Source organism: Cucurbita pepo, chromosome 10 (assembly GCF_057944985.1).
Source record: "Cucurbita pepo subsp. pepo isolate OVF chromosome 10, ASM5794498v1, whole genome shotgun sequence".
Taxonomy (NCBI): Eukaryota; Viridiplantae; Streptophyta; class Magnoliopsida; order Cucurbitales; family Cucurbitaceae; genus Cucurbita; species Cucurbita pepo.
The window spans coordinates 18,720,501-18,855,305 of NC_141807.1; the positions used below are offsets into that span (position 1 = coordinate 18,720,501).

The 134,805-nt window shown below is 35.7% G+C and overlaps 10 protein-coding genes across 15 annotated transcripts; 8 read left to right on the top strand and 2 right to left on the bottom strand.

Annotated features, from left to right (window-relative positions):
- The first annotated feature begins 1,089 nt into the window (after positions 1-1,089).
- LOC111803401 (uncharacterized) lies at positions 1,090-4,344 on the top strand. Its single transcript, XM_023687779.2, has 3 exons — positions 1,090-1,343; positions 1,433-2,368; positions 3,344-4,344. Exons 1-3 carry the CDS (start codon positions 1,338-1,340, stop codon positions 4,181-4,183), a joined length of 1,782 nt encoding a protein of 593 aa, XP_023543547.1. The 5' UTR covers positions 1,090-1,337; the 3' UTR covers positions 4,184-4,344.
- A 6,392-nt stretch (positions 4,345-10,736) lies between these two features.
- On the top strand, positions 10,737-15,733 carry LOC111803398 (uncharacterized). Of its 4 annotated transcripts, none has more exons than XM_087127336.1 (10): positions 10,737-10,902; positions 11,030-11,105; positions 11,397-11,459; positions 12,049-13,299; positions 13,392-13,638; positions 13,798-14,001; positions 14,103-14,276; positions 14,627-14,824; positions 14,932-15,045; positions 15,167-15,733. In XM_087127336.1, exons 4-10 carry the CDS (start codon positions 12,245-12,247, stop codon positions 15,500-15,502), a joined length of 2,328 nt encoding a protein of 775 aa, XP_086983462.1. In that variant the 5' UTR covers positions 10,737-10,902; positions 11,030-11,105; positions 11,397-11,459; positions 12,049-12,244; the 3' UTR covers positions 15,503-15,733. The 4 variants fall into 4 exon arrangements, with proteins under 4 accessions (XP_086983462.1, XP_086983463.1, XP_023543544.1 ...); XM_087127337.1 differs by having other exon boundaries at positions 11,030-11,094; XM_023687776.2 differs by lacking the exon at positions 11,397-11,459.
- A 2,193-nt stretch (positions 15,734-17,926) lies between these two features.
- LOC111803435 (protein cornichon homolog 1) lies at positions 17,927-23,284 on the top strand. 2 transcript variants are annotated; one of them, XM_023687837.2, is made up of 5 exons: positions 17,927-18,222; positions 19,183-19,364; positions 21,911-22,033; positions 22,119-22,204; positions 22,721-23,284. In XM_023687837.2, exons 1-4 carry the CDS (start codon positions 18,148-18,150, stop codon positions 22,201-22,203), a joined length of 465 nt encoding a protein of 154 aa, XP_023543605.1. In that variant the 5' UTR covers positions 17,927-18,147; the 3' UTR covers position 22,204; positions 22,721-23,284. The 2 variants fall into 2 exon arrangements, with proteins under 2 accessions (XP_023543605.1, XP_023543606.1); XM_023687838.2 differs by lacking the exon at positions 22,119-22,204 and having other exon boundaries at positions 17,930-18,222.
- Positions 23,285-26,651: 3,367 nt separating this feature from the next.
- On the bottom strand, positions 26,652-27,330 carry LOC111803776 (uncharacterized). The gene has a single exon (XM_023688314.2). The coding sequence runs from the start codon at positions 27,257-27,259 to the stop codon at positions 26,933-26,935; it is 327 nt and encodes a 108-aa protein (XP_023544082.1). The 5' UTR covers positions 27,260-27,330; the 3' UTR covers positions 26,652-26,932.
- A 38,642-nt stretch (positions 27,331-65,972) lies between these two features.
- On the top strand, positions 65,973-70,882 carry LOC111803400 (receptor protein kinase-like protein ZAR1). Its single transcript, XM_023687778.2, has 2 exons — positions 65,973-67,432; positions 70,118-70,882. Exons 1-2 carry the CDS (start codon positions 66,115-66,117, stop codon positions 70,756-70,758), a joined length of 1,959 nt encoding a protein of 652 aa, XP_023543546.1. The 5' UTR covers positions 65,973-66,114; the 3' UTR covers positions 70,759-70,882.
- Positions 70,883-73,749: 2,867 nt separating this feature from the next.
- Positions 73,750-77,555, top strand: LOC111803431 (ras-related protein RABA4d). The gene is made up of 2 exons (XM_023687830.2): positions 73,750-74,342; positions 76,992-77,555. Exons 1-2 carry the CDS (start codon positions 74,116-74,118, stop codon positions 77,434-77,436), a joined length of 672 nt encoding a protein of 223 aa, XP_023543598.1. The 5' UTR covers positions 73,750-74,115; the 3' UTR covers positions 77,437-77,555.
- A 2,023-nt stretch (positions 77,556-79,578) lies between these two features.
- LOC111803430 (protein POLYCHOME) lies at positions 79,579-83,059 on the top strand. The gene is made up of 3 exons (XM_023687829.2): positions 79,579-79,780; positions 79,985-80,351; positions 82,313-83,059. Exons 2-3 carry the CDS (start codon positions 79,992-79,994, stop codon positions 82,640-82,642), a joined length of 690 nt encoding a protein of 229 aa, XP_023543597.1. The 5' UTR covers positions 79,579-79,780; positions 79,985-79,991; the 3' UTR covers positions 82,643-83,059.
- Positions 83,060-84,709: 1,650 nt separating this feature from the next.
- Positions 84,710-86,046, top strand: LOC111803418 (polygalacturonase inhibitor-like). Its single transcript, XM_023687802.2, has one exon. It carries the CDS (start codon positions 84,755-84,757, stop codon positions 85,739-85,741), a length of 987 nt encoding a protein of 328 aa, XP_023543570.1. The 5' UTR covers positions 84,710-84,754; the 3' UTR covers positions 85,742-86,046.
- A 10,821-nt stretch (positions 86,047-96,867) lies between these two features.
- LOC111803426 (nuclear transcription factor Y subunit A-9) lies at positions 96,868-100,739 on the top strand. 2 transcript variants are annotated; one of them, XM_023687824.2, is made up of 6 exons: positions 96,868-97,027; positions 97,618-97,817; positions 98,632-98,723; positions 98,792-98,866; positions 100,107-100,259; positions 100,352-100,739. In XM_023687824.2, exons 2-6 carry the CDS (start codon positions 97,802-97,804, stop codon positions 100,532-100,534), a joined length of 519 nt encoding a protein of 172 aa, XP_023543592.1. In that variant the 5' UTR covers positions 96,868-97,027; positions 97,618-97,801; the 3' UTR covers positions 100,535-100,739. The 2 variants fall into 2 exon arrangements, with proteins under 2 accessions (XP_023543592.1, XP_086983566.1); XM_087127440.1 differs by having other exon boundaries at positions 96,870-97,027; positions 97,580-97,817.
- Positions 100,740-105,847: 5,108 nt separating this feature from the next.
- Positions 105,848-108,686, bottom strand: LOC111803029 (guanylate kinase 2). Its single transcript, XM_023687276.2, has 11 exons — positions 108,419-108,686; positions 108,176-108,232; positions 108,011-108,046; positions 107,814-107,921; positions 107,654-107,730; positions 107,452-107,581; positions 107,011-107,373; positions 106,802-106,923; positions 106,577-106,712; positions 106,355-106,500; positions 105,848-106,270 (listed from the first exon to the last, which is right to left on the bottom strand). The coding sequence occupies exons 3-11, from the start codon at positions 108,011-108,013 to the stop codon at positions 106,153-106,155; spliced, it is 1,203 nt and encodes a 400-aa protein (XP_023543044.2). The 5' UTR covers positions 108,014-108,046; positions 108,176-108,232; positions 108,419-108,686; the 3' UTR covers positions 105,848-106,152.
- Between the last annotated feature and the right edge of the window lie 26,119 nt (positions 108,687-134,805).

Consider the following 134,805-nt stretch of genomic DNA (forward strand, 5'->3'; position numbering starts at 1 on the left):
TGGAATTAACCCAAGGGAAAGTATGGAACAGATTACCTTGATGATCAAGAACAAGAGTAAAGAAAACTCGTTTCTAAACTCGTGATTCGAATCACTCCACAAAAGATTTGATCAATACCACTTGAATGACTCTAACATGAGTTCCAAACACAAGAATTTGCAAAGAAAATCTTAGCTCTCAACAAAGCTAAAAAAAATAGAAATTCTATTCTTTTTAATTCCAAGATGTGATATCCCTCGTCAAAGAAAAGAAGATTTTGTATAGCCTTTACAACCTTAACTTATGTGATAGGTAACTCTCAAATTAAATTGACTAGTAAATGAGAAATACTCATAACCTTCGTATTAAAATGGTTAGTTAATGATAGAATGTGTTACATTATAACCTTAACTCCTATATTAAAAATTACTCAAATATGTACTTAAATTATAATGACTAATGAATGAAATGTGCTTATTAGTCATCTTGGACTAGTTCCATAAATTCAGCTGAGTTCATTAAATGCAACTTAAAGTGCATTTAGCACAAATATATGAGAGAGGTTTCCAACGTCTTCTAGAATCTCTTTTGATGAGCTCACCATACCTTGAATATAAGTGTACAAGATTTGTTGCAGCTTCTTGGCTCTTGTCCTTGTAATTGGACCTTGAGGTATAAAAATTCCTTGATCGTGGTTCATATCAGGTGGGCTTGAGCTATTACAAATAGTATCAAAGTCAAACACGGAGCGGTGTGGCAGCGAGGACGCTAGGCTCTCAAGAAAGATAGATTGTGAGATCTCACATTGGTTAGAGAGGGGAACGAAACATTTTTTATAAATGTGTAGAAATCTCTTCCTAATAAACGCGTTTTAAAACTGTGAGTCTTATAGCAATATATAACGCAGACAATATCTATTAGCAACACATTTAGGTTAGTCGAATTTTGGTCATATGAATATAAACTGACAGAGAAATGTTAATTTAATTTTATATAAGATAATAAATAAAATAATATTACAAAACAATAATACTTAAAATAAATAAATAAATAAATAAATAATAAATCGGAGTTGAAACGGTTTCTGAGAAGGTTTAAGAAACGCCACGTTCTATTGACCCATTCTGATCCGCCATGAAAATCTGAATTGCAAGCTTTTTTTCACTTTCTCCATTTCCTCCTCCTATTCTCTCTCCATTTGACAGATTCCCAATCCCAATCAATCTACGACGCGGCTTCCACAAGAAGAAGAAGAAGAAGAAGAAGAAGAAGAAGAAGAAGAAGAAGAAGAAGAAGAAGAAGAAGAGCAAGGAGGAGGAGAAGAAGTTTTTTGTTGTTTCCTTTGCCTCAAGGAAAAATGGAGGTGGTATACTGCTGGAAACGCATCTTTAATTTTCAATTTCTTACTCGAATTTCACGGCTTAAGGATGAAGGATTATGTTTGTGTTGCAGGAATCTCCGAATGTGGATCTTCCGACGACGGAGAAAGAAATCGTACCGGAGAAGATTGAGGATGAAGAGATCAAAGATCCTTTGTGTCATTGCGATCTTTGCGATGCGGAACTTGTGCATAAACTCGCTCAGCTTCTTCTTCCTGGATTATCCACCGCATGCGTCGATAATACGACTGGAGGTATCTTTCGAACCCCTGGCTCCGTGGCTGCTGATATGAGGAAAGAAATGGTAGATTATTTAACCTTGAGGAGCGAAACTTTTGTTGCGGAATCTGTAATCTTAGAGAATGCACCGGATGCGGAGTTATCCGATCATCCTTACGATATCATCTCTGATTTTGTTGAAGATTTTTCTCTGTCGAAGAGAAATTTTTTTAGTAGAGTTTCAGCCTGGGTTCTGAGTGAGAAAAGAGAGGACAAGATAGACGATTTTGTTCAGGAAATGGACGTCAATGGCTTTTGGCCGCTTGACAGGAGACAAGCAATTGCTCAGGCTTTGCTTAAGAACGTAGATTTCAAGAGTGAGTATCATTGTGACAAGAAATTCCACTCTGCAGAAGAATTAGCTGAGCATGTTGAAATCTGTGGGTTTAGAACCTTAACTTGCACAAATGAAGGCTGCACTGCACTATTTTGTGCAAACCACACAGAACAGCATGATTCCATTTGCCCTTTCAAGATAATTCAATGTGAACAGAAGTGTTCTGCCTTTATTATGAGACGTGAAATGGATCGCCATTGCATAACTGTTTGTCCAATGAAGCTTGTGAATTGCCCCTTCCATAATATGGGTTGCCAATTCCCTGTTCCTTACTCTTTGATTGCGCAGCATTGTACAGAGAGTTTTGATTCTCATTTGCTGCACATTCTTCACTCTATTCACAAGGAAGCCAATGAAGAGACTCTTAAACATCGACGACAACAGCTTGAAGAGGTGAGGTATTGCAAAGTTATTTGAATTCATATATAATTTCTAATGGGAATTTGCTTTGTTCATTCAATGATATAGTTAACAGACATTAAAATCCTTTAGCTGTCTGACCGAACTGAGAAAAACATGCATATATGAAAGTATGATCTGATATAAAATGTGTTCGTTGTCTGTTATGTAAAAGTTTTCTGCCATATTGAATGTATTATTTGGTATTCTTTAGCTACTCATATCAAATGTGTAAGCTCCACACTATGAACCCGAATTGGGTTCGTTAACCGCACACAATCACGTGATTTTGATATCACCTTTGGGTCGTCACACTATGAACCCAAATTGGGTTTGTTAACCGTACACACAAGTCTTGATTTTGATATCGCCTTTTAACTGATCTTTCTATGGGAACAAACTCAACAGATTGTTCTTTCAAATGTCACTGTTGAAACTTCTTTTGGGAAATATTATGGTAATATGGTCATTGTGATTGGTGTAACCTTGAGCCCAATACTATTTGTTATATCAATGTGATTCATTATTCTGGTGTGTTTTTCTACATATTTTTGCTACATACTGTTATTAATTTGCTTGAGATGTAAGATGAATCGTATATGCTTATCACGTCCTGAAATTATGAAATCGAAAGGCCTGGTTGAAAAGGAGGAAGGAATAAATGGTAAAGATATAGCTGATTAGCTTCCTCCCCCTTGTCTTTATTTTGTGGAAAACCGTACTAGTTCAGAAGTGGGATTCAACCTTCGCTAGATACTTCTAGTCGATCGAACGTTGCCAATCGAGTTATCGCCAGTGGGCTAAGCTGTTCGGTTGGGAATAGATTAAGTGATTAATCTAATCCTAACTTAACAATTTAAAGTCGTAGGTGCACTGGTGATACCGATACAGTATAATCTGCGGCTAATTTTTCATCAATTAGATGTGTTTTTGTGTCAATTCTAATTACAATTCTAATTGTTCTTCCAGGCATCATCACTTGATCACCTTAGAGGGCTTCAAAACTTGAGATTGTTAACCAAGAAAATCAAAGAAATGGAATCTGAGCTAGGACCATTGGTAATCATCGCCGAGGTTGAGGCAACAGAAGAAGCGAAGGACGCGTCTAACGAAACTGAAGAAGGGAAGGAGACGTCTAATGCAACTGAAGAAGCAAAGGATGCCTCTAATGCAACCGAAGAAAAGAAAGACGTGTCGAATGGAACTGAAGAAACAAAGGACGCATCTATTGCAGCTGAAGAAACGAAGGATGCGCCTACTGCAATTCAAGAAAGGGAAGTCGTGTCTACAGCAATTGAAGAAACAAAGGGCACTTCAGGTGAAGGAGAAGAAGCCAATGATGCTGAAAAAGAAGAAACAAAGGATGCCATTATCCCTACTGAAGAAGGGAATGCTGTGCCTACTGCAATTCATGAAAGGGATGTCGTGTCGAGCGCAATTGAAGAAACAAAGGACGTTTCGCCTAAGGCAACAGAAGAACCGAATGACGCTTCTAATGAAAAAGAAGAAGCCAATGATGCTTCAAACGAAAAGGAGGAAACCGAAGATGCATCGACTGGAATTGAAGAAACAAAGGATGGTTCTGATTCGATCGAAACGAAGAATGCTTCTGATGCAGCAGAGGAAGAGACAAAGAATGCTACGAACGCGGAGGAGGAAGAGACAACAGACGCTTCAAAGGAGGAGGAAGAAGAAGCGAAGAAGGAAACCGAAGAAAGCAAGGAGGGCGACAATGGAAGTGAAGAAAGGAAAGGTCCATCTAAAGGAATGGAAGAAAGAAAGGATGATCCAGATGAAGCTGAGAGATAAAAGAAAACCATTTTCTTCGCCACGGAATGCTTCGTTTCCCTTTCCATTCGTTCCCCTTCCCGTCGTCTTTTCTCTATTAACTTCACATTCTTCATATTCTTTCTTATATACTATGATTCATTGATTGATTGATTATGCATAAACTACGTGTATGTCTTATAGATCGTGTATGTCTTATAGATCTCTCCGAACTGCTAGTACCAACAATTCTTCGATATTTGTATTTGCAAGTAAGGACAATTATTATTAGTATTACTACAAGGAGTAGTAAAAAAAATTGCAAATAAGCCCTCAGAAAAGTGGGTAATTAACTGAAAAGGAAGTCAGGTTGAGTTGTCCTCCAATGGCAGTGGCCTCTTACAGAGAGGGCAAGAGTTATGGAGGTTGAGCCACTGGAAGATGCATGATTCATGATACACATGCCCGCAGGGAGTTCTTATCACCTCCCTCTTCTTATTCATCTCATCCAAACAGATACAGCAATCTCCCAATAATTCCTTCTCTTCCTCCACTTCAACACGCGCCACCACTCCTCTCCTCTGCCTCCTCCTCGCCGGCCACTCATCCACAACAAGAGTCTCCTCCACCAGTCCGCCGCCGTTTCCCTGCCCCTGGTACACTCCGGCTGCCTGACCCATCCAGATGTTTTGGATGAAATCCACCTCCACGACGATGTGGAAGCTCGTCTCTCTGTTTCCGGCGGACAATTGGGCGATCTGAGACGCGATTTTCCAGCCAATTACTTCGCTGGCGGCGGCGTGGATGTCGAGTGTGGAGAGTAACCGGGGGATGTGAAACAGAGGATCATGGAGTTGGCGCAGAGAGAGATGAAACAGAGCATCGTTCACCGGAATGGGTCTGGTTTCAAACAGAATTTGCGGCGGAACTCCGGGGAAGGAAGAAGCAGAGATCAGACGGTTGAAAGAGCGCATTCGGACTTCCAAAGCTTGAACGGATTGGGATTGGGAGGCGGCGGTGGTGGTGTAAAGACGATACTGAATCGGCGTAGAAGCAGCGAAAGACATGATTGATTGATTGATTAATTGAAGTGGTCGGTTTTTGATTCAGCGGCGGCGGAGTGAAGGTTGTATTTATAAGAGAAGAGGAATTTAGTTTCAAATTTGGAAAATCTTCAGAATCAGACCGTTGGATCATAGTGACCGATTAGGAAAATGCTAAGAATTTCCTAATTTGATCCGCTTCCACTCCCTCTTCAAATTAAATTCGTGTTTATGGGAAGTATCTGAATTTCGTTTTGGAACTAATAACGGCTATACTCTGTTTTTTTTTATTACTACTAGTTTAACTGTTCTATTCATGTTATGTTATGGTCACGAAATCATTTTCTACTTATGACACGCTATGAGAGGTACGTAAATGAATCATATCCAAATGAGAGTAATTCTGAGGATAATATGTCTAAAAAAAGGTTTGAAAGAATTGAAAGTCCTTCTCTATACCAACAAGGTGCACCTTCCTTTCAGTTCCCGTTCGGGAGCCAAAGCTTGACTAATAAGAACTACCTGCCTGAGTCGGCAAAAATCCTGGAAACCCACCAGAGCCGTCGCGAAAGCGAGTCTTCATGGGGCAATTATTCGATAGCTTGAACTCCATGGTTAAGCATGCTTTGGAGCAATTCAATGTTGGGCGACCTCCTTAGGAATTTTCCTACGCTACAGGTGAGTGAGGAAAAAATATACTGGAAGAACTCATGTTGGTCTGTGTGATAGTCTTCACTCTTGAAAGCGAGGAGTTATTAGTAACCATGTCGCAGGGGAATATCGGGGCCATCAAGTGTCAAATCTAGATTCTAAATCCTAGGCTTGAGGTGTTACAAATGGTATCAAATCGACACCTCTCCCAATAAGATGTGATTCAGGGATAGATAAGATAGAAGTTGGTGAGCATGTGATACCAAGTAAAAGAGAGGTATATGAATAAAGTGAGACCATATCCGAATGAAAGATATCCTAATGATAGAATGACTAAGAAAAAATTAAAAGAATTGAAAGTCAATACCTATACTAACAAGGTGTACCTTCCTTTTCAGTAGCTCAATCATAAAAATTTGATGGTTAAACGTGTTTTTCTCTCGGAAACCTAAATCATTTCTCGTACCTTATTAACCTAGATGTTACAACTTGGACTGATATTTGAGCCCAATTATTTGGATTTGGATTTTGATCAACTTTGGGCCTACTCCTTTCAACTTTGACCCAAACTATCATATAATGAATCACTGAAACTTTACTGATCTAGATAATAGTGTTTCAATAAAAGAGCTAACGAAGGGGACGAGCCAAATAGGGAGTCTACTGGACGGGGTTCAACTAGCAGAGACTCTTAGAACAGCTGGAGTTATCAGTTCCCAAGTGAGCATATTATGGGAGACCGTCAAGCACATCAGACAAAGATCAAGAGAGATCTCATTGTTGCAATGACACAATTTGAAAGTTGTTCTCTTTTTTTAATCTTTGAATTTAATTCAAAGTACGTGTTAATTTATAAGTGGGATCAAATTGTAATTTTATCATTAATTTATAAAATAATGGAATTAGACCATTTGTAATTTCAAAATTTCTTATTTAAAAAATTTGGTTTTTTTGTTTCAAGTGGCATCCAAATGACATATTTACTAGGGGTGTACATGGTCGGAGGTAAGAGATTTTTTTGACCCAACTCAAAAGTTCTGATTGGTTAGATTGGTAACCCAACCCAAAACTTTTGACAACGCAACCCGAACCCAATCTGAAAATTCACCATTTATAATTATTCATTTACCAATAAAATATATTAAAAGTTTACAAACAAATACAAATCCATCTATAATTATTGAAAAAAAAAAAAAAAAAAAACTAGCCTCAATATCAGCAAACCCATTAATAGGAAGGATTCTTTTGGTCCATGAACTTGAAACCGAACCGATTCAGTTCGGGTTCAGAAAAATAAACTCAACCCTACCCGAAATGCTAATCCAACCCAACGTAACCCAACCCTTATAGTTCGGGTTGGGTTGGTCCAGATTGTCAGGAATGGACACCCCTAATATTTACTCCTTATAACAATATATATATAAATATATATATATTAATTATAGAAAAACTTAGGAATATATATTTTATATTGATTTATAGTAAAATGCTTATTTATTAAATTAAAATTTTTGTTATGAATATTTTTATATATATAATTAATAAATTTTTTTCACGAAAATATCTATCGATATCGACATTTTCAAAGAATTGAGAGACAATGACTCTTTTATTAATATTTTTCTCTAAATTTGACAAATTGTCATATCAATATTAAAATTAATTAATATTATTATTATTATTATTATCTATTTTAGAAAAATAAAATAATGGTGGGGAAAGCGAAATGATTGAAGAGATAAGGAATAAAAAGTGGATTTAAGCCACCAATTAAATAGCGTTGGAAAGCAGAAGCTGCAAAATTCGAAACGACATGTCGTTTTCAATCATAGATTTTTCAAATTCACAATCAATGACCGGTCACCCATGCAAGCGGTATGGTCACCATCGTCATTGTCGGTGCCCCACCTGAAGCTTGTTCTCTAAAACCACCCACTTGTGACCGTGACTCAACCCCATTTCTCTCCTCCAATTCCCCATTTTACCCCTACCACTCCACCCCACATGAATCATAGCAGTTCGTCGTGGTGGTTATAGCAGTTCCTTTTGATCCAAGAAAACGTCTGAGACACAATTTCGAGTGTAATCAGACAATGACAGAGCGACCTGTGGTAGATTGATCGACGTTTGAAGAACGTTCGATCGAAGGAATGAGTCACAAGATGAATTGTCAGCTCCAACGTTAGAAGAACGAGTACTTTCTCGAGCTAACCCGCTTCCCATTACTCAACGAAGGCTATTGTATTAGCGTTTTGTTTGAATAACTGTATGTTATGAGAATCTCGAGGGTTTCTAGTTAACTATCTCTTGCCCACATATGTATCTTAGTTGGTTCACGTACGGGTCACTCGTCTCATATTTATGATGCACTTTGATGGGACTCTAAAGGGTCAATAAGTACGTGTAGCGGTACTGAGCCATTTATGGCTGGCTTACATATGTAGCTTCGTTGGGTTCACAAGGAACTAGCTAGTTGTATATGTTTTAAGACACGTATGAATGGACAGTCACCGACTTTATCATTAAAAATAATTTTTGTTGCTATTTTTAATTATTTGTTTAATAAATAAAACAAAGCATGTATTAAAACTACATAAAGCTAATATAATAAATAGAATAATTTAATCCATTTTAAATATAATAAATAAATAAATAAATTATAATTCCCGACCCGACAAAGTTTAGAGCATACCGACAAGTTTGAAATTTTGGAATTAAAAAATAAAATAAAATGATCTGATAATGATTCTCCACGACTCCACCTAACCATCACACTACTTTTTTTTTTTTTTTTTTTTTTTAATTTACAATTATAGTTTAAATAAATTGAATTTTTAATTGGGAATTGTTGTAGACGTATTCGATAAACTCGAGCTATCTAACCCAAATTATAAATGTCGGGTTTGGTAAAAAAATTTCGATTTTAATTGGGTTGAAAAGTAAAACTAAAATGTAACGACCTGATTTTCCGCACACGTACCAGTTAAAGACGTTTTAGAAAAACTAGTAAAATTAAAAACGTGCCATTTAACCAAATAGCTTATCTAGATTAGGGTTACGCATGAAAATTTAGGTCAGTTATTAGGTTGACATTGTTTTTACGGAACGAAAATAGGGTTACAATTCAACCGTACTTTTTAAGATTATTATGAAAATTAAGAATATTTGACGTTTGTAGCTGATGTTAGTAATGTATTTTGACTTGTGAATGTTTGATATTTTAGTTATTAATGTAACAAGTACTCCAGATTTTTTTAAAAATAATAATAAAAAAATAATTTCATAACCCAATCCAATTCAACCGAGACAAAGATGGTTTGATTGAATTGGGTTGTGAACTCTAATCAAGTTTCTAATTTTAAGAAAAATTATATAATAATTGTTAAACGAACACGACTCTCCACAATGGTATGATATTGTCCACTTTGAGTATAAGCTCTCATGGCTTTGCTTTGGGCTTCCCCAGAAGGCCCCCAGAAGGCCTCATCCCAATAGAGTTAGTATTCCTCACTTATAAATTCATGATCATTCCCTAAATTAGTCGATGTGGGACTTCCATCATCCAACAATAATCACATAAAAAAATATTCTTTTTATAACGGTTCAAGCCGGCCGTTAGTAAATATTACCTTTTTTTTTTTTTTTTTTTGTGGATTTTCTTTCGGGCTTCCCCTCAAAGCTTTAAAATGAGTCTAATATGAAAAGATTTTCATATCGTCATACTTTTATAACTCGATTTGAAATAAATTAAAGAAAAAGAGGGAAAAATAATTAGGAAAGGAGAAAAACGAAGGACGTGAGGGGACGTTTTGGGATCATAGCCTATGTTTTAGCCACACAAGATTATGGCGCCAACATAACTCCTTGTCGGTCAACTTCATGAAGTCCCATCGTTTTCATTCTATCAATTCAAATTATAAAAGTTGGGTTGTGTTACTTTTTTTTTATATTTAAATTAAATTAAAATTTGGAAAATTCAAATATTCGAGTTGGTTTACGAGCTAACATTTTATTAGTTAGATTAACTCGAAAATAGGATTACAATCTGACCCACCCTACTTTATTTTTAAGATTATTATAAAGATTAAATATATTTGAAATTTGTAGCCGATGTTAGTGATATGTTATAATTTCTGAATGTCATATTAAATTTTACGAGATTTTAGTTATTAATATAATATAGTATTTTTTTTCTCCCTAATTTTCTCTATATTTAAAATATTATATAAATTTAATCATATTAAATTAATATATATAAATAATTTAAAATTAGACATTATTTCAAGATTTCTGTTACAAAAATTTGCTGAAAAAGATATATATATATATATATATATATATATATATATATATATATATATATATATATAAAAGATTTTTCTATTAACTCAGAAATTAATTTCGGTATATTAGTTGATAATCCGAAGAACCTAAATAGAGTTTATAACCTAATCCAACCTTTATTTTTGATTTGAGTTGAATTATTTTTTTAATTATTTAAAAAAGAATTATATTAATAATTAAAATTATTGAAAATTCAAATATCAAATATTCACGTGATTAAAATTTAAATATTCAATTTAAAAAATTTTATTTTTCAAAAATTTAAATTTATTCGAGCTAAAAAATGCTAATCCATAAGATTTATGATTAAATAAATCAAACGAGCCTTAATTTTCTTTATAATATAAAAAGAAAATTGAAAATGGCAATTTCGTAAATACGACAGGAAGCTAATGGCAATTGTTTGGTGTATAATCCGTACTACGCGTAGAGCAACCGGCAGATCCCGGTGACTTCCACTCACCGACAAAACTCCTCCCCCAAAAAAAAAAAAAAAAAAAAAAAAAAAAAAGCTTACTCATTAGAGCAACAACAATGGCAGCCGTTTTTAAAATCTTCCATTGCTTCTCTCATCATCATCATCACTCACTTCCACATGCTTCGAAGAAACGCCTGAACCTTTGGATTCCGGGCATGCTGCGCCAATTTGATCAATCCCGAGATGAATGTTTCATTCTCTCTTCTTCCTTCTTACAATCTCGGAATCTGCGCTTCTTTCCGCTGGTGATTCACTGCTGAGTTCACTCCATTTCCTTTGTTCTCTGTTGATTTCTCCTTTTTCTGTTTTTCCTTCTCATCTGCTTCTTTTTTCGCCTTTCTCTGTTTGCCTTTTTGACTTTGGACATTGCAGGGGAACTTAGATGCTGTGCTGCTGCGTTCCTCAACAACTGTAGCGGTTCGGCTTTTGTTTTGAAGGTTAATGGCTTGTACGTGCTCGCTAGATCTCACTAGCTACTTTTGCTTTTCTTTCTCTTTCGCAGCTTTATTCTTGTTTTACTTTTGCTCTGTGTGTATCTTTCACTGCTCTAGATGTGGTTTTTCGATTAACGTTTTGTTTTTAATGAGTTTCGAGTTCGCTTTGGGAGTGTGGATGTTCTTACTCTTTGATGAATCGAGCGTTTCTGTTATGCAATGTGAGATGCTTTTTCGTTAAAATATTTTGAAATCTCTCTCTCTCTCAATGCTGTTTTGTTGTTTTGTTCTTGTCGGCGTGCCAGAGACCAGATTTGGGAGTTCGATCTTTGTATAACTAAGTTTTCCAAGGAGCTTGGGGCTACAAAGTATGTGATTCCTTCTATAATTGCTGTAACTCTGAATCTATTGTTCCTTTTGGAATAAATTGAAGTCGATTGCTGGGAAGTCGATGGGGATTGAGTGTTTAATTCCTGTAATCCTGAATTGAAGTCGGCTGCTACCATTTATGACTTTGAGATTACGATGGATTTAGTACTTTACATGAGCGACTGCTCATCTATTGGTTTTGATTTTGTACGGACAACTGTCGAGTCAGAGGCAGCATTGTGATTCATTTCGATCTTTCCCAGTTCATAAATCTAAAGATGACCTTGTAGTTGTTTGGTGTCTTTAGGAGAAAGGACTAGTCGTTTCATTCCTGTGTCATCCATTAACATAGAGAGGTGTTCTTTCTGCAGTTTCATAAGAGGATCTTCATCTTTTTCTTCTGTTCTCTCTCTCTTTTTTTGTAAATGTTTAATTATTATTAGTAGTTTATATCGAACTGACTTGTATGGGGAACAATAGTTCAATCTAGATGATTCCATCGTGTTGCTACCATGGTTTCATTTTGAATTTCACTGTCCCTATGGCTGCTTCATTATCGTCACTCATTAATTTTTTCTATAATTGCAGGTTTTAAAGACAATTTAATACTGAGAATCGCAGTGGTGAAGTTACGGCCCTGTTAAATCTGAGGTTTTATCGTCTGAAAGGTTGTTGGAACCACATGCTCAAGCATGTACAATACTTTTGATCTTTGATAACTTTACAGTGATCCCAGTTGATAGTATTTCTCTTTGTCATTGTTGGAAGTTTAAATCTGTTAAAAATGAAAGAGATCGACAAGAGAAAAACTCCTATTAAGAACCAGAGTAAACGAACTCCTAGAGCCGAGAGGAAAGAACGCAAGCCACAACAAGAGACTATTAGCAAAACTGTAGATGCTAAAGAAACCGCACCTAAGGCATTGGATATCAAGCCAAACAATTTAGTAAGCGAGTCGAACACAAACACGAAACCTGCAGAGGTTCATCAAAACTGGGCTGTAGATCATGTTGCTGATGCCAATAAGTTTGAGGAGACACATCAAGATTCTAACGCCAATGCAATTGCTGACAGAGAGAATGAGAATGGTGCTGTAGATTATAAATGTACGACGTTGGAGAAAGATCTCAATCACAGGAAGGAAGAAATTTCAGATTCAGAGACCACAGCGGATTCGGTTTCGTCAAAAAGTGATTCACTGACAATGAAGGAAGAGAAAGTTGAAAGAGTATCATTTCCTGAAAATGTTTTAGAAGATAACAGTTCAGATTTCTCTCTTCACAATTCAAGTGAACAATTTGATCACGGTATAAATAAACCACCGTCCAAGGAAATTCAGACAGCAAATTCAGACAGAGACCCTCCTAGAATAAAAAACAAAAAGTCTTCCAAAAGCAATTCTAGGAGTGCAAAAATTGTGCCTAAACCTTCATCAGAATCTTCTGAAGGAACCGATTACCAGATTGTTGCTGAGGTAAAGGATATTGAAGTTTTGGATGAGGCATTAAATGGTGTTCTCAGCATTAGAAATGGTCCCGATACAATTGGTGACGATGATGATCTAGTTGATTGTGAACAAAAAATTGAAGAAATGGAAAAAAGAATTGATAAACTTGAAGAGGAGTTGAGAGTTGTTGCGGCCCTTGAAATGTCTATTTATTCAGTGGTACCAGAGCATGGGAGTTCCGCACATAAAGTGCATACACCTGCTCGACGCCTGTCTAGAATTTACATTTACGCCTGCAAACATTGGTCTCAAGACAAACGCGCCACGGTTGCAAGGCACATTGTATCAGGGCTAGTTCTAATTGCGAAATCATGTGGGAGTGATGTTCCCAGGTATATTTGCTATCATAATATCACAGCTAATTGCTCTTTAAGTGTTGTTGAGTGGTGGAAGTAGACGACTAATTTTTCCTTGGCTCTTCCAGGTTAACCTTCTGGCTATCAAATACTATTGTGACGAGGGAGATAACATCTCAAACATTTAACAGCGTCCGTAGCTCGAATGGTGGGAACCCAACAGCTGTTCAATGGAGGAATAGATATGGAAGTAAACAAGTAAATAAGTACAACCAGTGTGAAGAGGATTGGCAAGAGACAGGAACTTTTATGGCCGCATTAGAACGAGTTGAATCCTGGATCTTTTCACGGATAGTTGAATCTGTTTGGTGGCAGGTATCGTCGACTCCGTCTTAGATTATTTAGTATAATCTTTGTCGTATTAGACTTGCTAGTTAATATCTTAATTTCTTTTTCCCTGTCACAGTGTGATTGAATGTCCATTTTACCAATATCTGTATGCTTATCTCTTTGTTCCACATATTATATTTTCAGTCTTTAACACCAAATATGCAACCTCAAGACGCATCCAAAAACAAAAACAGGGAACGATTAACGGGTCCTCCCCTCGGTGATCAACAGCAAGGGAACTTCTCTATTAACCTGTGGAGAAGTACTTTTCAGGATGCTTTTCAACGACTCTGTCCTGTCCGAGCAAGCGGTCATGAGTGTGGTTGTCTTCCTGTTCTTGCAAGAATGGTAAGGTTTACTCAATAAGGAAAAGTAGAACAATATTTCTTAGTTTCATGGTGGACTTCAGAATATGATTCCACTTTAATTCATATCCAATCTTGGATCAGGTTATGGAACAGTGTGTTTCCAGGCTAGACGTGGCAATGTTTAACGCTATTCTCCGCGAGTCTGCCCATGAGATTCCAACTGATCCCGTCTCAGATCCTATTGTTGATGCCAAGGTTCTTCCTATACCTGCTGGAAATTTGAGCTTCGGATCGGGCGCACAGCTAAAAAATTCTGTATGCACCATTCTCACCCCATCTTATAATTTAGATATTTAGGATTGTATTATGTAGTAATGGATCTGCAAACATTCATGTTCTATCGTCAAGAATCGAATCCAAATGCATAATGCTTTCGAATTCTTTCTGCGTTATCGGCCAAAGCAATGGCTTTTAAACATGTATACCATTTTTAAGATGGAGATGTTTAATTACTCATCTCCAACAGTTTGAAATTATGCTCAAGAAGCCAAAGGGATTACTTTTTTTTAGTATGGCGATGTTCGATTTGGAAGAAAAAGTTGCAAACTTCATGAAAATTTGGTGACTAGAAGATGATAAATTGAGGTGGGCTGCTCTTGATGCAGGTTGGAAATTGGTCTAGATGGTTAACCAACGTGATCGGTATCGATGCCGATGACTCTTCGGTAGATCAACATGGCAGTGACGATGACATTAAACCAGATGCAGATGGAAGATCCAAATCATTTCCTCTACTTAATTCATTGAGTGATCTCCTGATGCTCCCAAAAGACATGCTTACTGATCGCTCAGTTAGAGAAGAGGTCTTTTTCAACCCCAAGCGTTTACCATTTCTTAACTGAATGCACTCTACTAGTTTGTATGACATTATTAGTGTACTTAATTCAATCATATGTTTTGTGTTCTCTAGATCTGCCCGTCGATTAGTCTTCCGTTGATTACGAGAATACTTTGTAATTTCACTCCAGATGAGTTCTGCCCCGATCCCGTTCCGGGAACTGTCTTGGAGTTGCTTAATGCTGCGGTAAGATGATCTTTTCTTGTTCCAAGCCTTTTTGTTAGGATGTCTCAACTAGAGAACTCTGAGCTGTTGGGTTTTGATGTCTTCTCATCATGAACTAACCGTCGTACTTTTGACCAAACAGAGTATAGTCGAACGGAGAGTGTCGGGTTACTCGGGGATGAACTTCCCTTACATAGCTGCTCCAGTTGTCTATATTTCTCCTTCAACATCTGATGTGGCAGAAAAAGTTGCAGAGGCTGGAGGAAAATCCCACTTGGAAAGGAACATCTCCTGTATTCAGAGGAAGGGATATACAAGCGATGAAGAACTTGAGGAACTGGATTCTCCTCTCTCGTCGATTGTCGATAAACCGACGACTTTGTCCCCGACATACAATGCTGATGGTAATGGCTGCCATGAAGACGATACGACGTTCAACATGAGGTACAAACTCCTACGAGAAGTATGGTCGGTATGATGAATGCTCAAACAAGTCTTGTATGTATAATATTTATAACATATATAGATTGTTTCTTTATGAAAGACTGTTGAATTTGAATGAGGAAAGTAGAAATAACATAGAGGAAAGTGAGTCAATTTAGATGATCACAGAGATTATGTATAAGGTTATCTCAGCCATATCTTATTGTATATTGCATTTGAGTTTTAGTTATTATATATAAACCATGAACACATTTTCATTCCATAACGCCCAATTGAATTAGTGATTCGAGCCACTCGAATAGAGTTTACAACTTATTTTTTTATATTTGGTTTAGGTTGTCGGGTTATTATTTTAAGATTATTTTCATAAAATTCTATTTATCTACGATAAAGTTTAAATATTTAACATTTATCATTCACAACTCACCATCACCAGAGTTACAAATATTAAATATTTTTAATATTTTCCGTTATTTATTTTGTATTCTAAAGTATTTTGTTTTCACCGAGCTAAAAAATGATGTCGGCGCCTCTAATAAACCAGAGACACCCGTCAATTTTGGACCCAATTCGAAATTTTCCTTGAGAGGTATTAGGAAGGAATTATAATGTAATAATATTGATCTAAGAAAAGGTTCTCTATTGGTTCAAACATTGTACCGTGAGATAGGGATAGAGACTACAGGAACCAAATTATCAATAGGCTCTCTAAGCACAGTGAAAATTCGTCCAAGAGTCGTACCGCCCACTCAGATACAGAAGAAACACACTGTACCCGTGAGATAGGGATACAGACTACAGGACCCAAATTATCAATAAGCTCTCTAAGCACATTGAAAATTCGTCCAAGAGTCGTACCGCCCACTCAGATACAGAAGAAAAGGTTCTCTATTGATTCAAACACTGTACCCGTGAGATAAGGATAGATACTACCGGACCAAAATTATCAATAGGCTCTCTTAGCACATTGAAAATTCGTTTAAGAGTCGCTCCGCCCACTTAGAGGAGCTCTCGACTATGACTAGGAATGGTCCGTGGATTATGAAGTAGCCTACTAAACATCTTTTCATGAAATTGTAATCCCACAATCGTAGTATAAATCTTGTTGAATCTATACATGTTCTGAATCATCAATACATCATGTAGCATTTACATTTCATGCATAGCGATATCATTTATTATTCTTCATAGGGTATACATGGATCCTTTGTTTTTACTTGAAAATGCCAAACGTTAGATAAATATTTAAAAATACTCTATAAATAATTCTACGGTTGGATGCAATCACATTCAACGTACATAATGATTGGTAGGACGTAATTTTCATGACTGTTTCTTGGGCTTTACTTTTATTTTCGAACAGGGTTAAATGTATAACACTTATCTTCCTGGTTCATACACGCATGAACCGACTATGCAAACTTATTAATGTACCCTTGGGCCTGACTAGGGGTTGGTGTTCTCACACTATCGAAAACCAACGAAAAAAAAACGAATGCAAATAATAATGTGGTGTACGCGTTCATACTTAACATACAAAAGAAGTAATCTATGCTCGTGCGACATACAACATGCATGAGGTCTCGCATTAAAAATCATGGTTCAATAAAATGATCACATAATATTTTCATACTTATTATGACATAAATTCCTTACGAGACATGTACATATTCATTATATTTCGTTCATCCTTATCATACATGGTATATCATAACATGAACGGCAAATATGAAGTACATGTTTCACAACATTCACTAGAACACCATAACATAAATAATAACACGTAAATAGGGCCACAAGTTACGTGTTAGTTATGTAACAATCAATTCATCGAACCTATCTGGTAGGCGTTCTAATAGTACTTGATGCTCCTCAATTCATCCTAACTAATTGTTCTTAGTTTCAGCTCAACTAGAATCATCAAATCTATCGCGTAGGCATTCTAATAGTCAGCTCACTTACCATTTTCAGTCTCAACTTGATGCTCCTAAAATCACCCAGTTGATCGTTCTTAGTTTCAGCTCAACCAGAATTCATCGAACCTATTGCATAGACGTTCTAATAGTAAGCCCACTTACCGTTTTTCAGTCTCAACTTGATGCTCTTAAATTCATCCTACTTGATCGTTCTTAGTTTCAGCTCAACAAAAATTCAGGTTCACCTATGATATTTTATTCACTGAAAACCGAGCCCAAAGTCTATATAGAGCCAACATAACTTAACTATCCTAAAATCGATCATAAACCAATTTTAAATACTATTGAGAAACACCGATAATATCATTCTCTGGCCTTAATTATGTCTGAAACGATTTTGGAACGGTCCAAAACGGTCAAAGTGAGCCAATAAAGCCAACCTAAGCTAAGCTAAACTAGCACTAAGCTCTAACACTAACACGAACCATTGGATTAAAAGTTTGGGAACATGGTTAGAATTTGTTTAATATTGAGCGGCTAAATGGACATATTTCTAGAAGTATGCGACTAAATTTGTAAATTCAACTGTTCTTATAAACGGGAGCAAATTGTGATTGAAATTTTGATTCAACTTAGAAATTTGGTTGAGAGTTGAAGCAACATGGAATCACTGAAACTTCAATGCAGCATCTAAAGTTCATATTCCCAAGAACATTCAAGAATCTTCAATTCTTGAATTTCCTGAAGCTGAGCGGTTGCAGAAATGGCGTGGGATCTGATCTTTTGGTTCATCTCTTTCTGTATCAACGTCGCCCTCCTCGTCCTCAACTTTTACCAGGTGCGTCTTTTTTAATTTCATGAACCCTAGTTTCGGAATCACTAATAGGTTAAGTTGCTGATTGCTTTCCGAGGAAGTCTAAATGCGTCTGCTGAAACGTAGCCCGATTCTTCTTGTTGTTGTTGTGCAATCCTGTGGTAGCTTATTCAGTAAGGAGTCGAGGGTTGATGCTTATCTGAGATTCGTTTTGCTGCGACAGAGCATTTCGACCTCAATTTCTCGACCTGAAATAGAGTTATAACTTCGTACCATTTCACCGTTTTCTCTTGCTTTCTTAACCAATCAGTAGAATAGTCAACTTTACGGTGATGAATCTTGGTCCTTTCCTTTTGCATCCGAGTTTACAATGTAATTTTACGTTGTTAAGTGTTCTTGTAGTCTTTAGAGACGTGGCTGTATGTATATCTTGTGGGGATGAACGATGATAAATGTATTTCAACTAGAAAACTGATTTATATTATTATAGTTGATACCTTGTTTCTTGTTCTTCAATTACTGGTTCTTGATGTGGATAGAAATAAAATTGGTCCCAATGTTCCTGTATATCTTGTGGGGATGAACGATAGTAAATGAATTTCAACTAGAAAACTGACTTCTATTAGTATAGTTCATACCTTGTTTCTTGTTCTTCAATTACTGGTTCTTGATGTGGATAGAAATAAAATTGGTCCCAATGTTCATGTACAATGGTCATCAGTTGATTGTGGGCTATGCTCCCATTTCATTTACTACGTTCATGTACAATGGCAGGAGGAGGGAAGTGACTGCTCTTATTTTCGAATGAACTATGATAATTTCTTCTCTTTATTGCTTTATATGATTTTATGGGCTTGATGACTATTAAGCGTTTCCATTTATAGATCAATATCACTAGCCATTGCAAAGAGTAGTATTAATTCTCTAGGGATATTTGTACATCCTGTTGGAAGCGTCTAATGGTTGTGATTGGTCTTTTTGTAGCTTTTGGTATTAACAGATTTGGAGGCAGATTATTTGAACATCTATGATTCATCATCTCGCATTAATAAACTTGTCATTCCAGAATTCGTAGTACAAGGAGTATTTTGCTCTCTTTTCCTCTTCACTGGCCATTGGTTCATGTTTCTTATAACCGTCCCTGTTAGCTGCTACCACATAAATTTGTAAGTATTTCTTGACATTAATATGAGGCATGATTTATTTTTCCTTTTGCTTTGTGTAATGTATGACATATAATGCTGGTGTTTCTTTGTTATTTATGATACCCCTTTATTGTCTAAAGTGTTATGGATGCCAATATGAATATAACTCAATGAGTTAAGACATTATACTCTCGATCAAGAGGTCAGAGGTTTGAATCCCCCCACCCTCATGTTTTTGTACTCTCTAAGGTGTTATAGATGAGGCTTATGATGTTCTTTACTTGTAAAGTGGATCAAGCTTGCACTCATATTTATATACTTTTTTCTTTTGTTATGGAAAAAAGATTATATATGAGTTTCTTACTCTGTTAATATGTTTTATTTTTATTATTAAGCACAGTATTCTTAGAGATGCAAACATGTGAAAACTAGTTGGAAGGCTTAAGAACATCGAATATTTTCTCTCTGAAGTTGAGATGGTCGTTTCTAGAATGAGTGAACTGTAGATACCTATAATTGTCAAATTAACTTTTGGTAATAGTTCTCCCTCTGTATGAGGGATTAGATATGTTTTCCGTCATTGGGTGCATTTCAGCATGTTCTGATGCTTTTGGGGAGTATTAGAGCCAGGAGGAGCTTATAATTTTAGATAATCAATGATTAATGTTTTTGGTGGCACAATGAGCTCATAAGCTGAGATTTACGGTTTATAATTTCGATATCCCACCTCGGTTGGGGAGGAGAACAAAAAATTCTTTATAAGGCTGTGAAAACCTCTCCCTAGTAGACGCGTTTTAAAAACCTTGAGGGAAAACCCGAAAAGGAAAGCTCAAAGAGGACAATATATGCTAGCGGTGGGCTAAGGCTGTTACAAATGGTATTAGAGCCAAACACCGAGTGATGTGTCAGCAAGGAGGTTGAGCCTCGAAGGGGGTGGACATGAGGTTGTGTGCCAGCAAGGTCGCTAGACCCGTAAGGGGGGTGGATTGAGGGGTCCCACATCGATTGGAGAAGGGAACGAGTGCTAGCGAGGACGTTGGGCTCCAAACGGGGTGGGGGGGGGGGGTGGATTGTGAGATCCCGGTTGGGGAGGAGAACGAAACATTCTTTATAAGGGTGTGGAAACCTCTCCCTAGTAGACACGTTTTAAAAACTGAGGGAAAGCTCGAAAGGGAAAGCCCAAAGAGGACAATATCTGCTAGCGGTGAGCTTGGGCAGTTGACTCCTACTGACATGGTTTTTAAATTGATTTTCATCGTCTCCCTTTATTGGGCTGCTTCCATGTTTTTCAATATGTAAATGACTTTTGTGGAATATTCTCTATTGTAGTGTTCTCTCTGTACTTACCTACATTCTTTTCTGAAGTTATTCATTTAGTTTTAATCTTGTATTTTGTTTTGAACTAACTTATAAAGTTGAGTATCTTGCGACTTGGGTGGTATAGCCACCTCTGTGGCAGTAAGCGTGAATCAAAGATTTATGAGAGAAATGTTCTGACTCAAGCTACTAAAATCTAGAATCGATTAGGCTAAACGATATCCAACTTGGTTGAAATGGATAACCATTCGTCCACATCTTTGCAATGGTACTACCTTTTGAAACTGAGCATTCACTCACCTTGATCATAATGAGTTGATGATTGCATATTGAACGGGTCTTATTGACTAAAGCACTGAAAGTAAACATTTTTTTTTTTTTGCATATATTACTTTTTCATCAATATAAAATGAAGCTAGGATTTTTGCTATTCTTAAAAGATAAAGGTATAGAAAAGAACGTTGATGCTGGCCAAGACTAAGTACCAATGTATAACTAAACTAGGCTTAGATAGAATAGTGGTTTACAACTATGATGTTTGACGGAAATAAAAGAGAGATGAGTAGATCTATAGAAAATAGAAGATCAACTAAGTATTGCACTCTTGGAGATTGTGAACCATACAATGGAAAATTTTGTTGCACCACACTGATGTACGAAGAATATAAATAAATACAGATGGTTTAACAGTTAAATGATAACCTATGTAATTTCATTCTGATTAAGGGAGTAGCGCATGCTTGTTTTTGGATACTTTTGTTGTAATTACTATCAACTACCAAAAGGACTCTATATTCGAGATTCTTGATAAACCAATTATCCTGGTGCCTATTGTTGCTTTGTTCTTTTTTTTCTGAACATTCTTATTCCATGTAGCTATTCCAGTAATATACTGAAATTTAATTCCATTAGATATGTTCTCCGTCGACTGCATTACACCACTTATTGTTTGAATCTTAGATGCTTTAAATAAGTATAATTGATTTTCAGTGATGGCTTGAAAATAATGCCTTCTTAAAGAACAAAACTAGAGTTTTCAAATGTATGATATCCTATTGTTTGAGGATCCTGCAAATATGTTTTTAATAGATTCTCAGTGATAGATAGACGTCTACTGCTGGTATTTTTTAGAAATAAAACTAAAATTTTCTAGATGAAAGTTTCTATTCCACTAGTTGGACTGAGAATTTTCAAGCATTTCCCTGTTTTTGTGTGTATATGATGTATATTATCCGGTTACAATGTCCCAGGTTCTTGAAGAAGGAGCATCTTATTGATGTTACTGAGGTGTTTAGAACTCTTAAGCGTGAGAAGTATTTTCGTTTGGCCAAGCTTATCTTCTACTTGCTTTTGTTCCTCGTAGTTATCTTCAGGTAAGTCTGCAATTTCATTGTTTCTTTCTTAACTATTTAGAAAGTGATATCCTTTCTGATTGGAGTTTCCTTGTTTTCTGTATAGAATAATAATGGTTGCCGGAATGAAATCTGTTTTTGACTCTGCACCTGATGATATAGACATTCGCTCCACTGTCCTCGAATTCTAGAGTATTTATTTCACCATTTAGCTTGAAGTTGAATCCATCATCTGTTTCAAAATTCGTATATGATTACATGAGAAATTATCTACTCTTTTATTCATTGCAAAGTTCTTAAAAGATAATACTGTTGCACTGATTTTGACACTGTTATGTTGCCTTGGCGCCAGTATGTTGTTAATAACGCATGACTCCAGGATCTTGAACTTTGTTCTGTTAGCAAATCTTGCTTCTTTCTAGCTTTTGCTGGTCCTGTATGTGCGCTATAAATTAAGTTAGAATGTTCAATAGCTCTTCATACATTAAAGATTTAGCTTTCTGTAGTTTTATGGATGACTTCCATGCTTTTGACATCCTGGTACATGTGCACTCGCATACACACAATTCTCCGTTATGTATCGTGGATTCATTTCGGATTCATTTCGTCTTAACGATAAAGATAAAGCACGAACATGGACATTATTCATTCCGAATTTCACCTGTCATACTAGCATTCTTACATGTATTAAATTAACATGAATTGCAGGCTTACTTTGTCTGCTTTCAACTCTTTATCTGATGAAGACGATGTCCTACATTTATTTTGATCGCCACTCTTATCCGAAGTTTGTGTATTACGGGTTCTAAAGCGTGTCTAGTCAATATTTGTATGGGAGTTACACGAAGGAAACGAATTTGGACTTGGCAACTTCAAACACACTCAAACAGGTTTTTCCTCCCATTCCCATCCTTTGGCTTGGTAGGCTCCATTAGCAATGTCATTGGGTCAATACCTGTAGCAGAGGATAGAAGTTCATATGTTTTCCAATTAAAAATGATGTTATTGTAGAATGAATTTTAGCCTTGTAGGCAGTTATGATTGTCAATTTTAGCATTTTTCTTCCTTTTGCGATTACATGGATTATACTGATTTGCACGTATCTAGTAGCTTCAGGGATCTTCAGGATTAGGGTCTCATATTTGCACAGTTTTGGAATATCAACTAGTTTCAATTTGTAGTATTCTTGTAAGGATTGAAAGAAATTTTATCATTCTATGTCAACAAAACAAATATATTAAGTGTTGATGCCTACAAATGATAAGTTTCAAATCTATATGGTCAAATATTATTTTGCCGTGCCATATTAGAGGAATATTGTTGTCAACATAAACTATAGACATATATTTTCGATCAATATTAGAGGGATATTGTTGTCAACATAAACTATAGACATATATTTTTTATCAAGAGATCAGTTGTTTAAATCTTTCTATTTTCATTTTTATATGTTATCCTTAAATTTCTATGAAAATAGTTCTTTCAATTTTGTAACAACTTTGACTTTGAACTTTAAATAAGTAACATATGTTAAAAACTTTTGATTATGTCTATTTATATTGTTTAGTGATTTAGCTTTTATAGTTTATAAATAAATTTGGTTCTTGATGTATATTGATCTATGTACGTTAGAAACTTAATACATCGTAATAATATTCTTCACAATAGAGATTAAATCATTACAAATTGTAAAATCTAGACTAAAATATTACTTATTAAAGTTCTTGGACTAAATGGTTACAAATTTTATTTTCATAAAAGTTTAGATTGAAAAAGAAAAAAACTCCTGATGTGGAATCTTTTGATTGGCGTAAATTTTGACAAAAAAAAAAAAAAAAATGTATATGAGAGGTTTACTCCATACTTGTGGAGAAGCATTTGTTGGGTTTTTATAGTGTGTTTTCTTCAACCCTCTAATGAAAGTCTAAATTTAGAAACATTTGATAATAACTCGATTATAGTTAACCAAATCAAACTTCAAACCGTACCATACCTAACTGATCGACGATCATGAAGGTATAGAGTAAAATGATGTGAAATTCACAAGAAAAAAATATATGTATACACTATTACAAGTAGAAAGTAATGAATAAATTATCGATTCGAGAGACTATGTCTATGCCCCTTGGACTAATCTAATGTTGAAACGCAAATCCACACTGATTTCTAGAACTATCTTGAAGGCACTTGCAACTCGGAATCTCAAAGACTATTTACTCACCTATCTCCCAATTTTTTTATGGGTCATACTAACAAAAAGGATACAAAGATCCACCACAGGAGATCCTACATGGATTGGATTGGATAAGGGAACAAAACATTTCTTATAAGGGTGTGGAAACATCTTCCTAACATACGTTTTTTAAAAACCATGAGGCTAACAGTAATACGTAACGGGCCAAAACAAACAATATCTATTAGCAGTGAACTTGAGTTGTTACACACTAACTTAATCGTGTTTCGGGAACTTATGGTTGACCGTAACAGCTGCATTACCTCAGACAAGACTCAGCAACATCAATAGTTATTACTCTGAAATGGACGAGTTTCCCCTGGTTGTGTTTTGTAAAATTATTTTGCAGAGAAAACTCTGAATGGATGAAGGGGGAAGACTCTTTGGACATAAAGATTACAACTATAATTACAACTATAATTAAAACCGTAATGGTCCAAGACCACCACTAGCAGATATTGTCTTCTTTGAGTTTTTCCTTCTAGGTTTCCCCTCAAGGTTTTAAAACGTGTCTACTAGAGAGAGGTTTCCACTCTTATAACGAATGTTTCATTTTTCTCTCCAACCGACATGGGATCTCACGAAAACTAGGATCCAACCTTCAACTGCATTAAAACAATATTTAAAACTAGAAAACTTGCAACTCGAAAGCACAAAAAGCCCGGGAAAATAACACAGAAAACCTCCACACCTACAACCCACAAGTTCTCTCAAAATCTAACAAAGTCCGTGAAACTTACCCAGCAGGAGATCAGTAATCAAATAGATATAACAATTGGGCAATGGAAAACCCCGAGCTACACGGTAAAAATAAGAAACACGCACTTTTATCAGCCACGAGGATAAGAAACACGCACTTTTATCAGCCACGAGGATTAGAGCTGTATTTACTCGTCAAAACCTTGCACCATCTTGAACTTCTGAGTTATTCTAGAAAGACTGGATTGAAACCTAGAATTAAGCAGATGTCAGAGCTCAAAGCTCCTGTTCCATTTGTTTGGTATGCAAGATTGAGAACTCAAAAAGAAAGGAAGGGCTCACCTACAAAAGTAGATGTATTATTAGTAGTATGATTAGGACTATAAAATCAAGGGAAGGGTGTCTCAAGAAGCTTTTCTCCTTATCTACCCCAAAATATGGTTTCCATATCTATACCACTCTCCAAAGGAAGTCCATAACAAATGTGTAATCCTGACATACACATTCCAAGGACCATAATGTATCAATATCAATCTTATGACCAAGTGTGAATCCACATCAGCAATTATTTGATCTGCAATCCACATAAGCTTAGAGTGATCGAATTGAAACGACACACCCCTCCCCCCAGGAAATATCCAGAGTGACCGACCGTTACTTACTACGAAAACAGTACTCTTACCTGTCTACTCAACTATACCCAATTTTAGAGGGAACAGCATTCAATTCAGGCCAAATTATTACATACAGACATACATTGGAATAGAGGAAAAGGGGAAGCAGCTCACTTCACACCAACCCAATCTCTACGGGTGAAAAAAAGGTATTGACAATAGAAGAAGAAGAAGAAAACGAAAGAAAAAGAGGAAGGTAATAGAATCGAAGGTTCAAGAGAAGTTAAGTTGGATGGATCTCCCGCTCTCTCCAAATTCTTCTTTTCTGACTCTCATCTGCTTTTTCAGTTCAATAAGGTAATATCGTATAAGGGGAAGGATTGATTCTTATGAACCGAACTCAAACTACTAGAGAAAGCTATTCTATTGATGGGATCTGGTATCATAGGCAACATGCAAAACAGTAGATTACAAAAGGGAAAAAAATAATATGGAACAATAACTCATGTACACTTTATTCATTGTATAAAGGAAATAGCAACAAATATCAGATAAACTACTAAATGAAAAGGAAGATAACATAAGCAACGCAGTTAACAATAAGCATAACTTAAAACCTAAAAATATCAGCTCTATTGTTTAAATAAGAACCAACTTTACTGACTAATGTAACATACACAATAAGGCTTGAAGTTGGAAAACGATCTTCAGTTGACAATAGTCATGAACATAGATGACTAAAAACTGTTTGGATAAAGAAGATCAAGAGCAAGAAACCAAAATAATGTGATCCCACAGATCATATCTCTCCTATTCCTTTAAATCCAAACGTCACAAAGAACACTCAATTCAATAGAAGCAATGAGTTCATTATTTGTCCAACCTCAACAAACATCATCGATTACCTTTAACATGATACCGAGGAAACGAAATACTTTGTAGCTTCACAGTAGAGATCATATCAATGTGAATTTGAACAACAGATGATACTTAACAGAGCAATCGGATTACATATTTACTCACCAAAATCAAGATGGATTAAGTAACACATTGTCAGGAGACATCCAGCAGAACTAAATTATTAGAGAATCCGTAAGCATAACTCATATTGGCAACTGAATTGAAACATAGCAGGAAGTTAAATTTATCAAGTACTTGACATATACAACGTCAAATGTGTGCAAAGCTAACGATTATAAATGATGCTGTTATTGAAGCTCCAAAAGAGCCAATAAAAACATGTAGGGAAACTTATTGAACTACAGAATATATCGACAGTATCTCATAAATCCCACCATACATCCGAAACCCCATTTCAAGGCTGAGTTGAAATCAGACAACCCAGTTCCGAAACGTGCACTATGACCACGAAATTCAATCAGATTCAGATGATACAGAGCCAGAGATACCTAGGTTCTCCATCTCGAGGCGCTCGAGGGCCTTCTGGTGAGCCCAAGTCTCAATTGTGAGATCAGGCTTGGCGTTGAGGCCAACGCCAAGAATCACAATAGTAAGAAAACTAGTAACATAACAAGGAAGCTCCCAATCCTCCCATTTACGGGACTGACCTGGTGGAGGCGGCGTCCGATTGAAAAGATAGCCCTTCGGCCGATCCTCGTGGCCAGGACTGGTCCAACGACTCTGACCGGCGGCGGCTCCACCGCGGGTCCGGAGAGAAGAGAGAAGGCGGTGCCGGAGCATATTTGAGGGCTTTTTGAGTTGGATCTTTCGATTTCAGCGACTCTGCGAGTGATCCAGGAAGACTGAGACCTTGTGGTCAAAGGACAAGCTGAACGTCGTCGTTTTGAGAAGCTCAAACACATTCAATTACTTTAGTCGCTCTAACTTTAATACATAGGATTTTCTTTTTAGTTATGATGAAGTATTTTATTAATTATTTCTACAATATATTATTTTAAAAAAAATTAGTCAAATTAAAAAAAAAAAAAAAATCAATTCCCAAGAACATAGTTTTAAAACCGTAATTTGTAAAAATTAAGCGTTTGAATATAACTTTCGAGGCGGCTACCGAGTAATTAGTAACTTTGGCGAAGGCCAAAGTCATGATAGGGCAGTAGATCGCATTGAATTTCGTTAGTAGTTGGTGTTTTGCATTTTATATAAGGTTCAAAAACTATGTTATCTATATTTTCTTATTTTTAGTTGAATATGTAAGTCCACAACTTTATTTTAAGAGTATTTATTATGAATTTTCGCGTGTATGATTTAAAGCATGTGTGTAGTAGTAACATCACTAATTAGGGTAAGAAAATTAGGGGTGCTACAATAGCTCTCTAGGCTATTAGCAATTTAACGATGCCAGAAAATCTCTACTACAATTTTCACTTCGATTTCGATCATTGTCGAGCTAGGTCTAGGCTGTTTAGAATAGTTTATCAAGGTGACTAGTCACCCAACCTTATGGAAGTGCCAAGGTTGTAAACTCGTCCTAAGAGAGGGCATGAAACTGCACCGATTGACTCAATAGCTGACCAACACCTGCATGAGGGCCACAATCCCAAATTAGGGTGACTTTATGGTCATGTGGAAAGGTTTGCAAGCTAGCTTGCAAGCTAGCCTTCCCTGGATGACATATAGACTAGTAATCACCCATTAGAATTTTATGAGGTACCGCCTCAACTCAGGACTCCGGTATTTATTGCATAAGCAAGAAAACTACCTAAATCAAAGAATAGAAAGGTTTGAAAACTAATACAGACCCTAGGGGTAAGATTGAGAACAAAACCACTTAGAACTTCGACGCCTTCCTAGAAGCTCAGATAGTTGTAGAACTCGGCCCAAACTTCCTAAAGTCTAGAGTAAAACCCATGGTAACTACTAGAATAAGGATGGGATGACAACGTGTAGGTTGCTTATTGAGTATATTTTTATACTCAACATTTTCTCTTCTTTTTTTAGGTGTTCACCGGCTGCTGGTGAAAGTGGAGGAGCATTCGACAGATGCGCGATCATAGAGGGGGTTGTTCCGGAGTTTCAATTCATCTATCTTATAATTGTATTTCGTTTTGTATTTAATTGTATTCTTCCGTCTCTATGCCTTGGTTGTACGTTTGCTCTTTTTTATTTATTTATTGTTCTATGATATATGAAGAGGTTGTGTCTTAATCTAGGATGCTGGTCATTCATTGCGTAGGCAAAACTCTACTCATGCAAAGTTCCTAATGCTCACATGAAATCTAATACATGGACTATGGTAAAATGGAGAGAATTGAACTTGAAATTGATGTCATGAGTTCACATAGGTTGACTTCGATACAAAGGACAAAATCAAACTTTCATTAAGTATAAATTAGTGACATCAGCCTCAACTAATCAAGTAAGTGATCTTACTATAGGATAGACTAGAAATTGTATGATTTACAATTTATGATGTATGAGATTATGATGATCTATGAGCTGTATTGTATGATGTCTTATACTAGTCTATGATGATGTATGAGTTATGATACATGGTGGTCTATTGTAAAAGTCTAACACATGGACTACCGTAAGACCATAGTTGTGTTTTTCAGAGAAGAGAATGTTTTAAATGTTTTCGACATTTATGCTATAGATGATGTTTTTTTTTTAAGAGTTATATTTTCCGCATAAGAGATGAGCATCAGACGTTAGTAGCGACTCTGAATATGTAGAAATTTAGGCTCATTACACATAACCTTATCGTATTGTTTTATCAATCTATCATAACCATAACATTTTTCTATACATAACATTATTGTATCGTTTTATCAATCTATCGTAATCATATACATATCTATCATAATCATATACATATTATATCATATCGATTTATAAACAATTCACACATATCAAATATATGACACGTGCATAATCGCGGGGCATGTGTCAACACAAATCATAAAATTATAACTATACCGATAGTAAGACCACTTATTTGGTTGACCTTAACCAGCGTTCTATCCTATTTTTGAGATTGGCTTGACTTGTGACTCGAAATTCATAGCAACCTACACGGAGGTATTCTACCATATAAGAACTTACATCTAATTCTTGAAGAAAGTATAGAATGGAAGGGAAGAATGGAGTGAGCATGGTCAGATTCATTCCTAAACAATTCACACATATCAAATATATGACACATGCAGAACCACGGGGCACGTGTCAACACAAATCATTAAATTATAACCATGTCGATAGTAAGATCACTTACTTGGTTGGCCTTAACCGGCGTTCTATCCTATTTTTGAGATTAGCTTGACTTGTGACTCGAAGCTCGTAGCAACCTACACGGAGGTATTCTACCATATTAAGAACTTACGTCTAATTCTTGAAGAAAAGTATAGAATGGAAGAGGAGAACAAACAAAACCTTGTAGTGGAGTGGGGCGAATCGTTGAATAACCCACTCTCAAATCAAGTCGAGAGCTAATTTTCACACCCTTATGCAGAATGCTTAGTTCCTCTCTCCAACCAATGTGGGATCTCACAATCCACTCCCATTCGGGGCCAGCGTCCTCGCTGGCACTCGTTCCTCTCTCCAATCGATTTGGGATCACACAATCAGTCCCTTTGGGACCCAACATCCTCGCTGGCCACACCTCTCGATGTCTGACTCTAATACTATTTGTAACAGCCCAAACCCACCGCTAGCAGATATTGTCCTCTTTGGGTTTTTCCTTTCGGGGTTTCCCTAAAAGTTTTAAAACACGTTTACTAGGTAGAGGTTTCCACACCCTTATAGAGAATGTTTCGTTCCCTTCTCTAACCATGTGGATCTCACAATCCATCTCCTTCGAGGCTAGCGTCATCACTGTCACTCATTCATCTCTCCAATTGACGTGAGATCTCACAATTTCTTTGGTATCATTTACAACTTTACTTAAGATAATAAGAATACATATGACACAAAGTAGTATTCCAATATGACTAAACGCTACTACTAGCTGATATCGCTAAAGATGTTTGAATAGATTTAAAATATTATTCGTAGGGTAACGTGGAATGCATGTATTATACAACCAACAAAATATTTGTATATTTTTATTCTTGTTGTTCCCTACATAATTCAAAATTTTAAATTGATAATCTAGAATATATATTTAATTTGTTTCGACGTATTCCTAAATTCTTTCGGTCACACGTGAAAAATATTAATTTGACTTAAAGAATGAACTACTAACAACTATATTCTATGGAACAGAGCTTTATAATCTTTTATGAATAACTTTTCATTTTATGCTAAACATTTTGAACGTAATAGTAACAATTGAATTAGGTTTGTGCTTAAACTTATCTTAAATAAAATTTTATAAAGATTAGGTAAAAGAAATTTAAGCATAAATTAAAATATTTATACTTTATCGGTTAAATAACATTTACCTGGTCGATCTTTACGCATTATTATAACTTAATAAAAATATCCATAAATTGTGTATCTAAAAAAATACCCTAAACGTTTAAAAGTTTCAGTAATATTTATAAAACTAAAAAAAAATAAATCTAAAATATCCCTAAAAAACATCCTTTTAATAGTATTTAAAAAATACTTTTGAATTTTAAAAACTTTGATTAATAGTCCAAAACTGTTCGTACCAATCAAGTTAGTATTTGGTATATCATCCAACACCTCCCCTCGAACAAAGTGCGCAATCGAGGCTCAACTCCTTTGGAGTCTTAGTCATTTTTTCAAGTTAGTATTTGGTATATCATCCAACACCTCCCCTCGAACAAAGTGCGCAATCGAGGCTCGACTCCTTTGGAGTCTTAGTCATTTTTTACTGCCTTCGAGGAGGCTTGGCTCCTTTTCTTTTGGAGTTCTTAGTTCGATATTTGAGGATTTACCAATCTATTGGCACGATTAAGTTTAGGGCATGACTCTGATACCATGTTAGACGAACACGACTCTCCACAATGGTATGGTATTGTCCACTTTGAGCATAAGCTCTCGTGGCTTTGCTTTGGGCTTCCCCAAAAGACCTCATAACAATGGAGTTAGTATTCCTCACTTATAAACCCATGATCATTCCCTAAATTAGCCGACGTGGGACTTCCATCATCCAACCGTGTTCATCCAACATGATATCAGACCCATATCCTACACTTAGACATGTTCTATATAGTAATCTATTTCTAAAAAAAGATAGGAAAAGATGGGAAGATTCCACGGTATCATGTTCTACTATTGAACTTTTTTAGTATCAAATTCCTTGACATCCATTTCGAGGGTTCAACACGACTCTATAAATATCGAACGACCATATTGGATCGAGCAAACAAAAGAGACGATGAGTATACCAGCAGTCCCCGCTAAAGAACAATGGGAGCCGATTTTGGATGCTGGAAGCGATCCATACTTTGAAGCAATGGGAAAGTTTGCATTCGACCATGCACCACACGGTCTTGGGGTACAAAGAAGGTTTAATGGTGTGGTAATCGTGGAGTATAAAGTGGTGGATGGAGTAGGAAAGAAATATCGACTTTGTTTGAAGTTGGTGGAGAATGTAGTGGCGCCACATTCTAAAAAATATGAAAGGCTTTATGTGGCTATTGTGCTACAAAAGGATGATCAATCTAGAGAACTCGTATCGTTTAACCTTGTCGACCTTTGGCCCGACGCGTAGTTCGATGACAGAAGCTAGCTTTACCTACTTTAGATGATGCACGTGTTGCATTATCAATATCTATGAAATATAATATGAGAATAAAATAAAGATTACCTATGTGTCTTCTGGTATTGTTCGTCATTTATTATTATTTTTTTTTAATTTCAAGGAAATTAAATACTTTTAAACGGGATAATTCATATCATACTTGTCATAAAAGTAATAATTAAGTAGGCTACGTTGAATAGCTACTCGTGTCGATTTAAATAAATCAATTGACATTACTAATGGTGTAACACCTAAGTTGTGACGAGTATTAAATATCTAATTTTTTCTTTTAAACTCAAACTTTTGAAATTGGTGTGAAATAAAAAAAACATAAGATAAATATAAAAGAAAATAGTGAAAAATTCAAAAAAGTTTGTAACGATTTTAGATTTCTACTAAAGTTCGAACAATTTGTTACTGTCATCATAACCTATGCTCTTATGCGGAATTCAATATTTAAAACTTTATTATAAAACAAACTCCCTTTACTAACCTAAGTCTTAAGAAAATGAAATACCACTATCTTATGCACATGTCAGTCATACAATTATAACAAAAGTAGTATACGACTGGAGTATTTTAAAAAATACTCATAAAGTGACCCCACTATTAAGGTCATGAATATTTAAAACTTTATTATAAAACAAACTCCCTTTACTAACCTAAGTCTTAAGAAAATGAAATACCACTATCCTATGCACATGTCAGTCATACAATGATAACAAAAGTAGTATACGACTTGAGTATTTTAAAAAATACTCATAAAGTGACCCCACTATTAAGGTTAGGGAATGCAAATACATGCAACTCATGATTAGGGATCTATCGTCAAAACCATCGTAAGGGTGGTCTCCTCTCCAGACAAAATTGGATGTGTAGTACTTCCCTACACACGACTCGCACATGCAAAAATGGATCCCCAGGGGGTTCGCACCCCCTTGGACCCATCATAGTCGAGCTAACTATTCGTTGTGACATCCTGAGGTTAGCAGACCCCTAAGTGTCATGCAAGGCATGATAATGAAGTGTACGCGTCTATACTTATCATCATATATGGGGAAGTAACCTGATGTATATGAACAACCGTTCAAGTTGGATCATAAAATGAAGTGAGTGACCTCCCTTCTAGGAGGCCAACCCCCTATTTGTAAGTTAAGCAATGTGGGGCAATTTTCCTTCCCCTCTTTTTTATTATTTCTAATTTTTGGGTTATTACATTATATACATCTAAAATGAACTTTTGTACTCGAAAGTGTCTTAATCTTGGGTTATTACAATTTTCCTCACCTCTTCCGCTCAATGATTTTGTAAAGACCATTTTCCTAGTATAAAAGATCTCTACTTTCCGGGCAAAAATTCAGATTGGTCTTTTCTCGTAACTTTGGCAATCGTCTACTTGTAAGGACTTGTATTCTACGACTTGAGTCAAGTCATCAAACTTAAGGACGAGACAAACAATCTCATGTTTCTTTCGTAAATATAAGGTAAGATGCTTACTTTCTTAGTTTCCTTAGTACTCTTTATACTATGGTTGAGGCCACCAATTTCCGTAACTTTCGAAAGCTCTTCTCACAGATTTTTTGTGAGTGCGAGTTGTGCTCGCATGAATTGACTGAGTCCAACACGAAATATTTTAACAAACCTACTACATTGTCAGAGCGAGGGAACTTATAACTTTATGTCTCTAAACAAGCCTATACCAACTACAAATTGTTCCTTGTTTAAAATGGTTTACTAAACCACATTTTATAACATTAAGTGTACAAGGGTGTAACGACCCTAAATTTCCACATATCTAGAGTCGCCACTAACATCTCATGCTCATCTTTATTAGCGGAAAAATTTAAACCTTCAGAACACGTTAGAACATTAGAAAACACCGCCGGACTTACGTGTTTCAAACATCATACTAAAGTTTAAAATAAGATAAAAACAATTACAAATTAAATAATTTAAGTAAATGAAATGCAATCACCCTATCCTAACAAAGTCTAGGAATTTTAAATATGCAACTATCCTATGCACGCGCCACAGTCTCTGATCACGATGCCATCGTCAACCGTACATGGGAGCCTTGCCTTTACCTGAAAAATGATATGGCACACGGCCTGAGTATTTTGAAGAAATACTCAGTAAGTGACCCCAATATAGGGGTCATGCTAATGCAAACGCATGCAATCATGAATTAGGGACCTATCTCTAATCATCTTAAGGGTGGCCTCCAGTCTCGGACAAATTGGATGTGTAGTACTTCCCTACACACGACTCACACGTTCGAGTGTGAATCCCCAGGGCGCTCGCACACCCCCTGGACCCTCTGGTCAAGCTAATCTATAGCGATGTCCAGAGGTCAGCGGAACCCCATAGTATCATGCACCTCATGAACACCCTCATCTGTGTGCATCCGCACCTGTGTGCGTCCGCGCTCATCATAGGGTACGCATCTGCACTCATCATCTCTAGGGGAAGTAGCCCTATGCTTATGCACATACAATATGCATGAGGTCCCTCTAAGTCCAATTATACATCTCTTCTTAACACAACCCTCTAGTCTCATCTCTTGGTTACACTATGTAACACGTGCTTGTGGATATTTACATTAATATCATTTTCATACTCTTAGGGTTGTGTCCTATGTCGATCTAACGACATGATGCAATACGGCAAACAACATCATAAGGCATGTTCAACATGAAAAACATCTTCATGTTAATAACATCGTCATGCATACATCATACTCATCATAGAAGCGATTAAGTGCATCAAATATAACATGTACGTCATGCATCAAATATAACATGTACGTCATGCATCAAATATAACATGTATGTCATGTATCAAAACATAAATAGCGTACATTTAATAGACATCAAAACACAACGTCATACTCACACATCATCATAATTCAAACAATCTTTAGCCTATTCTATAGTAAGACCACTTACTTGGTTGGCCTTAGCCGAAGTATTCCCTAATTGGCTAAACGTAAGCTCCCGTTCCATGAGAGCTGCTTTTTACGTTGCGGGGATTTGTTTCCTATCACACCGTTTGCCATCTTTCGTTAGTATTTCACAATTAATTTACTAGTAATTCAATAAATGTGAAATATGGCTCTAAAACGGCCTCGGATACCTTAATCAGGGCCGAAAACAAATCCGGGAGGCTCGAAATAGTGGAAACCGGGTTGAAAATAGGTGAGTCGAGCCGAACAGCCGCTGGGAGCCGCCGTTGCGTCACCGGAGGGAGCCTGAGCCGAGCCGAGGGACCGTCTGTGCCGCTGTGTGACACGTGGTAGCAGCAAAACGAGCCACGTCGTGCGGTAGCATCGGGTCGAGGCCTGGGTCACAGTCCGGTTCGGGTCACGGGCTGCAGAAGGCTACTGGGCCAGATTAATGTTCAGCCTCGGCCTACTGGGTTGGGCCGCAATTGTTTGGGTTGCAGGGCGGTTCGATTGGACCGTGGGTGTGGTCTTAGGTTGGTTCAGCTGAACCGTAACTTCTGGGCTGGTTTGAGGTTTTGGCCGCTGTAGTTGGGCTGGGCCGAAGGCAGAGACCGAGGGAAAGAATTGGGCTGGCTCTCTCGGGTTTTGGGTTCGGGTTGACTAGGATCCGTGGATCTCGTCTTCCTTACCCGACTTCGGCCGATTTTTTGGCACGTCTTCTCTCTCCCTCCCGCAGTGTTTCCGTTGTCGATTTCGGTCCTCTTTCTTCCTTTTCCTCTTTGTTTGTCGTCCTTCTTTTCTTCCTCGAAGTTTTACGGCCTAAAAGTTCCTAAAACCCTAGATCTAAGAACGTTTAGGAAAATCCAATTTTTTTACCTCGGTTACCGACAACGACGCTTACAAAAAGGCACAAAACGTACCTTGAGTTATTGTGCTTTCATTAGGGATCCTTCTCGTGGTGGTAACTGATCGTTTGTTGTCAATTTTCGGTTGGTTTGGGACTCGTCGGAGAAATTGGAAACTCGCTGGCGTTTATCCAAAATCTCTCTCTCTCATATTTTCTTTCTTTTCTCTGTTTGCCGGTATTCTGATAGGTTCTGGGAGTCGTGGGCTGAAGGCTGAGCGAGGTGTGGCTGTCGTTTCGGGTGGGATTCGCGAAACTCGGCGGTCGCCGGAAAACTCGCGAGTTTTCTGGTGACTGAGTTTATTTATTTATTTATTTATTTATTTTCGAGTCGTTACAAAGGGGATATTTTTGTTAAACGAAGACTCGTAATCTGAGAGCTTGTTTTCACGCTCACTTTATAGGGATATCAAGTTGGCTTAAAGGTTCATCTTGTTGTCCTTTTTCTCTATGATTAGCCTCCTATCATTGATATGAGCACTATTATAAAACAGGCCCGGAAACTTCTTTGAATATCTAACTCATGGGAATTACTTAAGCTATGGGGTATTAGTGAGTCGAACGACATCTTTCTAACTCACGCAACTGATGGCTTATGGATGCATACAATAAAATGATGTAAAATTCACAAGAATAAGAATAAGTGCAAGTATACACTATCACAAGTAACAAGTAATAAGTAAATTATCGATTCCACTTAGAACTTATTTTTTTTATTACTCTTTTTTTATTAGAAATTAAGTGAGTTTTTTTGGTAACATTCAAATGAGTTGGGTGATTTTCAACTAATTAAACAAAGTTAATGCGAGTACCAGTGTTTGCTGAAAACAGAAAAACAATGAGAAAATCAACAATAATGAAGAAGGTTGAGCTAAGAGAGATTAAATAGATAAGTTGTTGAATTATGTGGTAGATTTTAGTTTCGTTTAGTAGATTCTCAATCACACTTATGAGGGTCATGCATAGTGATTACTTCCATAATCGTTGTTTAATTTCTAATTACAAGGCTCTAGTATGAGAATTATTCTATACCCTTGTATTACCTTCAAGTATCCTTGAAATGGAACTAGAGTATTAAAGAGAATTTCATTGCTCCTTCTCTTCTTCCGAATAAGAGAACAACTATGTAGGTAAAGTAGTTAATTAAACACAGATGTAAATCATTAACAACAACTCTCTAATATACTAAAATCAGACCGTAAACATACTTAAACTATATAAAATTTTCTCACCTCTCCTGTAAAGTTTAGTTCTCCACATGAATTGAATTAAATAGAGGAACCCACAACTCAATCATGTAAAATTGATAGAATAAGAAAAAAGAATAAAGGATTAGAGTTATCAAGCTTTGTTGCTGCCCTTCAATGGAAGTTCCATTTCTTTGCGCTCTCACGTCCACCTCTTCGCCCTCATCTATCCTTCTTGATCTTCTTTTTCTTCTGTTGTCAATAGATGCTAGATTAGAGTTTTTTTTCTTCTTCTCTCGTTTCACACCAATTCACAGTAGTATAGTGTGCTGCTGTCTATTTTCTTCTTTTCTAAAATGTGGCTCTCCTTTCTTTTGTGACCATTTTTCTTTTTTTATTGTGCATTGCTTCCCATCTAGAGCGGAAAAGGAATAAATTGTCCACCCAAGATGTTTCTAATTGGGTGGTCACTGACCCATTTGGATTGCTGATGTGGATTAAAATTTCCATGTCATCCCCGAAAATTTACTTTCCGACTTGCTTCAACATTAGGGTCAACAATTTTTTCCAGATCTGTCACAGTTTTGTTCCGAGATTTGCTACAGCATCATGTTCCAACATAAAAGTTCTGAAATTTTGTCAAATAAGTTCAATTAAATGTACAATTAGGCTCGATTTATGCAACTTGATATTCCTTTCATGTTGAACCACAATAAACTATTTCATGCTTACTAATTAGAACAAATGGAGCAAATAATGAGAAAATGGTTTGTATGAGTTCATAATTAACTACAAAAAGACTTATATAACTCTACTTTTGAAGTGTTATCAACAACTACGTTAAACTTAGGGAAAACCTTTTCACCTTGCCCTTTTTGGTTCGTATACTTGAGGGAACCCTTGTTTCTACATGTGTATGTGTTTTTCCTCTTTAATCACTATCTGATAAGCTCTTAATGTTCAATATATCGCACCATGACCAATTCCCTCCTCTTAATGACCAAAAAGCTACTATGCTCTCTGAAACAAATGCTAAGAAGTATGAAGTAGAAATTTAGGATCGTTACGATTTTGATGAAGCTCATGGAATAGTGTCTGAGGTGAATGTCTATACATCCTACTATTACAACGTACCTCAAAAATATTGTTAATATGTATATTTCATTAGTATGGATGTTAATTAAGTTAGTATTTTATCTGCATTTATTTTATATCTTTTTCAACTTTACGAGACTAAGAATACGATGGCACATAGTAGTATTTCAATATGAATAAACGCTACCTTAGTTAGGTAGGTATTATATGGCAATCGAAATATTTTTATTTTTATTTGTGTGGATGAATACTAAATTCAAAAACATAATTTGATAATTTAGAATATATACTTGATTTTTATTTTTATTTTTTATTTTTATTTTTTTACCGAACAATGCTTTATAATCTTTTATGAATAACTTTTTGATTTATGCTAAACACGTTTATTCATAAACATTTTGAATGTAATGGAAACGATCGGACTACGACGAATAAAATTTTATAAAGATTAAATAAAAGAAATTTAAGCATAAATTAAATTTTAGATATATTTAGATTATATATAAAGACTAAAATTAATAAAAATTTAGTGGTTGGGGACAAAATAAAAATATTTAAAATTAAAAAAGATAAATAATTTGGATGAGGAACCGACCCATCTTCAAAGAAAAACCAAAAATTTATAATTTACTAAATTATTAAAAATACCTATAAATATTGATAAATTTTTTAAATTTATTTATAAAATATTTTAAATTTTCAAAAAAAAAATTCTAAAAATTACTCTCATACTCCGAAAATATCTTAACTTTAAATAGTATTTAAAAAAGTAACTTTAAATAAATCTTTAAGCGTCTCTATACCAAATTAAGTGTAAGAGTATTTTTTTTTTCCACCTTTTAAAAATATGAAAGGCTATAATGTGGGTTTTGTGCTACAGGAGGATGATCAGTTTAGGGAACTCGTATCATTTGACCGTGTCAACCTCTGGCACGATGCCTAGTTCGATCACGGGAGCTATGTCGCATTATCAGTATCTTTCAAATATAATATGATAATAAAATAAAGATTACCTGTGTGCATTCTTGTTTTGTTCGTCATTTCTCTTCAATTTTCATACTTAGCGCTAACCAATATTAGTAATCATGAAAGGCTGGTCTTTTCTCCAAAGTTCTTTAACAAAATACACTTTTATTAATTCATGGCATGAATCTTAATGATACCATATTAGAAATCACAAATCTCCACAATGGTATGATATTGTCTACTTTGAGCATAAGCTCTCGTGATTTTGCTTTCAATTTCATAAAGGGTCTCGCATCAATGGAGCTAGCATTCCTTACTTATAAATTCATGATCATCCCCTTAATTACCCAATGTGGAACTCCCTCCCAACAATTCTCAATAACCAAAACTTCCTCAACTCGATAATTTATAATTATGAATTGAAGTAAAAATGATAATATACAGTATACATAATAAAATAAATTACAAAGGATATTGGAGGAGAAATAAATGAATACAATATATTGGCCTATAATAAAAGGGCAAATATGATATCGATGGTAAACGGTAATGAAAGCCAAATATCTTAATAAAGGTTCATATATGTTACCTATGTAAACCCTAATGAAACGTTAAATATCCAAAACACCCCAGCAAGCTAAGTGTCGAATCTGAACGAACGTAAAACTTGGATCCGAAAAATTCAAAGAAAGGTGGAGAAACACTTTTTGATAAGATGTCAGTAACTTAGAGATGGGAAGGTACATATTATGTGCGAAGTTTGCCTGTGATAACAAGTTTCCTAAGGAAATGATAATCTAATAAAACATGTTTGGCCCGCTTGTGAGAAATGAGATAAGAGCTAAAAAAAAATAGCACTTTTCTTTTCACATAAAAGCAAGAACGGTTGTGGAATAGGATCCTTGAAGTCATTCAAAAGATGCATAAGCCAAAAAAGTTTAAAAGCAGTCATGACAAAGCAGATACTCAGATTCACACCTGGAGCTAGGGGAGTACATAGTCCGAGTTGGGTTGGGTTGAGGGATTTTTTTGGACCAACCCAAAAGTTCGGATTGGTTAGATTGGTAACCCAACCCAACCTTCAATGTTTGGGTTGGGTAGGGGTTGTTCCAATTTTTTTTTTTTTTTTTTTTTACGTGGATAATTACATATTTGCATGGATTATGACTCTTTTGAGTTTAAAGTTGTGATGTTATCACCTAAAAGGCTAAACCAATTATTCCATATAAACTTGTAATTTAAACTTATTCAACCCTCCATTGCATTCATATTATCACTTTTAAATAGGTAAAAGATATTACAAACTTGAGCATACATATTAAGAGCGAGCATCAACTTGAACCTGTGTATTATATAAAAACAATAAAAATAAATAGTTTAAATAAAATATGCATAACAAAAAAATGTAATATTAAAATATTTTACTTACATTGAAAAATAATTATTTGTGTATGAGATTGGTAGAGTTGGAGGGTGTTCAGTCATTTGAAAAATTAAAAATATATACATATAGATGGTGATCTAATTGATATATGATAGAGTACGTTGCAACAAATAAATAAATAATAGAGTTACCTATCTCAATTTTAGAACAAATCTTCAAATCTCCAAGATGTTGAGGAAATTTAATGATGCTGATTTTCTACCCATCTAATTTGGCATACATAGCTTCCATTATTTAAGGGCTTGAAGAACTATAAAAGAATCGAGAATCCTACCATCCATACTATTCCATTATTTCAGGGATTTGAAGAACTACCCAAAGAATGAAGAATCCTACCATCCATACTAAAAATGGATTAAAACATGTAGGACAAATTTTTATAAAACTCTGTATTTAAACTCATTTGCTTTCCACCGTGCCAAAACATCAAATTATCATGTTCTAAACTCGGTCAGATAAATATCGATCTACATCATTCTTTAACTCTAATGAATTTTTCTCTTCTCTTCTTCGTTTGTATCATGATAATACTAATATTGATCCACTCAAATTCACTTCATCAATTGTGTCCATACTCATGGAACTAGGAGTGAGTCTTGATTCATATTGATGATGACCTTGAGCATTATCATAAAACTTGAAGTAATCACACAAACGAGTTAGATAATTCTTTATACCATCCACCATCAGTATAACCATAGTATCATAAATATTTGAAAAGCAAAATGATATGTAATCCAATTTGTAACGAGAATCGAGTACCACTGCTATGAATATCAACTTATTAATTCTTTCCACTAAGCCCCAATATTTGTCATACTTAATTTTCATATTTGAACTCTTACTTAAAACAGAGTTGACATTCGTACTCCACTAAGTTAAAAGTTCTTGAATACCCCAAAGTTCATGAAAATAAAAATTAGAAGTCACATATAAATAACCACTTATCTTTGTAGTGACGTCATAAAAGACTTTCAAAAACTTTACAAACACTCCAATATTTTTCCAATCATCAATGGTTGGTGGCCTTTTTCTTTTGTTTCTATGATCCTTTTTTTCAAGTACTCAACGTAATCTAATTCTTCTTCCTCTAATACATTAAAGGCTTTTTCAAATTTCAAGGCATGATCAAGCATCAAATAAGTGGAATTCCATAGAGTTGCCACATCCAAACAAACAAGTGTTTTGCATTAAATTTTTTCTTGTTCAACACGATCTTTAAATTTTGTCAATCTCTTGGGGGATGGTATAGCATATCTCACGTCATTGCAAATACTAGAAATGGAGTTATGCATTTATTTAAGCCCTTCATTCACAATCAAGTTAATTATGTGGGCACAACACCTCATGTGTAATATTTCTCCATCTAAGATAGTGAATTCCAACATGTAAGTTTTCTCATAATATATGAAATATTTATATCATTGGAACTTGCATTATCAATGGTGATAGAGAAAATCTTATCAATCTCTCATTCCAATAAGCAACTCTCAATAATTTTACAAATAGTCTCTCCCTTATAGCAACTTGGCAAAAGTTGAGAATTCTTTTACGCAAATTTCATTCTAAATCAATAAAGTGTGTGGTGATTACTATGTAGTTAATGTTTTGCAACTAAGTCCATATATCAAGGGTAAGACAAACCCTCTTGAAATTACTGACTAAAAAATATTTTAACTTCTTCTTTTTTCTTCCGTAAGAGTTGAAATATATCTCTAGCTATGGTTACTCTTGACGAAATGTCAAACTTAGGACATGCAGTACTACAAAACAATCTGAAACTCTCAACCTCTACGAATTTGAAATATATCTCTAGGTAATTTTTTTAAGTGCTTCCATAACGTGTTAATTCCACAAGAATTAGTATCTCAAGCATATTCCTTACAACAATAGTTGCACTTGCAACACTTATTTTTGCTCTTGTAAAATGTTCTCACACTGTTGATTTACTTGGTTTCTTTCTTCCTAAATTAAGATTGGGTTTGCTTTGGTGAAGGCGTTGATGTCCCAGGGGTCTTCTCTGGTGATTATCTCCACCCAGAGTGCACTAAAGTTAATGAGGTCGATCCCCAACTCTTCCTTACAACATCTTCTACTTTGTAGAAGAAATCGAGGCTAGAAGACCAATGTATGGGGCTTGAGAAACCTATTTACAAGGGTACGAGGCCATGATTTTTGTCATCTTCCCACTATTTTAGATGTTGAAGATGTCAGAATTTAATGAACTTATTTTAGTTTGAATTAGTTATGGAATATATGATATTCCTAATCTTGAAAAATATATTAGTTAGGAAATATATCTTAGATATTCGTAATCAGTTGAATTTGAATAGTAGTAGAATTAGTTAATTTATATTTTCCTTGTAGATATTATTTAGTATCTTGTATCCTATTTAAAGGCTGTGAATATCAATGAAGATTGAACATTCGATCCCAATTCTTTTTCTCATTCTTAAATTTGTATTCTTTCGTTGAGTAATAATATTTTCATATCTATACACACTTTTGAGTGGTAGATATTGCGTCAGTTGGTATCAGAGCCAAGTTGGTACGGTTTAATATTATTACTCAACGAGATGAATAGTGGGAGTGCTTCTATGGGTATAGCTGTGGAAAAGCTTGTTGGCAATAACTATAGTTATTGGAAGTTATGCATGGAACTTATCTACAAGGGCAAGATTTGTGGGATTTAATTGAAGATGATGACACAGAAATTCCAGCCGATACTCCACAGAATGCAAAATTACGTCAACAATGGAAGATCAAGTGCGGAAAAGCCTTATTTACCTTGCGAACTTTGATTAGCAAGGAGTATATTGATCATGTTCGTGATTTAAAGTCACCAAAGCAAGTATGGGATACACTTCAAAAGTTATTCACTAAGAAAAATACCGCTCGACTGCAATTTCTAGAGAATGAACTAGCTATGGTAACTCAAGGTAATTTTTTGGTTGAAGAATATTTTTTGAAAGTGAAAAATCTGTGTTCTGAAATTTCAGAATTAGATGCTGAGGAACCAGTGAGTGAGGCTCGATTACGGCGTTATCTTATTCGTGGATTACGGAAAGAGTTTATGCCCTTTGTTTCCTCAATACAAGGGTGGGCAAATCAGCCTACAGTTATTGAACTGTAGAATCTTCTTTCCAATCAAGAAGCATTGATTAAGCAAATGACTAGCAACAACGAATTTTCCCCAAAGTTAGAAGGTGTGTGGTATGTCAAAGATCAAAGGAGACAGAATTTTTACTCAAAGCCTTCATCAAGCAATGGGAATCAATTCAGGAGTGAGGAGTCATCAAAGAAACCATTTAAAGCTTGTTACAGGTGTGGAAAACCAGGCCATTTTAAACGAGATTGTGAGGTGAAAGTGGTGTGTCATCGTTGCGGAAAGCCAGACCATATTAAACCAAATTGCCGAGTCAAGATGCAGGAATCAGAAGCAAATGTGGTACATGAAAGTAAAAGTTCTTCAGATCCAATTTGGGAATATTGCTTAACCACTGAGGTTCTTGACCCGCCAACAAACGTGACTTCAGCCGTATATCAAGATGATGTCTCTACAGGTGATCAAAATTCTAATTCCACTACTTACGCTTCTAAGTTAGATTCTCTCCAAATTTCGCATCTGGACTCTCTCTTTTTCTCCGATGCCAATTCTGTTGCCCATGATGACCCTTATGTTTACTCCACGGCCTTGGATTTGGGATTCGACGAAAATGAAGTTGTCGAGCTAACGTTTGACGATCTTGACGGTCTTTACCTCCCCTCTGAGGTTGACGATTTCCTCATCTTGGAGAATTTGGATCAAACTACCAATTCGCAGGATTCGGCTACTGATGCTTCGCCCCAGCCTGACCCAAAAATAGCTGCACTGCTTGATGATGATGATTTATCACGATTTGGTTCTGATGTTGAGGACTTGGAGGAGGATTTCGTAGTTCAGGAAAATTTATGTGAAGAAGGGGAGGATGGTTCAACGGATAATAAGTTTAGTGTGGCTAAGGATTCTGAGAGAGCGACAAGAAGCCAGAATATTGTTAATAACAAATCTTGGTGCGACAACATTTTTGAGGATGCAGACGTTGACCATGTGGAAGATGATGTTGATAAGCCACGAACTTGGCGGCTTTTGGATGATCGATTCGACACCCTCTTAAGTCAGGACTATGCATCTAGTGACAACAGTGACAGTGCTTGACAGTGCTTGTGATGAGCATGATGGTTGGGTAGCTGAAGAAGATGAGTCTCTTGCTCAGAAGCTCAAGCATGCCCTTGGTGATCATAGTAAGGATGACTTGAACCTTGACCAAGGATATAAAGCTCTGGCAGATATATTGAGTGGTAAAAAAGGATCAGAAGATCAAGAGCTTTTGCAGTCTGCCAGTGATGTAATTCACCGGTGTATGGAGTATGCTGAGTCTGCACAAGTTGCACAAGTTGAGATGAATTATTACTCTTTATCATTAGAATTGGAGCAATCAAAAGCTCAAAATCAATCATTGGAGGGTCATATCAGTAATTTGGATCCTGCCGTTAAGGCCTTGGAAGAGATCATATTCATGAAACCAGATTATGTTGATGCTCACTGTGATTTGGCATCCACTTTGCATGCAATGAGGGAAGATGAGCGAGCAATTGAGGTGTTTCAGAAGGCAATCGACTTGAGGCTTGGCCATGTAGATGCTTTGTATATTTTGGGTGGACTTTACGTGGACTCAAATGGTGAAGGAGCTTTTATAGTTGTTGAAGTCTCAAAGTTTAAGACCATTGGAGAGAAGACTGTTTTGAGACTGGAACTGTCAAATGCTCTCAAAATTAGATCTTTTCAGAAGATTACCCGATTGAATCGCTGTGATGTGGAACTTATTAAGAAGAAAATCATTGAACATGATGTGTCAATGTCTTATTCACGTGGTGGCATGCCTAAGAAGTCCATACGCAAGCCTAGCTGGAAGAAATTCTTCGTAGATTATTTTGTTCGAGAGAAAGTGTTAACGCAGGATGTTGAATTGCAGAAAATACATACTAATGAGCAAGTTGCAGACATATTTACTAAGACACTTGCCAAAGTGAAGTTTGAAGTTTTTCGTAAATGCTCTCGAAGTTATTGAGAAATAAACTTGCACTGAGGGAGGCTGTCAAAATTTAGTGCAGCTTATTTTAGTTTGAATTAGTTCTGGAATATATGATATTCGTAATCTTGAATAATATATTAGTTAGGAAATATATCTTACATATTGGTAATCAGTTGAATTTGAATAATAGTAGATTTAGTTAGTTTATATTTTCGTTGTAGATATTATTTAGTATCTTGTATCCTATTTAAAGGTTGTGAATATCACTAAACATTAAACATTCCATCCCAATTCTTTTTCTCATTCTTAAATCTGTATTTTTCGTTGAGTAATAATATTTTCATATCTATGCACACTTTTGAGTGGTAGATATTGCGTCAGAAAATGACGATGTGGCCGATTCAGTTGAACCAGCCATGTCATCCTAAATCGAGCCACTCAGAATTTTCTTTCTTGAATTTCATCATTTTTCGTAACCTTTCTCACCTGTTTTATTTTAGTTACTTAAAATAGACTCCCTACCGATCCTACAAAATAAAATTGAGATTATTTTGGCCACTCGAAGTACATGAATTGAGGTCCCAAACATTACCGACCTCAAACATTACCGATTAAGTAAGTAGTCATTTGGACTTTCAGCAAGTTTTAGGTGTAGAAATTACTTGAAGATGAACTAGTAACTTAGAATAACTAAGAACTATAGGAAAATGAAATAGTTAGGCCAATAACTAGAAGTTGAGCACTTACATCGGATGTTTAGCTTGGAGTCATGAGACTTTAAAATAACAAAAATATGTCCATGAATAGAATTATGCTCATGAACTCACAACCTCGTGACCGAACCGTGCTTATGAACTAGAACTCTAGGACCAATGATATGAACCAAGACATCAATCATGCAATATAAACTTCAAGCAATAATAACTTCAAGAATCATGCAATATAATCATGCGGTCAAAATTATCAAAAAATTGTTTCAAAATTGAAGATGAATCAAGTTTCATTATTATAAATTTTTTATTATCATAATTTTGAGTTTAACTATAAAATATACATAGTGGCTAATTATTAGAGCTAAGTTTCAATAGAGCTATGTTTCAATTGCAGGTTTAGAATAATTCAAGCTAGACAGTACTTTAAAGCTTATTTACATAGTAGTTAATTATAGCTATAAAATATATATAGTAGCTAATTACAGCCCTTGAAGTGACGGTTTATTATTAGAGCTAAGTTTAAATTGTAGGTTTAGAATAATTCAAGCTAGACATGATCGATCTTACTTGTAGAATGATTCAAATCTCAAACAAGTGTTCTTGCCTTGAGATATTCAATCAACAAGATAATATGAATGTTACTTCTATAGTGATTCCTTATCATTTGGTATCAGACATTTTTTCTTGGGTTGATTCCATATCATTAGGTATCAGAGCTTTCCCTTTAGATGATTTCATATCGTTTGGTATCAAAACTTTCCCTTGGGCTGATTTCATACCAACTAAGATCCTTGAAACAGACCATGTATTGTACTCAAAACACACGATTAGAACCGAAGAACTAGGTCTTTAAAACAAGAACCAAGATATGCCTTATAGTTAGGTTAAGAGAATGGTACCTTATCATTTACCATATACATGATTAAGAGCCTATTTATTAAGTTTTGTACTCACTCAAGTTCTTTTTACTAATAACCAAGATCCCTCCGAAGATGGGAGCCAATGGAGAGCAAGCGCCATAGAAAGTTAAACTCATAGTTGAATCTCTGCTACTATTTTGGGTAAGTTTTTGTTAGTCATTTTATAGAATATTCCTTCTTGTATTTGAATTCAACTTTGTTTGTTTTAGATTTAGTAAATATAATGTATTTATGTTTTTTTTTTTTTAATGTCTTATTTTGAAATCAAAAAACTTTACCATATTTTCACATAGTCGAGTCAGCCCCAACTACGGTTCGTATTTCAGGAAAACTCAAAAATGAATCCCGACAAGAATTCATATATGTTATCTAATAGATTTGGGGTGCTAGCACTCGTGAACAACTTTTAGACCTCGATTGGGTTTGACGTAACAAAGATAACTTTCGATTGTGTTTGTGACGAACTAGTTAACTACTCGAAACTTCGAGGCCTCCCAAAAGATCAAATAACTGTAGAACTAAACCCAAACTTCCTAGAGATCAGATGAAAGCCTATAATGACTTACTAGGTCAAGGATGACATTAGAGCCTACCAGTAGGTTGTTTACTAAGTGTGTTTATACTCACTAGATTGCCTTTTTTTAGGAGACGGTTGACTATCGATTGAGGTGGAGGAATGTTTACTTTTAGGTAACCAAATAGTTCATGATTCATCTAAAAACAATGAATAACAAAGATGAGTATAAAAATATTATCGGTAAGCATCATATTTGTAGCCTCTTACCGGGCTCACTTTCTATTCCATATTTATCCAACCTTGTGAAAATCTCATACGCTATCTAAGACAACCATCTAGGTGTGCTATCTCTTTCGAACTCAATCTAGATTCTAAGGTACATCAAATCGGTCAATTGTTATGTCTAAAGCTAGGTTGGATATACATAATTTCTTGTGATTGATGTTTCATACTTTATTATATGATAATATGATGGTTGTACATGCATATACGTATTATACTATAAATATTTTATTATGTGGCCTCATGCATCTAAGTGATACCATATCAATATGTAAATCATGAAATTGTAAAATTAACCATATAATTCATGAGACGCTATGATGGGTGAGACTCGACTCCACTTGCAGAGTACCAATTCCCATTAGTTGAGATAATATCGGTTAGGTTTCCTGCTTATGCACCACCAAATAATTGCAAATCAACTCTAGGGTTAGTTTATGATCTATGTGTGCATGCATGTCTAACCCTATTCAGGGAGTTTCTTATTGAGCATAAGAATTTAAACGATAGACTCTAGGAGAAAAAAGAACGTGTCAAATACTATTAAATTATGCTCGCTTTTGGAGGAATATAATACTCGATCAAGTGATTGAACCGAGAATTGGAATCTAAAACAACACTATTACTTGTATGCCCTTGTATAAAGGAAGTAACTGTTGAACACAACTCACTATGGGAAACACTCGCACTCTTTATTAAGACCGATCGAGAAGAGAATACAAGACACTCTTTAGAATACTTCTGAATACTTCTGTTTTTTATTGTTTTTGGATTTCTTAGACGAATAACCTAGGTAGGGTGGAGGGGTATTTATACTGATCTATATTTAACCGATCTAAATCTAGACCTAACAGATGTTGACTCTATTGGGCTAGTGATGATATTTCAACGGTAACTCCTTATCCATCATGTTTTGCTGGTGGTAACTTTCAAAGATTTAGGGATATGGGTTGAAAATTTTAATTGGAATCTGCTTTATAATCATCTGTTTGGTGGTTGAGATTATGAGACTTTTTTGAAAAAAGTGCCCCATTTTTAAGAAGATATATAAAACGGAAAAAAAAAAAAATTAAATATCTTATTAAAGTAATTGAGCATATATCTTATTAAAATTAGATTGAATTAAATCTAATAAACTTTAATTTATTGTTAATTTTAAAGGTAAAATATACCTCTTACATCTTATATAATTATATATACCTATATTTATTTTATTTTTATTTAATTTTATAATTTATTCTCGAACTCCTCTTAAACAAATAAATTTTCAACTATTTGAAAAGTAATTTTCTAAAATATATATTGAAATTTAGTAACAAATTTTAATTACATATTTGTAAAATAAGTACAAAAACTCAATAAGTAGCGTATTTGTAGGTTCTTAATCGTGTTTAGGCAGTTCTTTGTCATGTACTTGTCCTTAGTTTTTATTCTTCAGTCTTGTCTTTGGTTCCTGTTTCTTGTCTCTGAAGGGGTACAAGTCTCATGTTTACACACTACCAAATAATCGACACATCAACTCTAGAGTTCAATCCAGACTTAGGTCATATAGAACACGTTATAAGTGATCGATTATGTCTATTAAATTTTTTTAATACTCAACCTTTTCCAAAATATTATTTTTCAAGGAACAACAAGAATGTCGAAGACATTAGCTAATCAAACTATTAACCGTGGTAATTCAATTTTAATGTATTTCAGTCAAAACTCGTTTTCCAAGGTTGCTCAATGCACAGATCACAAATGGTGGTTGACTTGGTGGTGTAAAAAACACGGTCAAATTTTTTGCAAATGAAAACGAAAATAATTTAAAAGATAATATATAATATATATACATTATATCAAAATAAAATTAGACATAAGTAGTTTTAGATACAAAATAATGAAGGAACACAAACAGCGTTGTAAATGATGGGTGAGGTTTGTCTATGGCACGTACTTCAGAGTCCGCTCCCAACTTCTACTAACTCCTTTATTACTTCAAAAACATGGAGTGAATACAAAAACTCCGTAGGTAACCTGCTTGTAAAGCTCTTAATCATGTTCCTAAAATATGCTAGGGTACCACACTTATTTTTTGTGTTATGCTACGAAGTAATTTTATTTCTTGAGTGGTGCTACTTTGGGGGCTATGGGATAAGATTACTTCATACATGTTCTTGAGTAGCCTTCAGATTACTTAAAACTCAAAGAGCTTACTTAGAGCTCATCTTAATTTAGTGTAGTTTTCTAATTGCTTAAGGATCGAGATTTAACTTAAAATTTATCATGAAATATCGTCCTAATTACTTAAAAGTCAAGTGCTAACTTTGAGGTTTTTGAGTAAGGGTAGCTTTTTGGTTACTTAAAAAATTATATTATCCTAAAGATTATCATGAGATAACAGTCTAATTACTTAAAAATCAAGTTTTAACTTTGAACTCGTCTTAATTTAGGGTAACAACCTAATTACATCAAAGTTTAATCTAGGTATAACATAAACTCATGACATACCCAAAGATACTTAATAACATTCAAAGTCTTAAAAGGAATTCATTAGGGGCATTTTAGTCATTTCTCTTGAACCTTAACTTAAAATCCTTATCTTGGTTTAGATTCTAAACTTAATCCAAACTTCTTAAAATGTTCATAAAGCTGGGTATCCTTACTCATAGTCCTTATTTAAAATCTTGAGTCACTTGGAGGGTGTTTAAACCTTAATATGTTTTAAAGGAATCTTAAGGACATTATGGTTATTGTTGAGGATTGTTGGGAGGGAGTCCCCAAATTCGCTAATTTAAGAAATGATCATGGTTTTATGAGCAAGGAATAAATCTAGATTGGTGTGAGATCTTTTGGGAAGCTCAAAGCAAAGTCACGAAACCTTATACTCAAAGTGGACAATTTCATACCATGGTGGAGAGTAGTCAAAAGTGACTCAAGTATAGAACAAATGGTATACGTTATGGTCATTTAACTTTGTTACTTGCTTTAGTTACTTAACCATCTTGGATGACGGTGTTCTTGGCTTATTTCTTCCATTTTCTTTATATTAATTCATATTAGAGATTCTTACTAGTATTTCTAAATAAAAGTCTAAAAAGACTATTTATCTCTTAGTTTAGGTTTGGAGTCTCGGATCTCAAGCTTTTGATACTTTTTTAGGGAGTCTAGTTTTTAAAGTTATTGGGATTTGCATGAGAAATGATCTAGAATGGGTTAATTTTAAGAAAAATTGAGAGGTCGATATTTTGGCTGACAAGTCAGTTTAGTTGGACCAGCTACGTCATCGACTTCTCCCTTAGAAAGGAAGAAGACGAGCATTTTCCTTCGCTCCGCATCTGAAACACAACTCCTCCCGTGCACTTCTAAGTGTTTCTCCCCTCGATTTATTCATGAAATTTACAGATTGTGCATCAATGAAGGCTATAGATTAATGTCTTACCTTTTGGTGTACTGTGGTATGAGTTAAAGTTGGTCCAAAAATGTTTTATTCACCTCCACAAACCCATGATAATTCCACCTGGTTTAGAACTATTGGGACACTTATTATGAAACTTTTTGTCATAAAACTCTTAGGATTTGATCTAAGAACCTAGTCGAGGAACAAGATCTTTAGCTAAATTATCGAAGAACCCAAAAATGACAAGAAATCAATTCAAGGAAAAATTTTGGAACGAATTACCTTGATGATCAAAATCAAGAGTAAATAGTACTCGTCTCAGAACTCTTAATTCAAATCATTCCACGAAATGGCTTAATCAAGACTACTTAAAGCATGCAAATCAAAAGAAATGAAAAAGAACAAGCTCCTCACTTAAAATGCATATTATGCAAACTTCATTTCAATATCCAAAATCTTCCTACTAAAACAGCAACAACATGAATGACTATTTATAGCATTGAAAATAAGGTATAGTTGAAAGATGGCAATCAATACCATAATTCCACTAGTTAATTGTAACTGGTATTATTAAAGATAATTCTCTAAAAGTTAAAAAAAAAAAAAATACAATAAAACCTTCTTAAATCCAAACAACATATATGGATGGCATCTACCATGAAATCTTTGTGGCATAATTAGGATATCTTATTTCGTATCACTTCTTCCTTGTACTTCCGTCAAGCTCAAGAATATTTTTTGGAGGGACGATTTTTTGTGGGAGTACGTATTTTGGAGTCAACTCCCTCGTGTTATAAGTCAACCAAAACGAAGATTTTGGTTTTCTTGTACAGCTTGATCCATGACAAACTAGGTCTCGATTCCTTCATAAAAAAAACGTTCAACTTAATCCCCTAACACTTAAGGAATGCTTAATTTTGGACGAGAGGGACCGTAGGTAGGAAATTCGAACTTACCCCCAAATCTTACTTGAGAGTGATTTTCTTTGAAAACGATCTGAAAGGTACAAAAATAAAATGGGATAGGCCTCACTCGACAAATTTGTGTGTAGCCTCAAATTGAAATTTTCAAGCTTTCCTTTCACTTCATTAATGACATATATATTTGACCTAGGTCAGGGGTACTTTCGATGCTCAATTTCTTCAACAACGTTGTGGGTAATCTTATTTATAACTTGTAGAAACAAGTTTAGAAGGAAATTGTAAACTACATCTCTCAAATTTATAAGAAATTTGTGAAAGGAAAACCTAAAAAAAAAAAACTCTTATTAACTCTTGAATGGAGGCTCGACGTACTCGATTCTTGTTCTAAACGATCTCCCATACTTCATAATTTATAGAGGGAGCTCAAACTGACCTTGAAATATCTAGAACCACAATGAATCTGAAATCAAACTTTCTAGTATTTTTGTCGAAAATATCTTCTCCGATCAAAGGCTTACTGACCTTGGTTTTGAATTTCAGCTATTGATACGATGAGTTGTGAGTCTTTTAGATCATATCCGAATTTGGAGAAGGTCCAACGGCTCAATTTTAAGATATGTTTTATTTTGTGCACGTTGTTCATAACATATTAGATTTTCTGATCAATGGCAATTTCATAAATATCTTGAACTTCAGTGATAATTTGGTAATCTATCACTTTAAAATTCCTTTAAAAAATTAGAAAAATAACATCATTTTTGTTCTTTAAGCTTACTTTTTTTTTCTTCTTTTAAATTGGTTTCCAAAAACCATAATCTTTGTGAAACCTTGTTATGTCATTAAAATTACGTTCTTCGAATCCTTAAACCTTCCTTAAATCTTTTAGATTTAAGCTATTAGAGTTTCTCGAATTGAATTGTATTAAAATATTTTGAATTGACGATGTTTTGAAAGAGATTCTATATGAACATTTACTCGTTTGTTTTCATTAATTATGGTAACCTCTTTCATTACTGTCAAATTAAGCAAGTCGATTTTGCATGCATATAGTAACGGCCTTTAAAAAAGTTATATAAAGATTTCAACCTTCAACCTTCAACCGTAGAGAATAAGTATATCTTTAATACGGCTAAGAATATAATTTTTTATCAAGTGATTTGATCGAGAATTCGAATTTAAAACGACACTACTAAATTCTCAAACATATTTGAACTAAGCCCAATTTTTAAGAACATATATAAAAGGGAAAAAAAGATTTTAAATATCATGTGCAAAGTACTTTAGCATATGTCCCTTTTCACTTTAGTGAAAAATAACCCTTTTTTTTAACGACCCAAAAAAGTAAAGATATGAATAAATGATTCGAACAACTCAATCAACTTGACCCAAAAAATTTATGGTTGGAATGAGTTTATTGTTTAATAGGAGTTTCTATGGAATACCCATTATTTGATTAACCAAAATCAAGAGCTTTTAATACGATCAATCTTTTTTAGTAGGAATGACAATGTAACCGTCCAAACACATCGCTAGTAGATATTGTCTGTTTTGGTCTGTTACGTATCTTCCTCAGTCCCACAGTTTTAAAACGCATTTCTGAGAAGTTTCCAAACCCTTATAAAGAATGTTTCGTTCCTCTCTCCAATCGATGCGGGATCTCACAACCCACCCCTTTTCGAAGCCCAACGTCTTCACTGGAACTCGTTCCCCTCTCCAATCAATAGAGGTCTCACCGATAATGTCAAAGCAATTGAAACGTCTATGATGCCTCCTTGCTAACTTAGATGCCATGAAGAATATTTGTAGATTAAGATGGCACAAAGATGATGAAATTTGCATATCAAGATTGCACCATTTATAAGCTTTACTATTGAGCTTTTAGTCCAGGAATCAAATTCCCTTGGACTATTTTCTCTATAAATTTTTAACTATCGGTTAAGACAAAGAGCAACCGTCGTTCTTCAAATTATATCAATCAAAAGTTACGATGAGTTCTGTTGAAGTTTCTCATGGACAAGACGATGCCGGGCTCCAAGCTTGCAAGCCTCATGATTGGAAATCAATAGAAGATATCAAAGACCCGTACGTGCAAGAGATTGGAAGGTTTGCAATGACGAAGTTTATACACAATCAAACGGGGAAAGCGTGGACGTTCGTTCGTGTAGTGAATGGCGAGACTCTAGCCGTGGTGGAAGGAACGTTATACCGTGTGGTTATAGAGGTGAAAACCGATATAGTTGTTCAATCTTATCAAGGTTCTATTGAATTGTATGTGGCTAAGGTGCTAGATCATAAACAACCTCGCAAATCTTGGGAACTCTTAGCTTTTGAAAGCTCTGCCCTTCTAGCTTTGCCTTGTGGCTTAGCCATCTAGTTTGAGAAGGAGAGCTCACTTATCTATCAATATCAATGTCTAATTTTATGTTGCATGAGTGTTTTTTCTCCTCGTTTCTTTCCTCTTTATTAGAAACTCGACTAAATTCGATTTACTCGGTCATTCAGTTATGAATCAAACATAACTAAAATTAATAGGGTACAATTTATTACTATGTGTCACAATCACGCAAGCGATTATGCGGCACTTACTCTCACCATTCACGTTAGCCAACTTGAAATTGTGTCGTCTTCGGCCGAACGACGTATACCCAAGCCTATGACCCTGGTTTAAGAAGAAAGTATTAGAAAATTGGGGCTGAGAGAGATTTTAGAGAGAGAGTTTGAGAACGAGATTGAGAGAAATGAAGAAAGTAATGTTATAGGCTATAAACGAAAAAGGAGACACAACTACTTAGATAGCATCCGGGTAGGAAGAATTGACAACTAATCACATTCCCGTATAACACATTTTGAGTCATTTCAGGTCTACCAGCATAGACGTGATTCTGCCGAAACGCCATACACTTAGAAAATATAACGAAGAAACTATACATCATGACAGCGATAAGGGAAAGTAATAAAGTGATACAACACAGGAAGTTTGGCATGCAACGAACGACCATGAATAACATGTTTTGGACAAGTATGACCGTAACACTATCCAACGTATGTGATTATGAAACATTCATGAAATTTCATAGTGGAAGTAATAATAAGATTGGGAATTTGCTACCAACTTCGAGATTATTAGTGTGTCGAAAAGGATAAATCGTTGTGGAGTTCATATGCAACAAAGAGCAACGTGCAGATGTTAGAATGGTCGGTAATTGCCAAATTGGGTAAATTTTAATGATTTGTTTAGGAGATTTGTTAGTAGTCTTTAACTTAGGTAGAAATTTTAGGAAATTTGATAGTGTTTTCTCTTATTATAAATACTCATCAATGTGCCCGTGAAAGTTACAACGTTGGGCTAAGCTGAAAGTTTCTGTAATTGTCCAAGTTCACCGCTACCAAATATTGTCCTCTTTGGGTTTTTCCTTTCGGGCTTCCCCTCAAGGTTTTTAAAACGCGTCGGTTAGGGAGAGGTTTCCACACTATTATAAAGAATGATTTGTTCTCCTCTCCCGCCGATATGGGATCTCACAATTCACTCACATTTGGGGTCAGCGTCCTCGTTGGCACTCGTTCCCTTCTGCAATCGATGTGGGACCCCCTATCCACCCCCTTTCAAGGTGCAGCGTCTTTGCTGGCACACCGCCTCGTGTCCACCCCAAGTGTAGGTTCAAATGGCTAGGTTGTCGAAGGGGAGGTTTGGAGCTTGGTTTAGTTTAAGAAACTGACTCCGAACCTACGTCCTTTTTTTCTAAGGAAATGAAGAGCGATGAGTTGTGACAATGAAAATTTAAATTTAATGTTCTACTAATTTAATTTCTAAAATTACAAATTTCAATATTATAACCTAATCTTGAACGCTTAAGAAAATTATTCAACATATTTACTCGAACAAATGAATATATATAGTCTTGAGCGGGAACGAGGACGAGGATGGAGAATATATCCTTGTCCTTGTCCTTGTCCTTGACCCTATTTAGTTAACGGGAAGAAATTTCTCTTTGTTCCCTCACATGTTTTTCATCGAAATTCTAGATTGACTAAGATAGTTCTCGCAATCCTTGCACATCGTGTAAGAACTGGACTAACCATAGATCATAGTAACTGTGGCTAAGTGAACCTCGAACCTAAATAACCCAAAATAATTATTTTATTATAAATAACTCACGAGTAATTAGTTATAACTATGAGAGAAAAAAAATTATACTTACTTAATTTAACTAATTAAATATATTTAAGATATTGCTAGCTAATTAAGTAATAATTTCACATAAGTAAATAGTTTAATAAATTATTAATTGGGTTAAATTAAAAGAATTAGTTAATTAATTAGTAATCTTCAAAATAAAAGTGTAATTAAAATTAAAATTAAAAGAGCCGTTATTCCATAAACATGAATTTAATTCCAAGAGTGAGTTGAAGCGGATCAAATTAGGAAATTCTTAGCATTTTCCTAATCGGTCACTATGATCCAACGGTCTGATTCTGAAGATTTTCCAAATTTGAAACTAAATTCCTCTTCTCTTATAAATACAACCTTCACTCCGCCGCCGCTGAATCAAAAACCGACCACTTCAATTAATCAATCAATCAATCATGTCTTTCGCTGCCTCTACGCCGATTCAGTATCGTCTTTACACCGCCGCCGCCCAATCCGAAACCCATACAGCTTTGGAAGTCCGAATGCGCTCTTTCAACCGTCTGATCTCTGCTTCTTCCTTCCCCGGAGTTCCGCCGCAAATTCTGTTTGAAACCAGACCCATTCCGGTGAACGATGCTCTGTTTCATCTCTCTCTGCGCCAACTCCATGATCCTCTGTTTCACATCCCCCGGTTACTCTCCACACTCGACATCCACGCCGCCGCCAGCGAAGTAATTGGCTGGAAAATCGCGTCTCAGATCGCCCAATTGTCCGGCGGAAACAGAGAGACGAGGTTCCACATCGTGGTGGAGGTGGATTTCATCCAAAACATCTGGATGGGTCAGGTGGCCGGAGTGTACCAGGGGCAGGGAAACGGCGGCGGACTGGTGGAGGAGACTGTTGTGGTGGATGAGTCGCCGGCGAGGAGGAGGCAGAGGAGAGGAGTGGTGGCGCGTGTTGAAGTGGAGGAAGAGAAGGAATTATTGGGAGATTGCTGTATCTGTTTGGATGAGATGAATAAGAAGAGGGAGGTGATAAGAACTCCCTGCGGGCATGTGTATCATGAATCATGCATCTTCCAGTGGCTCAACCTCCATAACTCTTGCCCTCTCTGTAAGAGGCCACTGCCATTGGAGGACAACTCAACCTGACTTCCTTTTCAGTTAATTACCCACTTTTCTGAGGGCTTATTTGCAATTTTTTTTTACTACTCCTTGTAGTAATACTAATAATAATTGTCCTTACTTGCAAATATTTTGTCCATTTCGTTTATATTTGTCAACACTTTAACGACCACTTTCCACCGTCACCTAGAGGGCAAGAATCAATCTTATATTGTCGAATCTAGCCACTAATATGAAGAACTTCTCAAAGTCAACTTCTTACTATTGCACGTATCCCTTCGCCATAAGTCTTGCTTTGTGCTTAATGACATCCACTTTAAACCAATGGGCTTGTGACTGGACAATAAGTCGGTAAGTACCCACGATTTATTTTTCTCGATGGCTTCAAGTTCTTTTTGTATGGCCTCCTATCACATCGTCTCAGTTGCTGCCTCATGATAAGTTGTTAGCTCTTTGATAGCAAACAATACTAGCTCATTGTGATCCAACTCTTCTTCAAGTGCATTCGCATAAATTTCAAAGAGATCAAAATTTCTTTAGTCCATCTGTTGTGGGTTCTTTCTGTGATCTTGCCTAAACTCCCTTGTTCTGAAGAATTCATCTTGTCTTTGGGTGTCATCGATGATGACGTTTGTGGACTTGTTGGTGTCAATGTTCATGCACTTTCTATGTCTGAATTTTACAATAGTCTGTTTGTTCTCGTTTACACTGCACGAATCCCATTTTTCCTTCAAATACTACATTTTTGCTTACATGAAATTTCTCAGGTTGAAGATCATACCGTCTATGTGTCTTTGTTTTGTCCTCATTAAGTTTATTGATATATGGTTTGTAATCTTAATATGTATGGTACAATCAAAGACTCTCATATGCTCGAAGTGAAGTTTCTTACTGAACCATACTTCCTAGAGGATACAAGTCTCCAGTCTCTTTACTAACTGACTATTTAGAAGCTAAACCACATGTCATATTGCCTCGCACCAGAAAATCACTCGGACTTGCATGCTTTTGAGTAAGCTTCTTTCAATATTCATTGAAGTATGATTTCTTCTTTAACGACCTAGATTCACCGTTAGCAGATACTGTTCTCTTTGAGCTTTCCCTCAAGGCTTTAAAACGCGTCTACCAGGGGAAGGTTTCCACACCCGGTCTTTTGTTCTCCTCCCCAACCTGGTTGGGACATCACAATCCACCCCCTTTTGGAGCCTAGTGTCCTTGCTGACACTCATTCCTTTCTCCAATCGATGTTCCTTTATAAGGGTGTGAAAACCTTCCCCTAACAGACGCGTTCTAAAACCTTGAGGGAAAGCCCGAAAGGAAAAACCCAAAAAAAACAATATCTGCTAGCGGTGGATCTGGGCCGTTACATCTTCGCTCGAAATTTGTGTTTATGAAAAGCCTCTCATATTTCTCTCATTCATTCAATTTACTTTGGACACTAGTAAGGCTATAAAGCCCAACCCAAAAGTCTACATATTATGGGCCCATCCAACTTGACCTAAAACTCATAAGATTAGAAGTAAGCATGGGCCTTAGTGTTTGGGCCATATATATTATAGGGTTTACAAAATAATGACCAAATTAATCATGCATTTTAAAAATAAAATATAAAAAAAAAACTAAATTAATAAAAAGACCGTGAAATTTATACTTTATCTCGAAAATACCCTTGAACTTTCTAGAGTTTCAATAATGTTTTTCAACGTTCAAAAAATCTCAACTATACCCTTATCATTAATTTTGGATAAAAATTATTTTATTTAAAAAATACTCATGAAACTTTAAAAGTAGCATTAAAACTCTTTACATTAAAAAAATATTTAAAAAAATTATCGTCAATATATGACCGAAAACTATCTATCGATACCTTATAGTATTTTTGAAATATACCTTATCGATACCTTATGACTGAAATATGTCCAAACTTTTAATATTACTTTTGAAAAACGGAAAAATGTATATTTTTTTTTTTTTTAAGTTTAAGGATATTAATAAAAAAATTTAAAAATTTAAGAGTATTTTTTAAATATTTTTTTAAAGTGGAAGGGTTTTTTTGGAATATTTTTAAAAGTTTATTAGTATTTTTGAAATAAATGGTATTTATTTTTTTTATTTTTATTTTTTTAAGTTTAAAATATTTCTTTTATTAATTTAATGGTACAACATATTTATTATTGAAAAATATATATAAAAACATAGATTTCAAAATTGATTTGAGTTTAAAATACTCCAAATCATAAATGTAGTAATTTAAATTTAATATTACAAAAAAACAACAATTTCAAATCCCTTAAATCGAGATATAAATTATTAATATTTGAAAATATCGAAGTATTGATAAAAATTACAACAAAATTAATAGATTCATCCAAGTGAAACATTTCAAAAATTAGGTTTCTAACTTAACTAATGCAAATAAAATACATAAAAATAAAAATAAAAATACATAAATGAGATCTAAAATAAGATATGATCGGTTGAACTATAATCAAGTTGATAATCTATTATATCATTCTATTGAGACAATAATAAGTAACCATCCATTAAATTGATAATACGTTATATCGACATTTATGAAACAAATTGAACTGACATAATCATGAACTCCAAATGTCATTTCGATTATGCATGACGTTTGTATAGTTAATGCATTTAAAGATGTCCATAGAATTTTTTTTGTGTTTTCCTCTCCTCCTTATTTCAATTTTTATTCTCATTAAATTTTTTATTTATTTTTGGGAAAATCAAGATTTGAGCATAGAAATTTTACCCATCTTTTGATTTTTTTTTTTTTTAATGTTAATTAGAAAGAATTCTTTTAATGAATTTCGAAAAAGTTCTAACATAAAACTCAAGTTTTAATATTACAACGTGTTATTATATGTGGAGTTAGGTGGAACCGAGATTTAGCACGGAGGAAGACATGGAATAATCTTTGTTTCCTACCCCATTTAGCAAATATCGAAAATTCTCTCTCCACTTCTCTTTTCATTTAAATGAGGATGCTTCACTCGATTCAGGACGAGTTTATGCTGTTCTAATTGTGAGATCCCACATCGGTTAGGGAGAAGAATGAAACATCAAAGGTGTGGAAATCTCTCTATAGTAGACGCATTTTAAATAACCCGAAAGGGAAGGACAAAGAGGACAATATCTGCTAGCGGTGGGCCTAGGTCATTACAAATGATATTAGAGCCAGAAATCATCGTTGGTGAGCCCTGAAAGAGGGGGAACATGAGGCGGTGGGCTAGCATAGAAGCTGGGTCTCAAAGGGGATGGATTGGGGGGTCGCATATGGATTGAGGAAGGGAACGAGTGTCAGGGATGACGTTGGGCTTCGAAGGGAGATGGATTGTGAGATCCACATCGGTTGAAACCTTAACAATAAACTCGAAAGGAAAAGCCCAAATGCCATAACTAATCATCCCGCAGATTAAATAAACATCCCGGTTATTTCATTAAAATGAATAGTTTTAAATATTGACAAAACTACCCTCCATAGTGAAACCTGAAAAGCATAGGTATTGTCTCTGACCAGAACAAAACAAAAAAGTCCTTAAAAATAACAACTTTATCCTGTTTCCCTTTTGGCACACCAACTTCAAATTATTATTATTATTTTCACTTTTCACGAAGACCCTCAAAAGAATACAAATTTTGAATTTTAACCCTAAAAACGGTGGTTTCCACCGCCACCCTTCAGCCCAAGTTTACCACTAGCAGATTGTATTGATGTTAACGTCACAATTTTAAAACACGTTTATCATAAAAAGAGTTTAGTTCTACTCCGACTAGTACTTCACACGGTCTAGTAACTGACTCTAATACCATTTGTAACAGCACAAGCTCACCACTAGTAGATATTGTTCACTTTGGCTTGTTACGTGTCCCATCGATTAAAAAATTACAATGAACCCACCTTAAAAAAATGTGCAACTCTAATGTTAAATTCAATATTAAAAAAAAAAGGGTTATGATGGTTATGATAAGTTTTTATTCCATGACTTCTTGTATATAATGTTTGCTCTAGCGAGCACTTTACGAAACAAAGACTCTTCCAACTCTTGTTCATACGTATGTCCTATGTCGTTGATGCTTGTTGTAAATTGCAGAGGGCTTTTCACAACGTGTACATTTTGCGCCTTCTATCTTGATAATAAAACCTTTGAATTGAGATGTCAATATTTAGAAACGCCGATAATGACGTACAAGTAATGAACCAGTAGGTATTTCAAGATCTTATACTATCAAGCTTGACCAAAGTTAGATAGGACAACACGTGGTGGCTACTTGAGTAGTTACTATCGTATGTGAAAATGGGTCAGCCAAGGTTGTGGACGGGATGAGGGTCTACATTTATAATTTAGATAATGATGAGTGTCATTATCGTGTGTGGAAATGGTTAGGAGTACTCTTAACAGGATCATTACACTGTAAATCCATCTTGAGAGGGGTCGAGAGACCACACAGGTAAACATAGTAGCTGACCAGCACACAAGGTCACTCCCTCAGACTTTTTGGCTCTATGGTAGTTCTTATGGTCGCCAATTAACCTTACACGAAGATGTTCAAAGCGAGACATTATATTATCCCATTTTTTAGGATGAGGTCATGCCTCCACCTACGATACTAATCAATTACTCTGAAGGCAATGTAGGCTTACTAAGTCAAATAACAGAAAAGATAGTTCACTCCATAGCTCAATTGCGTCATCTAGCACATATGCGACGTTAGAAAAAGTGAATAGCTATAGTGTCCGCTACAAGACTCAAACACTAAGCAACTTGATATACAAAGTCCCATGATGTCCAAATTGCTCCCCTTTTGGCATGCCAAATATGGCATGTAACGGCTCAGATCCACTGCTAGCAGATATTGTCCTCTTTGTGCTTTCCCTTTCGGACTTCTGCTCAAGGCTTTAAAATGCGTCTTATAGGGGAAGATTTCTACACCCTTATAAATGGTAGTTTGTTCTCCTCCTCAACCAATGTGGGACATCACAAAGCTCAAAGAGGACAATATCTGCTAGCGGTGGATCTGGGGCGTTACAAATGGTATCAGAGTCAGACACCGGACGATGTGCCAGCCTTCTCGATGTTCCCCAAAGAGGGGTAGACACGAGGCGGTGTGCCAGTAAGGACGCTGGGCCCCAAAGGGAAGTGGATTTGGGAGCAGTCCCACATCGATTGGATGAAGGAAAGAGTGTCAATGAAGACGCTGGCCCCGAAGGGGGTGGATTGTGATGTCCCACATTGGTTGGGGAGGAGAACAAACCACCGGGTGTGGAAACCTTCCTCTAGCAGACACGTTTTAGTTCAAAACAATAAGGTTTTTCAAAAAAAAATAAAGGTCGTGACAAATTTGGAAGGAATTCAAAATTAAAATCATGAATAATTGAATTTAATAAGACATAAATCACCTACCCTATTAAAATAACACTATTTTGAGTTATTTTTCTCGAACTGAACCAGCTCGGTTCGATTTTGGGTTCAAGGAAAAAAAATTTGGGTCAACTTGAACCAAACAGATTCCATTATTGAAAGAAAAAAAAAATTTAGTTGCAACTTCAAGTTTAATATTAGGGTTTTCTTACTGTCGAGTGCTGCACACCTACCAAACTCGTTTTCTTTTAACTATATGTTGTCGCCGCATCACACGCCTGTGCCCACATTGCGTTGTCCCTTGTAGCCACCACATTGCATGCCCACGCACATCGTACAAACCGGTGGTTGGATTAGGTTGAGTTGTGACATAATTTCAGGTTGTTCAAGTTACCAACCCAATCATCCTAAAATTTTGGATATCGGAAATGTTTTCTCAATCCAACCCAACTTAACTCGTGTAGCTCTAAATTCAAGCATAAAGTTGTTTAATTTCTCAAATTTTTAATTCTTAAATTAATAAATAGAATTATTAATACCAATTTGAATATGTTAAAATATATATTCTAGACAAAGAAGTTCAAATTTTCTTTTGAATTAAATATAAAAATAAAATCTAAAATGCATTTTAAAAAATTATAAAAAGAGTAAAATAAATAAATAAATAAAATGAGTGGGCCACCACAATTGATTAGCACTTTTTAAATATTTTAAAATTTTATATCTTAAATTTTTCAAAAAGTATTTTGAAATTTAATATTTTACAACATTCAAAATGATTATAATGACTGCAAATATATTTAATATTCTATTATTACCTTTTTAAATTATTTGTCTCTAGAGTTTACCTTCCAATATAATCTTTTTAATTATTTTTAATTCCGTCGAGCGTTTAAAAAACCTAAAAAAATTGAGTTGGTTCACGGGTTCATTTTTTTGACTGGGTTAATCCAACCAACCCGAAAAATAGGGTTATAACTCAACCTACCCCTACCATACTTAATGATTATTATGAAGATTAAGAATATTTGAAGTTTGTAACCGATGTTAGTGATGCTGACTTGTGAATGTATGATATTTGAGTTTTATATGATTTTAGTTATTAATATATGTATTGTAGATAAGTATGTGTTTTTAATAATTAAAAAAAATGAACTACCCGACAACCCAATTCATGAACTCTATTCAAGTTGCTTGAGTCACCCACCGAACTTAATAAACTAGCAATAATAATTTCTATCATAAAAAAAAAAAAAAAAAAAGCCATATAAATATATTTTCAAAACTGGTATAGATTGTGAGATCTCACGTCGGTTAGGGATAAGAACGAAGCATTCTTTACAAGGGTGTGAAAACCTTTCCCTAGCAGACGTGTTTGAAAAACCTTGAGGGGAGGCCCGAAAGAGAAAGCCTAGAGAGGACAATATTTGCTAGCGGTGGGCTTGGGGCGTTACAAATGGTATAAGAGTCAAACACCGAGTGATGTGCCAACGAGAAGACTGAGCCTTGAAGGGGGTCGACACGAAGCGATGCGTCAGTAAGGACATTGGGCCCTGAATGAGTATTGGGAGCCCACATCAATTGGAGAGGAGAACACAACATTCTTTTTTTAGGTTGTGGAAACCTCTCCCTAGCAAACGTGTTTTAAAAATCTTGAAGGAAAAGCCTAAACAAGACAATAGCTGCTCGAAGTAATTTTTTTTTAAAAAAAAATATTCATGATTTATTTAAAATAAAATGAAATAAATCAACTAAAATAAAATTATCTAAGAGAATAGTTCAATAAAAAATAAGCACATGTAATGGTATACACGGGTTTGAGTTACGTTCGGTTGGAGAAATCTTTTGAATTGATTCGAAGTTTCGGTCTAATTGAATTGATAACTCGAACAACTTGAATGGAGTTTTCAACCCAACTCGGGTTACCTAACTATGTTAGCTGCTTTTAGTATCATGAAACGTCATTTTCGAGGTTAAATGTGAATTACAATGATTATTACTCAAAATATTGAAGCACGAAAATGAATGGACAATACGACCTCCTATTTCCTATAATTATTAAACCAAGCTTATTAGAACAAATCACGTGACAACATATTTGAAATAATTAGGGTACACATTAAACCAAATGCATTTTTATATAATTACTTTCTTTATTTTATTTATAAAAATTAAATTATGATTACAATCCTTCAATGTCAAGCAACAAAAACAAAATATATAATAATAACAACAGGTCGGGTTGACTCGATAAAAATGTCAACTCACGAACTGACCCAAATTTTCGGTTGTCTAAAAAATTCCACTCAACTGAAACTGAAAAAATAATATAACCCAATACAACTTTTATGGTTTGGGTTTAGTAGTTCGGGTTAGTCGGGGTCTCGAGTAATTTGAACACCTTCTTCTAATTTAAGAAGTTGTTGACACACTAGGCTCTGATTACCTTTGATATCATTTATAAGACCGCAAGTCCACCACTAGTAGATACTATCTATTTTAGATCGTTATGTATCGTTGTCAACCTCACTAGAACGTATCTATGAGGGAGAAGTTTTCACACCTTTATGCTTCGTTTTCTTTTCTACCCAATGTGAGATCTCACAAAATCGATACTGAAATAAGTGGATCAAATTTATATATATATATATATATATATATATATATATATATATATATATATATTTTTTTTTTTTATTTGGAAGGTTTAAGAAAAACATACACATTTCTCCAAAAATGGAAATGAAATTAAAATGAATAATAAACATTTTGAATTTCATAATAAATAACCCTTTTGTTTTCGCTTTATTGGGATTAGTGGGTTCTTCTTCTACCCTTCACTGCATCACTCATTTCTCTTCCAAATTCAAATTCAACCTCCAAGCTCCTCAACAATGGCGGAATCCCAATCCCTAATCTAACCCTTTTATTAAATCCCCAAAATGCCCCCATTCTCCTCCTCCTTCCTACTCACCTTCTTCTTCTTCTCCTTCTCCCTTTCTTTTACTTCCTCTCTCAACTCCGACGGCCTCTCCCTCCTCGCCCTCAAAGCCGCCATTGAATCCGACCCATCTCACGTCCTTGAGTCCTGGTCGGAATTTGACTCCACCCCATGTCACTGGCCGGGAATCGTCTGCACTCGCGACCGTGTCACTCAGCTCTCCCTCCCCAACAAAGCCCTCACCGGCTACATCCCATCTGAAATCGGCCTCCTCGATTCCCTCCGCCGCCTCAACCTCGCATTCAACAATTTCTCTAAACCGATCCCTTCTCATCTCTTCAACGCCACGAATCTTGTCGTTCTTGACCTTTCCCACAACTCCCTCTCCGGTATACTTTCCGATCAAATCGGTGACCTGAGGAAGCTTCGCCATCTCGATTTCTCCTCTAATTTCCTCAATGGCTCTCTCCCCAATCGCCTCACTGAGTTAACAGAACTCGTCGGAACTCTCAATTTGTCCTACAATCGATTCTCCGGTGAGGTTCCGTCATCGTTTGGTAACCTCCCTTTGATTGTGAACCTCGATGTCCGTCACAATAATCTCACCGGGAAAATCCCTCAGGTGGGTTCGCTTTTGAATCAAGGTCCGACGGCGTTTTCCGACAACCCGAGTCTATGTGGGTTTCCGTTACAGACGCCATGTCCAGAAGCTCAGAACCCGAATGTTTTCCCGGAGAATCCACAGAATCCCAAGTCTGTAAACGGGAACTTCCCGGGGTACGGCGGCGGGAGAGAGAATGCCGGAGGTGGTGTCGCTGGGTCGGGTATGGTGGCGGTGGTTTCGTCGATATTCGCGGTGGTGGGGGTGGTGTCGCTGACGGTGTGGTGGTTCCGGAGGAAAGGTGTAGAGGGTAGGGCAGAGGAGGGCAAATCGGGAAAGGGGAGTCCGGAGAGGGAGAGTTTGGGGGAGTCGGAAGGGCAAAATGGTAAATTCGTAGTGATGGATGAAGGGATGAATTTGGAATTAGAGGATTTGTTGAGGGCATCGGCTTACGTGGTGGGGAAGAGTAGGAGTGGGATAGTGTACAAAGTAGTGGCGGGGCGGGGATCTAGTGCGGGCGCGAGTATTGTAGCTGTAAGGAGACTTAACGATGGTGATGCCACGTTGACGTTAAAGGATTTCGAATATGAGATCGAGTCCATTGGTAGGGTCCAGCATCCCAACATCGTACGGTTGAGAGCCTATTACTACGCAGCTGATGAGAAACTGCTGGTCACTGATTTCATCAAGAATGGGAGCTTGCACACCGCGCTACATGGTAAAATTACTCTAAATTTTTTACTTCAATTAAACTTTAAAAATTCCAAGTTTACCCTTGTTTAACGAAACGCTAAACTTTTAATTTTGTGTCTAATAATCATATATATTGTACTAACAAGGGTTAGATACGTGTCTAATAAGTGTTAGAGGGTCCAAGAGTCTGATAAGTATCAGAGTCAGACATGCTAGCTCGGAGATGACCATTTTATGTGTTGAGCCCGGGATTCCCCATTTAGATGGAGAATAAGGGAGGGAGTGTGGAATATTTTTTCCCCATTAGACAAATGGGACTGAGGACGGGATTATATTCTTCGTCCCCGTCCGGCTCTACTTAATATAAAAATGACCTGTGGGAACCTGATCCCTGAAAAAACAAATGGGTAATTTCACGGGGATAGAAAATGAAACAGGGGATAGGTGAAGCTCCCGTCTTGACCATCCCGTCCCATAGACATCTCTACGATGGGAAGAAAAGGTTAGAAAATGAAAGTTTTGTCTCATTAATTGAAAAAGTAATGGGCCATAGATTGAATCTTGGAAAATGAATAATATCATGGAATCATTTTAACATGTAAGGTTGACTAGATACTTACAAAACAAAAGCCTACCTAGGTAAGTGGACTTATTTTTCTCCCCACATTTGTTGGCTTAATTATTGGCTTTTGTCGTGTTAATTTTTGTATAAGCTTTTGTACAACGTCTTGCCACAGTGTTGTCTAATAAGTTCTTAAACTTTATGTTCGTAGATAATATGTTCATGAACATATTCGATACTATTAGAATACAAAAGCTTATGTCTAATAAGACGTTCAACGATCGATAAGAATCTATTTAAGTTGGAGTTTTTAACGTTGGGGCATCTTTGATCCTTCACAAGATGGCACTGCTGGTGATTCTTTGTCTTTTATTGGAACTTTATATCCTTAATATTTTGAAGCATGAAGTGCAGGTGCCATAATTTTATGTGGTCCTCTTTGTTTCTTGCTGTCTGTCAAACCCCATTAATAATAGGTCTTAATCAATAGGATAGCTGATATGTTAGTATCTGATATTTATTATGAGATCCCACGTTGGTTGTAGAAGAAATCGAAGCATTTATTATAAGGGTGTGAAAATCTCTCCTTAACAGATGCGAGGCTGAAGGTGATACGTAACGAGTGAAAGTGGACGATATTTGCTAGAGGTGGATTTGGGGTGTTACAGATGGTATTAGAGCTAGATATTGGGCGGTGTGCCAGTGAGAATGTTGGGTCCCAAGGGGGGTCCCGCATCGGTTAGAGAGAGGAATAAAGGTTTCCTTAAAAGGGTGTGGTAACCTGTCTTTAGTAGATGCGTTTTAAAGACTGTGAAGCTGACAGTGATTTGTAATGGGCAAAAATGGACCATATCGGTTAGCGGTGGGTTTGGGCTGTTACAATTCTTATAAGGGTGTGAAAACCTCTCATTAACAGATGGGTTTTAAACACAGTGAGGCTGAAGGTGATATGTAACAAGTGAAAGTGGACAATATTTGCTAGAGGTAGATTTGGCTGTTACAAATGGTATCATAGCTAGATATTGGGCGGTGTGCCAGTGAGAATGTTGGGTCTCAAAGGGGTTCCACATCGGTTGGAGAGAGGAATAAAGGTTTCCTTAAAAGGGTGTGGAAACCTCTTCCTTGTCGATGCATTTTAAAAACTGTGAAGCTGACAGTGATTTGTAATGGGCAAAAATGGACAATATCTGTTAGTGGTGGTTTGGGCGGTTACAAATGGTATTAAAGCCAAACACTGGGCGGTGTGCCAGCGAGAATGCTGGGCCGTAGGGGGTGGATTGTGAGATCACACATCAGTTGGAGAGGGGAACGAAGCCTTCCTTATAAGGGTGTGAAAACCTCTCCCTAACATGCACATTTTAAAAATCATGAAGCTGACAGTGATATGTAACGGGCCAAAGTAGACAATATCTGTTACGGGTGGGTTTGGGGTGTTACAAATGGTATTAGAGCCAAACACTGGCGGTGTGCCAGCGAGGATGCTGGGCCCTAAGGGGATGGATCGTGAGATCCTACATTGGTTTGAGAGGGGAACGAATCATTTTTTATAAGGGTGCGGAAACCTCTTCTTAACAGATGAGTTTTAAAAACCGTGAGTCTGACAGTAATACGTAACAAGCCAAAACGGATAATATCTGCTAGCGGTGGGTTTGGGCGGTTACAAATGGTATCAGAGCCAGACACCGAGCGGTATGCCAATAAGGACGCTGAGCCTCAAAATGGAGTAGATTGTGGAATCCCACATCAGTTGAAGAGGAGAACGAAGCACTCCTTATAAGGGTGTGAAAACCTCTCCCTAACATACATGTTTTAAAAACCGTGAGGCTAATAGTGATACATAGTGGGTCAAAACGGACAATATCTGGTAGCGGTGAGCTTGGATTATCCAACCGTTTGAAACTCAAGTACATAGTGATTAAATGATTTATCTTAGAAAGCACTGTTTGTGGTTTGTCATATTATATGCTCTCTGTTCTCATATCTTGTGACCATGTTTTGGACTTTTACTTCCCATATTTTATTCTTATGCAGAATATGAAAGGATCTTGAGATCTATACTTTCGTTTATGACACGTTCTAATGTCGGTGTAACTTATCGACTCGTATTTCCTTTCCGAATCGGTGACAATCTCGTGATGTATATTGCAGGAAGTCCGTCGAGTTCTTTGTCACCTCTGCCATGGTCTGCAAGGTTAAAAATTGCTCAAGGAGCTGCAAGGGGTTTGGCCTACATTCATGAATTCGGTGCTCGAAAATACGTACATGGAAACATAAAATCGACAAAAATCCTTCTCGACGACGATTTCGAGCCTTACATTTCAGGTTTTGGACTTAGTCGTCTCGGCCAAGGAGCACCCAAGTTCACTCCAACCTCCTCCAAGAAGTTGAGCTCAAACCAGAACATGATAAGCTCAATCATGGGGTCAAGCATTTCGAGTCCCTCGGCGATATACTTGGCGCCAGAGGTTCGGGAGTTTGGAGGGAAGTACACGCAGAAATGCGACGTGTACTCGTTCGGGATTGTGATTCTTGAACTTTTGAGCGGTAGATTGGCCGATGTCGTATCGGAAAATGATGGGAAGGGGTTGGAATGTTTCGTGAGAAAGGCGTTTCAAGAAGAGCGGCCATTGACTGATGTTATCGACCCTGCACTTGTGCCTGAGATTTATGCTAAGAAACAAGTAGTTTCGACGTTTCATATTGCACTGAATTGCACCGAGCTTGATCCCGAGCTGCGTCCGAGAATGAGAATGGTGTCGGAGTGTCTCGATCGAATTAAATCTCAGTGAAAAGTAGTATGTTGTAACATTGTTTTCAGATTGTGTAGGTAGGTGTGAGATATGTGATGAATTAGGCTAACAACAACAGTCCAAGAGTTGTGCCATTAAGAAATGAAAGTTCTTCCTTTTTTCTTGTGTTTGGATGAACCCAATGGTGGGTGTCACGGTCATGTTTGTCTAAGATATGTTGTTCGTAGCTCTGCATGTCGGATGTCTCAACTATGCTTGTCCATGACGTATTGTCTGTAGCTGCATGCCCGTTCCAAACCCCTTCTACTCGCTTTCATGTTAGATAGACCTTTACTATTATTATCGTGTCAATTCAGTAGGAGTATATAACCGGTCACCAAAATCATGTCTACACCCGCTAGGGCTAAAATGACTCAAAATGTACTATAAGTGGATATGGCCACTTGTCAATTCTTCCTACTCGGGTTATACGCTATCAAAGTTGTTGCTTGTTCGTTTTTAGCTTATAACACTATCTTCTTTACAATTGTTTTTAACTTTTTCCTCGCACATATTTTTCAAAAGATTTCTTTCAAACGTGACTCGAGGCTCGAGCATTCACCGATATTGTTTGTGAAGTCCGAATTTTCCTGGGTTAGAACCAGTGTTGCACAATCACTTTTCCGCTGTTGCAAGAGTGTGATTGTGCAATGGACCCTCGTAGATTATAATATAATTTATAGAACTTTGATGAGTCAAGGTACTAAAAAGTGACAACAAGAAAAGGTCATAGGATTCCTTTTCGACGAGCGGAAAAAAAATGAATTTGTCTTAAAAAAAGCCTAGGAGTTCTTCAAGTCTATAACATCGGATGCTAGAAACCTAATCGATTAGATCCTCACTTTTAACAAACATGAACGAAAAGATTGATTTTTTTATCCGGTTGAAATTTTTTATAATTTACCATTTCCTTTTCTTTTCGTACTCTTTTGCGTTCCCACTTTCTCTTTTTTCTTCTCTCGTGGGTCCGTTGTTTCTTCCCGTAATGAGAAATGAAGTTTTTTTCGGAACTGACTCGTTTTAAATAGTCGATGCGAAGGGAAATTATACCAACCGTTCGAACAACTTTAGCTAAATTGAAAATTATTCTCGAACTTTACACTTTGTTTTAAAAAAAATACCCTTTAAGTTTTCAAAAAGTTAATTAATACCTTTAATTTCTTTTAAAAAATTTAAAAACATTTTTAATTTAAATATATATATATATATATATTTACCGTTTGAAGATAAACGGTGAAGGATGGATAGACAGTTTTCGTTTATATATTAACGGTTAGAATTTTTTGATTTTTTTTTATGAGGATAAATATGTTGATTTTATCGGGTAATTTTTAAATATAATACTAACCTTAAATTTTTATTAAAATTTAAAAAGATATTTTTGAAATAAAATATTAATTAATTTAAAATTAAAGGTAGATATATTTTTTTATATTTAATTTTTTTAAAATATATATGGACGTTTGATATTGTTATAAAATTGAGAATTTGATATTTATGTTAAGATCGACAATTAAAATCCCAACATCTACGAGGTCATGTTAAATTCCAATTATTAAATTTGATGAGTTTTGGATCGTCTAGAGTATATCAAAATTAAAATATTTTTTTCGATTAGGGGCTCGCTGAATTTGATGGATTGTGCGTCTTGTAGATCATATCAAAATTTGGTGAAGATTTTGTTCCACGTATGGTTTGTTATCATCAAAACACCAATTAATTAATTTGAGATTAAGGGCTAAAAAACCAACCGATCTAACAGTTAGACGGAGAGATCTTATATTTGGTATAGTTCATGGTAGCGGATCTAATTTTATGAATCAATCCCATTTTCATAATTATCTTAAACTATAAAGGGTATTTTGGTCGTTTGTTATTTTAAAAATATGTTTTATTATTACTTTTTGAAAAAAATTCTTTACTTTTTCTCATTCCATTCTTGAGATATTTAATTAAAAATAGGAAAATTTTCTTAAAATTTGAAAAATGTCAATTTTACCCTTTAAAATTAAATATTAAACATTCACTTGTCACCATACATCATTATTAGTTATAAAAGTTATATATTTTTTATTTTCTTAATAATTTTAAAAGTAGGGTTAGGGTTGGGTTGGATTATAAACCTATTTTCGAGTTGTTTGGGTTAACCCAACCGAATAAATGTCAACCTACGAGGTGACCCGAATTTTTAAGTTTTCCAAAATTCAAAACAACCCAAATCGAAAAAAAAAAAACTAACACAGTCCAACTTTTATAGTTTGGGTTGGGTAGTCTGAGAAGTTCGGATTAGTCGGGATCTCGAGTCATATAAACACTCCAATTTTACTCTATTTTAAAATTTGTATACAATGTTGATAATATTTCTTACAAAAAAAACAAAACAAAACAAACATGTTCTAAAAAACATGAACAAAAAGATGACCAGAAGAGAGGCTAAAAATATTTTTAGTGACCTGACGGTGAGTTTGATGAGCGGGGTGTCACAATCGCACTCTTGATGGCACCGGATTTGCGATTGTGCAGCACTCACTTTCTAACGACAAGTGAACTAAGTCAATTCGTTCTTATGTTGCCTATGGCTAAGCAATGTATGCTCGAGCCTCTGGCCTTGGTTTTAAGAGAAGGTTTTAGAAAACGAGGGCAGAAAGAGATTTTCGAAAGAGAGATTTTTGAAAGAGACGTTATATAAGCAAGCAAGAGAGAAATAATAACGGCTCACAGTATATAACCTTGGGTAGGGAGAAGTTGACAACTAGTCAGATCGCCTATAGTACATTCGGAGGCATTTCATGTCTGGCAGGCCTAGACATGATTTTTCCGAAACGTCATACGCCCTATAAATACAAAAAAGTAAAACACTAGAACATGGAAAGACATAAACGGTTTGGCTTGTCATGGGCATGCGGCAGAGCATGACCATGACACCGGAGAGACTCAAAATGACACCGAATTTCGTAAATGCATATCCATTTTGAAGCCTAATTTTACACGTTGCAGGCCACAAAACCGTTGGTGATACCCCCACACAATGGCCGTTGTTCTAATTCCACTTCTCGCTCTCTTTTCAATCTCTCTTCTTCCTCCCCTTCATCTTCTTCAATCCCAGCATTCCAACCTCCACTCACTATTCTCTGAAATTCCCTTCAAACCCCACCTCTGAATTCAATTCCCCTCCCAACTATTTTGCCCTAATTTCTCTTCTGGGCCCAATTCCAGGGAGATGATCGATTATTCAGCTTCCCTTCCCTTACTTGTAACGATCGGGAAATGGGCAATTTGGTTGGGGTTATAGTGTTGTTATGCGTATAATCTGCGCGTTTTCGAGGTGGGGTTTGTGGGAATTTGGAGAGGAAGAGAATGTCGAATCTATATGGGGATTTTAACCAGAAGATTGATTATGTTTTCAAAGTTGTGTTGATCGGAGATTCGGCCGTCGGCAAAACCCAACTCCTTGCTCGATTTTCACGGGATGAATTTAGCGTTGATTCCAAAGCTACTATTGGAGTCGAGTTTCAGACTAAAACTCTCGTTATTGATCAGAAAACAGTGAAAGCCCAGATATGGGATACTGCTGGACAAGAACGGTAAGTGCCCCTTGATTTTATTGGGTTTCTTTCTTGTGGAAACTACTTCATTGTTCAATGTTTGGATCTGTAAAATGGATATATGTTCTTGAGCTTTGTGGTAATTGTTAGGTTGAATTAAATGAATGATTGCAGGATGGAAGATAGAGTTAGTGTTGAGGATTGTTGGGAGAGAGTCAACGTTGGCTAATTTAGGGAATGATCATGGGTTTAGAAGTAAGGAATACATCTCCATTGGCACGAGGCTTTTTCGGGAAACCCAAAGCAAAGCCATGAGAGTTTATGCTCAAAATGGACGATATAATACCATTGTGGAAATTCGTGATTCCTAACATGGTATTAGAGTTAGAATCCTCAAATGTTGAGGTGTAGTCACAAGTGACTCAAGTGTTGAACAAAGGGTGTACTTTATTCGAGGACTCCAGAGGAGTCGAGCCTCGATTAAGGAGAGGCTGTTTGAGGGCTTCATAGGCCTCGAGGGAGACTCTATAATGTACTTTGTTCAAAGGGAGGATTGTTGGGAGAGAGTCCCACATTGGCTAATTTAGAGAACGATCTTGGGTTACAAGTAAGGAATACATCTCAATTGGTATGAGACCTTTTGGGGAACCACAAAACAAAGCCACGAGAGCTTATGCTCAAAGTGGACAGTATCATACTATTGTGGAGATCCGTGACTCCTAACAATTAGACCACAACGAGCTCGGAAGCCTCAAATAGAGTTATGACTTGTATGGTTGTTGTTTTCTCTGTATTCCAAAGAGAATGCAGATATCTATTTGTCTACCAAGTCTTAGGAGGATTGGTGAGCTGTTTATATTGTATTTAGCTGTAGCTGTGCTGCAATTTTGTGCTATTTCAGATTGAATGAGACTTTTCTGATAGGATTGATGAGCCATAGGTTCATTTTATGTATGCTCTGAAAAGACATGAGAGGAGTTGCTAGAAGAAAGCTAATGTGCAGGTGAAGGGTGTGTTATTGGGACTCGGGTAGTTTAGAGTAGTGTGGCCATCGTATGGGAATGCATATAAAAGGGGAGAGAGAGGTTAGTATACGTGTGAGATTCCACATTGGTCGGAGAGGGGAACGAAGCATTCTTTGTAAGGGTGTGCCTCTCCCTAGCAGATTTGTTTTAAAAACATTGAGGGGAAGTCTAAAAGGGTAAGGCCAAAGAGGATAATATCTGCTAGTGGTGAGCTTGGGCTATTACAAATGGTATTAGAGCTAGACATTGGGCAATGTGCCAGTGAAGACGCTAAGCCTCAAAGGGGGTGGACACTGGGTGGTGTGCCCGCAAGGACGCTGGCCCCAAAGGGGGTGGATTGTGAGATCCCACGTTAATTGAGAGAGGAACGGGTGTTAGCAAGGACGCTGAGCCCGAAAGGAGGTGGATTGAGAGATCTCACGTCGGTTGGAGAGGGGAACATGAAAAGTAGATTATGGATGACATTAAGTTTCAGCTCATCAGGGACTAGCAGATTATGAAGGGTAGTGGAGACAAGCATAGATGGGACATTACTTCTAAGACTGGGGACATGGTTTTCTTTATCTAGCCTAAAGGCACCAAACAATTTCTTATGTCATTTCTTCTCCATCACTCTTGTAGCAGCGCAAGCCCAAACTCACCGCTAACAAATATTGTCTTCTTCGAACTTTTTCTTACGGGGTTCCAAGATTTTTAAAACGCGTCTGTTAGGGAGAGGTTTTCACACTCTTATAAAGAATGTTTTTGTTCCTCTCTCCAACCGATGTGGGATCTCACAATTCACCCCTTTCGGGGCCCAGCATCCTCGCTGGCACTCGTTCCTCTCTCAAATCGAAGTGGGATCTCACAATCCACCCTCCTTTGGGGCCGAGCGTCCTCGTTGATACACCGTTTGGTGTCCACCCCCCTCGCTGACACACCGTCTAGTGTCCACCTCCCTTCGAGGCCCAACATCCTCGCTGGCATTACCGCCTGATGTCTGGCTCTGATGCCATTTGTAACAGCTCAAACTCACCGCTAGCAGATATTGTCTTCTTTGGGTTTTTCCTTTCGAACTTTCCCTCAAGGTTTTAAAACGCGTCTATTAGGGAGAGATTTCCACACCCTTATAAAGAATGTTTCGTTCCTCTCTTCAACCGATGTGAGATCTCACAATCCACCTCCCTTCGGGGCCTAGCGTCCTCGCTGACACGCCGCCCGGTGTCCACCCCCTCTTTGAGGCTCAGTGTCCTCGCTGGCACACTGCCGGGTGTCTGGTTTTGATACTATTTGTAACAGCCCAAACCCACCGCTAGCAGATATTGTTCTCTTTGGGCTTTCCCTTTCGAACTTTCCCTCAAGGTTTTTAAAACGCATTTGTTAGAGAGAGGTTTCCACACCCTTATAAAGAATGCTTCGTTCCCCTCGATGTGGAATCTCACAGCTCTACTTATAAAAAATCCACTATCAAAATTCCTTAGCTAATTACTAAAGGTACATTTGGTAAGAGATCTGAAAACATGAAACTCGATGAAAAACAGATTTTGATATTTGGAGTTTATGGTATCAACAATTCAGAGTTTTCCTTTAATCCCGAGCTCGATGTCGTTATGTCGTTAAGTCATAAATGTTGCTGTTAAATTGGTTATAGTTCCTGAAGCCATCTCGTTTTTTCGCTTGCCAGGTACAGAGCAGTGACAAGTGCATACTACAGAGGTGCAGTGGGAGCGATGCTGGTTTACGATATGACGAAGCGCCAATCGTTCGATCACATGTCCCGGTGGCTGGAAGAACTAAGAGGACATGCCGATAAGAACATCGTTATAATGCTGATCGGAAACAAATGCGACTTAGGAAGCCTCAGAGCAGTGCCAACAGAAGATGCACAAGAATTTGCAGAAAGAGAGAACCTGTTCTTCATGGAGACATCAGCGCTCGAGTCGACAAACGTCGAGACTGCGTTCTTCACAATTCTAAAAGAGATTTATAGGATTATCAGCAAGAAGAGCCTTGCAGCTGGGGAAGCAATAGATATTAGTGGGAATGCGGCGCTGTTTAGAGGAACTAATATTATTGTTCCTGGACAAGACCAAGATTCTGTGAAAAAAGGTTGTTGTTTTGCTTCGTGAACTTCACATAATTCCATAATCATTTGAGTTGGGACCTTGTTTTTCTATTCCACTTTGATTTGTACTAAGAAAAATGAATTCAATGTCTTACTAATTTGTATATTGACTGGCTTGATGCCCCCATGGATCTCTCTCGCTCTCTCTCTAATTGATTTAGGAATGTTCGAGACGAGTTTGGATTGTCCTTCCCGGCATCGGGAAGGAACCGGGAAGGAACAGTTTAGTAAAGTAATAAGGAACCCGAATTTTGTAGTGTGGTGATAGTTTTTGAACTATCCCGATTTTTTTGATTGGTTGTTTCGTTAATCCAACCAACTTGATTAAAGAAAGCAATCCAACTGAACTCAACCGAGTTGGGATAGATTGAGAGGCACGATGAATAACAATACAATGAATGGCTGGCGTTGGCAAAACGAACAATTGAGAGAGGACGAGATCAATGGAAGATTGATATACAGCCAAACACGTGCTACATTATCTCATTGGTATCTTGATCAACTACTGATAAGGAATCACTCGAACTGAGAGAGGACGAGATCAATGGAAGACTGATAGGCAGCCAAACACGTGCTACATTATCTCATTGGTATCTTGATCAACTACTGATAAGGAATCACTACACGAGAAAGTAAGATTCAAATTACCTTCTTGATTGAATATCTTAAGACAAGAACACTTGTTTTGGATTCGAATCACTCCACAAACTAAAAAAAATGAGTGTGTATCATATCATGGTGTGCGCATCTGTATAAAATATACTGGAAGAATATCCTTTGCTCGTAATATACAACATGCATGAGGTTGCATGACTTCAAATCATGGTACATAGTTATGATACACATCATACTTCCATTCTTTTCCTGACATAACGTTTCTTATGAGACATGGATACAAGTACATGACATATCTTTCATTATTATCACACTGGGTTAATCAATGTCTCATAAGCATAACATGATCATGGTATCATAACATACATGGGTTTATGTTAGGATCGCATAACAACGCACACACTTGATCTAGATGAACACAAAGAACATGATAGAGAAAATGCAAGGAGAATATTGGCTAAAAAATTTGTTGTACAGTAACAGAGAATGCAGAGAATATAGAAAGTACATCTTAAAAGCTCTGCTGGCGGATATATATATATATGGTTTAGCTTACTGTATAGCTTTACCATATATAACCATATACTATATATAACTATCTACCATATATAGCTTTACCAGATAGCTTTTTATTATACATAACTATTTACTAAGCTGTAAATAAGTGCTAGCCTTATCCTATACCTCAAAGTCTAGCTCCATCTATGGAGTCCCATGACATCATATTTAGGATATTATCATGAAAATTGAATCAATGGCTATATTGACCTTAAATGCTTCTGATTATATCAAAAACAGCTTCGAAATGATTCAAAATAGTAGGGAAGGGACCAAAGTTCCAATTCGAGTGGAAAGTTGCCTAAGCCGAGTCAACCAAGGCTGGAGGAGGCACATAGGTTGTAATATAGGTAAGGTCAGATACGAGTCATGGGTCAAAGATGTGAGACAAGGGTCATGTTCTAGGTCAAGTCGGGTGTTCGGGTCGCATCTGTGGGCAGAACGGTGCGCGTCTATGGGCTGGAGTGTTGCTAGACTATGCCCATGGTTTTGGGATGGAGGCAGAACGAGTCGAGGGGACTGACACGGGCCACGTTTGCAAGGGTTGAGGTTGTCGTCTATGCCGCTGAGCATTCGAGCCTAATGTAGTTTGGTCCGGAGCATGTGGATCTTCAAAACTTTCAATTTGTGCTGACTAAATTTATTCGAATAATTAATCTTTAAGATAATAATTGATACCGGTCAATTACCTACGGATCACCTCAAACTCGATTAACACTATAATGTCACTATAAAACATAAGGACTTTATAGTCATTTCACATCAACATACCATAAGCGAAATAAAATTTAGATTGCAAAAAAGAAATAAAAAAAAAAAAAAAAAATCCCGCTCTTCCAACAAATTTGAAATTCAAACCACAAATTTCAAATTAAAAAATAAAAATAAAAAAGAAAAGAAAAGCCACGTGTAATAAATTTATGCAAAAAAAAAAAAAAAAAAAAAAAGGGTTTATGTAGCGCCCAAATTTTGGCATTTGAAATCCGCCAAAAATTTCGCCTTCTCTCTAATCAGCTCCATCTTCTTCCCTCTCATTTTTTCGACTGCGCGTTTTGCAGAACAGCGCCTCCCTCCAATCCGCCGCCATTGTTTTTGGTTTTTTTTTTTTTTTTTTTAAGATTATTTTTGGTCAAAGGACACGAGAATACTCCATTGAAGCTCACTGGAATCTCACGGTATGAATCAAATCCATCTTTTTTTTTTTTTTTTTTTTTTTTTTTTTTTTTTTTTGTGAATGTAGAAGTGAAATGTAGGTTTGATAGTCAGTTTTGGTTTGAAACTGAAAGATTCTGAGTTTTTGTTACTGTAGAGTTTGATTAGGGCTTCTCTTGTTTTCTTTTTCTTTGAAATGATTGTTTTCTTGTCGTTTCCTTTTGAAGTTCCATAATGTCGGAATCAAGAGATAGATTGGAGAGGCAAGTAGATCATGCCGAGGTATTTGCTCGTTGGAGATCGGAAGGTATTTTGGATGAGAAAGAAATGAGTACTAATTTGTTAGGGACTCCGATTTCTCGCGCCACAACGACGACTACAGTTCAACAAAGACCTACGAATCTGAGACGCAGTTTTGGTTCTCCCATTTCTGGTGGAATTGGGCGAAATAGATTTCTCTACAGATCTCCTGTGTTCAGCCGCGAGAATGCGGTGGCTGGGAGCTCCCGGCGGAGTAGATCTCGCGGGAGGAATAGTGTGTTACCGATTTGGTACCCAAGAACTCCTCTCCGCGACATAACTGCAGTTGTGAGGGTAAACGACTAATCCCCTGTTACTTTATTTTTGTTCTGCTAAATCTTTCAAGGTTTTGTTCTGTTCTGCGTATAATTTTGTGGATTACTTGGATGTAGTATCCAGTGAATTTGATTCATATGATATATGGAAAATTCACTCTCATTGTTATTGCATATTGTTCTCTGATACAGTATACTTGTTTGGATTCATTCAAAATTGAATTTGCTTGATCTTCGGGAAAGATCCTTTTGATTTTCTGGTGTAGTTGTTTTTATTCTTGTTTCTGTTTTTCAGTTGGTAGCATTAGGTTTGATTTGATTTGAATTGATTTTCGACTGAAAATGTTAATGCATTTCTCTAATTCTTTTAGTGAATTCTTAGGTTGGATCACTTTCCTTTTTCTTTAAGTTAATTAATCAATAAATTTTCAGTGCTTTTAAGCTATGTATTACCAACCTGTTTGTCTAAAAAGAAGATTCTCTTGGTTTTGTAACGTCCATGCCCAATGATTTCATATGAAACATCAACAGTCTGGATAATGAGATCCTGTCCACCATTAATTAAAGTTATCATAATGCTCCTTTTTTGGTATTAATTAATTATTTTTTTTCTTTGATTCTTATTGTTTTTTAGGCTTCATTTTCACCTGTTTTTAGAACTACTTTTTGGTGGGCTCAAATATGCTTTGGCTGGTTACCAGTATGTGTTGACTTGATACCCAATGATCATTTTGGCCCTATTTGAAAGCTGTAATTTGGATGTAAAAAATGCACATTCAAAAGCCAACAATAGTTTAACATTCTGATTGAAATACATATTAACACTGATATTATCATTACTTGTGGGACGTTTATAATGCTTATTAAGCATGTGTTTGATACTTGTGAATGGGCCAAAACCCTAATGGGCTTCCTTCATAAAATCGTGTGCTCGCTTCTGGGTGTTATTTCTATCGGAATTCGTAGCTCAATTTGTGTTCTCCAAGGAAATGATCTTAGTAATGTAAAAAAATAGACGCATGGTTTTTAAAAATGTATGCTTTTTGTGTCCTCATTTTTCAGCAAATATCTTATCACGGTATAAATGCATCGCACCTTCACTATGTCACGTGCTTGTGTTTGTGCATCATTCATCTAGAATCTTCCTATCTCTGTAAGTTGCTTCCCTCCTATTTTTGCTGTCTATGAGGAACATTTTTCCATCTTTTCACGTCTCCCCGGAGTAGCTATAATAGTTTAAGCCCACCACTAGTAGATATTATCTTTTTTGTGCTTTCCCTAAAAGAGCATTCCTCTCAAGGTTTTAAAATACATTTACTAGGGAGAGGTTTCCACCCATTATAAAGAAATATTTTGTTCCCTCCCCAACCAACCAATGTGAATGGGATCTCACAATCCCACTCCCTTGTGGGATAATGTTCTTGTTGGCACACTGCGTGGTGTCTTTCTTTGCTATCATTTGTAACAACTCAAGCCCACCACCAACAGATATTATCCACTTTGGCCTGTTACAAATGATATCAGAGTTAGATATCAGGCGTTGAGGATGTTGAGCCTCTAGGAGAGATCCTATATTGGTTGGACAGAGGAAGGAACGAGAAATTTCTCATAAGAGTGAAGAAACCTCACTCTAGTAGATGCATTTTAAAATTGTGAGACTAATGACGATACGTAACAAGCCATAGCTAATAATATCTACTAGCCGTGAGCTTGAAAGTGAATTCTCTGGAAGCTATGCATGTGTGCTCATGCTTTTATATATGTTCTTCAGATTCCCATTTTTATAGTTTTCAACTTATTTTGCTTGATCTTGCATGTGGGCATCTCTGTATTTAGTTACTGCTCCATGTCATTCAATAGCACCCGCGTTTTTCCTAGACATCTTCTCTCCTTAGTCTTTCATTCGAGGAAAGGTTGGGCTATATTTTATCAACAGCTTCCAGTAATTAATTTTAACAGAATCTTAATTCTTTTAATCAGGCAATTGAAAGAACAAGAGCTCGCATGAAAGAAAACAAAGGCCCAGGAAGTGATATCAGTCCTGCTCCCTCGGACGAAAGAGTTTTAGAGGCAAGCATTTTTCTGGTAACCCCAAAGGCAACCATAGGCAAAGTGCCAAAGATTCTTCGCGGAATCACAAATCAAAACGTGGGAGGGGCGGAGACTCTGACTCCCCAGAATAAGCTTTTGAACTCCATAGACAAAGTGGAGAAAGTAGTAATGGAGGAGCTGCAGAAATTGAAAAGGACAAGCAGTGCGAAGAAAGCAGAGAGGGAGAAAAGAGTTCGCACTTTAATGTCATTTCGTTGATTCAGTTCAACAAAGACACGCCCTGAATTAGACAACGCCCACATCAAAGTCCAAACTCCTTCCCCCTCTTTGCCCTCTTGGCAATGGCAATCATCAGACTCACTCAGAATTTGGATCAATGATTGCTTTGGTCAAGAACACTCGTTGATCAGAGGGAAGGAGAAAGAGATCATTAGAATGAATCCTTTTCATTTGCAAGAACCATCTTTGCTTTTAGATGTTTAATAAGCATTTACTATATATATATATATATATATATATATAAGGCTATCTCGTTGTTGTAGGGTCTTCCATGGTTAGTTTACCACAGATATAGAGGGAGAGAGGTAAAGCATGGCCTCGTTTGGGCACTGGAAATGATGTAAATAGAAATTTTTATTCACTCTAGACTTGAAATTTTTGTCTTTTAAAATGTTATTGGATGCACATTTTTGACTGGTTGAACTTGAAAAGGTACGCTCTTACTATAACTTTTAAGGGAGATTTAATTGTTTCGTGAAAGGGCTGATGAAATAATTAGTGGAGTGGTGAAATGCGTAGGAATTGGAAAGTGTTAGGAATCATGGATCTCTACACTGATATATGATATTGTTCACTTTGAACATAAATTTAAGTAAATGTGGGACTCCTTTCCGATCATCCTCAACATAAATAAACTAACGTGTGACAGGTGTGTGTAGGTTGCTAGCGTTCGTGGGCGGTCTACGTGTGGGCTGGAGTGTAGATGCTGGACTAGGCCGAAGACTTTATAGCGATAATACAATTCTCCTAACTTCATTCTCGTAGCTTGCACGACTATATTATCATCGGTACAAGAGTGCTTTACCTATACTAAAAAAGAAAGACATTAACATTAATTATTAGAAAGGTCACACCTTTTGTGCACCTAACAGCAATGCAAAATTGTGTAAATTTCTTTTTAATTTATCTACTTAACTAAACTTTAATTATCTTTTTAATTTAACTTAATTACCTTATAAATTGTGTTTGTTAATTATCCATACGTTTCAACTAATAGAATCCATACCGGTTTGAATAATTTATGTCACGTTAAAAGTATGCAAGCGACTAGATATATTTTGAACAAAATTTATTATTATTATTATTTAAAACTACTTTTTGTACGATAGAATACGAAGTTGAACGGTAGGTAGTAATTTTCCAGTAATGGAGTGAGAAAGTCACTTGTTTCACGACAAGAAATAATAGATATGATAGTTTACAAAAAATGCTATCGTAGGCTCTTATATCATTTTTCGTATGTCGGACAATCCATGTTATTAAAAGTTCGAGACTTTTTATAGCGTTTTTTTTATAGCTATAATGGATGGTATAACAGAGTATGGAGGTATAACTTATATTCGTTGGTATGGTATGAACATATTTTATGGCATTTTTTTTTATTAAAACTATATAATATGTTTAATATAAGTATTTAATTTATATAATATTAACCTTTTAATAACATTCATTTTTCATTTAAATATGCTTAAATGAATTATATTTTAATAAAATTTAATTCAAGTAAAATTGTTTAACAACCAAATTCCACCACTAGCAAATATTGTATGCTTTAGCCCGTTACGTATCGTCGTCAGTTTTTCAGTTTTAAAACGTTTCACACCCTTATAAGTACTGCTTCGTTCCCGAGATTTTCATACCCTTGTAAGAAATGATTCGTTCCCATCTACGACCGATGTAGAATCTCACAATCCACCCCTGAGGGGCCAGCATCGCACACTGCCTTGTGTCTGGCTCTCATACCATTTGTACGTATGGTCGTCAGTCTCACAGTTTTTAAAATGCATCTTTTAAAGAGAGGTTTCCACACTCGTATAAAGAATGCTTCGGTTCTCTCTTGAATCGATGTGAAATCTCACAATTCACCCTTTGGGGGACCCAGCGTACTCGCTGGCCCACCACCCAGTGTTTGGCTCTAATACCATTTGTACGTATAGCATCAGTCTCACGATTTTTAAAACGCGTCTTTTATAAAAAATAGTTCGTCGTTCGCTCCCAGTCCAACCAATATAGAATCTCTCGAATTTGTTTATAAAGAGATATCATCTCTTTCAATTTTGTACATCAATCCATCTCAAACCCTCACCAACAATGTCTTCTTCTCCATCCACCTTCCTCTTCATCTTCTTCCTATTCTTCACCATTTCATTTGCAGAGCTCTGCCATCCAAATGACAAGAAAGCCCTTCTCAACATCAAAAAAGCCTTCAACAATCCCTACATTCTCACCTCATGGAAGCCTGAAGAAGATTGTTGCACTTGGTACTGCGTCGAATGTGATCGGAAGTCCCACCGGATCGTGTCCCTCACCATCTTCGCCGACACGAGACTCTCGGGCCAAATCCCGCCGTTCGTCGGCGACCTCCCGTACCTTGAAAACCTCATGTTCCACAAGCTTCCAAATCTCACTGGCCCCATCCAACCTGCCATTGCCAAACTCCATAACCTAAAATACCTTGACCTAAGTTGGAACAGTCTAACTGGTTCAATCCCAAACTTCCTCAGCTCCCTCACCAATCTCGATCTTCTCGACCTCTCTTTCAACCGACTCACCGGCTCCATCCCGAGCTCCCTCGCCAACCTCCAACGCCTCGGCACTCTCCATTTAGACCGAAACAAATTAACCGGACCGATCCCCGATTCATTCGGAAACTTCAAGGGAAAAATCCCTTATCTTTATCTTTCACACAATCAACTCTCTGGGAAAATTCCAACTTCCTTGGAGAGAGTGGATTTCAATGTGATTGATTTGTCGAGGAACAGGCTCGAGGGCGATGGATCGGTGATATTCGGCGGGAAGAAGACGACGGAGATAGTCGACTTGTCGAGGAACTTGTTGGAGTTCGACATGTCGAAGGTCGTGCTTCCTCGGAGCTTGACTTGGTTGGATCTTAACCATAACAAGATCTTCGGGGAAATTCCTGTGATGGCAGTTAACTTACAGTTGCAGCTGCTGAATGTTAGTTACAACAAGCTTTGTGGTCGGATTCCGGTCGGAGGGAAGTTGCAAAGCTTCGATGTCTACTCCTATTCTAATAACAAGTGCTTGTGTGGAAAGCCACTTGGTAAATGCAAATGATACGTTCCAAATCCCTCTAAAACATTATCTTTCGAGTTTGTTTAAGTTCGAGTTTCTAAAATTTGGATTTGAAAAGCGTTTTTTTAATCTCAACTAGTTATGTTCGTGTTCGTGTTCGTGTTCGTCTGCTGTTTTGTAAGGATAATAAAAAAAATGTGTTTGGTGTAACTCATGTCATCTTGATTTCGGAGATATGTACCTTAGGTCTAAATTACGAATTCTGTGCTAATTGATAGAAACAATGAATCTCCACCGTCGTATGATATTGTTCACTTTGAATATAAGCTCTATGTCTTTACTTTCAATTTCTCCAAAAGTGCTCGTATCAATAAAAATAGTGTATTCTTAACGAGCTAAGGTGAAACTCCAACAATCTTCAACACTATTTTACGTCGTAATTTTAAAAGGTTGGTTTTGAGCTATATAACTGTTAAATTTCTCCATTGTTTTAGTCTTAGTTCGTTCGGTCTACAAAATTAGTGTAACAACTAGAGGTCACGCTAGTAGTTATTGTTCGCTTTGACCTATTAGTAATGTTTCGTTCCCTTTTCCAACCAACGTGGGATCTCACACATCTTCATACAACCAAAGGAAATAATCTCATATTTTTTTCTTTGATGCTTTATGTTAAGGTTACAAAATAACTTTCATATTTCTAAAGATAAATTGTAACAACTAGAGGCCAAACTAATAGATATTGTTCATTACTTGATACATATCGCCGTCAATTTCACGGTTATAAAACGCGTCTACTAGGATTTTAAAATAGTTACGAGAAACATGGCCTAATTCGTTATATGTTTAACGATTAATTTCATTTTTTAATTACCAAAGATTAAATGGTTAATTTCTTGAAAGATAAAAAAGAAAAAAAGCATAAGGACAAAATATTTTAAAATTTTTTCTTTGTCAATGTTGCTGACATGAGGTAGCAGCTTTAATTGATTTTTCTTGTCTAACATTCGTACAATATTCCTTCCACGATTCACGTGAGGAAATAAAGTTACATATCCTTCCATTCAAATTTGATTTTCAAAACAAAATTATTGCAAAAATTTCATATGTTTTAAAGGTTAACTTTCAAAATATTCATTTTTTGTACTCTCAAAATTTAAATTTGTTTCAAAATAACCCGTTCGATCGACTGTTTCGCTCAAATAAAAACAACGAAGTGAAGTGGCTATGATTTGATTGAAAAATAGTGATACACTTAGCATAAGTCACAAAATTCAATTATACTTATGAACGACTTTGCGATTCGTACCTCCTACACCCATCATAGTCAAGCTACTTGTCCGTTGTGACGTCCGGAGGTCAGCAGACCCCTGAGTGTCATGCGATGCATGACCATCATCATCATCATAGTGTATGCGTCTATACTTATCATCATAAATAGGAAAGTATCTCGATGTATATGAATACACAAAATGCATGAGATCCCTATAGTTTTCATCTTTAAATCATGTTTATGATGCAACCCTTTTCACCATTCACACATTACTCTAAGTAACATGCACACATTGACTTTTATACATTCATCATCATTAATATTAACTAGAGTTGTGTCTTTGAAAACTCGTCGTCATAATGCATCGTGACATGTAATACATGCACATCATCTTAATATGGAACATCATCATATTAAGTCATTTCATCATCATACATCTCGCATTATCTTGTTATTGTGCATCATCATCATCATGTACATCATCACATATCATATAACATCATCACATCATTATCTAACATCATCAATCATCATATAACATCATCAATCGTCATATAACATCATTGTTGTAAATTGTCATAAGGTCCTGTTCTTTAGGACGGATTAGTCCTCTTCTTTGGGACTTTAAGTTTCTTTCTGATGATATTTTTAGGTTCAACCATGATGGTAAAGGCTATATAATGACATGCTTATAATTAATAAAAGTGCACTTGAGATTGAGTGACATATTGGTGAGAGTGATAGTGAGGTATTCACTTGTAACACCTTGTTTATTAGTGATTGGTTGCTACCTGTGGATGTAGGGGAACTTCTTCTCTCCGAATCACGTAAATATCTTGGGGTCTCTTTGTGTAATTCCATTCATTGGTGTTGTGAGTACATTTGTTCTGCTTTCGGCACAACAAGTGGTATCAGGGCCCGATTGTGGTATTTGGGGTATTGTGAAAGTTTTGGCCTCATCGACCACTAGACGTGCTCACAATCGTGCTTATTTTCTTGAAAATCAATTTTCAAGAATTGTGTTTTTTAGTTACATCCAGATTAATTATTGCAAATTTTGAATTCTCTAGAATTAAATTACGGCGTGGATCGAGATTGTTGAGTTCCAATCTCGAAATAGAGAAATTTGATCGAACCAATAATTTTGGTGTTTGGCGAGGCGAAGTTAGCGATTTGCTGGTCATGCAAGATCTTGATGCTTCTTTCCAAAAGGAAATGCCTGAAGACATGACAGACGCCGAATGGACGAAATTAAATCGACAAGCTTGTGGAATTACTCGATCATGTCTTGACAAGGATCAGAAATATCCATTTAGGAAGGTTACCATGGCAAAAGAACTATGGGACAAGCTTGAGGCGAAATATATGAAGAAGAGTGTGGAAAAGAAACTCTATTTGAAAAAGAAACTCTTCCGTTTTGACTACAAGAAAGGTAGCTCAATGGCTGAGCATTTGGATGATTTTAACAAAATCATCATTGAATTGCTCAATCTAGATGTTACAATTAATGACGAAGACAAGGCGTTGTTGCTGTTGAATTATTTGCCGGAATCCTACGAGTTTTTAGTAACCACCCTACTACATGGACTCACTGATCTTGTGTTTTGAAGATGTTTCAAATGCCTTAATGAATAATGAGGTGTGAAAGAAGGAAAAGGAGACATATCAAGACTCTAGCACAAATGTTCTCACTGCTCGTGGAAGAACTTCTACTTGGAAAAAGAGCGAACGTGGAAAGTCCCGATCAAAGTCGAGAGGTAGATCTGATAATTGGAGAAAACTTGATAAAAATGAGTGCATATTATGGACAGAAAGGCCATTGGAAGAAAGATCGCCCGATCTTAAAAGAGAAGGGGTCGAAGTCCAATGTGGTTAGAGATGACGACACTGATACAGATAATGCCTTGACTATCTCTTTATCAGTCAGCCAAACCAGTGAATGGATTCTTGATTCTGGGTGCTCCTATCATATGTGTCCCAACAGAGAGATGTTTTTGGACTTCAAAGAGTTCAATGGTGGAGTTGTCTATATAGACAATGATAGTACTTGCAAGATGATGAAAATCGGCTAAGTACAAATCAAGATGTTTGATGGGGTTACACGAAAACCCAATGATGTGAGGTATGTCCTGACTTGAAGAAAAATTGATTTCCCTTGGCATTTTGGATGCGAGTGGTTATCGCATCATTTTGGAAGGAGGGAATTTGAAAGTAGCTCGTGGAGCTTTGATGACAATTAAAGGAACTAGAAGAGGTAGCATACACTACCTCAACGGAACCACAATAATTGGGCATGTTGCTGTGGCAAGTTCGAAAGAACAAGACATATCGAAATTATGGCACATGAGACTTGGGCATGCTGGTGAGAAGGCGCTTTAGGCATTTGTGAACCAAGGAGCCCTTAAGGGTGCCACAACTAGTAAAATTGATTTCTGTGAACATTGTATATTTGGTAAATAAAAAAATGTGAAGTTTGGTACAACTATACACCAAACAAAGGACATTTTGGATTATGTTCAAACTGATGTATGGGGTCCCACGAAGAATGTCTCATTGGGAGGAAAGAGGTGGTCTTTATTGATGACTACTCAAGGAGAGTTTAGATGTATCCCATGAGGCACAAAAACGAGGTTCTCCAAATCTTTCTAGAGTGGAAGAAAATGGTAGAGAATCAGACGGACAGGAAAATCAAAAGGCTGAGATCAGACAACGGTGGAGAATATACTTATGATCCATTCCTTAAAGTATGCGGAGATGAAGGGATCGTTCGACACTTCACTGTTCCTGGTAAGCCACAACAAAATGGAGTTGCTGAGAGAATGAACTAGACATTAATAGAGAAGGTTCGATGCATATTGTCTCAAGCAGGATTGAGTAAGGCATTTTGGGCTGAGGCTCTCAGTTATGCAGTTCACTTGGTGAATCGTTTACTTGTTTCTGGAAATGGTGGGAAAATTCCGCTTGAGGTATGCTCGGGTACTCCTATTAGTTGATTATGATAAATTGCATGTGTTTGGGTGTCTTGCTTATTATCATGTGATAGACTCAAACCTAGATTCTAGAGCAAAAAAAGCCAAGTTTATGGGCTTTAACAAAGACGTAAAGGGCTATAGGTTATGGTGCCCAGAAACAAGTAAGATTGTTAATAGTCGAGATGTGACATTCGATAAGTCTGGAATGTTTTTGCAGAAAATTGAAAATAATGACGAGACATTGAAGCAGGTGGAGAAGGTGGTGTTCCCTACTGAAGAACCTATTGATCAGTAGATAATAACTCTCATGTCTTAGAACAGGAGGAGCAAAGCCTTGTAAATGAAAGAGTGGAGAAACTTGAGTCTATCGCCAGGAATAGACCACGAAGGGAAATTCGAAAACCGATTTGATGATACGATAGCATATGCTTTCCTTTTGATTGATGGAGTTCCCAACAACTACAAAGATGCTATCGAGAGCCTGGATAGATTGCACTGGCAAGAGGCTGTGAATCAGGAGATAGCATCATTAGAGATAAATCAAACTTGGAATTTGGTACAACTTCCAAAAGGTAAGAAGGAAATTGGTTGTAAATGGGTTTTGCAAAAAAAGAAGATTTTTTCTAGTATACGTTATAAGGCTCGACTTGTGGCTAAAGGCTATGCACAAAAAGAAGGTATTGATTACAATGAAATTTTCTCACCTATGGTAAAATATTTTTCCATTCGAATTTTGTTGGCTTTGGCATGGAGATTTGGACGAAGAAATATATATGGCGCAACCGATTCGTTTTTGAGTAGTTGGACAGCAACATTTGGTATGCAGATGGAAAAAGTCTTTGTATGGGCTGAAGCAATCTCCTCGCCAATGGTATAAAAAGTTTGATCATTTCATGGTAGAGCATATGTATACTCATAGTCAATTTGATCATTGTGTGTATTATCGATGTCTTGATGATGGATCGTTTATCTATTTGCTCTTATATGTTGATGATATGTTAATTGGTTCAAAGAGATAGGTGGAGATTGATAAGCTCAAAGATCAGCTTTCTAAAACATTTGAAATGAATGACTTAGGCAATGCAAAGAAAATACTTGGAATGGAGATAAAGCGAGATCGAAAAAAAGGTACAGTCTGGTTGACTCAGTCTCAATATCTACGCAAGGTATTGACAAGATTTAGTTTGAATAATTCAACCAAACCCGTTGGTACTCCACTTGCTCCTCATTTCAAACTTAGTGCTTCCATGTGTCCAAGTTCTGACGATGACAAAAGGTATATGGAGAATATTTCTTATACAAATGCTGTTGGTGCTTTGATGTATGCCATGGTATGTACTCGACCTAATCTTTCACACGCAGTAAGCATGGTGAGTTGTTATATGCATAATCCTGATAAAGAGCATTGGCATGCTGTCAAATGGATCCTTAGGTATATTCGTGGTACTATTGATGTTGGCATTAAGTTTCAAAAACAAGAAATGTTTAATCTTGATAACCTTGTATTGGTTATGTGGATTCTGATTATGGTGGTGATTTGGATAAGCGACGATCTACTACGGGTTATTTATTTATTATGGCTGGTGGACCTGTTTGTTGGCGTTCAACATTGCAGTCTACTATTGCATTGTCTACCACCGAAGCAGAGTATATGGCAGTAACGGAAGCTTTTAAAGAAGTTATTTGGATGCATGATTTGATCAATGACTTGGGTATTTTGCAGGAACATATAGATGGGTTTTGTGATAGCCAAAGTGCTATTTGTTTATCAAAAAATCAAGTCCATCATGCTCGTACTAAACATATTGATGTCTGTTTTCACTCTATTTGAGAAATTATTTGTGAAGGGGACATTCGTTTATTAAAAATTGGAACTGCTGATAACCCTGCTAATATGTTGACAAAGGTGATCGCTCGTGAAAAGTTCTAGCATTGTTTGGATTTCATCAACGTCGGAAGAAAGGAGTAGTGTGTTGACGTGTTAGCAACCAAATCAGTTATAACTTAGAGATCTTATGACAAGGTTGAGATTGTTGTAAATTGTCATAAGGTCCTGTCCTTTAGGACTGATTAGTCCTATTCTTTGGGACTTTAAGTTTCTTTCTGTTGATATTTTTAGGTTCAACCATGATTGTAAAGGCTATATAATGTCATGCTTAGAATTAATAAAAGTGCACTTGAGATTAAGTGACATATTGGTGAGAGTCTTTGTAGTGTGATAGTGAGGTATTCACTTGTAACACCTTGTTTATTAGTGATTGGTTGCTACCCGTGGATGTAGGAGAACTTCTTCTCTCCAAACCACTTAAATATCTTGGTGTCTCTTTGTGTAATTCCGTTCATTGGTGTTGTGAGTACATTTGTTCCGCTTTCGGCGCACAACAATCATCACATTATTATCTAACATAATCAAGTCATCATATAGCATCATCAAGTTATCATATAACATAAAACATAAATGACACGTGCAAGGGCCACTAGGCACGTGTCGTCATACATAAAATAAGTCTTCCGACTGGGTTGATAATAATGTCACTTATTTGGTTGGTTTAGGACGAAGCTTCTATGACTTCTTGATTCTAGCTTAACATTGCTCTCTGAAATTCAATTCTGCAACAATCATAAATTATAATTCTACCATGGGAATCAACTCACCTAGTTTTGCATGAAATATTTTAAACTTACTCATAATAATTTAAGCATAAAATAATTTAAACTAGCTAACCCATAATCATACTAACCTTCCGCTATAGATTAGTTTGACCAGAGGGTCCAGGGGGTGTGCAAGCGCCCTAGAGATTCACACTTGCACATGTGAGTCATGCGTAGGGAAGTACTACACATCCAATTTGTCCGAGACTGGAGGCCACCCATATAATGTTAGAGATAGGTCCCTAAATCATGATTGCATGTGTTTGCATTTGCATGGTCCTTTACAGTGGGGCCACTTACTGAGTATTCTTCGAAATACTCAGGTCGTGTGTGTGAGAGTCCCACATTGGTTGGTGAGGAGAACGAAATATCTTTTATAAGGGTGTAGAAATCTTTCCGTAGCAGACGCGTTTTAAAGTCTTCAGGGGAAGCCCGAGAGGGAAAGCCCAAAGAGGACAATATCTGTTAGCGGTGGATCTAGGGCGTTACAAATGGTATCAGAGCCAGACATTAGACAATGTGCCAGCGAGGAGGCTGTTCCTCGAAGGGGGTAGACACAAGGCGGTGTGCCAGTAAGGACGCTAGGAACAAGTGCCAGCGAGCACGCTGAGCCCTGAAGGTGAGTGGATTGTGAGAGTTCCACTTTGGTTGGGGAGGAGAACGAAATACAAGGGTGTGAAAACCTTTCCCTGACAGACGCGTTTTAAAGCCTTGAGGGGAAGCTCGAAAGGGAAAGCCCAAAGAGGACAATATCTACTAACGATGGGCTTGAGCCGTTACAGTGTGCCACATCATTTTTCAGGTAAAGGCAAGGCGCACGTGTACGGAGGACGGCGACATCGCGAGCAGAGACTGTGGCACGTGCATAAGTTATATTCATATTTAAATTTAATAGGTTATATTCATATTTAAATTGAATAGGTTATTTTGCATTTCATTCTTTTAAATTATTATGTATTTGGTTTTTTAAGCGTTTTCGAAATTTATGTTATAAATGATGTTCATTCTAAGAATTGTATTTCCGCATTAAAGATGAGCATGAGACGTTAGTAGCGACTCTGAATATGTAGATATTTAAGATCGTTATAAATCGTGATGATATTATATATGAAAAGATAGATCAAAGAAGAAAAAGAAAATAGTGATATCAAGTGAGAGATCTTTTCTATTTTTTTTAATAAAAAAAAAAATTGGGAGGTTAGTAATACTCCTAGATTTAAATATAATTTAATAGATGATATATTATATTTTTATTAGAGTTATATTGGCGCACGACGGGCTATTAGCTCAGTGGTAGAGCGCGCCCCTGATAATTGCGTCGTTGTGCCTGGGCTGTGAGGCTCTCAGCCACATGGATAGTTCAATGTGCTCATCAGCGCCTGACCCTGTTTGAACCGGGGTTTGAAACCAAACTTCTCCCCAGGAGGATAGATGGGTCGATTCAGGTGAGATCCAATGTAGATCCAACTTTCTATTCACTCGTGAGATCCGGGCTTAGAGTTATACTGGTTCGATTGGATTGAGTTGAATTTTCTTTTTTGGATCAATAGATTGGTTGAGTTGGTGACTCAAAGCAATTCAAATAAAATTCACAACCCAACTAAATTCAATCCTTTAGTTTTGAGTTGGGCTAGATTGGGTTGTCGGTTGTATTTTTATTAATTTAAAAAAATATATTTATCTATAATTCATGCTACATTAATAACTAAAATTTTATAGAGTTCAAATACACGACATTTATAATTACAAACCATCGTCTCTTCGAAAATATGTGTACTAATTTTTTTTTAATTTTAAAAAAATTCAAAAAAAATCTACAAAACTTATAGTTTTTTTTTTTTTTAGACACTTCTTGATGGAATTATTGAATCCTACGAAGAAAAATTGAAAAAAAAAAAAAAAAAAAAAAGAATATTCAAGAGAGTGTCGATTTTCCAAAGCTTCTAGAAGACACCACGTGGAGGGGAAGGTGAGGATGAGTGTTGGCATCCAAAGCTTCCAATAATTTACCCTTTGGAAGTTAGATCTTGAGTGGGCCCCACTTGTTGACGATTAGGACACGTGTATAATACCCTTTATGGAGACCTGCGCTGACGGCGCCTTCTCCTCCGTTAAACTTCATAACTTAGGACCACGTGGAGTTGGTGGGTCCCAATTACTCATGTTTCTTTTTTGTTCAAATTACAATTTTGTCCTCCATAATCATTCCTGACATTCTTTTTAAATTTTATTGTTCTCAAAATTGTTAAAATAAATGGCCAAGTATTTTCGTCCCTTCACACAAATTAATTTATAAATATTTCAATTATTCTTGTTTGAGATTGAGTTATGCTAAGGTTCCCACATGTATAATATCCCGAAACTACGACCCGAAGAAATTACACCTTACTCGACATCATGGGTCATTCCTTAACACAACTCAACGCTGTCTGAGGACACTTTTTCGATAGTTTAATCCGAAGACCATTTTCGATAGTTTAATCCTAAGACTATTTTTTTTTTGTGCATTTCAAAGAGTTTTGAGAAGACTTTTGAAGGGCCCATGAAGATATTTTGAGGCTCGAGAACATGGAGATCACAATGGGAGCATGTATCGACACACAATGTGTAACGATCCAAGTCCACTGGTAGCACATATTGTCCTCTTTAGACTTTAACTTTCGAGCTTTCTCTCAAAATTTTTAAAACGTGTCTACTAAATAGAGGTTTTCACACCCTTATATAAAAAATATTTCGTTCCCATCTTCAATCGATGTGAGATCTCAAAATCCACTCTCTTTCGAGGCCCAACATCGTCGTTGGTACACTGCCCGATACCCAACATCCTTGCTGGCATTCGTTCATCTCTCAAATCAATGTGAAATTCTCGTTCACGTTCTTGGTGTTTATATTTTTTTGGGTATGAAATTACATGTTTTATTTGTTTGAATCTAATTCAATCTAATTCTTGGAAAGGTAAGATTTAGACTAAAATAAGTAAGTTCATGATCAATGAATCTCTTAGTGAGGTGAGAGCCAATTAATTTAACAATGATTTTTTAGACACTAGAAGTGTCGTTAAAAAAGAAAAGAGATAAGAACAAGGACACTTCACAAAAAAACATTTATAGCATATATGTAATAACGGTCAAATCATGTTTCGAAACTCGGGTCGTTTACATCTTCTCATAGTGTTTTTAACAATCGAACTTTTGAAAAAAATAAAACAATGAGGAATTTCGGTGCAACAATCCATGTTTAGGATTCAGAATCCGGATTCGGTATCTAATGGGCCCAATATTACCCTGTGACATGGTCAGGTTACTTACTCATTGCATCTAAGAATAAAGACTATCCCCATAAACTAACACGAGTTATTCTAACATGTTTTGTCTTCACTCACATGTATTATAAGAAATTTTGTAAGAAATTATCTAAAATACAATTGCTCTAGGTATGACACACTTAACTATGAAGTTTTTATGACTGAGTCACCGAAAAGAAAGGTACACTTTATTGATATATTCTAAATCTTTCCTTTACTCAGGTGTCACATCCCAAAGGGTGTGCTCGTGTCTTAAGATATTTGATCATGTTTGTGGAGTGATTCGAATATCAATCAAGCATTCTTGTTTTGAGATATTTGATCAACAAGGTATCCAAATCTTACTTCCTTTGTAGGGATGACTTATCAAAGGACTTCCACAGTGGTATGATATTGTTCACCTTGAGCATAAACTTTTATGGCTTTAATTTTGGTTTTTCCAAAAGGTTCATACCTGAAAATAGTATTCTGTACTTATAAACTCATGATCTTCCGGTTAAATCTTAATTAGCTCATGTGGGTCTCCTCCCAACATGTGAGTTATAAAGCTTTACTTGTACATGATTTAATCTTTACACATTAAACGTTACGCCCATGCATGATAGCTTTCAATTAATACTCAAGACATATCATAATGATAAACAAATCATCTTGTCGTGACCATCTCTTATTCTCGAAACTTTTATCGCTCCATGCCTACATGGCAAAAAACCTATCTCTGTCTCGGCTGTACTATTGGAGGATCTGGGAAGTCGGAATAGAAGAGCACTCATCTGGAGGAGGGTTTACTTAGCGCTTCGCTACCCAATGTTTACCATGGGCCCGATAACTTTTAAGATTAAATGTATAAGGCTAAAATAGTATTTTTACCTCAACTTTCAATAATAGACCTAAAAAAAAGATTAAATGGGGGAGCAAGATTAAGACGTCTCCTTCACTATTAATCCCTTTCTCTTTCACATATAGTACAATTTCAATCTCTGTTTCTCTCCCAAGAAAATTTTCTTTCCTTGAAATCTAGAATTTTCTCACCTCCCAAACACTCCTCTCTCTCTCTCATATAAACAATATCATTTTCCTTGGAATTCCAGAATTTTCTCACCTCCCAAACACTCCTCTCTCTCTACACTGTGAGTTCTTTCTCTCTATTTCTCTCTTTTAAGTGTATTTGGTAAATGGGTATCAGTTGGGTTTACAAAATTCACTTTCTTTTTCATAATCTCTCCATTTTCTTGGCTTCCAAACACTGATCTTATCATTTATTGCTTTGATTTGATTTGATTTGCTTGCTTGCTTTTGATTCTTATTTGGTTTGTAGTTCTAGAAAAAGAAAAGAAAAAAAGAAAAAGAAAAAGAAAATTGTATGTATGTATGTGTGCATGCATGGATTAATATGGATCTATATATAATCCAATGTTTTTGCTATAAATAATATTATCATTTGAGAAAAATAAATTAGAACCTTACACTTATGCATCAATTAATTAAAAATCGTTAATTTTGGTTTGGGTACTCTTAAAAAGTTTAAAATGGTCACGTTCATTAATTTCGAGGATCAAAATAAGCTAACAGTCAAAAGTATGATACCGAGTAGTATTTAAACGGTTATTTTTTTCCATTTTTTTAAAATTTTTTTGACGTTTTTTGTTTTTTTTTTTTTGTTTTTTCATTTGGTTCTTTAGAGAAGACTACAAATGATGAGCTCTAAAACAAATTACAGAAACCGTCTAGAAAGTTACAATCCTCAACTTTCGTGGGGGCTAGGTGCTCCCACGATACTCGACATCTCAAAGGAAGACAAAGTAAACATCTCAAAGGAAGACAAAGTAAATTGGGCTTGGCCCAACGGGTTGGTTGACATTGGGCCACAGCCCAATAGAAGCACCAAGGAAGTGCAAGAAACTATGGCTCCACCTCCATGTAAGGTTTAAATACATGTTTTACTTGATGATTCCATCAAGTTTATATTGTTTTTCTTTAAAGTTTTGTTCGTGATATTTTACAAAATTCAATCTTGTTATTTTTCTTTATAGTTAATACCAATGAAAATGAGTATTAGAAATGGAGATTTGAGACCTTACCTATCACCTAATGTTATAATAGAGATGTTCGTTTAACCCGACTCGTAAGACTGAGGCTCTGTGGGAACTTGACTCGAACAGGGGCGGAGAATCTTTCTTTGAATTGGGAATGAAAGAGGGATTAAGAACATAATTTTCCACCCTTAGCTAAACAGGGTCGAGATGGGGATTACATTATTTGTCCCTGACCTCGGCCTCAACCCCGCCTCCATCCTTGCCCGATCCTGCATCCTCTCACTTTCATTATAGATATATGAATTGTTTATCATCACGATAGATGTCAAATGGAAATACAGTGATGTATGCAACTGAAACATTTTAACAGAACGGTAGACTTGAACCTTTTATATATATTTACTTAGTATATTATATTATATTTTTCCCTTATAAAATATTTTTGATTAAATGAAAATTATTGGTTAAAAGTTTACTTCAAAGGAGTATTTTTTAAAATATATATGCAAATGAGATAAATTTCTCGCAAAAATCTGATCCTCAAGAAATCTTCGTTACAATCTCTACAAAAATAAATAGAGAAATTTATAGAAACAAAGAATGAAATAAGAAGTAGAGACAGAGACAGAGACGAGCTTTCCTTTCCTGTTTGGGTGAAATCTCTATATTATGAAAATGATAAGTTTTGATATGAGCAGATGGAGAATTGGTAGTAGCATGTCAGAGTAAAGATGCATCCATTGTTCTTCCATTGATGAATAATGAACACTATGAGGCTTCTACTCATGAGGTTGTTACCCTTTCAATGGTCCTCTCTATCTCTAAAAATAAAAAACTAATGGTTTCCATTTATAGCAGACAACAGCTACATCCTACCAATACAAAGACGTTTACTATGGACAACTGATGCCTCCATTTGGATTCCAAACATTGGTACGAGTATCTAATAATGTTTTCGTTTTCTCTTCGTTCCTATATTGAGAAAATTCGATTATTTACGTGTATATAAACTGTGAGTCAATAACCTTGACTTGTACATGATTTTTCAGTCTTTACTCGGATTATTAATCGTGGAGTATTGATAGCAGATATTATTAATCGTAAAACATTTCTATGAGAAATTATTAACATATATAAGCGAAGAATTGTTAGTGTAATTCTTAGGAATCACGACTCTCCACAATGGTATGATATTGTCCACTTTGAGTATAAGAGCTTACAAAAGTTCTCATGCCAATGAAGAGAGTATTCCTTCGTTATAAACCCTTATAAATCTATGACCATTCCCTAAATTAGCGCCATGTGGGACTTTCATCATCCAACACCTCCCCTTGAACAATGTGGACGCCTCCACTTAATTGAGGCTCGACTCCTTTTTCTTTTGGAGTCTTAGTCATTTTTTTACTATGCCTTTGAGGAGGCTCGACTTCTTTTCTTTTAGAGTCTTTTGTTCGGCATTTGAGGATTTACCAATCATTTATCAATCTATTGGCACGACTAAGTTTAGGGCATGACTCTGATACCATGTAGAAATCACGACTCTCCACAATGGTATGATATTGTCCACTTCGAGTATAAGCTCTCATGGCTTTGCTTTGAGCTTCCCAAAATGCCTCATACCAATGGGGGAGAGTATTCCTTCATTATAAATCCATGACCATTCCCTAAATTAGCCGATGTGAGACTTTCATCATCCAACACCTCCCCTCGAACAATTCCCCTCGAACAATGTGGACGCCTCCCTTTAATCGAGGCTTGACTTCTTTTTCTTTTACAGTCTTAGTCATTTTTTTACTATGCCTTTGAGGAGGTTATTCGAGAGCTCCATAAGCCTCAGGGGAGACTTATAGTATATACTTTGTTCGAGGGGGAGAATTGTTGAGGATTATTGGGAGTGAGTCCCACGGGTTAATTTAGTGGTAGATCATGGGTTTATAAGTGAGGCTTTTTGGGGAAGCCCAAAGCAAAACCATAAGAACTTATGCTCAAAGTAGACAATATCATATCATTGTGGAGAGTCGTGTTCGTCTAACCGTTTTCCCCCTTTAGATAGCCATAGGATGATGGAAGGTCAAAACCAACCTAAACCACTTATTTTACGACCCATGATCCATTTCGTAGCTGAATTTGATATTTTGATGCTATGAAAGCCTAAAGGTTGGTTGTTACACAGCATAATTCAGAATATACCAGAATGACTTTGCCTCTAGCGATGGCCGAAGAACCTGTTTACGTGAATGCCAAACAGTACCATGGAATACTACGTCGACGACAATCCCGAGCCAAGGCCGAGGTCTTAAACAAGATATCTAGATCACAAAAAAAGGTAATCAAACAACCAACTCACAGCTTCCCAATTATATATATAAATCTCGAACTTATCTTTTGTTGTGTAACTAATACGTGCGAGTATCGCAGCCCTATCTTCACGAGTCGAGACACCTACACGCCATGAGAAGGGAAAGGGGCTGCAGAGGCCGTTTCGTGAGCAAGAAGAAGATGGCAGAACCTATAGCTTCAATGGCTGATGATGGCAAAGGCAGCAACATGTCCAGCAATTGCTATCAAGGTTCCGAACTACATCTATCTGCATATATATGATCGTCTAAGAGGTAAGGGTTCGAAAACAGCTTCTCCCATTTCTTTCGGTACTTCGGAAGATGAACTCGGAATATACGCGTTAGTACCTGTCTCCCTTAATAATTAGCCTATACTTTTTTCTTTAAAGTCGGAAGTTCAAATGTGTAAATGTTGATAGAAATGTGGAGGTTTTAAAAGTTTATGAATATACCAAATATTAGAAAAAGTTTAGAAATCAAGAACTTATAATGATTGAATTATAATTAAAAGTAGTTTTTGACTTGAAACGGGATGAGATGAGAAGACGAGGAATCGAGTAGTTTGAATCCATCTGGTTTCAATAGGGGGTGAAAATGGGATTGGATTAGATTGGAAATTTTTTTTGACGCGTCCAAAATTTTGAGTTAGTTGGGAAGGTGACTCGAATGACCCGACTAAGATTCACAACACAACTCAATTCTCTGTCTTCGAGTTGGGTTAGATCGTTATGGTGCTCATTCTTTTTTTATTATTAAAAAAAAAAACTACTTGTCCACGGTACGTTTTACATTACTAACTAAAATCTTATCAAATTCAAAATCAAATATTTATATGTCACAATGTAGGGTAGGATTGAGTAGTGAACCATATTTTTGGGTTTGTATGTCAACCCAACCAAAAAAGTTCTAATCCATAAACAAAACTTAAATTTTTAGCTTTTCAAAAATTCAAAATAATTCAAACCGAAAAATAAAAATCAAACATTACCCAATTCTTATAATTTAAGTCAATTGTTGTTTGGTCATCCGATCATATGAATAACTCTTCTCTAGAATGAGCTAAAAAGAGTGAAACCAAAATGTTAATATGCTTTACTAGTACTTTACCTAACTATACCTAACTATACTGACTCTAAAATATAAAGGATATCAAAACATTTTTAAGAGTAGGAGCGTTTTTGACCCATTGAAAGTTGTTGAATGTTATAATATATTTATCTTATGTTTATCTAATTATTCAAAATTATATACGTGGGGATGTAGCTCAAATGGTAGAGCGTTCGCTTAGCATACGAGAGGTACAGAGATTAATACCCTCCAATTTCTTCTCTTAGTTCCTTGTCTTGCTATCTTTGATTAGCAAATAGTCTAGATTTCGCTCCAACAAGAGTTGGTACCACGAAAAAGAATGTAATGGAGTGTAGTGTTATGTGTCACTTCGGCCATTGCTCGAACGTGCTCGATACACATTATTCTTGGCATATTAATTATTACATTGTAAACGAAAGGTCATCCATTGTATCGAACAATAAGGATAGCTTTGTTTCAGACACCTCCATTCATGATGTCGATTATCTGCCAATGAGCAATTTGGGCAACTTGTTTGCTTTCTTTTATAGCATTGAGAGTCAAGCTTTAGGTTTAAGAGGTGTGGTCTCAGAGTTTTGATATTTATTGTTTTTTTTTTCTTCAATATGTATGAGGTGATAGAATACTCTCAAACTTAAACTAAGTCATTGCTCTCAATGAGAATTGATGTGGGTGTGAAATCATTCTTGGAAGTAGCTTGACGTGCGAAAACTCTTGGTTATTTTTTTCTTGTTGGAAAAATGGTCTAAATTGGTTACTGTCATTGAATTTTATTGATCATTCATTCTCAACATTATAATTAATGAACATCTACCAATGTTCTTCCAGTTTCTAAAAATGGTCTCCCCAGAATAATTGGTACATCGTGGTTGGCTTTATAATCCAAAATGACAAAATCTACTGGAAATATGAACGTGTACATTTGAATTAAGATATCTTTGATCTTACCTTCTAGATGAGTGAAAGATTGATCGGCTAGTTGAAGGGTGACCGTAGTTTATCTAGCTCACCAACACCACATAATGCTCGGCCTAGCTCCTTACCTCCCATTGGTACATGAATTGTAAATGAGCCAGGGTCTTTCTCCTTTAAAGAGATTTTGTTTTTTTAAATATTGCACTACACTTTTCATTCCACGCTACCACCTTGAATTCATTAAATTTTCTTCGGTTGGTGAGAGTATCCTTTAATAATTTGACATAATTGTACATTTGTTTCAATGCTTCGGTAAGTTTATATGAATTTCTTAAAGATATTCACAAACTTCTCGAAGTAGGCTTCCTCCTTCTTCCTTTTTATTCTCGGTTGGAAATGAGATGTTGGGGTATACACTCTGCTTACTTCTCGACTACTGTATGCTACTTACGTTTTCAGAGATTTTTCTGCTTCTGCATAATTTTTCCTCTACTCCTATTGAACATTTTTCTCCTCTCTAGATTGTATATTAGTTGTCTCTTGGGAGTGACGATTGCTATTTTGTTTAATTTCACCTCCCATGTTCGGGATTTTTTTTCACATTTCTCAATTATATTTCTTGACATTGTTTCTTACCCTCTGTAATTTACATTGTGGTATCTGGTGGTAGTTTTCAAAGAGATCTATTTCTTAACTCGATAGTTAATTGACCTAATTGAACTTCCATATTTCGTAAAAATACTTGTTGACTCTCTATTACAACATCGTTCTTGGCCATATATTCCTTAATTAAACTCTCAAGAGACGACCCTTTTATGTGCTAAGCTTGGCTAGTTTCTTTTCTTTTGGTATTAGCATGTTGATGACCATATGCCATTTAATTTTGTAGTCCAAAATATGGAGGGTAATTTGCCTTAGGTGACATTTATTGACTGTACGAGTTTTGTTCCGTCCATGAAAAGTTTGGATGGTTTCTCCATCCTAGGTTATAAGTGTTTGAGAATGGGTTCTTTTCTTCTTTCCTTGACTAACTTGATTTTCCACATAAAAAACAAAAGCTCGATTAATTGGACAATGGTCAAAACTATGTTTTTCTCCACAATATACACAAGATTCAACCTCTTCGTTGAGTTATTACAGTTGTCGTGTGGATTGATGTTTCAGTCATTGAGTCTTCTCCCAGCGCTAGAGCCTGTAGAATATTAGTCACCAAAGCTAATTGAGCGTAGATAGATGAGGTTTTAGTTCCCCTTAAGGCTTGTCGTAAGCGTGTCAAGATCATGACGCCGCACGGTTGAAGAAGTACGATCATCATACTAGATACTTGTGAATTGGGCCACGACTGACAAACGTGTTGGGCTGCACCTAAGGAAGTGAAACCCAAACCTAGGTAGGTTCAGATACGGGCCTATGGGTCGGACCTGGTTCCTATCGAGGCTCCAGTTTAGACATAGGGTTGGAATCCGAGCTTATGGTTTGGACCCAAAGTAGAAACCCTTCAAGATTCCTCTTCTTTGGGACTTTCCCCTTTTTTTTTTTCTTTCTTTTTTTTTTTTTTTTTTTTTCGTCCTAATTCTAATAGACTTTTTGCCATTTTTAATCCATCTTTGCCTTTTTTTTTAACACATTTATGACGAAAAATTTCTAATATATTTTTTATCATAATTTAGAAAAACTAATAAAAATTTATTTCTAAGTCACAGAAATCAATCAAGTAAAATAGAATAACGTACTGTGATGGCCTCAAAATGACAACCTTTCTTCTTGGGGATAAAATGTACGCAAAATCAGAAGACTGATAGATTACATTCTATCGAAAGATTATTGAGGAACTCTATGGATTTGAGAGGAGAGTGTATAGTATATGGGAAGAACTTTCTTTTATGGTGACCGAAGATTATGACAGAGGGGTTTGCTAGACGTGAGGAATGTTGGAGAGAGGAGAGATTTTTTTTGTGAGAAATGGGGTTACACAGTGACCTTTTCCGACCGTTTTCGAACCGTAACACTTTTTTTCTTTATCATCATAACCCGAAAAGAAGAAAATGCGAAATTTTACTAAGACAATGAACACTATTTGAAATGGAAAAGAAAATTTAAGACTCAATCAAATGTTAAATGTTGAATGGAGGGAACATTAATTAGGGTAAAAAATTGTAGGAGAGAGCAAGTGATGTGGGAAAGTAGGTCCTACACGGAAGCCTATTATTGGCTCCAATGTGTTCTTTTTTACCACTTGTAGCCTGCAGCTGCAGCCCCATTATGTAGGCCACCACCTGCTCATCATAAACTCTATCTAACCCATTACCACTTTAGAATCTTTCCATATCCCTTTTCTATTTTACTTTCTTTTTATAGGTTTTAATTATTTATTTTATCTCGTGTTGGTCTGTGTGGATAGTTTTCACTCTAACAAACGTAAGTAACTTGACCATGTCGCAAGGGATATAGGAAAATGTCAGAGCCATCAAATGCTAAATCTTGATTTCGAATTATGGGCATGAGTCGTTACAGATGCACCTCACATTTATTGCGAGCATTTTAGCTTTCAAGTTCATGTCTTCTTCATTTAGTAAACTAGCTAGTTGAATTTCAAGTCTATCTCGACGTTTGAACCTGATACAGAAACTAGTCAATATGTGATATATATCAATCTCTTCATAGCTCTCTCGAGTGTTCTGGAACGAAAGAAAATACATAAGTGAAAATTATTAAAAGAATAATAATAAAATGTTGAAATGAATGATGAAAAGAAGGTTGAGTGAGAGTTGTTGGGGGCATAGAGTTATGAATGGCAGTTAAAGCAGTTTTCAGTTGTGAACCCCACACCTCCACTTGCGAACAGTACAATTCCTTTGCTGGCATCTGCAGCCTTCCATTATGCCAACATGGAGGTGGGCCCCTTTTCTCTTCTCAATTTCATTCCCTTCATTCACAACCATAATAACTATCTCTATAATTTTTTTTTTTTTTATAATTCCAAATAAATAAATAAATAAATGATTCGCTCGTGTAAAAGTTTAGGGTTTAATTTGATATAATCTCTACATTTTGGAGGTATAATTTAACGGCTAAGTTATAGGTATGCCTAGTAAGGATTTTTCTCCTTCCGCTCGATGCCCTTCCATGCTCCAGGGGTGATTCTGTCTGCTTTTGTTCTTTAAAGTAAGAAAAGGACTTAGACCATCCCGAGACTGGCACTAGTCTGCCCAAAACGAAACCGCTACAGATACTACCAAAGCATTTATAGTTCTTTTCTCTTTACGAGGAAAATAATTTATTAAAACCCTTTCCCACACGATAAGAAGACAGTCTACCATCTAACTTTCTCACCCCATCTAACGTTCTTCGGTTCAAAGGGAGGTTTTTCTTAACCACTGTGTATTGCACTTGTCAACCAGGGACGAAAATTATGATCAGTCCAATGATCTTTAGGAGGGAAATCCATCTACTACGTTCAAAAACTAAATTTAAATGAAACGTTATCAACCGAACATCGTAAATTTCAACAAATAATGAAGAACCCAGAAAACCCATTCAACAGCATAAAAGAAAAAATGGGACTTTCAAATTTGAAGTGAAAGCAACAATAATTAGTGTTGAATAAATGATGAGAGCCAATTCCCCACAGAAAAATCACACAGACCACATCTCACAGCCTATGTAATGTATTAAATAATAATAATCGATCGATCTTTCCGACATTGTTTCGAGTCATTTCTCTTCCTAAACTTAAAACGCCAAACAAAACGTAATACCACAAAAAATCAAACTAGTTAAGTCGTCTCGAAATGTAAGACCGTTCTCTCTTTGCCATCATTTGTAAAAGGGTAGAGCATGTTAGCAATGTAAATCATGGGTGGACGAGTCGAGTTGTTAGCTAGGCTGATTCATCATATTCGAGCCATTCGAAACCGAGTCGATAGCATAAGCCTCCAACCCTCTTGACCGACCAGGCGCTCCACCTTTGAGCGACGACAGATCCAACACAATCCTGCTCCCCAAAAGAACATAATATACATAAACACATTGAACACACTAACTTTCAAATCATCGACACTCAACTACGAGTACTTACATCTTCCGAGATTCATTCTCGAGGTCTGAAGTTCGGTAGGTTATTATAATTTTGTTATCGATCCTCGATACCGAATGAACAATTGGAGGAAGGTCCAAATCTGATTTAATGCAACTATGAAAACTCACATCAAGCCCCAAAAGTTTCTGTAATAATTCATGATATCAAAAGGATGAGAAGTCTGATAGCTAAAACATAAACCAAAAGCAAAAATTTCATTACCTTCAAACTCTCATAGCACTCTTCAAGGTTATCATTGAACAAGAAATGATCAAATATACCAGACGATTCGCCTTGCTTGATCTCGGCCTCGGCATTTCGCAGTCGTTTTAGGATTTGTTCTTCGGTTTCGGTTCCTCTGAGGGTGTAACGATACATATTTAGATCGGTTAAAATGAAGGGAACACGTTTTAAATGAGGAAATTAATGGAGTTGTTGTTAACTTACCTAGCACGAAGGCGCTTCTCGAGTTCAGCCATTGACGGTGGAGAGATGAAGATGAATATTGCATCCAAGGAACTAGCCCTCACGGACCTTGCACCTTGAACGTCGATGTCGAGAATGCATCTCTACAGGACAAAAACACAACAAATGTTTTAGATTTGCAGACACGAAACTCGTTTCAACTAAGAATAAGAACGTGATTGAATGCATACTTTTCCTGCATCTGCTACTACTTCGACTGCCTCGACACTAGTTCCATAGAGGTTTCCATGAACGGAAGCAAACTCGAGGAATTTCCCTTCTTTTATGTCCCTCTCCATAACACTACGCTCCGTAAAATGGTAATGGAGGCCATCTTTCTCCATGTTCCTCGGAGCACGGGTCGTGTGGCTAACGGAGAATCCAAATAAAGATGGAAACTCTTTCATTAGCATGGATATAAGAGTACCCTTACCTACACCAGACGGACCGCTAACAACGATCGGCTTCTCGATAGTTCCCCTCACACCTTTACTCCAAGCAACAACTTCAGAACCCAATGACTTTCTTTGTTCTTGAACATATGGGGTATCCACCTACTCACATTCAAGTAGATTAAACATCATAAGAACAAGACCAAACGCCCCGAAACACGATAATTTCAGCTGACTAACCTCAAGAAACCAAAAAGAGTCATCTAAGGCGGATCCGCCCTTAATAAACAATATGCGATCTTCATTCAAAGCGATTGCCGAATGCCCTTTACACGGGTTTGGTACCGTTCCCAAAACAACTGGATTGATCCTACAAATCCCACCAGAGCTTAGAAAACCTTTAACCCAACGACTTAATCGCATAGCCAGGGGAGAAACTTACTTCAATCCTTTGGAATGATCAAATACTCGAACTTGAAACGACAACAACGAGTCGTCACAGCCTCCATCAACAAGATACTATTAAAAGCATATCCAAAAATCAAGACTAGTAGAGGTAATTTCTTCATAAAAATCGATACGATACAACTAAACGAGCGTACTGTTTTATCGCCGATGACAGTGGCTGTTTCACAACCTTTCGATTTTAAACCGAACCCATTACGAAATCCTTCCTTCAAATCATGAACAAAGAAAGCTGGGGCTTCTCCCTAATGAACACAAAGTCCAGCAAAATCGTATCACAATATAGAAACTATATAACCCTTTTACATAATTCACCTAATGAATCAAAGCTTACCATGGAGAAATTTAATCCTCCAAATTCTAGATTACCCTGATCAAGATAGATAGAATGAGATATGAGATTCAAACCATATATTTCAGGATTCAACAAGAAACTTCACATGATAATCGAAATACAAAACGTAAACCAACAAGAAAACAGGGGATTCAGAGCTCGAACCCTCCAAACACAGAAAGAACTCCAAAAGTGAAATTCCCAGAAGAAGAACTATCAATGCTGTCAATGGAAAGTGCAAAAGTTCATAATTACGATCTCAAGAAATTCACAGAACAAATGCGAGAAAGAGGCAAAACCTAGCGAAAATCAGCAAAATCAAAGCCGAAAAAACAGAATAGGGGCGGGATTAAATCAACGAACAGCCAGTATGCATCAACAAAATTAAAGCGCATTAGACAGTGATACCTGTAGCGAATTCTGAGCAAAGGGGCGGCTAAGCTCGTGAAATCGCAGGAAATTTTAGGGGAATAGCAAGAAACGAAGACGACCCAGTTTCTGAATTCTTGTGTTTCGATTGAATGGGTAGTAATCAAAAGGAAGGCGGAAGAGAAGAGAGGCGCAGGGAAGTTAAGAGGAGCATTGGGGTATTTGTAGGCGAAAGGGGTGAGGTTTGGGTCGCATTCAATTCACGGAACAAGAAGACCGGCTTTCGTTTTCTTGCGGGATGCTTATGCTTATTGCTAATCGTATTTCTTTTCGTTTACCTAAGCGATTTGATTCATTAACATTGGTTTTCTTTAGGGTTTTTTTTGTTTTTGTGCAACCCATATACGACTGGTGTTCATATCGCCTGATAACTACTTTGAGTTGGTTTAGACGAATTTTTCGAGTTTACGGTTCTTTGTTGGGTCAACCCAACTAACCCCACTAACTGTAAAATATGGTTACATCTCAACCTAACTGTATCTTACCTTTAAAAAGATTAATATTTCTAACTGATATCAGTGATGTGCTGTAACTTATAAATATGGGCAATTGTTGAACTAAAAAAAAAATTGAAATCGAACTACATGGAGCGGGAGGAGAGAGTGGAGCGGGTGTTCATATGACCTAATACCTAGTTTGGGTTTGGTTAAATTTTTAAAAGAAAATTCGGTTCGATATACGAGTTGAACCTTTTTTTTTTTTTTTTTGACAGGTCAACCCAACTAACCCCACTGACTCAAAAATAGGGCTGCATCCCAACCCAACTCTAGGTTACTTCTAAAAAAATTAAAAATATTAACCGTTTATAACTTATAAATGTTCAATATTTAAATTTTATGATATTTTAGTTATTTATGTAACATATGAACAATTGGGTTGAATTGAATTGTGAACTCTGTTAGGGTTACTCCGATTTCCAACCCAACATTTTGGATTGGTCCTGTAACGATCCAGATCCACCGCTAGTAGATATTGTTCTATCCACCCCCTTTGGGGCCCAGCATCCTTACTGGCACACTGCCTCATGTCTACCCCCTTCGGGGAACAGCGAGAAGGCTGGCACATCGTCCTAAACCTAACTATGATACCATTTATAACGGGCTAGATCCACCGCTAGCAGATATTGTCTTATTTGGGCTTCCCCTCAAGACTTTAAAACGCGTATGCTAGGGAAAGGTTTCCACACCTTTATAAATGGTGGGATTGTTCTCCTCCCCAACCAACGTGGGACATCACAGGTCCAAAAGATTTTTCGAACCCAACTAACCCAAAATTTTGGATTGGTCTAAAAGATTTTTTCAACGTACACCCATCTTATAAAATACCTTAAAAATTAAAAAACATGCCTCTAATCATTAAAAAAAAAATTCAATTTTATTTTAAAATTTAAATTTCCCTCCAACAAATATTTTTCAAGAGTTATAAATCTTAAATAACACACTTTTTAATTTTTAAACCTAATTTTGATGTTTATTTTGTATAATATTAAAAAAAAAAAAATTGATATTGATTGACATTTTTATTTTATTTGGATGTATATATTATTCATTTTCAACTATTGACTTCTTGTACCTTCTCCCACCCTTCAACTTGTTCTTGCAATTGTACGTTTTTTCCTTATATAATTACTTAATTTCATTATAAATTTATGTGTACGGTGCAAGTTGAAATAAAATATTTATAATACTAATCAACCAATTACAAAAGTGAACGGGTCGGGTTGGGATGGATTGGACAAAGCTTTTTGACCAATTGGGTTGGTTGGACTGGTAACCCGAACAACCTGAGTTCACAACTCAATCCAATCCAACCATCTATTTTCGAGTTAGGTTGGGTTAATATCAAATATTCTCAAGTCATAATGCATCATTAACATCAGTTACAAACGTCAAATATCCTTAATCTTCGTAATAATCTTAAAAGTAGGGTCAAATAGAGTTGGGTTGTAATCCTCTTCTCGAGCTAGTTGGGTTGAATCGATAAAAAAGAAACTGCCTAATCGACCCAAATTTTCGATTTTTAAAAAATTCAATCCAACCAAAATTTTCGATTTTTAAAAAATTCAATCCAACTCAAATCGAAAAAAAGAAAACTTTAAAGTTTGAATTTGGTGACATTTTGGTTTGTGAATTTTTTTTAGTTACTCGTTGAGGGGAATTGAATTAAAATAATACATTTTAATTTTTTTCAAAAAAATGAATATATAAGGACTCCATTTATTTTTTTATTTAAATAAATCAACAATCGTCGGAGTTTCCATGAGATTTTTGTCGAGTTACTGAAAATCTCGTAAAACTGATCGTAATGATTCCGCTATTAAAAAAGGAGGTCTTGTCAAGTGCACTAAATCGATTATGGATGTTCATGCTGGACAGGCTATGTCCCGACACCAACGTAAATGTATTTTTTTTAATATTTTAAAAAAATTAGTATTTTTTTTTTTAATTCAAGAGTATTAATTAAACTTTTAAATAATGGAATTTTGAAACCGTCTTATAAGTTAATGAAACAAAATATCAGTTGAAAGATATTTTTGAAACAGAATATTACCGGTTTCATCCAAAACTAACTGACCGTTGAAAGATATTTTTGAAACACAGTATTAACTGTTTTCATCCAAAACTAACTGATAGTTGAAAGATATTTTTAAAACACAGTATTAACTATTTCCATCCAAAACTAACTGATAGTTGAAAGATATTTTTGAATCACAGTATAAATTGTTTCCATCCGGACCTCAGAATTTGTTTTTATCTTTTATTTTAAAATCAATTATAATTTCGTCCTTCAAAGCCAATCATATTTTCAAAATTTTCAAATCCAATATTTTACTATTAAAATACCATATTTTAATTGATTAACAACACAAAATTCTATATTACCAATTTTACCCCTAATCGACCGATCCAGATTACTTAACTCAAATTATAAAGAATCGGTATGGTTAGAGTTTTTTTTTTCTTTTTTCAATTTAGATTGGGTTAACTTTTTGGAAGATTAAAAATTTGGGTTGGTTTGCAGATAAACATTTTTTTGGTCGGATCAACTCAACCAACCCAAAAATACAGTTATAACCTAACTCTATTCCATGCTACTCTTAAAATTAATATAGACATTAAAAATATTTATATAAACATTAAAAATATTTAACGTTTCTAACGATGTTAGTGATGCATTGTGATCGGTAAATGTTTCATATTTGAGTATTATGATATTTTAGTTATTAATGTAATATCTATGACGATAAATATGACTGCTTAAAAATAATTATATAAATAAAAAAAAATAAAAAATAAAAATAAAAAATAAAAAACTTACAACCGAACCTAACCCAACTCAACTCGAAAATAGAGGGTTGGGTTGGGAACTTTATTTGGGTAATTCAGGTCACCGAACCAATCAACCCAAAATTTCAAGTTGGTCTAAAAGATTTTCTCAACTCGTCCTTTCTATTTTCTTTTTACTTTTAATTTTCACAATAAACTTAAAAATATTGTTCGATTGGGTTGTGACCCTGTTTTTAGAATGGTCGGAATGGTCGGTTGTGACCCTACCAAAAAAATGTCAACATGGAACCGACTCAAATTTTTTATTTTTCAAGAGTTAGTCTGGTTTTCGGGTCCTATAAACATACATAAAAAATATTAAAAATATTTAATATTAAAATTACATATTAAATTTGTACAAGCCGCCGTGGTCGGGTCGGAAAGATAAAAGAGAGGGAATTTAAAACAATTTATTATTATTTTTAAATGGAATTAAAAAATATATTGTTTAATAAAAGAAAATTGTTTTAATTAATTGTTAGACAGCGAAGAGACAGCAGGCGCGTGAATCTATGGCGCGTGAAGTATTTGAAATATGAAATTATTATTAATAATTTACAAAAGGGATTTTGATCTACTGTTGAAGTGTATACGTTTCATCCCATCACTATTTTAGTCGGCAACGCGGTTTTCTTTTTAATTTCCCAAAATATTAAGGGCATAATTGCAATTAATCTAAAATTTAGGGCCATCATTGAAAATTTAGGGACGACGTATTTGTGGTAAAGTTTAGTAAAATATCTAGTCAATCTGCTGAAGGCATCGTGCTTGATAGCTGACTTCGAAGATTGACAAAGATCAGAAAGCCTATGTAGATACTGTGACACTTTGACAGTCTTATGCGTGCACGAGCCAAGCTCATTTGAAGAAACGTCTGACCTAAAAGCGTGGGAGAATGCGATGAAAGAGGGGATTTGTAAGTGGGAACTTGTCCCATTACATGTAGGAGTGAAGTCAATTGAATTATCTCGTTTTGTGTAAGGGTATGATAGGTGAAGCACTAGAATGACGACTCTATTTTGATATCAACCAATTCTTATTGATCGTTTAATGATTTCACCAGTTTGTCTCGTCGGCCGTGCTCATTGTTAGAGTCGTCACGGCCATCGATTGTGTATTGATGTTGCTCAATCCTCTCAACACATAACAAACGGCTTATCAACTGTTTCACGATTGTTGATGGGTCTCATGATTATGCTCGTCTATAGTCTTGTGATTGTTGATTCTGCACACTTAATATGCAAACTCCTAGCCAATTGGATCTAAAAACCCTCATAAACCCTTGTTCTTCATCTTCAGCTCTAGGCTTCTCTCAACTTTGTCCGAAGTATGACTTCATCATTGGCTCTAGTGATCGATCACCAAAACTTGCAATTTGATGTCTGATCGTGTGCTTAGCTTCTATCAGTGAACAACTCATCTTATTAATTTTTCACGTTTGGATAGTTCATTATTTCGTTGTTCCATTTGTTCATCTCCTTCCACCCTCGGTTGCAACATCGTGGTAAGGACCAACGTCCATGATATTAGTATTGTGCCCCACCATTCTTTGTGCATATCTACCCTTTCGAGTGATTGTAAGAATGAGAGAGAGAGTTGCTTTCGGGTTTACACGCAACACTCAAAGGATGCGAGTGTCATAGTTCGTTATAGCTTGTTTCAATTGGATCAATCACCGGTCCAATTCAATTGGTTTAGTTTGATACAATTCGAAATTTGATTTACTCTTATTTGGTTTGGTTTTAAAGGGATTGACCAAGATAATTTCTAGTTGGATGACCTTTTTTTTTTTTTTTTTTTTCCGCTGGTCACGAGCTAGATGACTTGCATCCTAGTTTTTTTATCATAGGCTAGATGATCAGGGTTTTAATTTTTAGCCTCTAGTTAGATGGTCGGTATTTTGATACCTGATAAACGCTAAATGATTAGTGTTTTTGGATCCGATTAGGGTCATAGGTTTGATGATTGGGTAGGGTCACAACTAGATGACCTTTCAACTTCATGTTGTAGTTTATAGTGTGTCGTATATCTAACTTCAACACGGGAATATTTACCGAGTATTTTTAATACTCAATCTTTTAGAGCTTTTTTTATTAAGGTAAGAGTAAGGGCATACGAAGTACGTAGCGAGATGAGTTGTTGACTATTCTATGGAGTCTATGTCGTTGACGTTTTACTTATGCATTCCGAGTGTTATGAGCTTTGTTTTTTATCCTTCCGAACGTTCAAGAGGGACGCCGAAATTTTATTTTTATTGTTTTGTTGGAAATTATTTATGATTATTTAAAACGATGATAACTTTTTTTTAAAAAAAAAAGATTAGGAAACTTTATCTACTTCAATTATGGCGTGATTTGGTGAGCCCTCACTTTTTGTATTTTGGTCTCCAATCCCCCAACTTTTTTAAATTTGAGTGTCTTGATCGTGAAATGTTGACATGATAGTTGAAAGACAAACATAATATTGCTAATATAGGTGTAATATAAAGATTAAATTACAAATTTGGCCTCTAAATTTTTTAATTTACGTTAACGTTTCAAAGTGTTAATTTTATTTTGGGTAGAAGATGTTAGATGAACACGACCCTCCACAATGATATGATATTGTCTACTTTGAGCATAAGCTCTTATGGCTTTGCTCTGGGTTTCCCCATACCAATAGAGAGAGTATTCTTTGTTGCACGCCTCCCCTTAATCGAGGCTCGACTCCTTTGGAGTCTTATTCATTTTAGATTGCCTTCGTGATTTCGAGAAGGAATTCCGTAAATTAGCCGATGTGGGACTTTCATTATCCAACACCTCCCCTCGAACAAAGCACGCCTCCCCTTAATCGAGGCTCGACTCCTTTTTCTTTTTGGAATCCTTTGTTCGACATTTAAGGATTTACCAATATATTGGCACGACTAAGTTTAGGGCATGACTCTGATAGCATGTTAGACAAACACGACCCTCCATAATAGTATGATATTGTCCACTTTGAGCATAAGCTCTCATGACTTTGCTTTGTGCTTCCCCAAAAGGCCTCATACCAACAGAGAGAGTATTATTTGTTTATAAACTCATGATCATTCTCTAAATTAGCCGACGTGGGACTTTCATCATCCAACAAAAGAATGGTACATAAATTAACGAAAGACCATATCGAATGAGAGCGATTTTGATGATAGAATAGTTAAGAAAAACTTAAAAGAATTGAAACTTACTACCGATACCAACAAAGTGCATATTTTTTTTTGAATTCCAAGGCTAAGCGTGGTATGCTTGGAGCTATTCTATATTGAACGACCTCATGAGAATTTTCTTAAGATGCATGTGAGTGAGGATAAAATATGCAAGAAATATTTGTGTTGATCTTTGAGGATAGTATTCGATCTTTTCTAAAATGCATGTGAGTGAAGACAAAACATACTAGAAAAACTTGTGTTGATATGTGGGAATAATATTCATTTTTTTTTTCTAAAATGCATGTGAGTTCGGATAACATATGTTAGAAGAACTCGTGTTGATCTATGATATTCATGATATTCACTCATAAAAGTGATGGGTTAGTAACTTAACCATGTCCTAAGAGAGGCAAGGGGAATATTAGGGTCATCCGGTGTCAAATTTGGATTCTGAATCGTGATCCAAATCTTGAGTCTGTCCTAATTTTGAATCTTGGGTATGTCCAAATTCGTGATCCAAATCTAAATTTCGAATCCTTATCTAAATCCGAATTCTGAATCTTGATCAGAATCCTGGGTATGTTCGAATTCTGAATCCTGATCCAAATTCTGAATTTTGATTATGAATCTGGGATATGTCCGAACTTTGAATCCAAATTCTGAATCTTGATCCGAACCTAAATTCTTAATCTTGAGTATGGGGCGTTACATTTACATTTAATATCTAAATTTTAAAAATATCAACAATAATTTTATAAATTTTCAATTTAAATCGGATAAGTTTCCATTTTAAATTTAATAGAATCTTAATATATTAAAAGAAAAAAAAATACAAAAAAATACAAAAAAAAAAAATCTATTAATATATTTAAAGTTTGAAGACCTAATAAATACCTTCAAAATTAATGAAATTTTAGGAAATGAATCTGTAATTTAATCGAATATTAATAATAAAAAAATCTGTTTATTAATTTAAATATTTTTAAATTTTGGAATAATATAATATAAAATAATAATAATAATAATTTAATTTTCCTTTTAGGCGTGGGGCCCACCTGAAAAGTGGCCCAAAGACCAATGGGTGCGCCGAAAGAGCTGTTTCCTGTTTCAACATATTAGGGCTTTTCTTTTTAAATAATTTATTTTTATTTTTCCTTTTTCTCTCTCACAAAATAATATAAATTTTAATTTTAAATAAATTTTAAATTTTATCCAAAATCAATTTCTTAATTATTATTATTTGTTTCAACAAGTGGGTTCCAAGAAAAAAAAAAAAAAAACAAATAGTATTCACAACCTTAATTTTCGAAAACTAGAGACCTGAAGTGTCGTTTTTCTTCAAATTTTAGGGACTAAATTGAAAAAACGCTAAAATCGTTCTGGTCTCGACTGAATTAAAAAAAAAAACGGATCGTATACTACAAATTATTGTTGTAATAAGGGGTGAAGAAGAACAATGAATGAACAAAGCAATGAATGGAAAAGATTTTAGAAGGAACAATATAATAATGTATGGTACGAAGGGTTTGATGGTTACAGCTACTTTAGACCAAATCATGATTATGAATATTCTGAAATGAAATCTAAGGATGAGATGAATGCAAAAAAATGGTAGGCTGTGGATTTCGATCCAAGATTCTTTCTTGACCTTTAGTGCCTTTCTCTATCTTTTTTCCTCTTCACAAATAGAATTTTCGAACTTAAATTCCTGATTATGATCGTGTATTGAGATTCGAGAGCTTTAGACAATTGATTGGATACCAGCTTATCGTGAGAAGCTATCAATTTGAGAGTGGGCTGTGATGTGGACGGGTTATGCTTGAGCATGGGCTGCTGAAAATTCGAAGATATCGATTCTATCAGATCTCTAAACGTCTAATGGATTTAACATTTCGAAAAAATACTGGATCTGAGAAGAGTTGAAGATGGCGCAAATTTTGGAATCATCCTATAACGACCCACTTTTAGAGTCTCAAACTAAAGATATCGAGTCTTATTACATTCCTGGATATTGAGTATTGAAGTTGTATACTAATTGAAATCTAGCAACTAAGTTCTATGAGTTAATCAGGTTCGTTGAAGGACTACATTATAAGCTCTAATGTCTTATCTCTTTTCGAGAATGACCTATCTTTTCTCAGAGTGGTTTAGTTTCCCTCGATCGTAACTTAACTTCTCTGATAGTACAACCCTAATCCTCTAAGAGCACAATCTAGCTCCGTAAAGCCTAACTTTTCTCCTCTCGAAGCACATCAGTCTCGCTCCTCTCTGAGCATAATCTCGATCCTCTCAAGGTATCACAATGTTGCTTTTCTCATACCATCACGACCCTCTCAAGATATCTTTAGAAATTTTGAAAGGTTAGAGATATTTTTTTAAAATAAACCACCCGTATTTTTTTTTTATTTATCTTAAATATAACTTAAAGTGTCACATGGTTTTTGCTTGTAAGTTAAGACTACGTTTATCTTAACGTGTCGTATAATTGTTTAAATATTAAAATTTACGAAAGATAAAGATATGGTTTTGAATCGTATTTGATACCAGTTTCATTTTTAATTTCAAGTTTTTTGCAATTTAAATTTGTTTTCTTTCAATTTCCATAACATATACTTATATTTCTCATCGATGTTCTTTAAATCGCATCACGGTAGCGGCATTAAGACGCCCTAGCCTTATCCTGTTCTTCATTCTACAATTTTTTTGCTTTTTCCCCGAACCCTCAAAATCTCTCTCCCGTTGTCTCATCTGTCTCATAAAATGCCTTTACCAGCCCCTTCTATTGACATAACGTATCGATGTTCGACATATATAATTTAGCCATCACGAGAGGTTTTTATTTACACCAAATTTCTTTGTCTAGCACTTTCCACAACCTTTTTTTCTTTTAAGTAATAAAAAAATATATTTTTTTTATTAAATTAAGAGTGGAAAATGGGGTATGGAGGGAGGAATCTATAAAGTATTATTCAATATCAATAAGGTAGCTTTGATATATTATGTAACGATCCGACACATTTTATTCAAATGTCGCTACTAATGATAAAGAAATAAGATCAATTCAATTAATAAAACACCTATGCATGGAGTGAACCTCAATAGTAAAAAATCAAATCAAATGAAAATATGTGACGTAAAGGGAGATGGGGAAAGGGAAGAGAATGTGGAATATGAACTCAAGACTCTACGAATGCCCCAGAATGACATCCCTCTGTAACTGGTGAGTTTCCAAGCGCCACCTTGTCTCGATTAGTGCTCTCATGGATGTGAAAAAGAAAAAATAGCATAGAGTGAGTATATAAAAATATACCCCGTAGGCAACCTATTTGTAGGCTCTCATCGCATCCTTAACCTAACAGATGACCATGTCATTAACTTAAGTTCTATGTCTCCCATCCTTGCTGTACACATACTTAAATCGTGTAAAGTTTTGTAGCGGTGTCGGGTGGCTGGAGTTGAGGCGCTACCTCAAGTACACTCTCACAAATTAGGTGGGGGCAACATGGTGAGTGCTAGCCTACACTTTATCTATGGAGGTAGTTGGCAAACCCATTCTGCAGGCCATGTTGATTGCTGGCATGATCAACACCTCCCATAAGTTGAATCCTCTACTCAGGATAGTCCAGCTAAACTCTTACACTCAAGTCACACAACCCTAACCGACCTCACGCCTATCTCAACCGTACTAAATTAGGGAGGAAAGGGTGCAAAAGCTACTCGATGTTGCACCGTCTGCTACTGGCCTACGTAGTACCTCATTTTCCTTTGGGGTTAACGTGGCTATCGTTTAGGTCTCTAGGGTGGTTTGGTGGCCTTGATGAATGTCCACACCTCTAGGTTATGCAATATCGACGGCTAAGTCTAGATTATTTAGGAGCATGTGGTCTCATCCTATATTCGTCACTCACGAATCCATAGCGCTGTTCTCTAGAGGCATTCCGTTCTAGTCTAAGGTCGTCCTTACTACTAGTACTCTATAGGGAGAATTACACACAATCACACAGTTGGAGATCATGTACATCAATTCACGTATGCAACAAACAATTTGCTCAATGAGGCGATAACATCTATCAAGCATTCAGAACATAGATTTCAAAAAAAATCTCATCCTATGTCATAACATGATAATGTAAAATTAGTAAACAACGATTCTAACACATCTAGACTCGCAAATAAAGCATAAGGTGCATCATTCCTACATTCCTAGGTATAGAACGTGCCTTACTTCCCAATTTTCTAGCATGCATGTAAATTCCAAGTGATCCCTACAAGTAGTTCTTCTTAGAAATCTGTATGGTTACATACTTGTCGATTCCTAGGGCGATTAGGTAGTTAACGCGGACTTTCAACTCTAGACTCCTCTGTTCTGAATCCTCAAGTTTTTCTTAGTTTGGAAGCACTAAGGTCTAGACCCTTTGATAAGCTCACGATTCTAAGGTGCTCAGTGTATTGAAGGCGTCTTGATTTAGGTCATCCTCTAGCCAAACTAACTTTAACGCCTTAGCTTAATGTAGATAAACACGCTCTATAGGGAGAACACACAATCAAACACCTATAGCTAACACATATTGTATCATGCACACAAACAAGTAAGCAAACAAAACAGGGAGATAACATCCCTCTATCACCCAGAGCACAAATCACAATAGTCCGTCCTCCTTTCTAACATAGCAAAAAACACATAAAATATCATTCATCACAAATTTCATCATATGACCATTTTTTTTAAAATTTCTTTATATTATTCATACCACATTCGTCTTTAATGTCCAACTCTTATTCTAGTAATGTATATTCTCTTTCTAACCTCACATAATACATAAAATAATATGGTTCTCATAAATCTTAACATAGGGGAATAACGGTAATTTTCCCATAAGATACATATATATTCATCCAAAAACTCCCTTCTAAAGTCTTTAAAATGCATTTTCTAACCACCTAAGATAGGAAACACTCGCTTTCTAGCACGTCCTAGCAATTCCTACAAGTATTACTTACTAGAATTTGCTTTCCGAGCTAGTTTTACCGCATGTTAGGAGCTCCAAAATTCTCAAAATTTCTTTCGTAGATTCTAATTCAAGAAAAATTAAGGTTCTGCATGTGCACAACCACGGAAAGGACACCGTTGAGATGTGTGACAGATGCGAAGACGACACACGGAGCGTGCAAAGTTACCCTCAGAATTATGTGGAGACGACACACGGAGCGTGCAGAGTGGTGAGACGTAAATCCCTCATACCTCTCACATACTAAGGGAGCACTCTACCATTTGAGCTACGTCCCCCTGTATAATTTCAAATAATTAGGTAGATTTTTCAGATGCTGGTGAATTCGCACGTTTCAACCTATTTTCTTAACATTTTCGTAGATCTTTTCTCATAACTTGGATCAACACTATCTCTTCACCAAAATTTTAAAAATCCAATCCATCTTCACTAACATATTTTTTCTCATAATTTATTTCTAATCGGAACAAGAAATAATTGAGTCCAAAGTCAATCCAAAACTAACTTACCATCTTATAGATTCTTGATATTCGCTAGAACCTCGCCTTCTAGTCTGAATCAATTTTGATTTCCTTCACAAAACTTGTGTGAAATATCTCCAATATGAATCTAATAAAAATTCAGATCCTAATTCTAATAAAAACTTCCGAATTCAAGGAAAAACAAAATCAAGAACTCAAAATGCTTACCTTTTGAGTGATTTAAAAGCTTAGAATGGTTGCCCTCAAAGAACTGAGCAAGCCTTGTGAAGAAACTTCGATGAAATTCTAACTCCAAACGAATGTTTGGAGCAAATTTCAAATTTCTCTCTCTACTCTCTCTCAAGATCCCTAACCTTAGAAACACACGTTGGACAAGCACGACTGTACATCTGACAACGTGAGCGTACACTAGTCTGATGAGTGAGGTCTAGAGGATACATATACAAGTCCACGTGGTGGATCTATATGCTTGTGTGTGGGCCATGTATAGGGAAGTACTACACATCGAATCCTACTTGGACTAAAAAGCACAACCTTAGGCCATGCCATGATTTTTTTTAAGAAAATATAAGTCTCACCATGAATGCTTATGTTTGCATTTCCAGACCCCAACAATTGAGCTACTTATTTTTAAATAGTCAAGACACATGTTACTTCTTTTTCAGGTAAAGGTAAGGTACCCTGTATGGATGACAGAGTCGTTGTAAGGCCATGGAACCGACGCTAGGATAGTTGCATTTCTGTTTAGATTGTAGCCATTGGATTATATCAGGACAATTTCATTGCTTTGAACTTATTATTCATTTCCGCTAAAAGTTATTATTCATTTCCGCTAAAAGTTAACAAATCTATTGATTATAAAATTGAATTTTATATCAAATAGAACCCTAAACTTTTAATCGCCATTAAAAATAATTAGATACTTATTGGACACAAAACTGCAAAGGAAAGAATCTATCTTTAAAGTTTAGATATTTATTGTACACAAATTTAAAAGTATATGTACTTTCAAATGTTCGGGCACTTCCAAAACGTCCATTTTAATTCATCTCCTTTTAAAAAACGACAATTTTAAAATTTTAATGGGTCATATCATCATTAATTTTCTTAAAATATAGTCATAAATTTAATTGAATGAATAAAAATTAGTATGACCCATTCCAATAAATAAAAGCAATGGTAATATGGATTTGGGTAGTGTGTTGCTAGGTGGCAAAGAACAAAGACAACCGACAAGGACAAGCCATTCAACGCGCTTTGTTTTGACAAGGAGGCTTCATCTACCTCATCTCTATCCTTTCTTTTTAACATCCCTTTCTATCTCATTCAACCTCCCAATAAAACCTTCCAATCTCTCGCATGTCTCCTTTCAATAAATTTGTGTCTAATCACTAAATGTAACCGCTCAAGCTTAAGCTCAATCCACTTCTAGCAGATATTGTTTTCGTTGGATTTTTCCTTTCGAGTTTTCCTTCAACGCTTTAAAACGCGTATGTTAGGAAAAGGTTTCCACACCCTTATAAAAAGTGTTTCGTTCTCATGAGATTGTAGGATGTTACACTAAATACTTTTGATTTGTGAATGTAGGGATACTATTAGGTCATATTGATAGATGGTATGTTCGTGTTTTGATATCATACCAGATGTTACACTAAATACTTTTGATTTGTGAATGTAGGGATACTATTAGGTCATATTGATAGATGGTATGTTCGTGTTTTGATATCATACCATTTTGTATTGTCCCATGTTCTAAGACATACTTTTATAAAGATTAGGACATTCAATTGATTTGGTAAGAACTTATATTATTGTAGATCCAGTTATAGTGAATTAGATGGGAAGGAATCAAGTTAAGATAATTAATTTAGAAGTTTAGTCCTCGAGATATAAATATTAGGATTGTCGATATAACGTCTCTAAATTTTTACTTATTTAGAGTTGCTACCGTTAATCATTTTGTGCGGAATAAACGTTAAAATTTTATCATAAAACATAAACTTCATCTTAAAACACTGCCACGAATTTACTTGTTCGAAAACATCTTTAAAATGACACAACAAAATACTACCACTATCCTATGCATGTGTCGTGACCTTTAATTGTGATGTTGTAGTCAGTCGTACATGGATGTCTTCCCTTTAATCTAAAATAAGAGCAGCACATGACTTGAGTATTTTAAGAAATACTCAGTAACCGACCCCCTTATTGGGTTAAATGCAAGTACATACAAATCATGAGTGAGACCTATCATATCAGTCTATTTTCCAACGGTAGCTACCCTAAGCGGGTAATTGGATATATACTTAATTTTCTACACACGGCCCACACGTGCGATTATGGACCCACCAGTCGATTCGCACACCTCCGGAGCCCATTTCTGGTCGAATGAGCATTCTCTAGTAGTTGTTGATGCCGTACGTCCATTAGGAATAACGACTGTCATGGCAACATTATGGTAAACATAACGATCGTTTTCTTGCCTCGTAGTGTACATGTTTGTACTATCGTAAAAGGAGAATGGATATCCCTGATGCATAAACACACAATGTCCCAACCTTTTCCCATTTTCATTATCATTTACTACAGCCCTGCTAGCATCTTCCTTCATATCATATCATTTTTATCATATCTTCCATGTGTGTATTAGGGTTGTATTTCATGCCAATTCGTCATTTTGCATGTCAATCATATCATATATCATTTATGTCAAACATAAACCATATCACAACTTATCATGTCTTTGCACGTAACAATTCACATCATGCATATATCATACCATATCATATATCATAACAGTCACAATCATACCTTCAACATATCATATCTTAACATATCCTATCATAACATATCAATTTATCATGTACAACATAATATTCATGTATCATATCATATACATATCATTTCATAATAGTTTTTATATACGGGCATATGACACTGCGAAGCCAAGGACACATGCCATCATACAACACACAATTATAACAAAACTGACGGTGGGTCACTTGGTTGGCCTAGGCCGAAGCTACTATAACTCCTTGATGCTTGATACTACCTTAATGTTACTCTCTGAAATTTAATTCTACTTAAGAAGTCCTGCAATCATCCATTAGAATTTTTGTGGGAGTTGACTCATCTAATTTTATATAAAATAATTTAAACTTACACTTAATAATTTAAACTACTAAGCCTAATTTTGCTTAAAATAATTTAAACTAACTAAACTTAATTTTGCATAAAATAATTTAAACTGTACTCCAAAAATTTAAACTAGCTAAAACATAGTCATATTAACCTTAAACGCTTCCAAAAATTTGAAACTAGTAGAAAAGAGTCCGAGCATATCATAAGTACTAGAGTTACCATCTTATGCACTACAGGATAAGTTATGTCCATAGTTTGCTTTACCCATATAATTATATTTTATACCTTAAGAACAAATGATTATCTAATGAACATTTTTTTAATTATTATTCAATCATAAACTAAGTCTCTCTCGAACCAATGAGATAGTGGGAGCCTATTGTTTAAGCCTCGTAATGAGCACTTAAGAAAACTATTCATTTGCTCATGATATAAAGGGAAGAAGTCAATCCTATTTAGTGATATTATATTTCCAGCTTCATATTTGGTCAATTCACCAAATTGGAGAGGGGAACGAAATATTCTTTATAAGAGTATGGAAATCTCTCCTTAGCATAAACATTTTAAAGCAGTGAGGCTGATGATGATACATAGCGAGTCAAAGAGGACAATATCTACTAGCGGTGAGCTTGAGTTGTTACAAATGATATGAGAGCTAGTCATCGAGCAATGTGCTAGTGAGGATGTTAGACTCCCAAGGGGGGTGGATTGTAAGATCTCACATTGGTTGGAAAAGGGAACAAAGCATTCTTTAATAAGAGTGTGGAAACCTCTACCACATAACAGTTCAAATTGGACAATATCTACTAGCGGTGGGTTTGAGTTCTTACAACCTTAGAGAAAGTGGAGTAAAACCACAAAGACTTTTACTTACAACCTTGAAGAAAGTGAGTGGGGTTTAGAGAGACATATTACTGAAATTTTTTTAATGTCTTTTTATAACATTAGAAGATAAAACTAACATGTGAACGTTAATTCTGTGGCTCCCGATCAAGGAGGGATACATGAAAGAACTAAGATATGTCTTTTTATAACATTAGAAGACAAAACTAACATGTGAATGCTAACTCTGTGACACTTGAGTAAAGGAGGGATACATGAATGAACTGAGACCACGTTCGAAAGACTTGAAAGAATTGAAAGTCACTACCTATACCAACAAAGTGCACCTTCCTTTTCGATAATTCAATCATAAGAACTCCATGATTAAGCATGCTTTACTTTGAACAATTCTACTCGTATAGGTATGTGGGAATAGTCTTCACTTTTAGAAATGAGGAGTAAGTAACACGATCATTTTGCAGGGGATGCAGGGGATGCAGAGACCATTAGATACCGAATCTAAATTTTGAATTCTGATCCGAATCCTAAACATGGGTCGTTACAAACTCAAAAATTGATCCATTCAAGAGCTTAAATTCTTGTTCAACCTCATATATAATTTGAAGAAAAGGGAGAATGTGTCACTGTTGGAAGACGCTTTCAACCTATATGAATTCAACGTGATTGGAAATTCTTGAATTTGACCAATTCCACTTTACTTGACGTACAATGGACCATTACCAATAAACTAATAAATAAAATAGTGGATTAGAATGACAACGAATATATGCAATATTATTTAAGGACCACCGACATTATAGCCAAAGAAATGGTCTTACCTTTATTGTTACGCTATGTCATATGTTACAAATTTCTCTCTCTATGGTAGTTTTTAACTTTAAAAAAATATATTATAGAATTATAAAATTTTATTTTTTTGTCTTTTAAGTCTGTCTAAGATTTGATTAGGATGACTAGATTCGGTATTTGATGGCCTCAACATAATGAAAATTGGCTAGATTTGATATTTAATGGTCCCGGCATAATCAGGATTGACAAGATTCGGTATCTGATGGTCTTGACATTCTCCTACATCTCCTACGACATGGTCATTCTAAACTAGACAAGTGTTGCGATTTGATTATGATTCATATTTATGCTTATATAAGGCATTTTAGGTGTTTGATTATTATAAATGATCGTGGATTAGTTGTTAGCACGAGGGATATTAAGGTTGTATTATGTGTGGAAATGTTTACTGTACCACCATGTTTGACAACATAAACATAAACTCGAAGACTTTGAAGAATTTAAAATTACAATTCACTTAGTTCATTAAATACCAAGCTAACCTAACGAAACAACATTGATGATGAGGAGAAAAATATGGATGGCATTTGAATCATTTTGAATATGATTTCTATAGGTTTCATGCAAAATGTTTTGGAGGAAAAGTCAAAGAAATTAGGCTAATTTGTCCATATGGATTCAAGACTTTTTGTTTGTAATGTTAACTAAAATACATTTCAAGTCCAAATCAACACGTAGTTTCAAACACTCAACGAAGACCACTTCAAAATTTTGCTACCAACAAACCAAAGTCTATCATGGTCTCGCAACAACTTCCCGTAGAATCTCCTGTAGATCATTTGGTCCGTTCAATGGAGCTCAACTTCAGAGAATTGAGTGAATAGAAAAAGGACGACTTTTATTAGTTAATATCTTTTAAAGGAGTATTGGAGGGTGGAACGACAAATGAACTTTTTTGAAGATCGAACTGAAGAGCTAAAGTAAAAGACGTCAAGCTCATGAATCGTCGTTTCATTCGGGTGGATGAAGAGTCAATGTGGAGGACTTTTTTAGTTATGGTATTGACTTGAGGCCTATTTGATATCTAAGGTTGATTTTTTATTATTTCCAAATAGTATCTTTTATTGGCCTTATTTAGGCCCATTACCATTATATGGTTCAAGAAATTAGATACTTTCCTTTTAATTTCTTTTATTCGATCTTAATATATATAATAGTCTTCATGGTTGTCGCGGGCAAAGATCAAACTCTACAAATAAAGAGTTTAAGATCTTTTTATAGCCTACGTTACACCTAAATGGTTGTTTGACCTTAACAACAATCAATCTCAAGACGTTAGGCGAAATCAAGCTTCTGTAGGTAGAGATAATAGAAATTATCCATATAACTCTCTTAAAGACGAGGAAAGTGATAAACTTGAAGCGGGAGGAAAAGACTGCAAATCCTCCCAACAAATAGGCAGAACTTTGTGGTGGAGACCTTACAACCAGAGCAGCTATAATCAACGTCCCTCATGCTTCATATACAAAGGGTCCGTAGAGAATCTCGATGCCCACAAATAATGAAACTATATATATGTATGAATAAAAACTTGTAATTTAGTTTTTGATGGAACAATTAGGGGTAATCAATTTTTAACTACTTGTACTAAAAATAAAACATTAGATTTCGTAATTCGAGCTACAACAAGAGTTTAATGTCATTATGTTAATAAAAAATGACTCGTGGGATGTTAACAAATTAATCTATTATAGACACCAAGCTTTATAAGAATAAGAATTATATATATCGAGTGACTAACAGCCACTTGAAACGTTCTTTCCTCTATTATTTATTTGTTACTTCGCCAAAATAGTGTATTTACCATGGCATGGGCCTGTAGCCACAAGCAACACCCCACAAGGATGACCATGACACTAGGCTCCCAAAGGGGTGGATTATGAGATCTCGCATTGGTTGGAGAGGGAAACGAAACATTCTTTATAAGGATATGAAATCCTCTCGTATTTCTAAGAGGGTGGATTGTGAGATCTCAGTAGGGTTTAGAGAAATATTAATACCTACGAAAAGAATTGAAATTCACTACCTATACCAATAAGGTGCACCTTCCTTTTCGATGGATCAATCATAAAAACTCCATGGTTCAGCGTATTGAAAGTCATTACCTATACCTAAAAGGTGCACCTTTCTTTTCGACAGATCACTCATGGTTAAGCGTGCTTTACTTGTCGGGGCCATCAGGTACTGAATCCAGATTTCGAATGCTGATCCTAATCCTAGACATGGGTCGTTACAAACTCATACTTTTAGCCTCGAGATTAAATATTCACAAAATTGGTCCAATTGGAGACCTTAAATTCTTGTTCAACCACGTATATAATTTGGAGAAAAGAAGAAATATGTCACTATTAGAAGATGCTTTCAAACTATATGAACACAACATGATTGGAAATTCTTGAATTTGACCAATTCCACTTTACTTGACGTACAATGGACCATTACCAAGAAACTAATAAATAAAATGGCGGGTTAGAGTGACAACGAATATATGCAATATTATTTAAGGACCACCGACATTATAGCTAAAGAAATGGTCTTACCTTTATCGTTACGCTATGTCATTCGTTACCAATTTCTTTCCATAAGGTATTTTATTTATTGAGATGCCACCAGATTTAGAGCTACCAGATAAATAATTAATTAAATTATAGGTTTAATACGAGATGTGTGTCTACTAGTCAAGATTGACCAGATTCGGTATCTAATGGCGCCAACTAAATATTTTGTCGGTCCTTGTTTGAAAACTCAATATTCTCGCTGGCATAGCGCCTGGTGTCTGGCTCTGGTACAACTTTCTCGCTTATCACTTTTTGTCGGGCTCTCTCCCTTGGGAGCCTTCTCGCTGGCACACTACTCGGTGTATGGCTATGATACCACTTTTTGTCGGGCTCCCCCCCTTGGGAGCCCAGCATTTTCACTGACACAGTCCAAGCCCACCGCTAGCAGATATTGTCTGTTTTGGCCTATGTAATAGCCCAAGTCCACCGCTTGCAAATATTGTCTGTTTTGGCCCGTTACATATCCTCGTCAGTCTCCTTGTTCTAAGATGCGTCTAGTAGGAAGCGATTTTCACACTCTTATAAGGAATGTTTTGTTCTCCTCTCCAACCAACGTGGGATCTCACAATAAAAGAACAAGTATCATGCCATCATGAAAAAAAATTCCTCGATAACTAACGTGTATTCCTTCGATGCACTAAAAAAACAATACGTATTAAACGTATTAACAAATAAGCATATTTGAGATTTAAATCTTTAAAATTTTGGTTGATGATATATGATGTAACTGTTTGAACTATGCTCTCGTTGACAATGTAAACATAAATTTTGAAGACTTTGAAGAATTTAAAATTACAATTGACTTAATTCATTAAATACGTAGCTCCGTATTGATTAGGAGAATAATATGGATGGCGTTTGAATCGAATCGAATATGATTTCTATAGGTTTCATGCAAAATGCTTTGTAGCAAACGTCAAAGAAATTAGGCTAATATGTCAACACAAGACTTTTTGTTTGTACTTCAAGTCAAAATCAACACATAGTTTCACACAATCAACAAAGACCACATCAAAATAAGTCTTATTTATTTATCATTTTCAAAATTAAAACACGACTAAAATTGTCGTGCCGTAGGTTGCACAACAACTTATGATAGAGCCTGTTGCGAATCATTAAGTCCGTCTGGTTAACTTCAACCTTAGAGAATTGAGTAAACAGGAAAATGAGGACTTTCATCGGCTAATATCTTTCAAGGAATATTAGGGATGAACGGAAAATAAACCTTTTTGAAGATCAGGTCGAAGAGCTAAAATAAAAGGTCGTCGTTTAATTCCAGTAGATGAAGATTCATATGTGGAGGAGGGAGTGCCTTTTCACAAGGGAGGATTCCCTTTTGTTCCTAAGTGGGGAAGGTAAAATAAGGGCCTCAACTCGGAGGGAGTTACCTCCGAAAAGGTTTTTCCAATTTTCTGATATGACGTGTCTCTTCGAGTTTAAGTACTTGTCGAGTTCAATAGGTGTAATTCATGTCGACGAGATGCGACTCTTCAAGATGGGTCTCAATATCAATAAAAATGCAATAATTTTGAAAAATAAAAAATAAAAAATAAAAAAATAACTGTATCATAAAAAGTATATTAAATATATATATTAATACTTTGTGATGAATAATGTATATTAAATATTCTCTTCAAATTTGAAGAATGAACTTTTAATTCGTAGAATGTTAGGGATGAACGGAAAATAAACCTTTTTGAAGAATAAGTCAATACCGTAACTTAATATAAGACGTAACTTATTGCCATACTCTACGAATTAAAAGTTCATGAATTTTTTATAGCCTACGCTACTGTCAAACGATTGCTTGACGTTAATAACGATCAATCCCAAGACGTAAGGCGAAATCAAGCTTCTGCAAGTGTAGTTAATAGAAATTACCGATACAACTCTCCTAAAGGCTGGAGGAGGGAACTATGAATCCTTCCAGTTTCGTGGCAGAGACCTTCTAACCAGAGTTGCTACCGTCAAGGTCCCTCAAGCTTAACATACGAGAGGTTGATCAAGAATTTAAATGTCCACAAAGAGCGATAATTAACATAATGAGACATTGAACTTTTATGGCAGCTCGAGTTATTAAATTAGATGTTTTATTTTTAGTACTAATAATTAAAAAAATTAAATGTTAACAAATTAATCTGTTATAGAAACGAGGCTTCATAAGAGTTAGATTTATTGAGTAACTAACAACTACTCGAAAAGTTGTTTCATCTCTTATTCGTCGAAATAATATATTTACGATGATAAATGTATAAATTTAAAATATAATTAATTAATTCAAATTAAATTTATAATTAAATATTATTAATTAACCTAAGGTCATAGGTCTAATTTTTGTCTCCATAATTTAATTATTTTAAAATATAAGTATAAATTAAATAAAATATGAAATTTGTACTAATAAATAAACCAAAATTGGGCCCAAAAAAGCCCAATCCTTTCAGAATAATTTAGATAAAGAAAAATTATTATAAATATATATATATAATTGCACATTTAAAATGAAAATTAATTTTTTTTTCTCCATATTTTTATATTTTCCCGTTAAATTTTTTATAAAAAGTTTTAATAATTTTTCGTAGGTAACGACTCGACTTTCTACGTACTAATTGAAGTTGTTACGTAAAAATAAGGGATTTTTTCATTTAAAAGTAAAAAAAAAAAAATCAAATAATTGAAACATACTCTAGGTAACCCTTAAAGATACCTTTAGAAGACACGGGAGTCATCGCATAGGCCATTTCTTTTAACCTTACTCGTCAATCCCATGCTAGGGTCCTATCTTTACCTGAATGTCATGAAAATTGAGTATTAAAAATATTCCGTAAGACACTCCCCTAGTAGAGTTAGATATGTATGTGACCAATTTCTTATGAAAAAAAAAAAATCATGATCAATTCTAGATCATATGTATCTTGCTCGACCCTAATTGCAGACCATGCGTGATTAGTTCCCAAAGCAACAAATGTAGGTTTACATATATGGTAAGCTTAGTCTACCTCTAGCGACCTTGGTGGTTAGTTACCCGTCACTATCCCAACATAAATTATTGTCTTCCCAATATTTAAATCAAACATCAAATATGTCCATCACAGTTTTTAATCGTGCTTTATCAGGCATAATAATTATAAAATACATAAATCATTGATAACGAGTGGGACCAAATAATTCAATCGAGGTAGTTGCTGAACCTTACCACATAGTTCTAGCAACAACAAGCATCCCTGGAGTTGAATACCTCATTCAAGAATTGTTTTTGATCCAATCTGCATGCATATTATTATGATTCGATTTTCGATACTTCAAATCTTGGATTGTGACCCAAAAGACAAAGACTAAAAGAAAATATAATAAAAGATGAAAACGGTTAACATTTCCATGGAAATAAAGACAACAAACAAAACCAAAATAAAATATTCAATTATAACGATTCAAATTTATTACAAATGGGGATACAAGTTTGGGTTACAATACAAATTGAAATACAAAAGACTCAAATACAAAAAATGGACTGACACGCCAGAACGACCCCTCTTTATAATCGCACATCACTCAAATGCTCCTTCACCTCGACTAGACATATACAAACACTTTAAAAAGAGAGGTAAAAGATGTGAGTATAAACATACCCAACAAGTAACCTATTTGTAGGTTTTTGTCGCATCCTTAATCTAATAGGTATTCATAGCCTTACTTTGTAATCTACGAAAATTGGGCCTTGTCTTTGCTGCTATCTGAGAATTTGAGTACCTCAAAGTTCTTAGCCGTACTTTACCTGCTAATGAATCCACTCTAGGTATGAAGGAGGTGGTTCACCCATTTTTTGGCATTACGAGTCTTTTGGGTGACAAATCATCTTTAGGCTGAACTAATTTTCTGTTCTTAACTTAGAGTAGCTTGCTTTAACTTAGACTCTTTAGGCGGAGTTAAAGGAGTTGTAATAAGCTTCGGCCTAGGCGCAGGTAAGTGGCCCTATCGTCGTAGGTTATGAATGATGTGGCATGTTGGCATGTGTCCGTAATTTCGCATGTGTCATAAATTGTAAGTTTAGACCGTTATGATTTAATACGTAAATGTTATGGGATGTGAATGTTATGCTGTTTTGGATGAATTGATATGTGTTATAATGTTATGTGTTATGTTATGCTCGGATTGCATTATGTGTTATATTGAAATAAATGATGTAGGCTATCTCACCGACATTAAAAGTTGGCTAGCTAATCCATTCTAAATGAATGATTTGGGATAAACACAGTTTATTTTAGGAATCCAAATTATAAGGGATCAAAGAATAAAATGCTAGTCTTATTTGTGAAATACTTCTTTAACTTATTTGGAAGTAGTTCAAAAAATGGACTAATTGACGTCCTCTAGATTGCTTGGTAAATAGCACCAAGATTCATCCTGTCCTTACTCTCCTTGACGGTGTTACAATGCTCGATAGCGTCTCACACGGCTTGTACCTGTAAATTAATACACATCTTTATTGACCATGTGCATAGTTATTCTTAGTGAGTAATGTGTACTAGAGCGTTACACTCCCTTCATTTCTGTTCTTTATCGTTGTCATATCTTTTCATATGATTTTTTTTTTTTTTTTTTTTTTTGCAATCACAACATTTATTTTAACATCTTAGTTTTGATACCAGATGTTTGATTTGACTCTCGATCGAAGAACATTAACAAAAATGACTGAAGCAAAAATATACACAATTACTTGAGAAGAGAATTTCTTTATATTAAAAACGTTCAAGCTTGATGTTTTTTTTTTTCTTTATTCTTATGATCTCCTAAACTTACTCTACAAATTAAACTTCATTGCATAAGTTATTATCTCCTAAATTTGTTGCACGAGTTAAACCTTCTAAACTTGTTCCACGCGTTATTATCTCATAACCAATTGATAGGTTTAAAATAACCCTAAACCGAGATAAAAGTTCAAAAATTTAAATGAAAATAAAATCTAACAGTTTCCACGTATGAGTCACTACTGTCATCATCATCTAAACTCGTATGTGAAATTAAACATTTAAAAACTTCATCATAAAACATAAACTTGAACTTAAAATACAGTCTTGAACTTACTTGTTTTGAAAACACCTTTAAATCACATTAGACTGACTAAATACTTATTTTTTTTAACCGTACTATGTTGCATAATACACAAGAAATTGAATATTTTTTTTTAAGGACTTATCATAAACGAGCTTATTGAAGAAATAAATGTAATTAACATGCAGTTCCTCCGCCCCCTCAGCCACAACCTCCACCGCCGCCACAACCTCCACCGCCACAACCTGCACCTCCTCCTCCATCATTTCTTTTTCTCTTGTTCTTTTTCGAGCTATCACCGCAGGCAAATATGATCATTGATACGAGAGAGAGAGAGAGAGACAGAAGAATGGTTGCAAGCAAAAGTAACCCACCGGAACTGAATAAGGTGACATCTCCTAATGTTAATAATGAGATAGAAAATAGAATTGGGAAGACCTGTATTATCATTGATATTGATATCTTTTAAATAGAATACAAGCGAGTACTGATAATAAAAGAATTAAATACTGATAATAAAATAAAATATACTCTAAATCAATTCATAAATACAGTCTAATAAATTTTATTTTTTATTGTATGAACATACAAATGGGTCTAGTTTGGAAAATAATTCAAATGCTCCCACTCTTTTATTTTGAAAATTCCATGCGATTCCTTTTGCCTGAGAAATTTGAACATGATACGACTTTTCGTTACCATGTCACTTCAAGAAAAAATTAAATTGGGTTAATGAGAAAGTTGATTATAATTACTTGAACCCATTAAAAAGAACTATAAAATAGTCCTTATTATAAAAATATAGATTAAAGCTTTTAATTTCTTAGTCAAAATTATAAAGTTGAAATCAGTTGAACTATACTAAAATTTGTTTTAAAAACATTAACATATAACGAGAAGTTTCTATGTTACACTTTTCTCGAGTAACATCACATGTGCAAGAGAGTGTTATCCAGCCATGATATATCATAAAAAAATTACACGAAATCATTAAACATAAATGTCCTTATTCATTACTCCACGATGGACCCATATTTTATAGACCGATCTTGGTCGATCATGTATAATCCATGATCATTAGGATCTCACATATAGTTCCTTAATGTTTATACTATCTTTACTATAAAATTATTGTAACGACCCTATTTTTCTATTGAAATGGAGAGTACTACACACATGACATGACTCTTAAGTGCAGAAACATTCATCTAAAATACTTTATAAACAAAGTCATTGACTTAAATGTTCGAAGTAAAATCTTTAAAACAACACAAAATCATATAAAACGAAAATAAAAAAACATAACATTTGTAACATCATACGAATTTTTTTTAAAAAAATGCACTATCCTAACCTAAGGTTACAAAATAAACAAAATGTAATTACTTTGACGCTGGTTTCATGGCCCATCACGACGTCGCCGTCATCCGTACAGGAGTGCTTTACCTTTATCTGAAATGCAAGAGAAGCACATGACTTGGGTATTTTAAAAAAACATCAATAAGTAACCTTATTATTGAAGTCAAAAAATGCACACATAGGCAACATGGAGGGACATATTCTTGTAACGTATCATAGCATGGCCTTGAACAACTTTTCCATCACGGCAAATTTGGATGTATAGTACTTCTCTGCACATGGCCTAAGTGTGCAAGTATGGGCCCACTGGGCGGGCTCAACCCCTAGTCCTGATTGTTGGGCTAGCACTCGCTAACGGGCTATTGCCGAACACCATAAAGGGAAATAGTCCGTATAACATAATGACGGACATAAATGTCGAAAAAAAATAAGTCGTAATATACGCGTCCATACTCATCATAATGAGAAATTATCCCGAAACATATGACACACAAGTATACATAAGGTCCTTATAATCCTGACATAATGTATGATGCAAGACAAACCTTCATTTATGTGTTATATAATAAGTATCTGAATTATGC

Excerpts from the sequence above, each read along its gene's own strand:
- LOC111803776 (XM_023688314.2), bottom strand. The coding sequence starts at position 27,259 with ATGCTCCGGCACCGCCTTCTCTCTTCTCTCCGGACCCGCGGTGGAGCC.
- LOC111803430 (XM_023687829.2), top strand. The coding sequence starts at position 79,992 with ATGTCGGAATCAAGAGATAGATTGGAGAGGCAAGTAGATCATGCCGAG. Across the intron at positions 80,352-82,312 it reads ACATAACTGCAGTTGTGAGG|GCAATTGAAAGAACAAGAGC; the intron begins GTAAACGACTAA and ends TCTTTTAATCAG.
- LOC111803029 (XM_023687276.2), bottom strand. Across the intron at positions 107,582-107,653 it reads GATCATTCCAAAGGATTGAA|GATCAATCCAGTTGTTTTGG; the intron begins GTAAGTTTCTCC and ends TGGGATTTGTAG. Across the intron at positions 106,271-106,354 it reads GAGAATGAATCTCGGAAGAT|GATTGTGTTGGATCTGTCGT; the intron begins GTAAGTACTCGT and ends TTTGGGGAGCAG.
- LOC111803401 (XM_023687779.2), top strand. Across the intron at positions 2,369-3,343 it reads GACGACAACAGCTTGAAGAG|GCATCATCACTTGATCACCT; the intron begins GTGAGGTATTGC and ends TTGTTCTTCCAG.
- LOC111803398 (XM_087127336.1), top strand. The coding sequence starts at position 12,245 with ATGAAAGAGATCGACAAGAGAAAAACTCCTATTAAGAACCAGAGTAAA. Across the intron at positions 14,002-14,102 it reads TTCCTGTTCTTGCAAGAATG|GTTATGGAACAGTGTGTTTC; the intron begins GTAAGGTTTACT and ends ATCTTGGATCAG. Across the intron at positions 15,046-15,166 it reads TGGAGTTGCTTAATGCTGCG|AGTATAGTCGAACGGAGAGT; the intron begins GTAAGATGATCT and ends TTGACCAAACAG.
- LOC111803400 (XM_023687778.2), top strand. The coding sequence starts at position 66,115 with ATGCCCCCATTCTCCTCCTCCTTCCTACTCACCTTCTTCTTCTTCTCC. Across the intron at positions 67,433-70,117 it reads CTTGCACACCGCGCTACATG|GAAGTCCGTCGAGTTCTTTG; the intron begins GTAAAATTACTC and ends TGTATATTGCAG.
- LOC111803435 (XM_023687837.2), top strand. The coding sequence starts at position 18,148 with ATGGCGTGGGATCTGATCTTTTGGTTCATCTCTTTCTGTATCAACGTC. Across the intron at positions 18,223-19,182 it reads TCGTCCTCAACTTTTACCAG|CTTTTGGTATTAACAGATTT; the intron begins GTGCGTCTTTTT and ends GTCTTTTTGTAG. Across the intron at positions 22,034-22,118 it reads TTCCTCGTAGTTATCTTCAG|AATAATAATGGTTGCCGGAA; the intron begins GTAAGTCTGCAA and ends TTTTCTGTATAG.
- LOC111803426 (XM_087127440.1), top strand. The coding sequence starts at position 97,592 with ATGATGAGCTCTAAAACAAATTACAGAAACCGTCTAGAAAGTTACAAT. Across the intron at positions 98,724-98,791 it reads ATGAGGCTTCTACTCATGAG|ACAACAGCTACATCCTACCA; the intron begins GTTGTTACCCTT and ends CATTTATAGCAG. Across the intron at positions 98,867-100,106 it reads CATTTGGATTCCAAACATTG|CATAATTCAGAATATACCAG; the intron begins GTACGAGTATCT and ends GTTGTTACACAG.
- LOC111803431 (XM_023687830.2), top strand. The coding sequence starts at position 74,116 with ATGTCGAATCTATATGGGGATTTTAACCAGAAGATTGATTATGTTTTC. Across the intron at positions 74,343-76,991 it reads GATACTGCTGGACAAGAACG|GTACAGAGCAGTGACAAGTG; the intron begins GTAAGTGCCCCT and ends TTCGCTTGCCAG.
- LOC111803418 (XM_023687802.2), top strand. The coding sequence starts at position 84,755 with ATGTCTTCTTCTCCATCCACCTTCCTCTTCATCTTCTTCCTATTCTTC.